This window comes from Cenococcum geophilum, assembly GCF_001692895.1.
Source record: "Cenococcum geophilum 1.58 unplaced genomic scaffold K441scaffold_41, whole genome shotgun sequence".
NCBI classification, from domain to species: Eukaryota; Fungi; Ascomycota; class Dothideomycetes; order Gloniales; family Gloniaceae; genus Cenococcum; species Cenococcum geophilum.
Genome location: NW_027137599.1, coordinates 836,926 through 980,776, shown reverse-complemented (window position 1 = coordinate 980,776; position 143,851 = coordinate 836,926). Strand labels below are relative to the sequence as shown.

Below are 143,851 nucleotides of genomic sequence, written 5' to 3'. Positions count from 1 at the left end.
TTAATTATCTTATTAACGGGAAGGTATTAGACGTACTTTAAAAACCTATTAATAAATACGAGGACCGAATCGTATATTCGTCCTTAGCCATCTTTAGATAGCAGGAGATCCGTAATAAAGTCTATAGCGTAATGTTACTATAGCTTACTAGTAGGGGGAACTAATTTAAGTAAACCCTATAGCTTATGCCTACGGATCTTATATACTTAACACTTCTTACAATAGTTAATATACTTCTTTGCTTCCTAATTAAGCCTTAACCAATAGTATTTACGTTAAAGTAATTCTACTGTTTTTGCTTAACTATAGTAGCCGCCTAAAGGATCATTGTAATTCTTTATAAGAATCTTCTATTATAGATTTACTTCTTATAGCACTTAAACCTTACTACCTCTACGCAGTAGGCCTATCAGGTCTAGTTCCTAATAATAGCGCCTAGCAGCTTTCTTTCCGTTACGTTTCCGGTCTACTTCTATATTAAGAATAGTATAGAAAGCGTCCCTTTATTACACCTTACGGATAAGATCCGTTAACCCTTTAGATAGTTTCTGGGTAAAAGCTGTTTCGTCCTATACTACTCTAAGTATAAGACTAGATAGTACTATAGATCTTATAACTCTTTAATACACGTATGTTAGAAAGGCCGCTATAAGGTTAAAGTCCTTTAGTTATTGCAGGGCTCCGAGTTCCAATTACTCTATAGCTTTACTATTTATTTAAGGGGATAGCTTAGCAATTAAAGATGGTATATTACTAGGTTCCAAAAATGTATTAGGGACGTCCTATCTAGGTATATTTGGACCCTTATTAGTAACGGACCGGGTACTAGCTAAAACATTAGTGGAAACTAATGGGGCTTATACCGCCTAAGACTTAGTATATAGAGCTATAAGTACTTAAGTATCCTATACCCGGAGCTTATTCTATAATATAGGGAGTAAGATATCTATTATCTGTTTTCCTTCTCCCGTTTTAAAGCCTTTAGTATAGTCTAGCTTTTATAACGGTCTATTAGCAGGGTTATTTTCCCCTAGCTTATATTTAATCTTAAAATTAAATCGCGTAAGCTCCTTTGCCTATCTAGCTTGTTAAAGTATAAGCTCCTTTATAGTTATAAAGTAGCGTAGATTATAGTAATCTAAGAGTACACAAGTGGTATAGCTCGCGTGCTTAAGGTAGTGTCGCCACTATTTAAAGCAGTTAACTATAGCCAGCAGTTCCTTATCGTGGGTATAATACCTAACTTTAAGTCCCTGGAATTTTCTGCTATAAAATGCTACTAGTCTCTAATAAAGCTGGGTAGCGTCTAGATGCCTATTGGGTTATAGTAGGATACCAGTAAAGGCAAAATTCGATATATTAGTAATTATTATCAATGGCTAATCTAGGTCAAAATGCCGTAGTAATAGAGCTTTTATAAACTTTACGCGAAGTTTCTAAAAGGCCTTCTAAACCTTTCTGGGCCATAACCATAGCTTATACTATTTAGTTAGTCCCTTTTTAGTTTTCTTCCTTACCGCCTTTAAGCTTTTTGCTCCTTAGGTTAGGTCTTAAAAAGCTTCCGTAATATAATTAGATAGGTATTAAGCGACATCCAAGTAATTATAGATAAAGCGCCTATAGAAATTGGTAAAGCCTAAAAACACTTAAATATCCTAGTAGCTCTCTAGCTTCGGCCACTCCTAGATTATCTACACCCTTACTAGGTCTATAACTACACCTATAGGCGTTATAATATACCCCAAAAACTCGACCTACTTAGTATTAAAGATATACTTTAACGCCTTAGCGTAGAGGCCCTAATTATCCAAACGTTCTAGCACTTCGCGGATATATTACTTATATTAATCCTTATCTTCTAAGTAAATTAAGATATTATCTAAATAGATAACGTATATACGGTTAACTAGTCCCCCTAAGGCTCTATAAATATACAATTAGAATATTATAGGCGCATTAGCTAGCCTAAAAGGCATTACTAGATACTTAAAGTGGCTGTATTAGGTCTTAAAAGCGGTTTTCTACTTATCCCCTTCTTTAATACAGAGCCTATAATAGGCGTCTTATAGATCTAACTTTATAAAGATCTTCGCCCTAAATAGTTAATCCAGCATTTTACTAACTAGTAGTAGTAGGTAACAGTTCTTAATTATAATCTTATTAAAACCGCAATAGTCTACGCATAGCCTTATAGTTCTATCTAGTTTTAGGACAAAGAGGATTAGCGCGCCTAATGGCAACTTACTAGGCCAGATCCATCCCTTTTCTAATAAGCTATTAAGGTACTCCCGTAGGATCTTAAGCTCTTTACGCGAGAGGTTATAGATAGGAAGGTTCGGCGGTTACTTGCCTTCTTCTAAATTAATTATATAATCGTACTCTAAGTTCTACGGTAGGACTTTAGCTCTCCTACCCAAAAATACCCTTAGTAAATCCCTTAGGCCTACTGGAATATTTAATAAATTAGGGTCGCGTTTGTCCTCTATATTATCATTAGGTAGGTCCCAAAGCTCCCTTAGAATGCTTACGGGCAGCGTCGTGCGCTATAGTAGTTGCTTATATATAGTTGCCACCGTACATTAAACCGTTTTATATAGTAGCTAGTAAAGGGTAAGGAACTCCTTAATATAGCGTTTAAGGTGCCATAGCATACTCTCCGCATATTACTTAAGCTAGAGTAACCCATGGCGGTTAAAGTATCTTATAAGATCCTTAAAATCGCCGCCTCCCTATAATATCTCCGCGACCTATCTAGTAGTTCCCCATAGGGTTTCCGTTATAGAGGGGTTATTACCTATACTAGGCTCTATACCCATCTTACTATTAAATAGGGGTTAAATCCAATACTCCTTTAGGTATAAAGCGTATACTATTTCGCCTAGGGCTATATTCTCTAGAATATCCTTTAGGCTTATTAGTAATATACGCCCTTCTAAATCTTTATTATTCCACTATTTAAAGGCTCTAGTTTTAAAGCGTATCTTAGGATCTACTTCCGCAAGCTAAGGGTATCTAAGGATAAGGTTATAACCTATAAAGTTAGCCGCCTAAAAGGGTTACAGGCCGACTACCTTAGTGCGGTTATATATATCGGCTACTAATACTATAAGCTTATGGGCACTATGTAGCTTAATCCAATACTTATCTAGGAAGCCTATAATAGGTTTTCGCCACCTTTATAATAGGATAAGTTTATGCTCTTTTACCAAATTATATTATATAAGATTAATTTCGGCGCCGCTATTGTATAGTGCTTAGAACTGTCATACCTTACCCATAGGGAGTATTATTTCTAGCTTAACAGTAATACGGAGAGTCTTTTCTTCTGTATTTTACCCTAGTTATAGCTAGAAGAGGTCCGCGACTAGGGCTTTTCTTTTTTTAGATTATTAGTGCGGTTATCGCCCTACTTATTTTTCTAATAAAATCTACCTCTAGAGTTTTCTCTTAACTTCTTAAAGTGTTCCTATAAAGGTGCCAGATAGGTATTGGGTTAACCCTAGAAGTCTTTCCCGTTATTTAAGGTTCCTAACTTTAACCCTTCTAAAGTTCTCTTTAAGAACGGCTTCTTTAAAGGTTGGGTCTGCCCTATATTACTATTAAAGTGCCCGCGCTTTTAGTAACCCCTTAGCTTCCTACTAGAAGAGGTCTGGTTCCTTACTATATCCTTAGCGTTTAGAACCACTCGTTCGAAATCCGTATATACAGTAATCCACAGTAGGGCTCCTACGCGCTTTATTTCGTCACAAATTACTAGCTTAATTCTAGCCCAGATAAATCCAATCTTCTCTTTCTTGTAGATACTACCGTCCTTGTTTTTAAAGGGCTCTAGATCTATTTATTAAGTATAAGTTTCTATAAAGTTTATAAACTGGCGGAAGTCTTAACAGTCCAGCTGCGTACCATTCCAGAATTGTTCTATATTATTGTATTATATAATATACGGATCTTAGGTCCAACCCTTTAGGAAGGTCTATAGCTATAGCCATATTATAATTTACTCTTTATTAAGTTAATTAAGCGCAATCTAGTTTAGTAATTGGTCTTTAATCTTCCTAATAATCTAGCGTATACGCTCTTTGGTATTATCTCGTATTATTAGCATCTTAAAGAAGTTATCTACCTCACGAACCCAATTATCCAGCTATTAGGCGTTGGGTTTATAACGAAGTTCTAAACTACTAAAGGCCTTAGCCAGTTAGTCTATATCCTTTTTCTATTTATTACGTAGGTGCCTCTCTAAGTCTTCTATACCTTCTTAGGTAGGTACTAAGTAGCCCCCAGAAAGCCCTTAGTCTTAACTAGGTTATAAAAGAATTTACCTAGCTTAGATTAAACCCTACCAGATATAGATTTACCCTTAAAGGGTTTTAATATATTTATTAGTGGCTTCCTCCCGTATAGCTTCCAAAAGCCTTACAACAGCTTCCCAATATCCGTCTTAAAGGAGATTGGTATAGGGCTCTTAACCTTCCAAACTTGGGCCTAGAGAAGCTCCTGCTATAGAGGTAGTATTAGCACTAGTAGCTAGTGCGGGTTTCCTAATAAGCCTTAGGTCTTAAGTTAGTATTTAGGTTTAATTTCCTAAAGGGGTAGGCCCGCTTGGCTTATAAGCAGTCTATACACTACTACTATACTAATTATAGGCCAGTAGTCTTCCGGAAGGGTTCTAGTTAGGTCCCTAGTTAAACGCGTTAGTATATTCCTCTAGTATTTCTAGCTTAGGAGAAGATTTTAGGGTTACCTCTAGCGCTTAATCTTCTAATTAGCCTAGGTAGGGCCGAAGGGGTTCTAGTTGCTTTCCGGCAGCGTTACGACCGTCGTAGAGGGTGTCTACATTTTCCTCGGCGGTAACTATAGGTATGCGAGAGTCTTTAAGCTCCTAGAGCATCTAGGTATTAGGGCTTATTCGGCCGTCTTACCTAGATAGTTATATTATCGCAATCTCTCGCTATTGGAGGGACCTTCCTACCTTTACGCAACGGCTTTCCATAAGGTATCCGTAGAGTTTCTATTTAGGTCGTCGCGAGATTTTAAGGGAGGATAGTGGTTATAAATAAAAGATATAAATAAACAATCTGGTCCTTAAAGCCGACTACCCTTCTAAAAAAGAGTAGGAAGGATTTAAATATAAGGGGATCTTGTAGACAGGGGCTATAAGGACACGATTGGAATAGGATAGATTGGTGAGAGAGACGAATCCTTAAGGAGGTAAGGCCTCTGGGATCGTGGAGACTATATACTACGGGTATGTGCCTCTAGTACGTGACTGGCGACCATCTAAGGGGCGTCCGGGGGTTGTCCTAAGGGCAACCCAAGGTGTCCGCAATAATATCCCTTATATAAAAGGCTTCCTAGAATAGATTATATAATTTATTTAAGGGTTTACAGGTTAAAAAGAAATATTATTAGTCTTTAGCGGATACTAAAGCCCCCCTATTGCAGTTGCAACAGGAATACTATAAGAATTACCCCTCTCGCTTATACTCTTCCTTTTCTTTATAAGTAACCTACTTAACTCCTTTAAGGAAGGGGCGACTTAGGGGATAGGCTTTATTAATAATATAAACCTAATTATATATGGGCTAACAGCCGTAGAGAATTGTAGAACACTAGAGAAAGCTTATAATACCTATATAGAATAGGCAAGATAATATAAAGTCTAATTCTCACTAAAGAAATACCAGCTAATCTATTTTATAAGAAAACGTAACTAACCTATAGATATTTAGTATATAATTCGTATCTAAGGCTTTAGGGGTTAACCAGTTTAGGGCCTAAGAGTATTAGGAGTATAGGTAGATAGTAAGCTCTGGTGGAGCGTATATACGGCATAAGCGGCCTATAAGGGCTAAGTATAGTATATTGCATTATCTAGGATCGTTAACTTTATATAGGGTCTATACTTTTAGAGGTCACGCCTACTATATATAGCAGTTATTTAGCCAACTATAACGTATAGGTCTAGTATTTGGGCCATTAGAGAATCTAAGAAAGGCCCCCCTAAATTGCTCCTTAAACCACTTTAAAAGATCTAAACAGCCTGCCTTTAGAGTATAATAGGCGGATATAAGCAAACGGCTATAGCACTGCTTAAGAAGGAAGCTAATATTCCCCCCCTATAACTATATATTAAAGCCGCTATAATATAAAGGGCGTAAAAGGAATATAACTCTAATATTATAAAGTATATTAAGACACGCCTAAATAAACTATAGAGGGACCCTAGGGCGCCTTATAGGAGAATAAACTAATAACCCTAAAGTAGGGAAGATATATTAGAGAAACAGGTAAAGAAAGTAGAAGAAAAATAGTGCTGCTTTAGGGCCTAGGCCCATATAAAGGAGGAAGGGAGACGCGTAAGTGGCCAGTAAAGATAATAGTAAGAAAGAGAAAGAAGCTAAAGTAGAGCATAAAAGAACGCTAGAAAACTATCTACTATAATATAATACTGGCTGGACTAACGCTAGAGAGGTATATAGGAGTTAAAGGTATAGAGGCTAATTAAGGCAAAAGGAACCTAAGCTGTAGTATAGTTAACGCTATAGGGGGTAAATACTCTAGGGCTCTAAGAAGGCCTAATAAAGGCAGAAAATATAATAGCAATACTCTTAAGAATAGGAATAATAGGACTAAAAGACTAGCTCTACTAGGTGGGTATCTTAATAGGTAGCCTAAGATGTAAATATAGCTAGCTAAGACAGATACCAAAACATATAATACTATTATGCCCCTTACGCACTAACTAAAAAGTAATACTTTTAGTAGCTAGCATAGAGAACTATAAGATACTACTCTTAATATAAAAAGGCCTTAAGGCAGTTACTTAGTGGCTTATTAGCTAAAATGTACTAAACCAGTTCTAGGTTATAAAGGAAATAGTAATAGAGGGTAGGGGGGTAAGTAACGGGCGCCCCCTAATAACTCTATAGTAGTAGAGTAAAGTTTATAATACTAGCGCGTCCGTAGGCTTATTACGGCAGCAGTAGTTCCTAAGAAGGTTAAAAAGTAAGGTAGTAGGAGCACCATAGGTGACTCGTAGGCGCCTTATAGGCGAGTCCTAAAAGGCGGGGAGATAGATTACGGGGTTTTCTTAAATAGAGTTTTCTCCCTATATATATATAGGGCACTGCTAGTCTCATACCCCCTAATTACTGCGCGCACACCCCCCAATTACTGCTCGCACACCCCCCCGAAATAGGCTTAGATCCTTCCTCCTCAGGTTAGAATATCACGTGTGTTTGACTTGTTTACACCCGGATCGCGAAAATAACACCACACGCCTATACCTAAATCAACAACACCTCGCATTTGCCTTACCTTCTTATCCAAAAGCCTACAATTGTAGAGCGTTATCGCGGTCGCCCGGCTAACTCTACGAATCGCATTAATAACTCTACTTAGTGGGAGCTCTCAGCATTCAAGCGAGATGCTAGCTGCACTACCCGCGCGCGGGCGCGGGTGCGGGCGTGCCCGTAGAGGTAATCTACAGACGTCAAAATAGAGGCAGCAACACCAAATCTAGTTCTTACAGCGCTTCGCAGAGCACTCCGTAGAGTTATTAGGTATAGACGCGTGGTGTTTTCGAGATTTAGGTGTAAACAAGTCAAACACACGTGATATTTTAACCTGAGGAGGAAGGATCTAAGCCTGTTTCGGGGGGGTGTGCGAGCAGTAATTAGGGGGTATGCGCGCAGTAATTAGGGGGTATGCGACTAGCAGTGCCCTATATATAAGGAGTAGTCTATATAGGCCCAATAGGGATCCAAATCGGATGTCACGGCACTGACCTAACGCATACTGTTTCATACTGTCTCGTACTGTTCCCTACTATTGGCTGGCCCACCACTAGCGACTTGGCGGCCGGCCCTACTATTTGTATACAAATAGTAGGGCCGGCCGCCAAGTCGCTAGTAGTGGGCTAGCTAACAGTAGGGAACAGTACGAGACAGTATGAAACAGTATGCGTTAGGTCAGTGCCGTGACATCGGACGTTAAGCAATAAATTATTATTATTAATACTTTAAGGATATTATAAATAGGGAAATATATTTAAGGTATTTGCCTATCCGCATCTTTATAAGAGCGTAGTACGTTAATTTACTGTATATTAAAGGCTTATTATTAAAGCCTTATAGGCCTTAAAGCTTATTAAGTTTCTTTAAATTTAAGCGTTAAGTTTTCGCGTAGTTTATATTAATAAAGCCTATACTAGTAGCTCCGCTATCTATAAGGATTTATACTTCCTTTTATTTTTTAGGTATTTAAATTTCGCGAGGTATATTAAGAAAGTCGTGTTATATATTAGCGCTAGAAGAGCCTAGATACTTATACTCTTCTACTTTTTATCCTAAGGCGCGACTTAGCCCCAGGATAATTTATTTTTTAAATTAACTAAAAGTAAGATACTTTATAGCAACTAAGTATAATTTATAAAATAAGTATAATTTAAGGACTAAGAGGAACTACGTTAGACCTTTTTAAAAGGGTAAGTTTGGCAATTTCTTTAAATAGATCCCTTTTTACTATATTTAAAGCATTCTCTATTTACGGCTTATATTCTTTATTTATTAGTTCTTAAGGGTATATAAAATTAAGTGGTGTTAAGGTCTATAGGGTTATATATAAGACTTTTTAGTTTTAGAAATAGATTACGCTTTAGGGTATATACTAGGTTTATAGAGTTTTAAATATAAGGTATAGTTAGCTTTAGGGAATAAGTCTATTTATTATATTAAAGGTCCTTATTAATTTATTAATATATTATAGTAAATTTAAATAAGTCCTTTAGTAATTCTTTACCTACTAACTATGCTTTAATTTTATCTAAAATAGCTTAATAGAGAGCAGTAACTTTAGTAGCTTTATTTTAATCTAGTTTACTAATAAGGCCTAAAAATTCTAAAAGAATATTATAGGTTTTTAAGTTTAGTAATAGCTATATATTCGCGGCTAGTATTATTATATATTTATTCTAATAAAGAAATAAAGATTTTAAAATTAATAAAGGTACCGTTATAAAAGAATAGGTCTATAGTTTATATAGTATCTTTACTTAAATAAGACATTCTATAGCTAATCTTACTAGCTTTAATAGGGTATTAGTTATAGTTTATTAAAAGTTTAAGATAGAGCTTAGTTATAAGGTAAGGATATAGATAGGGAGTTTAATAATAGAATAATAGGTATATTATATAGACAGAGACAAATCCTTAAGGGAAAAGGAGGAGTCTATATGCGAGGTAAAAAGGGTTTTCCCTAGGTATATATAGAGCACGTACCTTGTAGGCGAGTTACCCCTAGGTTACTCTAGGGTCGCCCGTACCTTACGGCTATATAATTATCTACTTAGGTTTTACCTAATAATGCCCCCTCCTTTAAAAAGGGTTGTCCCCAATCCTTTATATACTTAAGCCTTAATAAAACCCCATAAAAAACCTTAGTAAGGAAAAAATTTAGAGGGGAAAGAGTGTCTTAATTTTGCGTATAAAGAGACGGGTAGTATATATACGCGGCGCGAAGATATTAAGGAACTTTAACCGGTAGTTAAAGTTATCTAATTAGTTAGATTTGCCTTATTAAAACCCCTCCACATTTAACTAAGCTAATAGCAATTTTATGCACCTAGTATGGAAAATCCTAATTAGTCTATTTAATAGGTAGAGCCAGTAGAGCTTAATACCGTCACCTAAATTTAGTGGACCAGAAATATTCCAAAAGCTTACTTATATAGGTAAGTCGCTAGTACCTCGTGAGTTAGTTATAGGTTATTTATATACAGCCAGATTTATAAACAGTAAGACTATATACCTATTAAATCTACCACTGACCCTACTTTAGCCTTACACTATATTAGTATAGCGCCGTATATACTTTACGAGTAGGTTATAGGTTACTTATATATAGCTAGGTTTAGGACAATAAGGCTATATACCTGTTAAATTAACCACTAACCTATACTTTAGACTTGCGCGTTATCTATATAGCATATATATAAAATAGTATAAGTTATTAGTATAGCATATATATAAAATAGTGTAAGTTATTAGTATAGGTTACTACTAGCGAGTCACTAATAGGTTATAAACCCTAGTTAAATAGACCCCAGTTATAAACGGGCCTATTCTCTAATATATAAACAATCTACTTAGCTAGTATAGAGTAACGGATTAAGTCTAGGAAGGGTGCTTTCTAAATTAAGCTTTATTACTAGTATACGCCGTAGCCTCGCTTATAAGTCAATAGCATTACTAGGTTATATTAAAGTGTGGCTTATATAGGATATTAATAAATTAAAACTTTACCCCGTATATACGCCGCAGTTCTTATAGTAATTATTACTTATTCTTTAATCCCTTAGGACGTCCTCTGCTCCTCTTTAATATAGATTATATTTTAATAGCGGTGCTTACTTTTCGCCTACGCTTTGGCTATAAGGCTAGGGTATTCCGCTTACAGTACTCGTCCAATAGTTATTAACAATTCTTAAGTTTTGTCTCGTATTTCTATTTATTATACTTATTTAGCCATCCTAGCCATTTAATAAGGTACTATAGTTATCTAGTACAATCCTAGTAGGCGATAATTACTTTTACTTCCTAGCTGCCTTCCTTAAGCTCTTTTACTGCTAGGGGTTAAAACCTAGAGCGTAACTTATAAGGCTCTAATAGGGAGATATAGAAGACTAAGTGGAGCTATACTATAGTAGGTAGAAGCTCTAGCTTATATACTTACTACCTTATACGCTTTAGGATCTAAAACGGTCCTATAAACTTATAGTTAAGCTTTTTATAGGGACGTTTTATATAGATGTTCTTAGAGGAGAGCAGGACTCGTTTACCAACAGTAAAGTGCTTGGCTAGGTAGTGACAATTATAATATTTTACCTAAAGCTTTTAGGCGTGTATTATTAACGCCGCCACTACGTTATATATAAGGCGCAGGCATTATAGATACGTCTTTACAAGTTAGACATTTGTTAACTTAGACCCCTCCCTACCTTACTAGGCGTCTTAAACGCTGTCCAGGACTCTATTTAAGACATTTAGTAGCTAGCTATAGGCGAGCTTAATAGGGGAACGCTTTATTATAGTATAGACCTTAGAGTTATAAGTAAAGGTTACTTCTTTAAGTAGGGAGGCCTAATTAAACTGTTCTTAGTTTGTAAATATATATAGGTATACCTTAAGCTCCTAGTTCTAACGCTCTATTTAACTATCTATCTACGGGTAGAATATAGTACTAAGTTTACGTTAAACGCGGAGATAGTAGCATATAGTGCTCTAGTACTCGCTTATAAATATACTACCCCTATTAGAGATAATATTATTTAGAGGCCCTATTTATATAAAGACTCTAAATAAGAGTTCTACAAGTTGCGTAGCATTAATTATCTTACGTACTAGATAGTAGCGTATTAGCTTTATAAAATAGTCTATAAGGATAAGGATAGAGTTATACTCTATACTATTAGGAGTCTTAAACTCTAGGAGATCTATAATAAAGTTAAGTAAATAATGCCGCTAGGCTTAGGTAGGGGCCTAAAGAGGCTATAGCTTACTATAGGGTTTATAGTGGCGCGATTTAGAGCGTTAATAGGCATTATAATTATCTAGGTATTTACGGAGGTTCTAAGTAAGGCCGTTCTAAGTATACTTTTACGTAATTACCTTAAAGGTACGGTTAAAACTATAGTAGCCGCCTATAGGATCGTCATAATTCCGCTTAAGGATCTCCTATTATAGTAGTGTGCAATTTAGCACTTAGACCTTATTATTTTGCCTTAGGAGTCCTTACTTATTAAGGGTATAGTCCTTATTACTAGTAGGAACTTATTTCTAGGTTAACTAATCATATATAGAGCGTATAAAGGCGTCCCTTTTTTATACTCTATAAATAAAATTAACTAGTAACTTAGAGGGGTGTTTTATAAGCGCCGTTTCGGCTAAAGCAGCTACTATTACCTCTTGCCGTAGCATAAGACTCTACGTAAAGTCGGTGCTAGCGAAGTAACGTATAATATATAGGTAACTCACTAGGTTATTATAGGGGACCATAGCCTAGGCTAAGGGGTCTTCCCTAGGGTTAAGCGCCATTAGGTTAGTTAAAGTAGTTTTAAAAAAATAGCAGGACGCTCTAATCCGCCAGCGCTAAGTTTATAAGGGTTACTTATATACTACACGCATGCTACTTACTAGTTTAGTATAATAGTACTAGGGCTACCCACAAGGCCTATAACCCGCAACTTTTACTACAATATAGGCAGTATGGTATTAAGGATTATCCTCTTACTACTATCTTTAAAGCCTTTAGCATAATCTAGGCGCTAAGATAGTATATTAGCGGGATTTATCTTACCTAGCTTATATTTAATCTTAAAATTAAACTTAGCTAGTTCCTTAGTGTACTGGGCCTAGCGAGCAGATAAGCTCTTAATAGTTATAAAGTACCTAAGATTATTATAATCGCAGAGTACGCGCGTTATATGCGCGGCGTATTTAAGGTAATAGCGCCACGTCTTAAAGCATTACACTATAGCGAGTAGTTCTTTATCATGCGTATTATACCGTACTTTTAGGCTAGTAAGCTTTTAACTATAATAGGCGATTAAGTACCAGTAGAGTTAATCTTTTTACCCTAAAGGCTATAGAAGTATACCGCTATAGGTATAATTAAAAGCGTTAGTAATCACCATTAGGGGTAGATTAGGGTCGAAGTGGCAAAGTAAAGGAGCCTGTATAAACGCAGCGCGTAGCTTATAAAACGCCTATTATATATTATTAGGCTAGGACTAAGGTTAATGCCATTTAGTAGGCCCTTTTAACTCACGCTTCTTCTTCTTCTAACGTTGGGTCGCGATATACCTATATAAGATATACATATAGGGGGTATATAGTATCCAAGTAGTTCTAAATAAATCGCTTATAAAAGTTAGCAAAGCTAAGGAAGACCTAGATATCCCTATAGGACTTAGGCTTAGGCCATTCCTTAATAGCTTTTACGCGGTTAGGGTTTATTATAATACCCCTAAGGGTAATAATAAAGCCTAGGAACTTAACGTTCTTAGTATAAAAGATATATTTTAATAGTTTGGCGTATAGGCCCTAAGCGCGGAGCTATCGCAGTACCTACTTAACATGCTCGACGTACTTATCCTTATTATTTAAGTAAATAAGAATATTATCTAGCTAAACTACGTAGATAGTATTTACTAGGGTTTTTAGAGCTTTATAAATATAGCTCTAAAACGTTATAGGGGTGTTAGTAAGACTAAAGGGCATTACTAGGTAATTAAAGTGACTATAATATATCTTAAATGCGGTCTTTTATTCGTCTCCCTTTTTAATATAAATCCTATAGTATGTATTATAAAGATCTAGCTTTATAAATATCTTTACATAGCTAAGCCTATTAAAGAGTTCGCTAACTAGCGATAAGGGGTACCAATTTTTGATTATAATCTTGTTTAGGCGTCTATAGTTAACGTATAGCCGTATTATACCGTCTACTTTTGGTATAAAGAGGATAGGCGTATACTTACTAGCTTATTAGAAAAGATATTAATTTCCTCCTTATATATATTTAGTAGGCTAGGGGCCACGGAGGTTAAAGCAATTATTATATAGTAGTGTGCTTCTAAGAGCCAGTAAAGAGAAGGGTGCGGCCGATATGCGTTTCGTAGGTATACTTACACTAAGAGTGTATACAGCTCTACTATAGTATACTTAATAGTTTTGGGGTTTTGATTACCTCCCCCTTATATATAAGTGATCTGCGCCAGCACCGGAAGGTCTCTATAGGTACTTACTGCCAGTGACGGCAGGTCCTCTACTATATTTATAACTGGTATCTCTATATCTAAAGGGTCTATATAGGTACTTACTGCCAGTAATAATAGGTCCTTTATTATATTCACAACTGGCATAAAAAAGGAGTTTTCTAGCTATAGCGAATAGACTGTTTTACTAGCCTTAATATCTACTAGGAGAGCGTTAAGGGTAACTATTTAGAGGCGTTTAGGGTCTAAAGTACCTTAAATAAACTGTCTAGAATAGAAGCTAATTAATAAATCTGCTTCCGCGAGCTAATCCTATCTAAGAACTATATTATAACCATTAAATAAGCCGCCCTAAAAGGTCTGCGGGCTAATAGTGCGAGAGGTACCCTAGGAGTCGCTAATGGTGACCATTAGATTATAGGCATCCTAGATTATTATCTAGTTACTATTAAAGAAACGTATAATAGGTTTATATAAATATAGCGCGTAGCGTATAGGCAGGTTAAACCTATGGATAACGTCTTAATTAATAAGGTTAATTTAGTACTTATTATTATATAAAGCATATAGGCGGACTTCGCCCTAGGGCGTATCTATTACAACGTATACTATAATACGTTTCTTCTTTCCCTCTATATTAGGCCCTAGTTACAGTTAAAAGAGATACACTATTAGGGCTTTAGGTTTTCTGAAGGCTGAGTTAACTTCTCTCTATTAGCCTGCTTTTAGTATTCCTTATAATAGCCGCCTACAGTCCTTTAACTTGCGTACGTAGTATTAGCATTTAGGGGGTCCCCTAAGCTATCTAGCTTTTAGGTAATCTCCCTAGGAGTTTACTTAAAAAAGCGTCGCCCTTTTTAGGTTCTATTCCCTAAGCCTAAGTCTATAAAGCCTATACTACGACCGCGCTTTATACGCGATAATTTGCCGCTACTACTTACGCGATCTTTTATAAGCTTTATAGTATTAAGCAATTGCTCTATATAGCGGATTTCGTTAAAGAGGTCTTTAGTGGTTCTTACCTATTAGGCAAAGTTCTAGCGGAAGAGCTCTACTTATAGGTAGGCTAGGAGATATAAGAACTAAAAGTCTACCTATTATTTAGGATTAACAAAAGGGGTATAAGAGAAGAGGTCCTTTAAGCTATATATACGGGCTAGAAAGACATTAAACCTCTAGTTCTCCTTTATAATAGCCGTATAGTATATTATAGCGTTATTAAAGCGTCTTACTATAGGGTTCCTAATCTAGTCTTAGACTATAGTCTTAAACTCGTCCTATAGTAAAGGACCCTTATCCTTAATATCTAACCGGCAATAAACTAGTTAGGTAATTATCTTTTCTTTTATAAGACCTTTAATGGCCTAGCGCGTGCGTCGCTTATAGTTATAGTTAGCATTATTAACCTTAAATCAGTTCTTAACTGCGGCAATTTACCGGTTAAAATGCTATTAAGTAGTACCACTAATATTAGGTAGTAACTTCTTAACTAGGGTATTAAGATTTAATTAGCGTATACGTTTACTATATAACTTATACTCTTTACTAAAGAGGCAACAGAAGGGCTTTATTAAATTAATAATACTCTATAAGTTGGCTATTTTCTTAACCAGCTTATCTAGCTCCTTTATATTAGCGGTATTAGGTAGGACACTAGTGACCTTACTAAGCTCCTATTAAGCCTAGGTATATAAGTTAAACTAGTCTTTAGCATTTATAGATATCTAATTATTTTAAGATTTAAAAAATGGCTTAAATACTACTAGTGTGCTTTTAGCGGTTTCGTCTACACTAGATCCTAAGGCGTTCTATAGTATATCGCTAGCGTATTACTATTAGGTATAGGTGTCGGTTTTCTTTTTAAATGTATTATAGAAAAATTAAACCGGCTATCCTCTTAAGGGGATATTATAGGACATCCCCGTAACACCTTGCACACGTCCACCTGTTTTTACCGACTTAGCAATTAGAGACTAACCGCGAAATAGCAATTTAACGGCAATCTGATGGCAATCTAACGGCAATCTACGGCATTCTGCTATATTCTGCCATATTCTACTAAGTTCTACTAAATTCTACTAAGTTCTGCTAGGACCACGACCTAAACCCTATTCTGCCTATATATGTATTAACTAAGCAACTAAGTTAACAATATATGCCCTTTCTTCCTATTTTCCTACCTTCTTTTCTTACGTAACGTCTTAACCTCCTTATACAGTTTATGTATATAGCTTAATAATATCTACCTTGCTATATATTATCGTCGCTTATACTCACTCCATAATACTACATTACGTTAACTACCTACACTACTATTAATATGCAGAACGAACCTAAAGCCCCTATAACGGCCGCCGGTATTATATCCGCACTTTAAGAATAATTAGTAGGGATATAGAAGTCTTTTATAGACGCCCTTAAATAGAACTAAGCTACTTTAAATTAACAATAAGCCGAATAAGAAGCATGATACTAGCAATTAATTAAAGACCTCTAAGAAGAAGTCCGCGCTCTTAAGATGCCCACGCTAGGACCTTAAGACTAAACGCTATCTCTAGAGATAAACACGCGGAATGCAAGCCCTGAACCCGCAGTAGCTACTTACCCTAAGCCGACTACTATACCGAAACGATCTAAACAACTACTAAACCCCCTAGTATTTACTAGTAAACAATAAAAGCTCTAATTATTTTTAAGCTAGCTTAAAAATAAGCTAACTAGTAACACTAACCGTTACCTAACTAAAGCTAACCGACTCTATTATGCCCTAAGTTAACTAGGAGGAGATATAGCTAACCTTATTAAACCGCTTTAGCTAAACTTAGTATAAAGCCTAGTTATACTTCTTAAAGCTATATATAGTAACCTAAACCGCTAAGCTACTACTTAAAGAAAGATAAACCATATAACTTAAGGAATAAAAAGTTTCCTAGTATACTTCTTTAAATTTAACTATTACGCAAAGGAAACAGGCTGGAATAACTCCGCACTAATTAACAGCCTCGTTAAATCCCTAAGCCCTAAACTAAAAACCTCCTTAATAGGCATAGACCTACCAGGAGCCCTTAATGCCTACATAAACGTTATTAATAAATAATATAATAATATACTACGCCTAATACCGAAGCCCGCTCCATAATATAATACAGCAACCCTATAAACGTCTATTAAGTTATTATCTTAGCCTAAGCACCCCAACGCTATGGATATTAACACTAGGACCCTAGGGTACGCCCTACTAGGGTCCTCTAAATAAGAACGACGCATTAAGCTAGGCCTCTGCTTTAAATATAGAAGTAGCTCTTACCTCTCTAACTACTACTCCGCCCCTATACCTAAACACGAATTATAAACGGCTAACACTAGCAGCCGTTTACTACATTGATCTTCTAGTTACTGTCCCTAATCTCTACCTAGTTCTAGCCCTATATCTAATAAGCACTATTTATAAGGACGAAGCTATAGCTGATGTTTTATAAGAACCCTACCCTAATTGCCTCTAAAAGAAAGGTCCTAGAGCTAAGTTGCTCTCCAGGACAGCTCTGCCATAGGATCTCGTTAAACGCATTTAACGTTATAAACTCCGACTCTTAGGACCGTAGTATAACTATTAACTGCTATCTTTAGCAGAATAGTTAATAGGCTAACGCTTAAATCCTAATTAATATAGGAGCTAGCGGCATAGGATTTATTAATAAGATCTTTACATAAGATAATAGTTTTATCTTAACCCCCCTTAACCGGCATATTAACGTATTTAGATTTAATAGTAAACGTACCGTCTTAGGCTATATTACCTATATAGTATTCCTAAGACTCCAATACCTAAACCATAAAGAATTAATTAAACTTTTTATTACCACCCTAGGTTACTTAGTAATCCTTAAACAACCCTAAATAAACTATATAAGGTAACTATTAATTAAAATAACCTTAAGCTTCTATTTACCGCCTCCCGTTATAAGTAGAAGTGCCTTATAATTTACTGCTTAGACCTAAAACTAAAATCTAAAAAATCTACCACGATCTACTAGTCTAAAATTTCTATAACTATCTACCCCGTAACTAAGGAATCTACTAGATTCTATTAACCTAGGAATTCTACTAAATTCCACTAATATAAGAATTCCACTAACATCCACTAAGGATCTGAAAACTCCACTAAATTTTATAAGTTATTACTAAGCACTGCACCGCCCCGAGCTAAGTAAAAGCTTAAGCTCTATACACGAAAATACTAAAAGGACTAGTATTTTACTATAAAAAGGATTCTTAAAGAACCCGAACCTAAATCTAATACTAACTCTATACCTAATACTGAACCTAAACCTAAATAAGAAACTATAGATAATTTAAGCGAGCTCGGCACCCTAAATATCCGCATAATTAGAGCTACCCCACTAGCATAACTTGCTAAGAAACCCGAGTATACGATCTTCGCTGTTACGATGGCCGATATTAAAAAGGCCTTAGTACTAAAGAAGCACACTAACCCTGCTATAAAGGTACCAATAGAGTATTATTATTGCCTAGATGCATTCTTATAAAAGGAAGCTAATAAGCTACTAAAATACCGACTATACGACTATAAGATTATACTTAAAGAAGGAACTTAGCCCGGATTTAGACCCTTATACGGGATGTTCTAAAATAAACTCTAAGTGCTATAAAAGTATTTAGACGAGAACCTAAGTAAAGGATTTATTAGAGTAAGCTTGTCGCCTATAGCCGTACTAGTAATCTTCATTAAGAAACCTAGCGGCGGTTTACGCTTCTATATAGACTACCAAGCTCTTAACGCCGTTACTATTAAGAACCGATATCCGATCCCGTTAATATAAGAGATACTAAACTAACTAAGTAAGGCTCGTTATTACACAAAGCTTAATATTATCTCTGCATTTAACCATCTTCGCATTATAAAAGGGGACAAATAGCTTACTATATTTTGTACCCGATATAGACTATTTAAGTACTTAGTAATACCCTTCGGCCTTATAAACGCTCCGAGCTTGTTTTAATATTATATAAACGACACCCTACGCCCCTACCTGGACATCTTCTATACTGCTTATATTAACGATATCCTAATATATAGTAATAACCTGACCGAATATTAGAAGTACGTTAACTTTATTCTATAAGCCCTATACGGAGCTAGTCTATAATTAGATGTAGATAAATATAAGTTCTATAAAACGGAAGTCCTATACCTTAAACTCCTTATTTCTATAAACGGTATACGAATAGACCTAAAGAAAGTTAAAGTAATTATGAACTGGCAAAAACCTAAGAACGTTAAGGACGTAAGAGCCTTTATAGGATTTGCTAATTTCTACTAATAGTTTATTAATAACTTCTCCGCCCTAGTTTTACCCCTTATAGCTCTAACCTAAAAGGATAAAGTTTTTATCTTTAATAAGGAATATAAGAAGGCCTTTACCTATCTAAAAGTTATATTTACTACTACGCCTATACTCTAATACTTTAACCTAAACTAAATAAGTGTTATAGAAGCCAACTTATCTAACTACGTTACTAGAGGCATCCTGTCTTAATATAACGAGTATAGAGTATTATACCCCGTAGTATACTTTTTAAAATAACTAAGCCTAGCTAAATATAACTACAAGATCTACAATAAGGAATTGTTAGCTATTATTAGATATTTTAAATAATGGCAACCCGAACTAGAAGGTGCTAGATTCCTAATTAAGGTCTTTAGCGACTATAAGAACCTATAGTACTTTACGACCACAAAACAGCTAAGTTATTATTAGGCCCGCTAGTTAGAATATCTGTTTTGTTTTTAATTCTTAATTATATACCGCCTAGGCGTCTAAGGCCAAAAGCCTAATACCTTAACCCGACGCTCGCAAGACGCGCTAGCTCTAGAAGAAGCGCGCTTTTACCAAAATTAGACCCTACTTTGCCCTAAACTATTTAACCCTCCCACTAAAGATCTTATAGTATACGTCCTTAAAATAACTAATCGATTAATTAAACAGATTATAGTTGACGAATACCTAAATAATGAGTTTATTTAAGAGACGCTTAAGCTAATATAAGATAGCATTAGACGCTCTAAAAAGATTTCTCTAAGTAAATGCGAAGCCTGTGGAAACCGCTTATATTACTGGAACCGTCTAGTTATCCCTAATTACGATAAGCTTAAGCTTAAACTCCTTAAACACGTATACGATCTACATATTGCCGGCTACCTAGGCCGAGGAAAGACCCTAGAACTACTCTAACGGGAGTATTATTAGCCGAACATATATAATATAATACGAAGGTACGTCTCTAGCTACTATACCTACCGATAAGCTAAAGCCTCGCATAAGACGTATAACGGTCTTTTAAAGCCGCTGCCTGTTCCGGACCAAAGATAGAAGGATATCTTAATTAACTTTATTGTTAACCTTCCTAAGAGTAGAGGCTGCATAAATATTATAGTAGTTATAGACCGACTATCTAAAATAAGACACTTAATCACCTGCCCTAATATATTAATGCCTACCGTCGCCTAACTATTTCTAGATTATATATAGAAACTCCATAGACTCCCTAAAACAATTATCTCTAATAAAGGCAGCCAGTTTGTCTTGGCATTCTAGAAAGAACTAACTACTTAACTCTATATTAAAGTACTATTATCTACCACGTATTACCTAGAAATGGATAGCTAAACGAAACGCGTAAATGCTATAATAAAACAGTATATTTGGATATACATATCGTATTTATAGGATGACTAGATTAACTGGCTTACATTCGCCGAGTTTATCGTAAATAACTCCGTTTTGGAAACTACGAAAGTCTCCCCGTTCCTAGCTAATTACGGCTAGCACCTATAAATGGGTTTTAAACCCTTTAGTAATGTTCCTTACCCCGCTTATTACGCCTTATAAGTCGTAGAAGTAAATAAATTCGTAGAGAGGATAGAGGAACTATAACAGTTCCTTACTAATAAGATAATATAGGCTTAATCTGTCTATAAAGCCGCAGCGAATAAGAAATAAACCCTAGCACTAGCCTACTAAATTAGTAATTTTGTCTGGCTAGATATAAGAAATTTAAACACAAAACGACCTACTAAGAAACTTAATTAGAAGAACGCTAGCCCTTATAAGGTTAAAAAGGTTATCTCTCCTTATGCCTACCGACTAAAGCTCCCTAATACGGTTAAAATCCACCCCGTATTCTATACGTTAGTCCTCCGCCCTACTGCCCCTATATTAGACGCCCTGCCTAAACAGATATAAGACCCTCCCCTACTAGTTAAAGTAGATGGTGAGAATAAGTACTTTATTAAAAGAATTAATAATATTAAGTATAATAAACGGAAACGCCAATATATATATTTTATGAAATGGAGAGGCTTTACTAAGTCCTTATGGGAACCCGTTAACTCTATAGGACTTACACAAGCCATAAAAGACTTTTATAAACTCTACTTAGAACTACTATAGCCCCATCTCGCAGAAGCTCGAGTTTAGAGGGGGGGTACTATTATGGGACACCCCCGTAATACCTTATACACATCCACCTGTTTCCACTAACTCAGCAATTAGAGACTAACCGCGAAATAGTAATTTAACGGTAATTTAATGGCAATCTAACGGCAATCTACGGCATTCTACCATATTCTGCCATATTCTGCTAAGTTTTACTAAATTCTACCAAGTTCTGCTAGGACTATAACCTAAACCCTATTCTGCCTATATATGTGTTAACTAAGCAACCAAGTCAACAATATATACCCTTTCTTCCCGTTTTCTTACCTTCTTTCCTTACGTAATGTCTTGACCTCCTCATACAGTTTATGTATATAGCTTAATAATATCTACCTTACTATATATTATTGTCGCTTATACTTACTCCGTAACAGGGGATTAGTAAGGATTTAAATATAAGGTAAGGATATAGATAGGGAGTCTAATAATAGAATAATAGGTGTATTATATAGACAGAGACAAATCCTTAAGGGAAAAGGAGGAGTCTGTGTATGAGGTAGGAAGGGTTTTCCCTAAGTATGTGTAGAGCATATACCTTATAGATAAGTCACCCCTAGGTTACTCTAGGGTCGCCTATACCTTGCGGCTATATAACTATCTATTTAGGTTTTACCTAACATTAGTTATAAAGGGACGTAGGTTATTTTAATTTTTATTAAATATTAGAGAGTTAGAAAGCCTTTTAGATTTTATAGTAGGTATTAGGTTTATTATAGGTATAGGTTAAGCTACTATTACTAGTTTAGGGTTTATATTTAATGGATTGGGTTTATATATAGTTATTTTAATTTTGTTTATAGGTATTACTATTAAGGTCTCTAATATAAGTACTTTAAGGTTATAAAGTTCTTCGCGGATTACTCCTATTAATTGCTAGTACTAAGCTTCTAATATTGCTTACTATTAGGCTAAAGTATCTATAAAGGACTGTTGTATTATAGTTAACTATTCCCTAACTAGGGCTATAATACTTATCCCTTGCAACGTCAAAATGGGTTATTATGTTATTGATAAGAACCAACCAATCAGATTAGCCGAATTCGGTGCCCGAGGACATGCCTAGACCTGCGGAGGATAGGCCGGATAGGCCTCTTAGATAATAGACCTATTAGCTGATAGTATCCGGAGACTATCCGGATAGTCTCCGGATAGTCTTGGCAAAATCCCCTTAATATGCTTACACTTATAATGCACCCCCCAATATTATATAAATAATTTTTCTATTTATATAGATTAATCCAGCTTGTAAAGCGCTTTAAAATAGTACCACTTTTATCTAAATATCCTAAGGATAACTAATATTATATAGATATAAAGCTTATAAGAGCTCTGTGGAATAAGGCTTAGGGGGAGCCCCGCACGGAGCTCTACCAAAGCTCAGCAAAAGCTCTGCACGAAGCTCTGCACGAAGCTCTGCGGAGACTCTGTACGAAGCTCTGCGGAGGCTCTGTATGAAGCTCTGCGGAGGCTCTGCGCGAAGCTCTGCGCGAAGCTCTGCACGAAGCTCTGCGCGAAGCTCTGCACGAAGCTCTGCAGAAGCTCTGCGGAGGCCCTGTACGAAGCCCTGCGGAGGCTCTGTATGAAGCTCTGCACGAAGCTCTGCAGAAGCTCTGCGGAGGCCCTGTACGAAGCCCTGCGGAGGCTCTGCACGAAGCTCTGCACGAAGCTCTGCACGAAGCTCTGCACGAAGCTCTGTAAAAGCTCTGCAAAAGCTCTGCAAAAGCTCTGTATAAAGCTCTGCAAAAGCTCTCCATAAAGCTCTACTTAAAGCCCTATTTAGATCTCTAAAGCTCTACTAATACGTAGCACTAATATACTATAACGCTCTATATATATAGCTTTATATAAACCCTCTATAAGTAGAGCCTCTATATATAAAGCCTAGTACTAGCTATATTTATAGCGTTATATATATTTTTAATTAAATATTATTATATTATATAAAAGCTCTGCGTATAAAAGCTTTATATAAGGCTTTATACGAGGATCTGCACAAATCTCTACGTACGGAGGCTCTATACGAAGCTCTGCGTACGGAGGCTCTGCACGAAGCTCTACACAAAGCTCTGCACAAAGCTTTTATATGGAGCCTTTGTAGTAGACCCGTCGTACGTAGAACCGTCGTATGCAGAACCGTTATACGCAGAGCCGTTGTGCAGAGCCTCCGTATACAGAGCTTCGTGTAGAGCTTCCGTATACAGAGCTTCGTGCAGAGCTTCGTGCAGAGCTTCGTGTAGAGCTTCGTGTAGAGCTTCGTGTAGAGCTTCGTGTAGAGCTTTGTGTAGAGCCTCCGCAGGGCTCCGTAAAGAGTCTCCGCGGAGTGAATTTCACTAGTACTAGCCATATTTATAGCGTCGTACGATAGAAATAAAAGATAGTTTGAAATTCTACGGATGCCAAGCCTTATCCAGATATATCCGGATATTATCCGATATCCGGGCTATCCTCGGATAGGATTATTATCCGCCCGACCGGATAGGATAATCTATCCTCCGTAGGTCTGGACATGCCATTAGTGTTCCTGCACGGACTACCCACTCTGAGGACCCTGATGTTGCAAGGGATAGTTAATACGGAGGATTTAAGTTTATTTACTATTTTAATAGTAGTTATTTTAACGCAATATAATATAAGGGCGCGAAAAGACTTTAGGGAAGATTTAAAGGAATAATATAAATTCTATTTAAATCTAAGGGTATATAGCTTTCGCTAAGAATAAAACGTTGCGTAAAGAAGAGAAAGGAATAATAAGAGAATTATATAATTAAATAGTTAGGGGCTTAGTGGTCGATGCGTGCGTATATACGCACGCGGTCTTCGACAAACTTTAATAGAATTTAATTAATCTAGCAGAATTTGATTAAAGCGTTGGAATTTATCTGTTAAGTGTTTCACTAAGACATTCCTACTATAATTAGGCTAGTCCCGTTATATAAAATTGCTAAAAACTAGCCCTAGAGCGACCTTATAGCCCTATACCTCCCAATTATATAAAAATTAAATATCCCTTTATATAACTGCAATAGATAGATACTAGCGTCTATATATTACTTAGCAGTATCTATTTTAGTAACATATAATACTAAAACCTTCTATAATATTCGCGAATATTAAACGTAGTTACTACGTGGCTAATTTGCTTTTCCTACCTACTATCCCTTGCACTTAGTATATATTATATATAGATAGCGCTTTAAGGCAATTCTTTAGCAAGTGCTAAGAACTAGCAAAACCGCTAAAAACCAGCCTTAGTGCGACTACTATAGTTAGATAGTCTTGCAGCTATAGGCTTACGGTTAGGGATATCTAGCCGCTTTAGGGCAAATCCTTAGCAGATTTGAGTACTAGGTACTAGTAAAACTGCTAAGAACTAGCCCTAGAGCGACCTTATAGCCCTACGCCTCCCAATTATACGAAAATTAAATATCCCCTTATGTGACTGCGATAGATAGACTGCTTAGTAATATTATAATGCTATATAATATAATTGGGCATCTAGCAGGATTTTGATGTTCTAAACTGTTATATATGTTATACTTAATTGGGCATGCAGTAAGCCTAATTAGGAAGGCGGTAGGGCCCTACTGTTATAATTATGCCGACCGTCATAACCCTATCACCTATGTTATGGCTTACCTTAGAAGCTTAGACTAAGAAATTGATTGCGGATATAGGAATATCCGCACCCGTCCGCTAAGCTAATTTAGGACGGTAATCGTTTTCTTGGTCTAAGAGACTTTGGCGAGATTTGTATAAAAACCTAAACATGGTTTATATAAGAAGACCTTATTAACTTTAACAAAATTGATCTACCCTCCCATAATACCTGTCGATATAAAAATTACACCAAATTATAGAGAAAAGCCTACTCTATAAGTTATGAGATCTTTAGCTCCTTATATACGCGCGACGTTAAGAGGAATTCGTTACGGTAGAGGCCCTAATTCTACCTCTACACCGCCAAGCCGCGCAGTAAATACTAACGCTGAACGCTTACGCCTATGCTGCCAGCCCTCTTTATAGCTAGCGGATATTTTACCTACTAGTTAGATAAAGACATTAAAGGAAGAGAAGGTTGATATTGTTAAGGACCTTCTACGTTAATAGGGCTGGTCTTTTTATAGGCTGGTCTTTAAGTACCTAAAAAGTAAAAAATGGGTATAAAGGTAATAGGAAGAAGAAGAAAGTAAGGGACCTGCTTATTCCTTTACTAGAGGATAAGGAAATATAAAAAGAACTTATTAAGAGGGCTAATATTTATATAATGCTGGTAACCTATACTATCTGCTATATCTAGAAAGAGCTCCGCCAACTACAATTATAACATGGCCCCTTTAACATATAGACTCTAGATATAGAGTTTTAGGATATTAACCTTAAGAATGCGGCTAAATTTATTTAGTAGTATGGTCCGCTGCTGTTCCAGCTTATTAAGGGAATATCTATACTAAATAGAGAGGAACGCAGTTAAGATCCGCACGGCGGACGTATAGCTATAGTTGCCTCTATATTCCTCCTAGGGTTCGCCTAAAACTCCGCAAATAGTTTCACCCGTCTACTTAGTCTATATCTTTAGGCGCTTAGTATAAAGCGCTATATACTGTCTTTCCTATATAGCCTTAGTCTAATTAATAGTTATATAACTCTTAACGCTAAAAAGCTTGGGTTAGCTAAACGTTTTAAGGAAGGTCCTATTAATTCTACTAGCCCTTCTAGCGCTAATAACCCTTAAGAAACTAATTAAGTCTCTATTTATTTATAATAATATCTATATTATCTATAATAACTTTAACTATTACCAAAAAACTCGATATTAGGTTATCGGCGAGATTAGCGAGTTTAATTCGTATACTATGGGAAAGATTTTACGCAGAGTATGCATGCCTAAAGGGGGCCTTAAGTAGTCAATGTTAAACAACACCTGTTAACTTAAGCTAGATAAGGTTATTAATGTAGCTAGGAATAGGTTTAATAACCTCTAAAAGCGGATATCTATAAGTTTTATTACGGACGCCATCTGATACGCGTATCCTACTACGGTTAATAGTATATTTAACTCTAACGCGGATATTAAATATCCGCGTATACCAGCAGTTAATATTCTCCCTTATAGAAGGATAGAGCATATAACTTTAGGACCTATTTTAGATAGCAAGGCTTCTATTAATAGTAACTATCGTATAATAGAGAATATTTTCCTAGAATAACTATAGTATAATCGCGAAACCACTTTTAATAACTGGCTTTTCCTAGTATATGGAGATTAGAAGACTGTAAAGCTTATTTAATTATATAAAGAGGAGCGGGTTAAGGTAGAAGGTGCGTATAATAGCTATAAGTAGGTATTGCCTATTCTAGGGCTATGGTATATGCGATTAAACTTCCTATATATAGTTATGCATACGTTCTATAGGGGTAAGGAAGCCGCGTAGCAGTTTTTAGCTCTCTACACCTATATAAACTACCTAGGACGGCGTAATATTCCTAGGGAAAAGGCCCTATTTTATTATATAGAAGAGCTAATCCTCTAAAGCTTTAATGCTTATATTATTACGTTATTCCTACTCTATATCCGCAACAAGTATAGCATTAAGGTAGATGGTGAGGCTAAGCAATATATACGAAACCTATCTCTATAGCAATTTCTAGAGCATGTTAAGGATATCCGCACAGTGGCTTTTTTAAAAGATGTATGCCGCGATGTAAATTAGCGCACGTTTAATTATTTAGAGCTACCTACTAACGCATATTAGCTAGCAGCGACGTTATCCTCTGCGGATACATTAAGCTTTGCCGCTAATAACTATAATATAGAGTTTTTTAATTATATCCGGTTCCTATAGGTTATTAATACTTATAAGCTTCTAAAATACGCTATTAAGTATATAGATATCGGACTACTAAAGCGTATAATCTCCTACCTTTGCTTATACTTTGCTAGAAGCTTATTAAATAACTATATATATAATATGCTAATCTTATAGCGACTAGTTAAAATAAGCACTTATAATCTAGTGCTTTAACGGGCTATCCTTATTAATAGTTTAGTTAACCTCTAGGGGTAACTAGATAGCTTCTTTAAGACGGATTACCTTAATAAACTACTAAATCTTCAACTTAAGGAGTTACTCTAGATGTGCGGGAATTTAATATTTAGCATGGACGAGCTGTTTAAGTAGAGTATTCTTATAATAAGTTACACTGGCGCGCTCCGCGACATTTTTAAGTATATATTTGGCGAGCGTATAAACAGCGAATATACGACTAAGTCTCTGGCGCTGGATATCCGCTATCTTATAGATTAGATTAGGAAGGATTTAATTGTATAATATAGGCAGCGCTCGGCGGATTTTAAGGCTCCTTTAATTCTACAGTGTAGATATAAGAAACTCGCGAAGGATGGCGTAAATACATTTAACGCCTTCCTATTAACTGCAGCCGGTTTGCTATTTAATCCCCTTATATATAGCTTTAGTGATATTAACGAGAATATAGAGGTACTAGGAGAAGCTGCTAAATATATTTACATAGTTTGTTATCCTAATGTTATACCTATACCTCTGCTAATATATATAATAGTCGGTATATAACTTACTTAATAAATTCTAAGAGTAACAGTAATTTATTGTTTTAATTGCGGATATACTTCTATTATGCGTTAGCGTATATAGGATATTAGGTTTAAGGCACCTGCTATTCTTTAACTTAGATTAAAGCGGCTCTTACAGGGCGGTATTACTAATTTTAATATACGGATATCTTATATTAGCGGTTTACTATACAACCCTTATAAGGACGGATTTAATAAGGCTATAGATAATATGCCGAAGGACTTTTAAATGCTTGGGCTTATAGTATATTTCTATCTTAATATATTAATCGAGTTCTTTTTATTAATATTAACTCTAGCCAGCGTATAATCTTCTTAGTGCGTAGTATATAACGTAGCAGTAGGCTATTTTATAGTGCAGATATATAAATATCTTTATCTTAGCTTATGCGGATATCGTCATCTTAGCTTATATAGATATCGTTATCTTAGCTTATGCGGATATTATAATATTAATTAAGTATATCTATTAAATATAAGGCAGAGACTTAATTTCTATATATATAGTAGCAAAAAGGTATAAGCTACTATTTTATTATCGTAAACTGGCAATAACGGCTAACCCGTAGTAATAGCTAACTTATATCTACCTATATTTAATATTTAGTAGCCTAGTATTGCGTGTAAGTATAATAACACTACGCCTTAGGAACGTAAGCTTATCCTTTATCTTACTTAGAGAATCTTTAAACTTATTAAACTGGCGATCTATAGCTCGAACATCTTTCGCTATATTAGTTACCCGTTTATAAACTATATTAACGCGCGTAGAAATAGTGATTGCTAAATACACCCTAATAGACCCGATACTAGCAGAAGCGGTAGCAGTAATAGTAGCACCCGGCGTATTAGCAATTGCCAAAAGGGTTAGAGGAGCGGTAGTAGAGTAGGTACCCCTACGGCCGTGCGTACTGCTGTAAGTAGGAGTCTTAATAGGAAGGGAGGTCTTAGTAGGGAGAGGCGTAGTAGTATAGGCGGGGATAGTATAAGAATAAAGCTATGCGGATATTAGCAATATCCGTATTATTAAGATGCGGATAGTATACCTTCTTAGTAGGTGTTTTAGCCAGACTACTAGTAGAAGCTAATTGCGCACGTTTTCTGCCCTAAGGTATAACTGGCTCCGGATTTAGTAAACTTTCTTATACGCGTGTTAGCTGATAGAATAATAGTATACTATTAGTATATACCTTTCCGTATAACCTACTACCTATATAATATCTTAAGCATACGCCCCTAAAATGTAGCCTAGAGTCCTTTTTATAAACGTAATATTTATGGCTATGCTTCTTATATAGAGTATATAGCGGATTACGCAGCTTACTAAAGCTACTCTTAATATTCTAGACGTGTGTTAATATCCGCTAGTGACTTTCCTTTATATTATCCCAAACACTAGCTTTTAGAGTATACCATTTATTCGCCAACGGTGCTTAGATAGGAAGGCGCTTATTTATATTAGGAGTACTATGGAGATTATAAGGGCTGCTAAGATTTTAAGGGCTGTGGAGATTATAAGGGCTGCGGAGATTGCGAGAGTTAGCGTTATTAAGGTCTTTATCTTTATCGCTATCTAAAGATTCGCTATCTAAAGAAACCTTATATATAGTGTTTGGGTTACTATAAGAGGTAAATTAGTAGATAAGATACTAAAATAGTATAACTAACATATACGATTTAATAGCTATCTTAAGCTTTATATTCGTATTAGCAGCCTTTTTAGCCCGCTTTTTAAGAAAAGAAGACAAATAAGCCTTATTAAGCCTCTTTTTAGAAGTATTAGGCGGCGGTAGTAGAGAGGTGGATGGTAAAGTAGTGGATGGTAAAGTAGCCTACGGCAAAGATATAGGCAGTGGAAAAGTAAGCGAGTTTTTAGCGGATTTTGCTCTATCCTTATTGTCGTTATCTACTAAATCCTATAAAGAGCGCCTTAGTATATATTTCTTAAAATCATATTAGCTATAGGTATAATTTAGTATTAGAAAGCTTACTCTTTAGGAATAGAGCCTAAAGGCTTAGTAAGAGTAGCTATAGCGTGCTTAACAGCACCGAACTCCTTATCGTTAACGTCGCGTATATTAAGTTCCTTAACCGCCTAGTTGCTATTATTTGCATCAACATTATTTAGAGGTGTAAATGAAGGCATTGTAGATTATAGTATTCTAAGGGGTAGTATATAAAATAACAATGATAAAGTTTGTGGTGCGGTGCTATAAGGTAAAAGGTTGGTAGAGGAAGAAGAGGTGCGAAGGTTAATTAAGGTAAATATCTACGCTGCCAATTTTATTAAATTAGCTTACTAATAAATAATCGCTGCTATGGTGACTTACCTTAGTAAACATTAATGGTGCGCGGATATAAATATCTTTATCTTAGCTTATGCGGATATCGTTATCTTAGCTTATACGGATATTATAATATTAATTAAGAATATCTATTAAATATAAGGTAGAGACTTAATTCCTATATACGTAGCAGTAGAGAGGTAAGAGTTACTATTTTATTACTCTAAACCTATAATAACAGCTAACCTGTAGTAATAGCTAACCTATATTTACTTAAGTTCTATATCCGGTAACCTAGCGTTATATATAAGTGTAGTAATACCACACCTTATAAACGCAAGCTTATTCTTTATCTTACTTAGAGAATTTTTAAGCTTACTTAACTGGTGGTCTATAGCCCGAACATCTTTTACTACCTTAGCCACCCGTTTATAAACTATATTAATACGCATAGAAATAGCAATTGCTAAATATACCCTAATATTTTCCGTGCTAGTAGGAGTAATAGTACTAGAAGTAGTACTAGGCGTACTAGGAATTAGTAAAAGAGTAGGAGGAGCAGTAATAAAGTAGGTGCTTTTATGGCTATGTATATCGCTATAAGTGGGAGTCTTAGGGGGAGGGGAGGTCTCTAGAGGGGGGATGGTGTGGGTATAAAGCTATACGGATATTAGCAATATCCGTATTATTAAAATGCGGACATTATACCTTCTTAGTAGGCGTTTTAGCTGGACTACTAGCAGAAGCTAATTATGTATATTTTTTGCGCTATATAACCGGCTCCAATATTAGTAAACTATTTTATATACGTGTTAGCTAATAGGATAGTAGTATACTATTAGCACGTACCTTTTCGCATAACCTACTACTTAAGCGATATCTTAAGTATGTACCTCTAAAATAAGGCCTAGAGTTCTGCTTGTAAACGTAATATTTATAGTCTTGCTTAATGCATAGAGCGTATAGCAGATCGTATAGTATACTAGAGTTACCCTCAATATTCTAGACGTAGGTATATATCCGCTAATAAGCTTTTTTTATATTTTCCTAAGCACTAGCTTTTAGGGTATACTATTTATTTACTAACGGCACTTAAATAGGAAGGCGCTTGTTTGTGTTAATATCTAATATTATAGCTTAGGTTATATAGAGCTTATAAGGGCTGCGGAGATTATAAGAGAATAAAGGAGAGCTTTTGGAAGAGTCGGCGTTATTAAGATTACTCCTTTTATTGTTATCTAAAATCTCTAACATTTCTATTAGGTTACTATAAGAGGTAAATTAATAGATAAGATACTAAAATAGTATAGCTAATATATACGATTTAAAGGCTATTTTATACTTAATATTTTACGTAGCAATTCTATTAGCCTGCCTCTTAAGAGAAGTAGAAGTATAACGATAATTAAACTTTTTAGAGGTAGTAGGTAGGGAAATAAGCGGCTTAAAGGTACGCGGTAAAGAGGTAGGCGGTAAAAAGGTAGGTAGTAAAGAGGTAAGCGGATTTCTAGCGGATTTTGTAATAGCATTATTATAGTACTCTGCTATATCTAATAAAGAGTGCTTTAGTATATATTTCCTAAAATTATATTAGCTATAGGCATAATTTAGTATTAGAAAGCTTACCCTTTAGGTAAAGACCCTAAAGGATTAGTAAAAGAAAGAGCGTCCTTAAAAGCGTCCTTAATTATTTTATTATTAACGTTACGCATATTAAGTTCCTTAACTAAATAGCTGTTGGATGTATTTAGAAGTGTAAATAAAGGCACTATAGATAGTGGTATGCTAATAAATAGTAGATAAAATAACAACGGTAAGGTTTATGGTGCGGTGCTGTAAGGTAAAAAGTTAATAGAAGAAGAGGTACGGAGGTTAATTAAAGGTAAATATCCGCGCTGCCGATTTTATTAAATTAGCTCGCTAACGAATAATCGCCGCTATAACTTACCTTAGTAAACATTAACCACCTTATATACGCTTATTTGTAACGCGCAAATCCTTTATAGTTAAGTTACTATTAATTAAACTAAGTGGGCGCTATCTAGTTGACTTACGAAGTAACATTAATATAGAATTACTGCTTAACTAAGGTGCTGGAGAAGGGTTATAAGCGGATATTGGGTTTACTTAGTAAGCGGATTTCTTACTTTTAAAGTGCGTAGATATATTCTTTTGTTTTCTCTTACTGCGAGGTGGACCTAATAGCTGTGTTATATCTAAAACCGAGGGCGGAGATTAAGTACTAGGCTGTAGGTTCTGAGCTGCGCGTAGCTTAGAGAGTGGAGATTAAATATTAGGCTGTAAACTCTAAGCCGTACCTAATTTAGAAGGTAGGGATTAAATATTAGTATACAAATTCTAAACTACGCCTAGTTTAGAGGGCGGAGATTAAGTATTAGCCTATAAATCCTAGGCCTTAGAGTTTCCTAGGAGCGGAGATTTAGTATTATAACTTAAATCCTAAGCCTCGGGATTTCCTAGGAGCGGAGATCTAATACTATGTTACGAATTCTAAATATCCGGATTTCCTACTACCTAGGAACTAGTGCTACGGTACAGATCTTAAACCTTAGGATTTTTTATAATTAAAGATCTAGTGTTATATTATGAATATTAAACCTTAGGCTTATCTAAAAGTTAAGACTTAGTGTTATACTATAAGCTCTAATACTCAGACTGCCCTAAGGATTTAGATTTAATGCTGCGCTATAGGCTTTAATATCCAGATTGCTCTAAGGGCTAAATATATAGCTATTAAGATGACTGTAATAGAGCGGTATATATAGTTTGGGACCAGTTCGCCTATAAGTCTTAGGTTAATATAAGCTAAGATATTTAAGACTTAGTAATATCCGTTTACGAGCTAGATGCTAATAATAGCTATAAGGGCGGTAATACTTCGGTTTATAACGGTTGATTAAGACTAGCACTCTTTATAGTTAATATACTAATAGGTCCCTTTTAACCTACTAACGGCGAAGGCGTCTATAACAAGCTTCTAGATACGGTAATACGTTTACTAGATTGTAACGCAGCCTATAAAATACTAGTACTAAAGTATTACGTTTCTTCCTTATAAATAAAGCGGATAAGTACGTTTACTTTATCTCCTAGAAAGCTGTAATCCCATTTGGGTAATATCCGCTTAAGGCCCTTATAAGTTAGCGGAGGTTAAATATAAAGTATACGGATTTAATTGTCGGATATAATATAACTGGAAATTGGACTCTAAACTGTATCTTAGTATATTATATTAAGCTATCTTTTAATCTACTTCTTAACACTTATAAATAGATCCTTTAAGTACTTACTCTTCGCAATATTCCTAGTATATAGTGCGATAATATTATACTCCTTATAAGCCTATAACGAATTATCGTAATTAGAGTAATAGTGTGGGCCTTTAGATAACGGACTTGTCTCCTTATATAGCTTAAGTAGAATATTACGTAGATATCTAGTAGCTTTATTTATAAGCTTATATAATATATCTGGAAGTACCGCCTATTTCTCTATATTAGTCTTTACCCTCTTTTATTTTTCTATATGCTTAATTAGTAGGGCTAATAATATTATATTCTTATTAAGTATTCAATTCTTCTCCTCCTAAGTAGATACCTGCGAGATAATATTACTATTAATTATAATGAATAAAGCCAGATCGCTAGCGAAATCCGCTGCCCTATCCTCCTATATCGCCATCCTAGTAGTAATAAAGTCACGGCCAAGTCGGGTAGATAGAGGGGCTATAGGTTTTTAAGACTTTTGCTTTAGCGGTATAATATCCGCAAGAGCACCCTTATACCAGTCTTTAATAAGGATAATTATATATTTAGTAACACTGTTGCGTTAGGCGGCCCGTTTAAATCGCTGCAGTATTATATTTAGGCTTTTATTAGGATAATAACCGTATATAATAGAACGGATAATATCTAGAATATCCGCACTATAGGCTAGGGCATTAGGCGTAATAAGAATATAGATAGGTAAGCCTTCTATATAGAAATTTTGATACTTCCTACTTTTATTACATTCGGATAATATCGTATAATAACTCCGCACTGCTATTTTAGCCTACTTTATAGTATAGCCCTTAGTTATAAGCTAGGAATGGATAGTGTTTATATACCTACGGATATAATTTTTAGTATAAAGAAAGATAATTGTCTTAGGAATTAATTCGGGGCTTAGAACCTTTCGTCTCCTTAGCTATATAGTACCTCCTACTAGATTTTAGATCCGCCCGACTAATTAATAAATAGAGATAGCGGATATCCTACTAGGCGCTATGGGCGTTTAGCTAAATAATATAGATATTTTACTAGACCCTGTAAATATCTAGCTAAGGGTTATAGATATATAATCCTCCTCTACTACTACCTCCTTAAATGCCTTTTTAATAACAAAGAATAGTGCCTTATAATTATTCTTATTCCTCCTCTTAATATAGCCCCTAATAATAGATAGGTTAGGCTAATTAATATCTATTTATTTAAGATCTGTTATACTTTAATAAAACCCTATTAGCTTTATTACCTTTATATACGTCTCCTTATTAAGTATTACAGTATATATAAACCACGGCACTATTAGACTAAGCAGTAATCGGATATTAAAGAGCTATACGTAATAGGGCCGGAAGCTCTTACCCTAGTTAGTAACTAGATAATATTTATTAATTATAACTACTAGAATCTTATTGTTGGGGAAGACGTAGCCGGATTTGGAGGTTCCTACCCCCCGTTTTAGGAGGCTGTTTCTCCTTACTTAGACCTAAATCTGTCGCCGCTTTTATAACGTACTAAGCGTGCTAAGGGCGGTAGGGTCTCCCTTACCTACTAAACCTAGAAGCGCGCGTGTAGCCCTATAATATACCTCTTAAAGCTCCCTAGTGGCTATTTAAGAAGCTATGGACGTCCGCTGCCTACCTAATCCAGTTTCTACCTTCGTCCTTATTCTCCGCTAAAAGCACTACTCTTACCTAACAAAACCTCCCTTCTATACTACGCTCCTTTAACCCTTTTCCCACAGTAGCTACGTATGCATTTTCCTCTACTATTATATTGTTTACTTTTAATACTTAATTTCTAGGTTTCTACTTATGGGGTTTTTTAGCCCTGTCCCGCTCTTAAGAACGCCTATCTTCTGTAGATCCTTTTTTAGTATTCCTATTAATAGTAGTTACTTTTAAGCTAGCTTCTACGTATAGGTAACTGGTAGCTGCTAAAGTACTAAGACACTACGTGTTTAACTACTATGCCCTTTTAAAGTAAGAAATGGCAAAATATAGATTTAGCCTTTAGCTTAGATCTTAAACTAGGTAAGCCGTCTTATTTTAAGCTAGCTTTGGACTTAAATTTAAGCTCTAACTCTAGAGCTAGGGAAGACGCCGAGTTTAAGGGGGAATATTTGCGGTAAAGGATTGCGTATTATAAGGGTTAAGGAAGAGTAAAGTTAAAACGGAAGCCCTAGTCTACTTCTCTTATTAAGCATAAGTTTTAGAATTAGGAAAAGTTCGTTTATATTTAGACTAAGATTTACCTTATAATACTAACGATTTATATTTAGGTTCTGCCTAAAAGTTAAGTCTAACCTAACTGAGGCCCTTTGTTAGTATGCGGCCGATACGTTTAAAATATACCTTAAATAGCGCGTAAAGAATTCTTAAATTAAGAAGGAAAGCGCGATCAAGGCGTACTAGAGACAAATTCTGTGCAAATTTATAGATATAGCAGGCCATAGTATAAATAATGGCGCAGAACTTAATATACAAGATATGGGGCGATCTTTGACCTTTAAAAAAAAAACTTAGCTAATTTGTTATAGTGGATTCTAACCTACTTAACGCCAATATACGAGCTAGATACGTCGGAGAAAGAAAAGTATATAATGTATATGCAAGACTTATATATAATTATTAATGCCCATTAGATAATGGACGCGAAGCCTTACTATAGTTGTTTTTAAGTGTAAATAGGAGTAATCCTCCTCCTCTCTGGTGCTATAGTAATAAGACCCTAAGCTCTTATTAAAAGTTTAAGCGCGAGAGGCTCTAATAAAGCGCTTTTATATGAACATATTATAATCCTAAAAGTTCGCGATGCGAAAAACTTTAATTAAACCACAACTGTCGCCCTTATAAGTCTTATACATATTAAGAATTTTAGAGGCATAGGTAGACGGTATATAGCGACGCCGATTAAAGATGGCGCGAATGGCGCTAATAGACCTATAGTAAGAGGTTTATTTTCCGTCTTAAAAGCATCCTAGCTTTTTATATTCTATCCTATCTTATAAGCCTTGCTATTACGGATAATGCATTTTAACGCTATCATACTTCGCTAGAAGAGATTTTTAAACTCGAAATCCTAGCAAATAAAGAGAGTTTTAAAGTGAAGTTTAAGAAGTAGATAAAGGAACGACCTATCTTTTAAGATATTAAGATAATAGCTAGTTATAGGGGAGTATTGGACACTAAAGTATTCCTTTACTAGAAATACTGCGATTACTATATATAGTTAGGCCAAGTGGCCGGGTTTAAATAATTGCTTAAACTTTACTAGCTGTGACGAGCGTCTAGAAGGAAATTAAATAGTAAGTGTCTAATTTAATATAAGTGTATCTATTAACTGACCTTTCTAGCTACCCTTACTCTAGAAGAGCAAAATTAGATAATGGGTTATTATGGCGATACCTACTAACGGTTTTATTTACCTGATTTAATTAAGCGCGATTTCTAGTTAATCTACTTTAGGACTCTATTATAGGACGACCTTATCTAACATGCCGTATAGATAGGGATTTTAAGGGACGAGTGGGCCCCTATAGGTCTAACTAATAAGTAGAAACTTAAATTCTAGTTAGAACTTAATTAACACCCTAATATTTTATAGCTTTATGAGAAACGAGAGTAATATAAGTAAAAGATTAGGAGCCGAGGATATTACCCTATTAACGCCACGAAGGAAATAAAACTATACGACCGTTACGACAAAGCTAGATATAAACTTTATAGTATTATAAACGTCCTACGCAAACGAAAAGAGGACTAGGTTATTCTCGATTTTTATAACGCCATTAACGATTACGATATTAAAAGATAGCTTAGTAGTAGCGTTGGGATGGATATTCCCACCCGTTTAGCTATATAGTATAAATTTCGCAAACGTACTGCTATTGCTAAACTGCTGTCTTAGCCGCTAAACGAGCTTAAAGAAGGGCACGCTATAAAACTCTATATAAAGTTTATCCGCAATCTCGTTAAGTATTGTAATTAATAAGAGAGCTAGTAGAATGGGATCCTAAGTAAGGCTATTAGACTTTAACTTAGGTCTAAAGTAGACTAAAGTGTAGTAGGCGTAAAAAGAGGTGCAAGTAATACTAATACTGGTACCTATTAATAGGTAAAGCGGTAGAAAGAATATATTAGCTTAGACTTGCCTTTCTAAGAAAACCTAAATAAGACGTAGAGCGCGGTCCTAATTAAGGAAGAGGGTATTAAGATAATACAGCTACCGCATCCTATAATGTTTACTAATCTTATTTGCCTTATCTGCATTGGCGATAACTAACTCTTAACGCTAAGGCAGACCCGCCTATTTGTGAAGAAGGATACACTATAGAAGTATCTTAATAATTACGTTATAGAAGGAGTGTTTAGGTAGAGGTTCTGCTGTAAGCATCCTTGTTGTTTAGAGTAGATTAAAGGACTTAAGTATTTCAAAAATTACGTAGCCCTTGTATATAGCGTATGGCATCCGATTAAGAGGCACCGCTAGGTAAGTCGCCTTACTTATATAAGAATCTTATGCTGACCCTTTAGTACTAATAAAAAGGTATATAACTGGTAAATTTAGAACTATGCGCTTAGTATATATGGAACCTTTTCTTAGTTATTACGTGCTTATCTTATTATTCTTTATCGCTTTTTATTTATTTTAGTCTGTTATTATCTAGTCCTATTTTAGTGTTTAATAGAATAGATAGAGATCTTATAAAGCTAGTGTACCTTAACTAGCGGATCGATCTTATCTGAAATTTTATAAAGTTATGCTTATGTTAAGAGGCTTAGCGACGGAATACGCCTCCTAATATATTAAAAGGGATCGCTATAAAGTATACGACGTTTATTACTTGTATAGTTATATTATAGAAGGAATAGAGTGAAGTGGAATAAAATAGATACGATTAATATATTAACATCTGGCTTATACTGCACTATCCTATAAGCTATGTGTTAGTTAGGGATTGGCTAGGGTTATTATAGTGATATAATTCCCTTTTTATTTCATTCCATTTTATTCTATCTTTTCTTATTAGCCTTCTAAATGTAAGCTATACGGCAATCTTATAGCTAAGGTGCGCGCGTAGACAATATGCCTCGTTTTGCTGCTATATATCCTATAGTACCTATCTTGTATACTATACGAATAATATACACCGGCGATCGGTATATAGGTTGTGAGACGCGTCGTAAACAAAATGGTATATGCCCTACAACTTAACTCCCTTCTACTTGTTAATATAAGACGTATATCTAGCTCCTATATATAACTAGGACCGGAACTAGGCCCTGGTATATAGCCCCGTACTTTAAGCCTATTACTTAGCTTAGAGTTAAGAGGATATTAGTATGATTTAGTACTCTAGTACTTGCCAGCTTAGCTATCTAAACGCCTTTATGCCTGTAATAGCCCGCTAATAAATTTTTTTATAGGTAATTAGCGTTCTATTTTTATCTTCTAGGTTGTTTAAAGCCTCCGATTTTAGACCTACGCATACTTTCGCACGAATCTCTTCGCTCTTTAATATTTTTAGTCTTTTAATTTGTCCGTATTAAGGTCGAGGATACAGTATATAGTTAATTGAAGATAGTTGTATGCTTAGCTTTAAGAACACTCCCCTAGCGTTTCTAATATCCTTGAAATTGTGTCCTTAGTAATGTGTTTTATGTATAATATATAGAACGATTGCCAGCCTTTATGTGTAAGTTTTTATAGCTTTATATATTGCAGCTTATTTAGCTTTTAACGCTAAAATAGAGTAAAATCTGTAATAACTGAAAGAGGGAATTCGAGAGATAGCGTAATATTATTTATTCTTATTTTAAAGGCTATAGGTTAATAATAGATAATAAAGAAGATAAGGCTTTTTAAAACCTTATTAATTACTATAATGCTTATAACAATCTAGAGAAAGTTTGATGTTTAAAGGAGATACTGCTTAACCTCTAATAAGAGATATTTACTAAGAAAATATTATAGGAAGGATAGGAGACATTAAGATATAGAATTTAGGTATACTGTAGGCCTTAAGAAGCTCCTAAATATAACTTAGTAATAGTATAGCGGTGCATAATAGATTATCTCCTCTGTTATAGCTGAATGTGCAATATAACTTTTATTTAATTTATTTAAAGGGGCATTATCGCTAGGTATGTCGTGATATTATTACTTTAAATGCTTATTTTCTATAGCCGGAAAACCCTCCTTTAAAGCGACCAAAACCTACCCCTTACTAATTTAGGCATTCTATTTTAGTGGGTGGAACGCCTAGGTACTAAGACTGGCCCCTAACTATTAGTGTTAATAGTAGGCCTAAAAACAGGTCCTATGGGCGCTAGTTTTTTTTTCTAGGTAGTAAGGAATAATGGTGTAGGAGAATCTAACTCTATAAGCCGTAAGGGCTAAATCGCTTAAATATGTGATAGCGAGCTAAGGTAAAACTAGAAAGCTTTAATTAGGGATTGCTCTAAAGCGGACTAATCTAAAGTATAGCGCCCTCTAAACGTGCAGCTAGGATCTTAACGGATTTAGTAGCTGCGGCTTAGGTCCTATAAGCTAGGAGGTTATAGGAGCTGGGGGCTTATAGGAGCTAGGGGATTTTACGAGCTAGGTGACTGTGTAAGTAAAGTAGTCTAGCTTAGCGCCCTTTAATTAATGCCTAGTGTATAAATAGGGTATTAATAGGTTTAATAACTTCGCGGCTTTAATCCTATAAGCTAGGCGATTCTATAAGCTAAATGCTTATAAGAGCTGGCCAATTCTACGAGCTAGGTAATTATACGAGCTAGGTAATCGTATAAGCTGGGTAATTATGCGAGCTAGCTAATTCTATAAGCTAGGTGATTGTATAAGCCTAGTTCTTATAGAAGCTAGGCAATCCTATAAGCGGGGTAATCATATAAGCGGGGTGATCGTGCGAGTAGGGTGATTATGCGAGCTGGGCGATTGTGCGAGCTAGGCGATTGTGCGAGTTGGGCGATCGTGCGAGCTGGGCGATCGTGCGAGCTGGGCGATCGTATAAGTGGAGTGATTGTGTGAGTAGGGTGATCTAATCTAGCGCCCTCTATTAACGCCTAGCTTGTAAATGGGAAGCAAATATTAGGAAAATATTAGAACTATAAAAAAAGGAAATATATAAGTCCTAGATCTAGAAATATTAAAGAAGTTCCTATATAAAGACTTTTATAAACTTTGTAATGACTTAAAGCCCCCTTATATATACTTGGAGAAGTTTACACGTAAATAGCCCTATAAGCGTAGCTATAAGTTTAAGCCCCCTCGCGTAACCTAACTATTTTTCCCCACTACACCGGAATAGATAAATAACTGCTATATACTATAAGCAGAGAAATAATTTAAATAAAAGGAAAATACCGTAAAAGAATGTATTTATATCCTTAAGATATAAATTTATAAATACCGTAGTCTTAAATACGACTAATAGTTGCTAAGGTGGCATGCGTTCTAGGTCTATAAGAAAATTAAAAAATTCTAGGTTATTAGCATAGATTTACCTTTTATTATTACTTTTAAGGTAGTAAATAAATTTATTTAAGTAAAAGCATAGATTATCGCGAATGCTTTATAGCTCGCTATAAGTTAAGTAGGTAGAAACTCTGGTGGGAATAGTAAAATATTGTTTTGTTTTATAATAGGCTAAATAAAGAGAGGCTAAAGTTTTAACCCTTTTACCAGCTTTTATTAGAACTCTTCTTTATATTTTTATCCTTTACTTATAGATTTAAGACTATAAAGTCAAGGCTACCGTATTTAACCGTCGCCTATATAGCCTTGTCGCTTAACACCTCTCTATTACTATCTACCCCTATTTCTTAATCTTTAGTACTAAAACCATTTTCTCTGCTGTATAATGTCTCTGCGTTCTATTCTTAATCCTTACTGCTAAAGTTACTTTCGCAACTAGTCTACGCCTCTGCGTCGCTGTTGTTATCTCTAAAGTCGGGTTCTCTATCTATAAACGCCTACTTAGTAGCTAGCAATTTAGGGATAGTATACTTATAGGTACTTAAGGGTTGCGGGATACTACTTAAGGAGTTATAGTTAATACTGTTAGGATATAGAATATATTTATGGACCTCTAAGTACTAGCTGCTTAGCGCCTTAAGTAAAGGATCTCCCCTAACGCAAGGCAGATTAATAGGAGTTAATTGCCGCCTATATAAGGCGGAGCGCTTATAAAGGGCTTAGTAAGAATACTAATTAAACCACTCCGTAGGCACTAATAGCTCCTTTGCTATAGATGGGGGGTTAATATATAAGATTAACTGGCTAGGATAAGTCTACTGCTTAGGCAGTGTCTTACCCCGGGAAGGATAGGCGTCGGAAGTAGATTATATAATGCTATTCCTGCTAAGAGAGGCGTTATTAGGGGTTATTGTTAACTTCTAATTCTAGTTTATAACTTTATACGAACGCTTTTGAACCCTGCTAAGGTATACGGCGTCCGTTAGGAATTGTTAGCTATTTAAGTTTAGCAACAGCTTAGCCAATAGCTACTCCTAATAATGCCTTACCTATAGATTACTCTAGGCGCCTATAGTCTTGGGCGTAGACGATATATAAGCTAAGAGTAATTATAGCTACTAAGTATTGTACTATAGACACTATATAAAGTGGAAAAGGGCGGCTAGTATACTCCGCCTTTCCCTTCTGCCTTCTATCCTAACTCCGCCCTAGGAGAGAAATGGAATATAAACATTATACTCTTGGTTTTTATATGCCATTAATTTAACTTACCTTTAAATTTAACTTCTTAACTATACATCCCTTACCATCTCTATAAGAATACTAGATATTATATATGTTACCTTAACTAAGCTTAGATATATTGTTAACATAACCTATAGGTCCTTAATCGGTACTTATAAAAACATTACAATATGCTATCGCCCCGAAGATAATATACCTGTTTATTAACTTGCTGGAAACCTTAAATTATCCTAGAATTGTATTAACAATAAAGATATAGCATCTATTAGTAGGGAGAAGAAATAATTGCAGCTTTCCGACCCTATGCAGAAATAGATACCTTATACGCCTGCTCAAACACCTAATAAGGTTAACTCTTATAAAATCGATAATAATATAGAGGGTAATATACAAGAGGATACGGAAATGTATGCCAATTACCTTAAGAGCTTAGAAGGCCGTAGTGAAACTAAGATAGTCTTACCTAAGCTAATAAAGGACTATGGCGAGGCCAAGATAGACTTACCTCAACTAGTGGATATAGTTGCGGTTTCTAAACACGTTTTGCTGATAACTTAAGGTATATTTATAAGACCCCTATATTTATTTAGCAATACTAATAAGTAAGCAGGGAATAGCTTAGCTAATCTTACGACGTTTCTTAGAGTTGCATCTCCCCTATCTAAAGTATTAACGATTTCCGATATTATGATTTTGTATAGATAACTAAAGTATTTTATCTTGTAGTTACCTTCTTGTTTTATAATAAAGGACTTAAGACGTCTTTAAAGCCCTAGTTATAAATTATTCGTATCTACGTTTAGCCCTATTATAGTAATATACTAGTATCCTACCTAGGTTTTAGCCGTGGATATACCACTAAATAGACTTACATTATACTATGCTGAGAATCCCTGTCTTTTTCGCCGTTATACTAAGATATATAAACTACTTAAAGATATTATAATAGAGATAGCTAAGAGGAGCAAACTGTATAAGCAAGGAGATTAACTAGGAAAGGTATTAGAGGATTTATTAGAAGAGATATTAAGGAGAAGGGTATATAAGAGAAATATGGATCCTACCGTAGGTAGAGATCCTAAGAGGTTTAAGATAAGAAATTTCTTATAAGGAAGATTTTTGCAATATTCTTGTCTTTTAGCATTAAGAATTAAGGCGTTAATTAAGATTTCCTTAGCTTGGTGTTTTATTTCTATCTAGTTACTTCTATATCAAGAATATCTCGTTATCGTTTGCGTATATGGACAAGTTTTTATATATTAGATTGAAGTTAAGAGTTCTCTACCTTTGTATGCTTGGCAGCGATAAGTTAGCCATTCTATAACTTGTTTGGTCCTCTATAAAGAAAGGTCGCTACTATTTATATACCCCCCTAAATGATACACGTATACCCTTTAATTAATACACCTCTACTAATCTCTCCACCGGCCACGGTTCTTATCGCCTCTTCTTTACGACCTCTTTTTTACTGTATTCGCCGCCTGCTTAGTCTTATACAACTACACTACTAAGGCCAATTATGGGACAACACTTAGAAGCGTGTTTATATATCACTAGACAAATACTAAGCGCTATAGGATATATTGGAGAAGGATATACGCCTTAGAGCCTAGGTTGTGGACAAGCTTTAATATAATTATAATTTAGTTATGCCCGAGAATTTCCGCTCTTTGGCCTTAGCGTTACGAGAACGTAAGGAGCGGTATTTATACTCCTACTACCCTCTAAGATTTAGTATATTTTATTTATATATCCTTTTATAAAGAAAATGGCTTTAGAGCTCTCCTAAGACACTAATGTTACCAGTATCCTTTAGGAACCCAGTGATTAAAATATAGTGCCGCCCTTATTTAAAGTGGTGAAGTAATATAAACCGCGAGGTAAATGGACATTATATTGGCTTACTTTGTCTACTAGTTTTATATGCCGTTAATATAATAAGTAGAAGACGGCGAAGCTTATAGCTATACGCTATAATTAATAGGACGACCTTTACTGTAATACTTATTACGGTTAGCTTCTCTTAAAGAAGTAATAAGGTCTATAATGCCCTAGAGCTAATAAGATATATTAAAACCTAACCGACTTAGGAGGGAATTGCTATCGATTTAGTCTAATTCTAGGGGGTATATTATAGGGGATTTTTGCATTTAGTGTAAATAAATTAAGATAAACGCTTGTTACCTATATAAAATAGACACTAGCGAAGGTTATATTTTAAAGGGAATGAATAAGGCGTTACTAAGGGGATAGTAATGATAATGCGTTTCCCTTACAATATGTACTAGCAAAGGGGGAGTTTATATATACTAGATCTAGTTCTAAAAACTAAAACCTGCTTTCAGGAAATAGGCCGATTAACCGCTATAAAAAGAGGTTAACTGTATTTATATTTGGCATATTAGATTTAGCTCGTTTTAGGATTAGTAATCGTTTATTAGTATTCTTAGGCGCCCTTTTAGCCTCACTGTATAAGAGCTCCGCTGTATTAGAGCCTTACGCGTCGCGGAATAAACTAAAACCGATAAGTATAACCAATTATAGACTTAAAAACGCTGCCTACCTATTACGGCTTAGTATTTGACTAAGCCCTATAAAGCCTCAGTCTAAGCCACGTTGGGTTAGCTTGACTTTTCCGCGCCTAATCTTTAATCCTGTCATGGGACTGCCCGCGACACACGCTACGTTAGACGCATAGCTTTCCTTTCCTTATTTGATATCGCTCGGCAGATAGTTTATCCGCCCCGATTGCCCCTATATAGATTCAGCCTCAGCCGCATTCCTATTAAGCTCTCTAGCAATCCTCTTAAGTCTCCACAACAGCCATATATAGCTATTAATTCTTCAAATCTGATGCCTGTTTATCTAGCGTTTGCATATAATACATCGTCATTGTGACATTAGGATTGCTCGCCCTGTCCAGCTAGACGTCGACAATAGCGCAAAGCTATCGCGGACTCTCCACGAGAGTCTTTAACGTATCCAGTCCAGATTTTTTTCTTCAGCCTTCTTTCCAGACCAGCCTTCCTTCCAGACCCGCCAGACCCGCCAGACCCTGACCCTGCCGCTGGCACCGTACTGCTCCCCGACTAGGTAGAGCTGCGCTCCCTAGACCTCGACCCTGTCACTAGTACTATACTGCTACCGCACGACCACGACTAGGTAGAGCTGTGCTCCCTAGGCCCTGATCCTGTCGTAGTACCATACTGCCACTGTTAGATACCAGGCGCTAGCACTATACTGCTACCCCAGATTCCAGATACTAGTCCAGATTCTTCTTCTTCTTTCTAGCCAGCTTTCCTCCTGCTTGTGTAGCAGCCAGACCCAGTTCTTCTCCTACTTATATAGCAGCTAGACCCAGTTCTTCTCCTGCTTATATAGCAGCCAGACCCAGTTCTTCTCCTGCTTGTGTAGCAGCCAGTTTAGATACCAATCGCTAGCACCGTACTGCTACCTCTAGACATATCGCTAGCACCATACTACTACCTCTAGACACGTCGCTAGCACCGTACTGCTACACCACACGTCGCTAGCACCGTACTGCTACCTTAGACACGTTCGCTGGCACCGTACTGCTACTGCACGACTTAGTCGCTGGCACCGTACTGCCACCACACGACCCTTCGCTAGCATCGTACTGCTACCTCCCGACCTTCTTGCTAGCACCGTACTGCTACCTCACGACTCCGTCGCTGGCACCGTACTGCTACTGCTCGATCAGTCGCTCGTATTGTACTGCTACCTAGACTAGACTGTCTAGACCAGACCGCCAGACTAGACCCCCTAGACCCAGACACCAGACACTAGATCTAGACACCAGATACTAGACACTAGATATACTACCAGACCAGACACCAGACCTAGACCCAGCGCTTGCATCGTACTGCTACCCTGACGACCTTATAGCACTATGCTGCCACCTAACGACCTTGTCGCTAGTACCGTACTGCCACCTACCAGATTCCGTTCTTTCTCCTTCTCTTTCTCTTCCTTCGTCCTAGCTCTGCCTCACCAGATCTGCGACCCCCTAGAGGGGGGGTACTGTCACGGGACTGCCCGCGACACACGCTACATTAGACGCGTAGCTTTCCTTTCCTTATTTAATATCGCTCGGCAAATAGTTTATCCGCCCCGATTGCCCCTATATAGATTCAGCCTTAGCCGCATTCCTGTTAAGCTCTCTAGCAATCCTCTTAAGTCTCCACGACAGCTGTATGTAGCTATTAATTCTTCAAATCTGATGCCTGTTCATCTAGCGTTCATATATAATACATCGTCATCGTAACAAATCCTCGCGTTTGCTCGCACCTTGCTTTCTTCTTTATACTTTTCTCCCTAGTTATTTCCTTATTATAAGACGCGCCTAACGTGTTCTTAATCTCCCTGTACTTATTATACCGTCCTTATATACTAGCATCTTTAATCTACTTTTTTCGCCTGCCTACCCGCCTGCTATATTGGCCCTCCCGACGTAGCTTTTAGCGCGTTTACTTGCAATGGCAAATCTCTCCTAATTAAAGATAATTAAAACAAAACCTATTAGAGGAGGACTAAATGACTTTCGCGATTTATTTAACTTGGTTTATTAGGATCTAGATATCTCTAGCTCTTTAGACTTATTGCACTAGATAGGTAATGAAGGTAATTGCTAATATACCTATTATAAGTTTCTATCTAACGCTTATAGAACTAAAGGATATTTTGCTTAATCTAATACTAGCTCTACAAAGCCTTCCCACTTCTCGTTTATTACTATCTAATAGCGGCAATAAAAGCCTTCTTATTAATCTATTAAGACTTAATTTAGCGGTTGGTTCCGACGACTTTAATATTAAGCGGTTTCTACCTCTTCTAAACGCGATCCTTCGGATTAAGCCTAACGAGGTTATCTAGGAAAAGGTCTATGCCGTTATAACTAAGTCTATACCTTTTCCCTAATTGCTACCGTTTTATGTTTAAACCCTAAATATATATAATATAAGCAGCTTCGCCAACTTGTCCAAATATAGGAAATATGTAGATAATGTTTTAAAGGAGGAGTTAGGCCCTCTTTATATAGGGATTCCTGGCTTATATAAAGCATTCTTTAGGAGAATAGAAGGTCTTAAAGAGGCAAACGCTGCCGTTTTTAAGAAATGTAAGGAAGGGGATAATCTACTATACGCTAATAAGGGCGGCTAGCGTAACTGGCCTAAAAGCGTAGAGTAAGATAATATCCTAGAGTGGTTTAATAACCTAATTAAATTATTTTTAGGCTTTGTAGAGGAGTACGGGTCCGCCCTAAAGATATAACGAAAGCTTGTTATATATACTAAGCAGCCCTTATAAGGGTCTATAGCGAAGCGAAAGCTAGATATTAGTTTTATAAATAATTTAATAGCCAGCGAAAGCTCTTAATGCTATTAGTTATATATACTTATACTAGGAGAGCTAAAGAGTAATCTAAACACTAATATAGCCTTATAGGTATAGTTTGCTTTAGGGAAATACGTAAGGGAAGTCTTCGCCGCTTAGGACAATCGTCGCTTTGTCCTAGGTTTTACCCTCTATAAATCTATTATATGGCTATAGGAGTATAACCGGGTAGGAGGTATTGTATTATCACTATTCGATATTAATAAAGACGGACTACAATTTACCTTAGTAATATTAGGGTTTCTCTTAATAAATGAAGAGTAGCTCGGGTTTAACCCTACTATTTTAATATTAGACGGCAAACGATATATTAAGGTTGTGCGTAACAATTAGACCGAGCGTCTTATTCTTAACGAACTTATAAAGCGGGCACCTTATATTGCTAGTTAGGCGATAACTTGCTAGAAAGTATACCGTGAGGGTAACACCTCTAAGATACCTCTTGTTATTAAAGACTTATAGCAGTACCTAAAGCGTAAGGAAGAAGGCAAACTGCTATATAAGGTAGCGGAGAAAGGAGTAATTAATGTAGCCAGGTACTATTACCATGGGACTATTTATATAGGTGGATAAGATAATAATATCTTTAATATCTGCAAGGGGCTGGATATTACTAAAGCGATAAACTATAAGCCTAAAAGCCTAATAGTGCCTCTAAGCGTAGCTAGAGTGCAAGGCAGTATAAGAAAAGGCCGAAGCACTAGCAGAAAAAGGTTATCCAGCTATACTAACGCCCCGTTACCGCCTAATAAGCGCCTATATTTGAGCTCTTTAATTAAGCGCCCTATTATATAGAATTGGGTATATTAACGCGTTATTACTTATAACTATAGAAAGGCTCTTTATAAGGCAAGCTTTTTGGCTATAATGCTTACTGCGCTAAAGGGTGGCATTAAAGGATATAAGTCTTTATATATATAGGCTAGCATCCTCTAACGTAACATTTTAATAGGCAACCTCTTAATAAACAAAGAAGACGACAATCTCTCCTAGAAGTTATTCTTAATCGATCTCAATCTCGCGATTAAAGAGAAGTAAGAAGGACCTTTAAGAGCACGGGGTAAGACTAGTACGAGAGCGTTTATAGCTATAGGAGTGCTTCTAGGCAAGAAATACTCCTTTAGGCATAATTTAGAGTCGTTCTTCTAGGTGCTTTTCTAGATATACATTTATTATAAGGGTCTAAATAAGAAGTATAAGCCTATCCTAAGGTTTAAGAAGTGGAATTATATAGATACTAAAGAGCTAGCTAAGTTAAAAAAAGGAGAGGTAGCTTATAAAGGTGATTTCATTAAAATAGCGGAGGAGTACTTTACGCTATACTATTAGTTATTAGTCCCCTAGGTTAATAGGCTCTAGAAAGTAATATTTTTAAATAATAGAAGGTAGGAGAAGGATAATCTAGAGCTATATTCTAGGATAAAGAAGATACTCTAGTAAGTACGGAAGGATCTAAAGGTATTAGCAGAGTAGATAGAATAATATTTTCATTATCTTATACTCTTCCATAGCATAACTAAAGATTTAGGTAGCTAAGGCTAGGTAGCAGCCTTGGTTAAAACGCATATAAAATAGCGTAGGGTAGGCTAAATAAACCCGGAAAAGTAGATAACCCAATCTTCTGCCAGATTATTAGGTCCCTACACCCTACTATCCTATATAGTCTTTATTTTTCTATAAAACACGCAATCTACTCCCTAGCCTATTAGAAGCCGCCTTATACCGCCTAAATAGAGGCTATAGAAGAATTAATCCCTTACTCTAGCTAATCCCCTACTTAAATAAGTCCCCTACTTAAACAAATCCCCTATAGGAGCTAATGCCTATATATTTCGCCGCCCTATAAAAACCAATCCCCTACTCCTAATAATCCCCTATAGGATGCAATCCCCTACTCTAACAAATCCCCTACAAAATCCACTCCCCTATGGGATCTACTCCCCTACGGGATCTACTCCCCTATAGGATCCACTCCCCTATAGCAACAAATCCCCTATAGTAACAAATCCCCTGCGTTAACAAATCCCCTACGCTAACAAATCCCCTACAGGTGCTAATGCCCACGTATTTTACCGCCCTATGGGAACCAATCCCTAGCGGCTTATATTCCTATACGGCTTTAGCTCCTCTACGGGAGCCACTAGCTATATTTTCCTCTCCTGTATAGAAACTAGTGCCCTACGGCTTCTATTCTCCTATTCTTAAATCTACTAGCAATTCGCCCGCGCTGTTTTTAATTTTATCCGTATAGTATAAACAGCTAATAAATATAATAATCTACTATATTTTAATCCTATATTAAAATTTAATTACCTAGATTTTATATCCTATTTCCTATAATATCCTATACGGAATAATTTAATAAAAAAATCTTATAGAAACTGGAATTTGTGTTCTATTTTAAAAATATATTTATAAAAGATAATGTTTTATACGGGATTTCTACTAAAATTCTCTTTTTATATCTAGCTTTTAAATACCTTTTTTAATATCCTCCTATACGAGAAAAGTGGCTATAAAAATAATACTTTTAATATTTTCTATCCCGTACGGAACTTTATTTAAAACCGTTTAAAATTACTAGCTTTTCTTTTCTTAATTTCTACGCCATTCCGTATAGATAGTATATCTAGAAAAATAATAAAGTTCTAGTTTCTCTATCTTATTTTTAATGGAAACCCACTTACATAACCAACTCTGTTTAGTAATATTAGATTTTACGTTTTGGGATTAAGGCTATATATCTATATTACGTTAAAGCTGTATAATGTAAAGTTATTAGGATATATATATATATATATTACTAGCTAATAAACAGTATAGTTAAGTAACGTACTGCCTCTAACTATTAACAAGTATAAATAGGAAAAAAGAAGAAAAGAAAAAGATAGCTAAATCCCAAACGTATATCTGCCTATACGCTAAAAAGGTATGCATTTTATAGACCCCCAATACCCTATTAAATTTAAAAGAGCTAAGTATAGGACTGTATATTATTAAACTTACCTCCTCCTATAAAATTACGCTGAAATTCTACATTCGCACTAATAGCGAATTCTAGATATAATAAGGACACTTACGTCTCTTTATAGCTAGCCAATGCTTAAGCCGTAAAAATAGCATTTTTAATCTAAATCGGAAAATCAATTAGCTTGGCTTTACTATAGACGTAAAGACTCTTACCTTTTAGCCATTAAGATCCTTCCCTACTAAAATATCGAGGACCTTTTCTATAAAATCTGCGGCTCCTTTCGTCGTGCTCGCCTTATTAAGGAAACTCCTCTAAACTACCTTTTAAGCGATCCGATCTAATGGACCGTACCAAAGCGCGAGGTATATTCTGCTTGTAATAGCTTTATTAATTATCTTTACCCGGTTAGTTATAAGAAATAAGATTCCTTTATAATATTTAAGCTTACGCAAGAATATATAAATAAGGGCATTGTGATAAATATTATTGGTAGCACGCTATTCCACAAACACGTCCGCCTTGTTAAGGAGCAGAGTGGCTTTCTAGTAAGTTACCATCTTAAAGATAAGAGAAAGCTTCTCTTTAAGTGTATCCGCGGTTGTGCCTAATTCTCCAGTAAAGATCTACTCGGTTAGAAAGAGCCGCAATTATAAGGGAATGGAGACATATGATGTAAAGTAGTCTCCTAAGGTATTCTAATATCGCCTCTGCTGTTAAGGTCTTACCAACACCAGGCAGCCCACTAATTTACTTATCTTAGTAGATAATAGTATAACTAATTTTATAAGAGAGGGTATAGTAATATACTGTAAAAGGGTAACGAGTTTACGCCCTTTACCTAATATAAAGTTATCTAAGATAGGGTAAGAGTCCTAAGATAAGTAGGTATTACTAAGAGCTTAAATAATTTCCTTCTACTAAATAGGAATCCTAAGGTTATTAAAGGAAGAAGGGTTCTATATAATGTTGCTAATATTAGTAACTACAAACTTAACTATAATGTGTTAGCAAATGCCGCTTATATGTAAGTAAAGATAACGTACGCTAGAGCTTATCACCTAGACTAAAACCTAGTACAGTTAGGCTGCTGACTAGGAAATCTTAATCCTTTATTTTAGTTAGATCTAAATCTATCCTCTTAATTTAGTCTTTCCTTTCTATTAAGCCCCCCGCGAAATCAAAGATAGCTAATAAGTCTAGTATTTCCAGTAACTTGTTAATTTTTAGTCTAGCGTAATTAGGGTTAATTTGCCGGAAATACGCCGTATTAACTATAATTCAGCTCTTAACAAAGACTCTAATCTTATTATCGTCATTATCCTTATAGAAGGCAGTCCCTTAGTACTAGCGGTAGTAAACACCTCTTAAGTTATTAAACGTTTAACTATACCCAATTAGCCATGCTTTGATCTCGCTCGATTTTCGGTAGTACTCCAGAAGAAATGCCTAGAGGAAGTCTATCCGTTTCATTCTATAAAACTTCTTAATAGTAAGCCTAAGGGCGGCTTTCCTAAACACTTTCCCATTAAAATTAAAGTAGCGATAGTCCAGATAGAAGTACTTAGCTCCACTTAGTCTTACTTTCTCCTTACCATAATTAAATATAACGTATCTTGGTTCGCTAGTACTAGGATAAGTAGTATATACCTCTAAGCTTGGCTTAAAGAGAGCCTAGAGTAGATTATATATGATTTTATAATTCTTAAGAAGGGGTTAAAGGCGTTTAGTTATAAATATATAGGTAGTTTTAATAAAGCTAATTAAGAGGTCTAGATGTTTTAAATATACTTTATTCTTAGAGTTAATGTTTATGCTACTTTAATACAATTCTAGTTCCGGGATAAAATTATATAGGATATTCTATTTAACCTATACGCGGTATAAGCCGGTAAGTTTTAATAGCGGAGATTTTTCGCACCAAAGGCTTATCCTCTCTTAGGCAGATCCCACAGACATCTTTAAGGACCTTCCTTAGAACGTCTCGTAACCCCTTAAACTTAATATTAATATAAGACATAAAGTCTTTGGTTTTCTTATCTATAATTTATCTTTAGTAATTAAAGACACTTATAAAGAGTATTATACCCACTAATTTAAATACGATTAACAAACACGTATTGGTCCAGTTTATTAACCTCTCCTATTAGGGCCACTAGCTTAGCAATCTTATACTAATAAGCTTTCTTATCCCAACTGTAAAGAAATAGTGTTAGTAGGACTATATATGCACGACTGTAAAGACATATACTTTGTTTACCGTCTTATACTCCAACCTAGAGGCTCGCGATATTGCTTTAGTTTTAGGGTCTCCCGGGGCTAGTAGCTTAACAGCTAGGCCTCCTAGGGTAGAGGTAGAGGTAAACAACGTATTTATTGCTATAGCTACCTTTAGCAGCTCTAGAAATTGCAGAGTATACTAAATAATAAGGGGCTGCTAAGCTAGTAATAGAGTAGGGCTGCCTAAAGGAGTGTTTAGGGTCTTTAATATAGTCTATATATTGCCTAAAGGGTAGAGCTAATTCGAAGTATAAGATTAGAGAAGTAGCTAGAGGAGGTCAATAGTACTAATCTCTGGAGGAAAATCCACCTAATATTATACCTTTCAATCTATTACTACTATGCCGCAAATATCTACTGCACCCCTCTCTAGCTATATAGCCTTTCCCTTATCTATCCTAGTAGAGGCTAGATACGTAATAGCATTATTTTAATAGTAAAAAGCTCCACTCGGTAAAGCTATAGGGAGGGGCTTACTTATTAAGATATCGTTTAGCGGTTTAGATACGTAATTATAATTATAAGCATTAGAGCGCTAGATTATACTAGTATCCTATTAATATAGAAACTATAAGCTAAGTAATAGGCTTAGGTATAGGACTATATGCTAGGATCTTAGTCCTAGTCTTAGTTAATGCGTAGGAGCCAGCTATATGTCTTAGATTAATAGAGGGTAGTATATAGAAGGACTTTAATAGGTGGCTTACACCATAAATCGCGGCTTAGATTCTATAATGTTATAAAAGAAGGTTAACGCTAAATAAGCTAATTACTCTTTTAACCGAAGTAAATATATGCTAGCGAGTTAGGTAAGGCGTTACGAGTTCTAATTACTAAGGGCATAGTTAAAAATGATGTGATTGTTCTGATTAATACGTAGGAGCTAGGTGGACGGTTTTAGAGGATATAAAGAAGTACTAGAGGTGGAGGAAGAATAGATGCCAATTAGTGCTCGCTTCGCCTTAGCTTATACCATTCCACTATATTCCACTACATTTTATTCTACTTCATTCTAATTTTATATCTTACTCCATTCCATCTCACTCTATTCTATCTCACTCTATAACTATCCTGTTTTCCCTTATATAATATAAAAGAAGGCACGGTCCTTACTGCAGCTCTTAGCACACATTTTACGCGACTCCTCTTCGTAGCCCCCATGCAGCCTTAGCGACTTCCCTATATTAGTTTAAGCTACTATAAAATATTAATGTATAACACGCCTATAAAGTGCGATTATAGGTAAAGTCGGATAAACTAAAAGGAGATTTCTAGCTAACTGGAATTTCCCATTATACATAGGTTCCTATACTTAAACCTTACTACACCTATACTACATCTACGTTGCATTTACATTGCTAGCTTAGAACTATCACTTAGGCAGCAATAAGTTAGGTTAAACACTTTATATAAATAAGGTATATCTAGCACTAACCACAAGGTTCTTATTCCAATAGCAATTTACTAGTTACTATACTAATCTAAAAACTTCAATTACCATCGTCCCGCTAAATATGTTACTACTATAATTAATTATTCTACTATAGTAAATGCGGAGCTAACTTTTATTATATTATGTCCGACCGTAGATAGGATAAGTACGAGAAAGTGAAAAAGAATAGGCATTATTGCTCTAACGCTTCGCCGGCCAAAGGTTTTAATAGTAAAGTATTGGTAATAGGATCATCTAAAAAACCTAGCGACTGCCCTTAATGTCTACCTTAAGAAAACAATATAAGCACTAAGGAGTAAGTCAGTGGTCTTTATTAATGTACATTAAGTAATTTATAACTCTTTACCTAGAGTAGAAGTAAAAATAGAGATAAAGTAGTAAGCATAATAGGAAATAAATGTAAATAGTGCAGTAAAGTCGAGCATAGATTCGAATTTTTAGTAACTAAAAAGTGGTCAGTGCTAGGAGTAAAGTTAAAGAATTAAGCTATACCTTCGGATCTTACGTCTTAAAGGACTTTTTCCGCACTTCTGTAGCTTTATTTCTAATAATTTATAATAACGTCCCTAAATGTAGGTAGAGGCTCTAGATCTGGGAAGCGTCCCTTAATAAATGCTGCATAAATTTGTTTATCTAAGAGCCTATTATATAGTTTAGAACTAGTTATTATCTTATAAATAGTTAAACTAAAAGTAAAGAGCTTAGTTCTCTTTAAAATATCTTAGTTAGGAAGCTTATAACTAGTCTTATAATAAATAAGGGGTGGAAGGTTATTAATAGCTAACCTAGTAAAATCACTAAGCTTTACATTAAGCCCTTTAGTGATTTATTTAGCCTATTAAAGTTTAAGGGAAAGCGGAACTAGTTTCTTCTGCCTTATAAAGTATTGGCGTATAGATCTATAACTCGTAAACTATAGGATTATAGCATTTTCCATGGCCCTATATGGCCTAAAGTATTGAAGGATCCCGTAGTAATTGTAGCTAAGACGTTAGTAAATAAGCTTTTCTCTATCCATCAAGCGCCATTCCAAAGGCTTAGAGAACTTTATAATAGCATTAAGACGTGCAACAAGCGCCATAATGCCTATACTAACTACGTCCCTTCCTCCTAAGCTAGGCGGATACTATATAATATTATCCTTTAGTATATAGGTCTTTGAGATTCCACGGAGATTGTTTTAGACGCTTTATATAAGGAATAGAAACGGTTATTAGCGTTAGGGCCGTTAACACGGAGGTCTAGGGTTAGTGTCTAAAGAGGGCCGGACAGGGTGTTAAGAAGGGAGCCTATAGGAAGTTCTATAGGGAGTTCTAGAGGGAGTTCTTAAGGGCGTTCTAAAGGGAGCGTTTAACGATAACGTCTAGCGGCAGCGATAGCTATATAATGTGAATAGTGCTAGACGTTTAAGCTTTACCCCTAGGCTAGTTAAGGCGGCTTACCTAAAGTTAACAGCGAGTTTGTGCTTAGAGAGGTAGGCTATTTAGTAAGGAACATCTAAATATAATCTTAGCGATAAATGAAATAAAGATAAATATAGAAAAATAATATTTCGGTGTACTTCTCCCTATAGGCTCGTTGGGTAAAATATATACTAAGAGCTATAGTAAGGACCGTACGCTAATAATTTTTAAAGTATAAAAACCAGAAGCCGATTTTGTAAGTAACTGTATATAGGATCTAGGTGGCATATCTTAGATCAGTATAAAGAGAGTATATGTGCATTAGAACCAATAAAGCTTAAAGGTATATTAAAGTCTAAAACTTAGCTAAAACGAGATAAAATGGAGTAAAATGAAATATAGGCTGTAATAAGACAATACGGTCCCTAGACGTTCTACTAGCTAATATATAGCCGTACCCTAATGGTTAATCTTCCTTATATACCTATTAGCTAAACCAATCCCTATATAACACGTTATAATATATAGGCGCTAAAATTGGAACCTAAATCTATATAAAACTACATTTTACCCATACCCGTCTTACTTTATTAAATTTCACTCTATTATATAAAGAGGGTCACTAGCTATAATATCCTAGATCTGTTTCTAACTATAGACTAATATACAACTTCTAAGGCGGGTTAGTTAACCCCACTAAGTTCTAATACGGAAATCAATAAATTCCTTATTAAGATCAATAAGAAAGTTAAGTAATTAAAAACGAATGGTATAATGCGTAGCGATTAAGCACTCTTAAAAAACTCCTATCTTAACTTTATTTAAAGCGAGCCTATTAAGGAGCCTAGTGGCTAAAATGTAACAAAATAGCGGAAGGCCTAAGCCCGTCGCGTATATACGGATATTTAGGATACAAACGATCACGTCTTTCTTACTGTAGTATTAGTTATCCCGCTAACGAAATATGCTAAAATAAGCTTTAATATTGTCGTGGAGTACCTTATACGCCTTAAAAACTATAAACCGTATCGTCTAAACTTAAGGCCTATAGCTAAAAAGTTCCTTAAGTTAACAGCCGCAGAATAGGGCTTTACTAGTAGCTATAGTTACCTTAGTTTTATATAAGCCTTATTTCCTTAAAGTACGAACCCTTTTTTTATATATAATATTATACTGACCGGATTAGTATATATTAAGCTCTAACCTATAAAATGTAAGTAAGATAAAGGTATATAAACCTCTATTCCCTATTTAAGGAGAGAGTATAACTAATTATAGTAGCGTTAGTAAATTAATAAGCTAGACCTAATAGAGAACCTTAGTTGACTAGAGCCTAAGGCCCAGACTTAGGTACGTAATAATTAATTAGTTATATAATCGGTGCTTAGTATTAACTATTACTAGGGTTAGCCTAAGACTCTTAGTTATCGGAGAGGCATTCTAAAGCTTTAATCCCTTAGGACGCTTATCGAACGCTTAGTATACAAGTCTTAAGTGCTTGTTAATTGGTTGCTTATATATTTTAGAGCCAGATTTGTCGTAAAAGGAAAGTACAATCTTATCTAATAATCTTAAAACCAACGGTTAGACACCTTATTCCCTAAATTTAATGTATTAATACTTATCTAAGATAGACGCCTCTCCTAAGAGTCCTTTAAGCGCCATTATACTAGCGTATTATTAAGTTATAGATAAACCATTATCGAAGCGTCCCCGGTTAGAATTATAGTAGACTTTAGGTCTATAAAATAACCTTTAATAAGATATTATATCTGTGGTTAATATTAAATAGGATATTTAGTATTACCAGGGGAGGGCCAGTACTATTCTTTCTTATTTATAAGGCGCTATATAATTAAAAACCTCTCTAAGCCATTTTATACCGGGATAAAGACGAGCAATTTATAGAGAAAGGAAAAGGAGAGAGGAGGACTAGTGGTTACGAATTGCCTATCTATGTATATACCAGAAAAGGATAATAAGGACGCTCTCTTTGTACTTAGGATTGGCCACTAAAATAGATAGAACATCTTTAATTTATTCGGTTTGGGGGATTTAAATACTTTAAAGTTTTAAAAAAAAATACTGCAGAAGAAGCTAGAGATTAACTTTTATTTATAAATGAATGGTATATATCGCTTCGGATTACTACTTATTACTACCTCTTCTCTAACTTAATCCGTGCCCTTATTATATAACATTTATACCTAGTAAAAACCTCTTTTATTATTTATCTATTTTCTATACCTAATGCTTTAACTAGCTTCCCTTTACCGTCTTTAATATTACATAATCTGCCTTTAAATGTTATAGTTATGTCCTCCATTATCTTAAATATATAACCTCTAATCTCCTCCTATTCCCTACTAAGCGCCTTATCCCTGGCCTTAGTAGACATAATTTATATAGCTAAAAGTGCGACCGCGTAAGTTAGCGGGACTGGTGGCTATAAAGGAGAGGTGTTCTGTAGATATAAAAAATTAAGTAAATACTGTCTTTTTAAAGCGTTCTTAATCACGGATAGTTATCTAAAAAGGAATAGCGGCTAATTTAGGAACTTATTTTAGAATAAAAGGCCGTAAAGCACACGCGTATTAAAGCACAACTATTATAAAAGATATAAGTAATTAGGTATATGCTGTATAGGATAAAATAGCTAAGCTAATATTTACCTTAATGGTAAGAATAGAATTTCTAAATAACTATAAAAGGCAAAACGCAAGAAATATAAAAAGAGGTGGATTGTAGGCTTAAACAGAGAGCGGCTTTGCGGAGCTGCGCTGCGAATAATTAGCGAAGTAGGGTTAAAGGAAATTTATAAGGGAAAATGGAGGTATTACTGCAGCTGATAGGTTTATAGCTGCTTAGAGGTTGGTACCTAACGGAAAGGGTTATATAAAAGAATTGCTAAGCGGCTACCTCTTAGGCTAAGCTACGGCCGGATTTACCTTGCCCTACTATTAAAGCTTTCTAGCGCAGAATATTATATATATAATTAGGCCACTAGCCAAATAGTAAAACGGGTAAGGCGTCCGCTATAATGCGCATTTTAGCTATATATTAGCCGTAGTCTAGGGGATTAGAGTTACTAAATATATATAGCCCCTCCACCGACTAAAATATCTCTAAGGATTGGATTCTTATGGCTCGTTTTTATTTATAAGGCAAATTAACTGCAGCTAGTTTATACACCTTTACGTTATATATATAAGTTAATTAATTATTAACGCCCGACTTTATATTATTTAGACTACCGCTTAGTTTCTACTATATTACGTAATTTTAATTAGCTGGCCAAGTTATAAATATAGTTTTAGCCTTATATTCTCTATTATCTATAGCGTTATAAGTGGTAATAAGTGGCTCTTGCTTACCGCCCTTAAAAAAGTAATACTCTTGCGGACCTTTTTATGCAGCCCTTATATAACAGGAAATACGTTATAAATAGATTAAGCTATAAATGGAATATATGATAAGAAATGTTGACCACTAACCAGTACTAAAAACACTAGTCCTATTGGCAGCGCCAATTAGGATAATTTATAGCCTTAAATTCTGGTTAATAAGAAATAGACCTCTAAGCTAAAAGAAGGGCACTACTATTATTACCGTCTCTTCCGCCTAGTAGGCTGGCCCCTTTTCTTCTGCACAATAGGCTAGGCCTTTAATTTTAAATAATAATGCGCCTATAGTAATCTAAGACTTCTCTTTAGAAAGCGGTCTTTAATCTATTCCTATAAAAAATTCTATTCCTCCTTTAAATTAATAAGCAGTACGTCTTCCTCTTCTATAAATTTTATTCTAGACTTTAGCTTTTAAGGCTTTGGTTCTTAGGGCTTTAGCTTTTAAAATTGCTTAACTAGGTTAACTAGCAAGTAGAGTTATTAAGGAAGTATGTTTAGTGTATATAACCTATCTTCCTAGTGCCTAAAAACTGCTTAGATTAATAATTCTTCTAAATTATTTAAGGTAGCTCCTAGTATTGCTTTATTAGAGTTAGAGCTAAAGGCTAAGTTTAGCAGCGGGTTTTAGGTACGCAGGCGATTATATATAGGGGGTGTAACCTACTTACAATAATTGCTAGTAAGCGCAGTGTTCCGTTTAAACGCGTGCGTAGATAAAACTAAGTGGGAATGCTAAGACTGCTAGAGATAATACTTCGCAGCACACTTTGTCTTTAATTAACTATTAATGGGGGTTAGTAATCCTTATTGCCCCGTATACCCGCGAGCCTCGTTATCCTTATTGCTACTGCTGCTGTTACTGTCCCTAAAGTCGTTATTATCCGTATTATTACTGTTATTACTTCCGTCGCTATAGTTCTTGGCCTTATCTTTGTCCGTAATGTTATTACCATCCTTATTATTACTTTCTTTAGTTAAGCCGTTTATAAGATTATCCAGAATATAATTATAACTGTTATTAGCCCTATATTCTAGTGGTTTAGTATTATAAGGAGATATATAGTGCCGGGGGGAGGGGCTAGTGGGCCGCGTAGTAGAGGCCGCTCGCTCCTTAATACCGTCACCGTTATTAAGGCTAAGGGTAGGAGAGCCAGAAGGCGTGGTCCTCTAGGAAGTAGGTAACCTTCGTTACTTTCTAGGTCGTACGCTCTTGCCGCTCTCGCCGCTCTTACTAACGGAAGTATTAGAGACATAATTAATGCTGTCTGGTTAATTAAGCTAATCGGACCTCCGCTTCTTTGACTTTTTAGCTCCTAAAGACTCTTAACCAGCAGCTACTAATATCCTAAGCTCCTGCCTAAACTGTGGAGCAGTTCCAATGTAACGCCCCTTAGCTAAATTATCCATTTTATTACCGTCTAGCGTTAAGGGTGTAGTACGATTGTACGTAGGTGCGTATACCTCCTCTTATAGCGCTTCTAACGAAGGCAGCTCCTTATCTTTATTATCCTTATTACTGCCATTATTCCCGTTATCTACTAATTGTTAGATAAGGCTATTGTAAGTTAAAGGGAGGCACATACCCAATTTACGGAGCATTAGTCGGTTATTAGCTTTACTAGCTTTGTTAACTTCGCCGGCTTTATCGTTAGCGTTACTAGCTTTATCGCCCTTAGCTTCCGAGTCTAGATCGGCTATATTATCTTTAATAACTATTAGATTTGCTGCTAGTCGTTAAAACTATATATTTGGAACTGCTGGGGAAAGAGGGAGAGTGGTGGGATAATTACCTTAAGTACTTCCCCTAGAGACTTGACTGTCATTTCTATCCCTATAGAAATCTTCCTTATTATCCTCGTTATCCTTGTTATTCTTATAATACTTATTATAAGCTTTCTTATAATTATATATAGGGTCTATAGGCGCTTTATTAGACGGAATCTCTAAATTAAGGCCCTAGGTGGAATAATATGCTATTAAGTGCCTAAGCTTCTAATGCTTCTTAACTTTTTAGGGGGAAAAGAGGTACTCCCCTATTTCTCCTTTTAGGTTTACTACTTACGCTTTTCTTAGGGGCTGTAATTTTATGGTACTAAGATGAAGCTATTAATCTTCTAGGGGGACTAGTGTAGAAATTGTTCTTATTAAGCGAAATTTCGTAAGGGATATGAAATGAAGATTAAGATAGTGCTAATATTGTTGTTATTAGAGTTGCCATTGCTTTATAGCTTTTAAAAGCTTTAAGGGGGGATTAATGGTCTTTTTAAGTGTATGTTAGTTCTCCCTTTGCTACTAGTACTCGTCTATTGCCCCTTACCCCTTATTTAGGTTTCTTATTGAATTAAAGCATTTAATACGTGCGCCTCCGGCATAGACTAGGGTCAATTGCCGTTTATAGGGTAAGGTTTACAAGGGCTTAAATTCCGGCGCCTAATTAACAGCCTTAGTAAATTGCGGTTAAACTATATCCGCCCGTCTAAGCTAGCGTGTTTAGCTCTAATACAGCCGTCGCATCTAGCCCCTTATTAGGAGGTTAATGGCGTAAATTCTTTACCCTAGTTTCTTAGTAAAGGGTAGCGCTAATATATTTATTCACTTCCCGACAATACCGATCTAGTTAATCTTCTACACCGCTTATATTAGTAGGTAAAGCCCTGCTTATACGTGTACGTTATAAGCTATCTATAATAAAAGGAGGTAGTATCCTTATTAGTGGTAAGCGGGGCTCTCTAATGCTAACCACCTAGTGACGGATACGCCTGCCGCTCGCTTAGTAAACGTATATATATCTATAAATATATTAGGTAAAAAACTATATAAGGATGCTCGCCCTCCTAACGTGGCTAGCTGGTGTTAGAGATTCCTTTATAGTTATACCGCTATACCGCTAATCTATTATGCGCCCTAAAGCTATAACCTTTTAATTTTGATCTAGGTGGTTCCTATATAGCCCTATAGCTTAAGAGCCTAGATTATTAATTCTTTACCGCTCTGCCGCTAAGTAGTTAGATAGAGCTAACAGCTCCTTAGCCCTAAACTAGTAGATTAAACGGCGTCTCTAAAATATTTGTGACAACGTAACTATACTGCTAGGTAGGCATACATGGCCACCTAGGCGACGCTCTATATAATGTCCATTTAAATAATGCCTAACACAGCCCCATATAGGGTGGTTACTTAAATTAGTAACGTCCAGCTGCTTTTTTACTAGGTAGCCTAGTAGGGATACTAGTTATAATGTAGGTGGCTTTAGCTATTAGTAAACGCTAAAGCGGGCCGTCTAACCAATAGCATATCCTAGGTGAGAAAACAGCGCGTAGGTTAGCTAAAACGAGTGCGATGTAAGCTCGCTTAAGCCCTTAAGGGAGGTAATATAGCACGCCTGTCCCTTCCTACCTTAGAAGGAGATATGCGGTAGAGTTAAATAAGACAATAGTGCTAACGCGGCTAGTAACTGCGGAATTCCCCTAACCCTCTTCCTATAGGATGGTTGCGGACCAGCGTTATCTAGAAGGCGAAAGGAGAGAGGGTGTATATAAGAAAGAGAATAGAATTATAAGGATATGGACGCGCTTAGCGGATAAAGGCGGCGCTAAAAGAGCTTAATAAAAATTAAAGCCATTAGCTCTAGAGGCGGGAATTAGGAGAGGAGGCTAAGACTATTTATATATTATTGTAGAATAGAGACTCGCTTATTGGAAGGGCCGTAGTTAACTGTATTAATTATTAGTTTAAGATATAGGGAAATAGAGTAATAAGCGGGCTGGACTTGTATACGCATTAGCGCTAAGGGGACGGCAGAAATGCCTTAATGCGACCGTGCTAGGGACTAGCAGTAAGAAGAGGAGGAGGCGTAGTATTGGGAGAAAGGAAAGATGGAGGATAAGAGGAAAAGTAGTAAGAGAAATGGCCTTTTATGGTTAAGGTTGAGGGACAGTCTTGGCTTGGCCGGGGTTAATAAGCGAGGGCGCCTTGCCTGTAAAGGAAGCCTCCATTTCCTAATGTAGTTTCCTATGTAATAAAATAACTAAAGAAACATGTAAGCGAAAAGTGGGCTAAGTAAGGATATAGTGGAACCGTTTACTTAATAGTAACTCTAGTAATACTAGAATATACGTAAACCGACCCGCCTTAATATATTTTAGAATATCCGCATATACTTTTATTACCTCCGTATATATAAATATGGGATTTGCTTCTAGGATGGCCTATATCTTTAATAGCTACTCCTCTCTAATTACGTTTAGAGGTAATATAATAATAGCAACGGAAGCTTAAATTAGTAATAGAATCGCCTATATTATTATACTCTTACCCTATAATATCTTCGCCGCTAGGAATAAGTCCCTCTATCTATATATTACCCGTCTTAATACCTTAATTTAACTAGGTTGTCCGCTATATGGATATAGAAGCTTAATAGCTCTATCTACCGCACTTAACTATTCGTCTTTGCTTACCTCCCGTAAGGCTAAAAGCTTATTTTACGCGTTCTATAACTGCCTCTCTACTAGGGATATAAAATTCTCCCGTATATAATTATCTAGCTCCTATAAGCTCTATAAGACCTACTAACGTTCCTATTTAACTATAGGCTTCTAACCCCTACGTTTAGTGGTTTTCTTTAGAGCTATAGTGGGTTTTTTATGCGGATATAACGCCTAGTAGTAGTAGATGCACTCTAGGCTAAGGGAGGATATTTTTAAGGAAGGACCCAACTATAGCACCTACTAGGTGTTGTAATAGCTTTAAGTAGTAGATATTTATATATCTGTATAGTTTTATTAATATTAGCAGACTATTTAATAAGATATAATACGTGCTTACGCTTTTAATAATGCGTTTTTTAACTTTAATAAAATTAATATTAAGACTAAGTAATAGCCGTATTATAAAATTTATACCATTTAGAAGCCCTAAGTCTTAAAAATAATGTATAAACTTTTGGTAATAATAACGCGTTATATAAATAAATAAATTAAATATCCGTAATATCCGTTTTGCGGATTTTGCTTACGTTTTTAATAAATCTCGCCAAAGCCTCTCAGACGTGATTTTGCAATTCGGAAGACGGCGTAGGTTATTCCGATGCTAGCTAAAAAATCGCGTCTGAGCTCGCTGAGGTAACGTTATGGCTGGTTGAAGAAAAACCACAAATACCTTCTCTTGAAAATTCGAATGACGTCATAAATAATAACCCGCGAAACGCAGTTTAACCATTGCAGATTATATAATTATAAAGAATTGTCCTTACAATTCGCATACTCAAACACCGCCTAACTTCTCGTATATGTGTTAATGCACGGTACACAGTGTGTGCAAATAGCAGACTTTGATTTGTTTTCTTTGCGTACATAAGAAACCGAAGGTTCATTTGGCTCCCTTCGAATTTTATGTCCGTCTCTATGATTATTGAAGATGTTGACTGGGTAATCATACCATCCTTGCTTTGCTAGCGCTGACAGGCTGAGATGATGTGGAATCATCCAGCCCGATTTGGAAGCGCCCTGAAGTCAGACGAGTCTGTGCAGACCCGTGCACGGGAAGATGATATACGTGTGAAGTCGCGGTCTCACGACTCTATTTCTCGCTTTTATTTTTCTTTTCCAAAATTTAGATTCAAATTTCTATTTGATATCTTCCAAACATTAACCTCGAATATTTCGCAAACAACATTGATACAATCGAGCGCTTAGTTACCCACTGAAACATAGATGACTTTAGTCCATCCACCTCCGGCTTTTGAGTCCCTAGAGCACAGCTCACATCTTCAGCGAGACAATCTACCGGAGGACGTTCATACATGTCTTCATGAGACAGCATGTAGTACAGTCTCGTCCGTCAAAGCCAAGATTGCATCCGCCGCATCACGAAACTTCGAACTTCTGGTAACACTCGAATCCACAAGCGAAGCACCAGCTGCTTTGGGACACATCAGCACTCACATCACCATCCTCCAAAATGAAGTTTCAAAGCAGGACCAGGCCCTGCAAGAAATTATGGAGAGAGTGGCCTTGAAGTTCAAGCAACACAAGAAATACAGGGACTCGGTTACAAAGCGGTTTACTTATCGTTTGACCAACATGAAGGCAAAGTTTGACGCCAAAGCCATGAAGGAAGAGCGGGAATATAACGGGGCACTTGAAGCGCAGCACAAGGCTGAAGAGCGGAAAAATCTCTTACAGGATAAAGTCCACGAAGCGGTCAAAGAACGAAGCAGGCTCGAAGCAGCCGCAAAGACGCACGATGAGACCCACAAACAAATCGACGCTCTCTACGAGTCTATTTTCGCCGGACCTACGCCGGGTTTTCAGACTGAGGATGATCGGGAGCAGAACTACTACAATGCCCTGCGAGAACACGAAGTGGTCAAAACAGCAGTCGCTTCAAAGAAGCGTGCAGTACAGCATCTGAATCGAGCCTCGTCCGCGCTGAAGCAGGCCCAAAGTCGGAACCGGAGAGCCCAGGAAGAGGCCAAGCATGGATTAGTCCTGGCTCTCAGCGGCGCATTCTCGTTTCTCAAGGAAGCAGACCACTATGCAACTCTCACATTAGTCCATGCGGACCAAGCAATGGAGGGTCTGCAGCCTCTTGACTTCAATTCTGTTGAAGCGAAAACCCTCCTACAGAGCCGAATCAAAGCCGCCTCGATAGAGCGTGGGTTGGTTTCCTCCAAACAGGCCATGCTAGAGCGCAGTGCGGAAGCTGAGCAGAAGCTTTCTGAAGCGGAGGAGGCGTTGGATACGTTGGTCAACGCAGCAAAGCAGAAGGAGAGAGCCGCACGGGAAGAGGTAAGAGGTACGGCAAGAACGCTTGAGGATGCGAGACAAGCGTTGCAGCAGATCAGACAAGCAGCTTTCGAGCAGGTGGTTGGATTTGGTGCAGCTCCGCCGGCTTATCACGAGTGCTGCGATCGAGCAAAGGCATTCGAGGAGGTGTCTGATGAGGAGATAGTTGACAATGAGGATGGCGATATGCAAGCAAACGTTGAAGGCGAACAGGACGACGAAGTTCATCAGGATCGGAGTGTCAGGAACGATCTAGACTTGTCACAATCACCAACTTAAACCAAACCTGGGCAAGTGTCAACCTATAAAATATGTCCTATTTGGCTTCGCCAGAAGGACCCGGTCTTTTTGAGCCAATTGGGCGTTCAACAGCAAGAGCAAGCAATATAAAGAAGGCATCCAGCTTTCACGACTGCAGTGGACCTTGCATATATATCCTGTCTTCGCAAATCCTCCCCAACGACGTAAATATTGAAAGAGCGGAATCCTTAATATAGTGAATACAATTGGCCAAAACTCTCAGCCCAAACCGTTGCGGTGGAGTAACAATTGAAACGAGGACGGAAAGAGCAATGCAGAGAAGCGAGGTTGAAGGGTAAACTCCTGGGTCCAGATAGCACTGCATTTTCATCGAGCTTCTACTAGGTGAAGTCCGATCTGACGGTCGTAGACTGGTTGCAGTGGTTTTAATGGGTGGGGAGATCGTCGGCTTCTGAATGCCGAGTCGAACCAATTTTCAGATGCGGGAATACATAGCCTGACACCTTCTTGAAAGTCGCCATGGCTGATTCTAGTGTATCTAATTTTCAACTATGTGCGCCTTGATCCATTCATATCTAGGGAGTTGAAATCATCTCTTCTCTTATTTTCCCTAGTAAGTAGGTCTAGCTAAAATATTTTAGGAAACGCAAATATCATTATCGTAGAGTATAGAACCTTTGCTCTAAATCTGCCTCACGAACATAATCCAAAGCCCATGAAATGGTATCGGATGGTCATCGCTTTACTTGTCCTTCCCTGGTGACCTGGAGCTAAGAAATGGGGGTCTCGGCATCTGGGCGGCGAAACTCTCTCTCATTTTCCAGTCTTTCGTCACTCACACATGACCCTTCACATTTCCTGATTTTCAAGAACGAAGAGCCCACCTTCCGACCTTCCAATGACCCTCAAATGACCTTCAAATGACCTTCAAATGACCTTCAAATGACCTTTCAATGGCCTTCCAATGGCCTTCCAATGACCTTCCAATAACCCTCCAATGGCCTTTTCAATGAACCGTCCTCTCGCTGAGGGATCCTCTACTTCGGTTCCGTTTCTTCAATCTCCGATATCTGCCATCAGAGGTCTGCTATACGAACTACAAGATACCGGAGCTCCAAGTAAGACTGCGTATACCCTCGGCTGGGGTGCCGCCTCCAAGTTCTAGATTCTAGTTACCATGAGCTAGCTTTCGACTGTTATGCTTCTCGAGAATCACCACCTCCGATCGATTCTCTGAATCACCGTCTCGGATACTCAGGAGTTATCTATTTCCACACTTCAAGATCTAGCTCAAATCAGCTATAAAGTTCACGTATCAGTTTTACTAAATCTACTTCTTGTTTCGGGACAACGCACGAACACAAGTACGCCTTTTTTTTATATTTCAGCAAAATACTTTCAGTCTTTACGGCCTTATAAGCTCATGTTCTTTCAATATCAAAAGCGGCTAGTATAAAAGAAAAACCTTAGAACTACCGAACGCTAATACGAAATGTCATTCAGGCGCCACTCGGTAGTATTTGGCAGCAGAACAACAGCGGAAGCGGTGATAAACTGCTGCAAAATTCCAAGCACTACGAAGTAACCAAACCCACCCTCCGAACCCAAATCCCACTCAACGCGCCAACCATCCAGTCAACGGAAAACATTCAAATCGTAGCCATGCCGAGAATATGGCCATAAATGCACTTTGGATCAGAACAGTTACCACCCTTCCGGTCCTTAAAGCAACGGCCCTGGCGAGCCAGAGACCACAAGGCGTCAAACTCCGCATCCGTCAGCAGATGGTGAACATGGTTGCGAGCGCAACCCACACACTCTCCACGCAAGAAAAGCCAGTGGCACAAATTGGCCTTTTTCAATCTTTCGACTAGCGCTTTGTCAACAAGCAATGGTCGATCGTAACGCAAGCTAGCGCTGTTCGTCACCACTGGCCCTAGTCTATCCCACTGGACAGCGTTGTTCACATAAAAGCGGGTTGGTGTCGACGGCGATGATGGTGGCGAACTCGAGGTTCCGCTTGGTGGGGAATGCCTCCCCTGGCAAGTGAACACCGTTTGGAACCGTGTGATTCTCTTAAACCCCAGTGCCTTTATCGGGGGTGGGAATGGGCTTCCCTCAAGCAGAGTAATCCTCTCGGAAGCCGAATTATCTGCGACAAACTGCCCTAAGAAAGGAGCGTAACCGGAGTCGTGGCAGCAGCCAAGCACTATGTGCTTGCACTGCGAACTATCAACATAAAACTTCATACACTCTGGAAGGCAGTCAGCTGGCGTGTCACACAAAGCCAACTCAAGAACTCTTACCGCGTATCTTATGATCGGCACGCTCTTTGCCCACTCCAACATCTACAAAGTCGAAAAAGGCCAAGCGACTGCTAAAGCCTGTAACAAAGGCTCTCAACTGGCCCGCGTCTTTCAGTCTGCCATCTCTTACAAGCGCAAGCGCAAGACCCTCCAGGTTAGCGAATGCTTTCACCAGGATATCCAGCTTTTCCGAGTCATTCATGATGCCTCGCAGATACTCCCGTGCTCTGGCCAATAACTCGTCGGCCGCATGCTCCCCGCCTTTCATTGCTTTGGTGATGAATCTATCTTGAAACTTGGCAACTCTAGATGTTAATGGCAACCCCTCACATGTATGCGGCGGTTACTTACGATATAACCATCTGCGTCTGCATCGATTAACACCACCGCAAATGGTCGTCGTCCCTACTACTGGTTAGCGGAATCTTTACAAACTTAGTGAAGTTTATTATCACCGATGTACTCTCCCTCTCCTTCATTTCAAACACATCCTGCTGGAGTCGTCTTCTCGCGTCTCGTTCATTCTGCAGATCCAACTCTGTTTGCTGTAACTTAGCTTCAGCCTTTTCCAATCGATGCAGAAGCTCCTGCCAAAGCCGACGTTTAGTGTATCGCGTATTTACGGACAGAGATAGTAGAAACCCTTTACTCACCTCCATCAAATCCGTTCTCTTTGTTTCAATGGCCCGGAGGTCAATAAGACGAGTCCGGAACATCTCTGCGTTTGCTTCCATCGCAAGCCATCTGCAACAGTGCAGAAGCCTCTTCTCAACAGAGTGTCACTTATAGCCTAAAACTTCACTTTGTCGATGCAGCAGCAAATTTGTTCTCCAAGAAAAGCAAATGATCATAGAAGGTGGTGTTTCTCGAAAACTGAACTTGAGCCAGATCCGCAGAACTGTGTGCTGATGTGGCAGACCTTGCTGCAAGTCTGTGCCACATGCATGATTACAGAATTTTACGTTTTTTCACTGGATGCTCCGAATTCGTCGAGCTGCCCGCTTACATGATAACGCATGAGATGAATGGCAGTAATACTCAACAGTTCTACTTCCAAAAAAAATTCTGAGATTTTTTTTTTGGGAGAAAGTTATAGTTAAAAGCTCATGGTGCGGGGAGTTTCTTATAATATAAGTGTTTCAAAATCACTATTATGTGCAGCTTGAACGTAAGAGAAATGCTTGTGTGCGCTCCTAATGCCGCTTTCGGTAAGCCCGAATTTGGAATCCCTTTGCCTCAAGTACTTAGATAATTTCATCTTCAGGCCTGCCATAATCCTCACATGTTTCCTGTAACATATTTCTAAGCTTTAAAAATCATTAATCTATTCGAGATCGACGCGAGTTTCGATATGCACCCTCCAGCAAACAGCGTTTCTCCACGTATGCAAGCTGCATAACCAATCGTGGGCTGTGACGTTTTCTACGCTACTGTCCTCACAGCTCATAGCTCGAATCAATAGCCACGTTACCTTATAAAACATACATGATCAAATCCATGGCTTTATGCACCAGCTACTTTCTTTGTATTGATAGAGAAAGCGTTTCAATTCAATGGCATGCAAACGCTAGTAAAGAAATCTAGCCTTGGCATTTGGGGTTAAGGATCAGGATTTGAAAAGTAGATTGGAGAAAATTCGGAAATTTGACTTATCAAATCAAGCTTGGCATCAGTCGAGAAGATTGGTCTCGCAAGATCGTAGTACATCTGCACACGCAGGCCGATCAGAAATTTCCATTCTTATTATTTAAATCCCGCTACTTAATGCTAGCGGTAGCTTGACTACCTCCTTATCTATTTGATCTTAAGCACTCACAATTATCAAATGTGAAAGCGGACTAAATGATCCCTGGAACTCGGTACATGGAGAATAAAACATTATACAAAGGTTAAAACGAAAAAAAAAGGTAGAAACAAAGCAAATTTTAGAAGCTGTGATGTACAGGCATGAAATTGGTCATTTCCAATAACTCTCGTGGGAAACTCCCCTTTCTACCGTCCAGCCTTCTCATACCATTCTATTCCTGACCAAATCAGACGCCGCATCGATTATCAGTCACTGAAAGCCTCTTTCGTGTCTTGAACACCCTCACCATTGGTTCGTCAAGGGTGTAACCCCGCCTACAGAGGCATCGTCTAGTGCTTTCTGGAGTTTCTTGAAAGCTAACCGTGATTTTAGGCTGTTTAGCATCGACCCTCGGGCTTGTGATTGCGAAATTGACACGAAAACAAATGTAGATAGCCAAAATATAACCCTTTCAAGAATGACGAAAGGCATCGGGAAGATCTTCAGTATTAGAAGCAGACTGCAAGCTTTCCTGGTTGGAGTACAACCCCCTGCACGGTGAATGGAGCTTGTCAATAAGAACGTCTTTCTCCTAGGCAGTTGATCTATTCAAATCCTCAGGTAACGGCAAAAATCTACATTTTTGGAGCGTGGCCTGATCCCACATGGGTAGGCCCCACTCAATGAAGTGCGACCACCCATGCGGCAGAAATGGACGCATCACGTTTCCAATGCAGCAATGAGCATTGTTGCAAAATAGCGACGAGCCCAACGGGCAGTTTTCCGACTGGAAATAATCCTTCCCAGGTGTCAAGGCTTCCACGTGGTTATGAAACGCAGATGAGAAGGCCCTACGGTCAGGATTGCTAGTCATGGTTATCTTGCTTAGAATTGACCACGCGCTATTGAGTTCCTCAATCTCCCAAGAGCAAAGGCGGGAAAAGAAAGCACGTGTGACGCTGGATGATTCGTAAGACGCATTATCTGGAAACTCTCGCTTCATGGTGAAGAAAAGCAGGCTGAAGAGTTTCAAGCGAAGAAATGCTCGGTAGATGCGATGACATTCCGTATCAGACAGTTGAGAGGCTATCATGGAAACATGGAAACTCTGGCCTTCGACCCCACAGATTAGTCCGAGACTACGGCTAATAAGCTCCCGCGAGCGCCGCCCAGTTTCACGGACGAGCCGTAAAAGAAGCTGAAGTGTATATAGAGGGCAGGTGATGTCGACGACGATTCGCGCAGTGGTCTCGGCATCAACATAGCGTTCATAAATCTCCGAGAGACTCGAGGTTGGATCAGCCTGCTTTTGGATAATAGATAAATTCGCCTGGATGAGCTGGCTCAGCTGACGTGGCCATTGTCGGAGAAGCCCTTTGAGGATCACGTTAGGGTTACGGATGTAAACAGCTTTGGCCTGAGTAGAAGCTTGGAGGAAGGTATTTAAGGAGTATATATCCAGGAAAGCAATAACACATAATTGTATATCCAACGGTAGGTCGAAGAAGTTGAATATTGCTTTGGTGTACTCTGGTAGGGATGGGACTCCCTGAAACCACCAAGTGTCCATCGTTGGGTTTGAGGGCTTGAGTGGAGTAGAAGTAGAAAACAGAGAGGGAAGGGGGACTGAAAAATATGAATAGACTTAAAAAGTTCCCGATTTAGCGTAAACTTTAGTGGCGAAAGTTACCTAGAGCTAGAGGGAACAGAGCGCAAAACACTAATATCTAGCACAATAACGTTAGCGTCGATTGCCCCTCTATCATGTTACATATCGTCTCTATTTCCATAGACAAATCACTTTTAGCTCAAACTTCCATCTCTACCATTTCCGAAACTATGCCGGTCCCAAAATCCATATCCCTAAAGCTCCTCCAAGCACAACCGAAGCCACCCATCCGCCTGTACTCAAACCATAACCTCTGGCGTCAGTTTGGTACCACGCCCTTGCTCTTCCCCGTCGGGATCTGGAAACAGACCACGGGCTCCCCACGCTCGAATGGCTTGTCAACCCTGAAGTATCCCTTGCGATCAAATTGAATGATATCATCCTCTTTCAGCTCCGCTACATTACAATCCGCGAGCGCGTGAGTGCGGAACTCAGTCTGTGGGGTTAGGAAATCCTCCAGCTTATCATCGCCCTCGAGCTTATCCTTAGTAATCAGGAAATCAAAGTCGACCAAATCAACCGGGGTCAGGTTCTGATCGGTTGAGAGCCATGTGACTTTCTTCGAAGTCTTTTTAACGTCACCTTGAAGGTGTAGCTCAAGTTCGACGCCTGTGACGGTTTTAAGGCCGGCAGGAGAGGACAGAGGATTAATGGAGTTAGAGACGCTACGCACGATGGCATTGCCCCAGTTCATGAGAGTAATCTCCTCGTCTTGGGCAAAAGAGGCGGCGTCGCCTTGCTCGAGGAGGATCGAAGAGCTGTATACCACCTTCTTGGTCCCAAGTGTCTTATTTTTCGCGTGTTTATCCTTCTCTTCAGTGTAAGGTGCTGCCCTAGCTCCGGTAACAGTGACCGGCACCTTAGCGTCGGAAGCGATGGCGGTGAATCGAGCCGCGATAGGGTCAATATGTTTCTTGTTAGTTGCCCAGAAGGTTGTCCAGTCCAGGTTCACAATATTCTTTGAGGGCCCCTGCTTGAGAATAAACTCTTGCAGTGCTGGAATGGTCATGCCTCGTCTCCGAATACCACGCACGGTGGGCATTCGAGGATCGTCCCAGCCCCAGACGACGCCCGTGTCGACGATACGAGTAAGCTTCCGCTTAGAAAGCAGGGTCCTGACAAAGTTCATGCGCGCAAAGTCCCAGTTGTGAACATGACGTAGGCGCAGGGCTTTCAACATCCACTGGTACTGTGCATCGCGGTCCTTGTACTCAGTAGTGCGAAGGGCGTGTGTGACACCTTCGAGGGAGTCAATGATAGGACAGCAGAAATCGTACGTTGGATAGATCTTCCATGTTGAGCCGGTACGGTGGTGTTCCTCTGGACTGTAACGGTAGATGACAGGATCGCGCATTGCCTTGTTGGGGTTGTCTACCGAAATCTTCGCACGAATGCACCAGCGGATCCCCTCATTGGTGCCCTTCTTCATCTCCTCGAAGCGGGCAAGATTTTCTTCGACACTAGAATCACGTCGCTCGCTCGCTATGCCGTTCATTCGCTCATCTCGCATTTTCTCTTGCAGTGTATCATCGGCGTATGCGGTGCCCTCTTTCAGCATCTGTACACAGTACTCATATAGCTCCTGGAAATAATCACTAGTGTGTGATACTTTGTCCGCCTTAATTCCCATAAGTGCAAGATCCTCAACTATGGAATCCTGGAACTCTTGCTTCTCCTTGAGAGGATTTGTATCATCGAAACGGAGGAGTAGTGTGCCTTTGTATTTTTTGTGCGCGAAGTAGTCATTTAGAAGGGCGGCCTTGGCATGGCCAATATGTAGGTAGCCTCTGTAATATAGTTAGTATCTAAGGTGCACTGTAATAAGGCAGGAGTAGGGAAAATCTCACGATGGCTCTGGTGGGAATCGTGTGACAACGCCACCTTGGACGTCCTGGAGTCCAATATCGTAGTTTGCCCCATCTCCCATCTCCTCCTTCTCTCCTCCAGCTTTTGCAACCTTTGCTGGTCGTGTAGGAAGCACAGCTGATGCCGGATACGCTTCCTCGATGTATTTGAACCATCTTGACAAGTTGGCCATGAGGCCCTGCTTGATGTAGGCATGCGCTACCCGATTCTCTCGTAAAGTCCGCCATACTGTCGTGTCAGCATCGGTCAAGCTGTACCCCACAATGTGTGATCGGAGGGTAAGGTGCGCGTCAAGCTCGGCGAGGGGGCCCTCAATGGCTTTCAGATTGAGAGCTGTCATGGAGGATACACGGTCCTGCCACTCTTTGATATGGGCGTCCATGATGAAGGATATCCGAAGCGTTTAGGATAGGGGGCAGGACTATTGTGTGTATTTATGTGTGATATGTGAGGAAAACTCTCACTTTTAGCTAGGTTACGACTGGATAGATGGTGGGGGGATGGCGGGGTGCTTGAGATAGATCATGCCGAAAAAATTAGATGAGTCAGCATTTGTTACTCAGGCATCTTTTCTTGAGTCAGGAGTCGGGAAGCCGGGGACTTCTGGAATTGCTTAATATGTGGCCTTTACTACCTCAATACAATTCAAAGATGCTACAAACATACATATAAAAGAAAGAAAATTCCCAAAAGTTTCCTTCAAAATCCGTACACCAAAAGCCATCCCACAGACGTAACCACACCCTTGTCCTGATATTCCCATTTGAACTCCTCGCTGAAAAAGTATAAGCCGTCAAATGGCTACAAAGTAGGAAGAACTGGTGCTGCTTAGTTAGACAGCAACCTACCAGCTCACCTGGAACTCCTTCATCTCCTCCTAGATACAAAATTATAAAACACAATTGAAACTCATAAGAGCCTGGGCTCCCTATTCCTATGTAACCATACTTTGAAAAAAAAAACTCTTAACTTGTATGGGCTTCTACAAATAAGCCATCCAAAGCGGATCTGTTTGGCAAAGCTTCACCGGATTAACAGCGATAGCCACCAGATCCACAACCGTTTGATTTGCGGGAAGGTTGTGAACAGACGGCAAGCTCCCTAAGCTTGTCGCACGCTTCACTACAGCGTCTGAGTTCTGTTGCACTGCCTCACGTAGCGCTATCGCCCCTTCCGAAACAGGCCTATGCTGCTGTGTAAACCAGTGCGTCATCTCGTCGCGCATGAAGATGGAGAGCTGCATTTCGAGTTCGCCTTCGGGCTCGGTGAGGCAGCGGGCGATGGCCATGACGGCTGATGCAAAGATGCCTTCAGTAGCTAAGGGACCCATAAGCGTTTGGAGGTTCGGTGTTAGCCGGAAGGGTACTGGTTCAGGGTTGTGCAGAATTGGCTTGCCAACTGCCATTGCGGGGATAAGCTCAGAACCCCAAACCCGACCGGTTGCACGCGAGATGGATATTTTGTGGGGATAGCGCGTGTTCATGTGCAAAATATACGTCATGAAAGTGAGGGCGGCTAGCTGATACGAGAAAGTGCGTCGGAAGGTCCAGAAATCGGAAAAGGAAGGATAGGTAGCGCGGAAGTAATCGAGGACGACCGATGGCGGGACATATTTTTCTTGAATAGCGGCGAATGTTTCGAGGCGAATACTGTTGGCATGCTCAATATTTTTCTGGATTGGGGTCAGCAACACGTGGTAGAAATGGGGGAGTGAGAACATCTTGTACTGGTGCAAGAGCCCGTAGTTTTTCAATGCTAAACAACACTGGTTCATCCTTGTTCACGCCATTTCGCCTGCAATAGTCTTCGAAAATGCCTTGCATATTGATGTAGGATGAGTCATCCTGAACCATGCGAACACTAGGAGTGATTGGAACTATTAAGGGGAGGTGGAACTGCAGATTCCGTCGTCGGCTTTCTTTTCGTTTAGACAAGATGCCGTTGAAAATTCTGAAAAGCTGTAAGATTCTTTCTTCACGTCTCGAGTTCCTAGCAGCGGGATATTGGATCGCAAATGAATGCACGCTGCCATCATGACCTCTGATCTTGAGCCGGCGATGACAGATGCCGATGCCGCGTACGAGGTCAACGTCAGGCAAGAAGCGCTCGATTCTAGTGAAGTCTTGATTCTTGTCCCGGTGCTGAAGATATTGCCCGGGAATTTCTACCTCATCAAATTTGAGGAATCTAAATTCACTTAGCTGGTGGGTAAACGACTCAAGTGTTGCACGTTGATTTCTCGATTCCAATCGTTCTTCAAAGCGATTTCTCCAAATGCGCAGTTTTTGGATATATTCAAACATAGTAGGTTTTTTATTGACGACTACTAAATATTAGCGGTGAAGAAAAATGAGGAGATCCCGTCTACCTACAGTCCATTTCGAAGGCTTTTCTAATATGAGGCGGTAGAACAGACTCGGCAAAACGTGTGATATTCGCTTCAGTTGAGGGAGGTAACCTAACTTCTTGTGCGTAGTATCCCGGTTGGCGGCCAACGTAGGACAGGCCATCATTTAGTAGAGCAACGATAAGACGGTAAGCATCCTCATCTGGCGGACACTTGAAGTTCTTCTGGATCTGGTCAAGCATTGTTTCCATAGACAAAGCAAGTAGAGGAAATGCAGTTTTGAGAATAGCAGAAATTTCCTCGACATGATCCCAAGGTCTCTTTGGAGCAGCTGGGGGAGCAGCAGCCGTGCCGTTGGGAGTGGTTTGTTCCGTCGCTTCGACTTTAGGTGTACCGTTTGGCACATTCGTCGCGCCATTTGCAGCTGCGGGCTTGGAATCGCCATTTGCAGTTCCTGGCCTCGTGCCACTAGACGCCGACCCAAGTCTAGCATCTGGAGAGCCTTGCTTCACTTGAGGTGACCCTTGACCTTGCTTGGCGCGAGCAAGTTTCTCCTTAGCTTCCTTGGCTTCGGTCTGCTTCTTGATCTGAACCATATCCTCACGTGTAGTCCTTAGATGACAGTAGAGTGCCTGTGGATATGTCTTGGCCAGCTTTCCAAGGATCTGTCGAGCAATTGGAGCTTCTGGTCTTGATAAGCTACTCAACAACTGCGGTATATAAGTAATCCAGTACCATGCGGGTGTATCTGCCTTGAACTGTTCAAAAGTCTTCGCCAAGATATGTTCTGAATTGTCGAGGCTAAGAAGCCAAAGGATGCGACCGAGCAGTTTCCTTGACTTTGCATTCTTGAATTGACTAGCCGCTTCCAGATAGCAACTGATGGCAGCTGCGGCTTTCTCAAGATTAGTAGGATCTTCTTTAAAGAGCATATCGTTGTAGCGACCCCACTCCGCCCATGCCTTAGGTAGCTTAATGTCGAAGTACAACGCGCTTCCAAAGGCGTCATTTGCGTCGTTCTTCTGTCCCAACTTGGCGAGGAACATTCCTTTGAGAGTATAAAACTCGGCCTTCTGTTGCGCACCAAAGTAATTGAGGTTGGTGTTGTTAATGACATCAAGACCGCTGTTTAGTTCGGTACGATTCTGGTAGTGGCACTTGGCTTGTTCTCGTAACTTTAGGAACGCTTCTTGGATCTCGATATTCGGGAGAGTGTATATACGACTGAGCTGAGCGATGCAGACATCTGGAAGGTTGTGCTTGCGAGCGACGTGTGCGAAGCGGTTAATAATCCAGGCTGTCTCGTGATAACCTCTATATGCGAAGGAATTCCCACTCGCGTTGCCCTGCTGCGGTGGCAGAAGATGGAGATATACGCCATTAATGAGTTGGAAGATGTGTTGTCGCCAGGTGACAAGATCTTGCCATGATTTAGGCTATTGCGGTTAGGGAAGATGTGTTGTCGCCAGGTGACAAGATCTTGCCATGCGTTGATGTCGTCCCAGAAGTTTGGCAGACGATCGCGCCAAGTGCTCAATAACAATTTCAGTTCTTGTGATTTCACGTCCAGGTTGGCCTGTGTAGTCTGTGCAAGACTGCCGCAGATGACACTCGCGTCATGCAATTCTACCAGCTGTTGAAAGTTCTGCAGAATGGGAATGTGAGCATTAGTAATACGTTTCGGTAGCTGGTGCCATTTTCGGATGGACAATTGGATGGCTTCGTCGCAAATGCGACTGAAATCTTGAGGCGATTCGGTCTTTCCATGGAGTTTGAGTAAAGACATGAAAGCCTGAAAAAATGCACGTCGTGGAGTTGGAGCATCACTGACTGCTCTGATAATCGAATCCAACTGCTCGCGTGTGTCGTTGTTGTTCCACGCCTCAAAATTCCTCCATGTTGCTTCGAGATAGAGGTCATTAAAATTTTCATGCTTTGCGAAATCGCTCAGAACCTCCCACTGCTGCAACTTCTGTGCGCAGAATACCCAATGATCTTCCCAGAGCATGTATTCCCCTTGTGAGAATGGCAGAGCCCCAGTCCGGGCCTTAATCTGTGCACCCTCGTACATTTGTTGAGCTTTGTCCCAGATGCCACTTTGTTCGTAGGATAGTGCCGCATTAGTCTCAACATACTGACATCGTCTTCGCCAAGTGCCGTAGAAAAGATCATCTTCTTGCAAGCCAGCATAGATCTCAATGAGCGCATCAAGATTACTCTCTCTAACAGTCGCAGTATCAATAATCGGTTTGATTGCAATCTCCTCCATGTAGCACGCCGCAGTGTACCAAGCGTTGTAGGTTCTAGCCAGATACTTCATGATATGCGGAGGGAACTTGACTCGAGGCCTTGCTCGTACGATAGCCTCTAGCATCGTTGCAACGCAGTTGGGCCGCTTATCGATTTGGCGAGTATGGAAATCTTTTGTGAGAAGAGATACCATGCCTCGTTCAAGATCATTCTGGTCATCTTTGTTGAGCGCAGACCAACATAATGGGAAGAAGGCGACCCAAATGTCATGAGCAAGGTTACTGTCTGTATGTTGAAGGTGACCAAGCGGCTCGAAGATATCCCGAATCTTGACATCGCCCAACTGGTTGCAGAATCGCTTGTGGTTGTTGATGAATGAGTCAAGCTCATCGTCAACCATTACATCAGAAATCCGTGAGTCCTTGGCGTAGGTGCCGAATATGACCGATGCTTGCATAACCTTGAAATCTTCCGGATGTAATTGAGCGGGAGCATTCATCTCGATAGAGCCGAAAAGAAGATGAATGACTTGGCTTAACCAGTAGCTGTCGGATAGTGTATCCCAGTTCTGCGACGCAAGGACGTAGCTAAGACGGCTGCTGGCAGTTCTACTAAGGCTTTTATCGAAAATGGTCATGAATCGATTGCGCATCTCCACGTCCTGTGCCCTTGTCCCAATCAGAAACGCGTGTTCCATACGCACTGTTAGCTCCGATCGAGTAATCTTCGGGTCCTCGTAGATCCGGATGACCAAGTCAAGGAACCGAGTTAGAAGTGACGTATCCGGCCGATTCTCAAATAGAAGCATTTTCGTGAGAACTGCAGTCTTTTCCTTCAAGGTAGGTACTGGCTCAGTAGAATGCAAGATCCAATCCTCGACCAGATCAAGAACTTTCATACATACTGCATTGCTCTGTGATCTTTCTACCAGAGAGGCTAAGACACTGAGATACGGCCGACGATTATCTCCAAGTTCGTTCATCCGCGCCGCTAGTATATCGATGACTTTAAGAATCAGTCCAGTTTGGATTTCAACTTCATGTGCATCAGGTGGACTGTTAGGTACATCGGGGCGCATCCCAGGAATCATTCCCGGTTGTCCAGGCATGCCGCTATAAGCTGCGAGGTGATCCTTCGCCATCTTGGTCTGGAAAGCCTTCATAATCTGTGGTATATGTTGATCTATTTCATCAGGACGTTGGCAAAGGGTCCACAGGATGTTGATAGCAGAGATATAGGAGCCATTCGAAAGCGCTTCCGTAGCTGCAGCTCCTAAGAAATTGACAAACTCTGAGGAAGGAGTGTCTTCGGTTGATCCCTCCTCATCGGTAACTGGCTCAGGCATGACATCCAAGATCCTCTTGAGTAACGGTTGTAAATTTGGCGAGCCATCTTCGTTCTCATCAGAAGCGTGTAGACAGCTCTGGACTTCCGCATTCTCAAAACGGATTAGTTTCTCTAGAATTTTCTGGAGTTGAGACATGCGCTCTAAAATCCATTCGTCTGGTCTGACGTTGACGATGACTTTGACAATTTGTAAAGTATTGATCATCCTGGTATTGGACGCCTCTGGCTTTTCTTCCGGCTTGATTTCGGCCAGGAGAATTTCTTCAATTTTCTTGAATAGCACGCTATCCAAATCCAAATCACTCCAAAGACGCGGCGAAAGAAGATCATGGAGTAACTGTACAGCTTTCTTGCAGATTTCTGTAGATTGAGCTGGCGATGGATTCGTTGTCAGGTTATTATCCTTTACCTTTGCCGTTGCTACTGGATAGCGCTCTGGTAAATATGCAATGAATTGGATAAGGTATTTGATTAGCACCATCCGAATTGCGGGGTTCGCAACAAACCCTTTTGGTAACTGACCAGGTGGAACTATCGTCCCATCTGCTCTCCGCTTGGCGACCTGTGGCGATTGCGACATTCTTTCAGGAGAAGCAGATGTTTCTTTAGCCGTCCGCTCTTCCCACTGTCGTAGGAGGCTGATTAAATTCAAAGCCATCTTTTTCGACTCGTTCGACGGGTTTGGAGGCTGAGCAATCTTTGAAAGAGAGGTAATGATAATTGAAGAGAGTGGTTCCCTTGCCTCATAGAAAAGATCGGGGTGGCGGACAAGGAAGTTAAAGATACTCATCAACTGTTGCAGATTGGAGCTCTCTTCCGAAAGAATCTTCCGAGGAATACGCGCCCACGGCGGCATCTTAGCCTCCGCTCCACCCATACGCTTTTTGAGGACTGGTGCTAAAAGCTCAAGGGCTTGCATAACCAAAGAACGGCCTTCATTCTGGTGAGCTTTAAGTAACGCCGAGTACACTTGAGTTGCAATCTTCGAAGGAGTATCGTAAACTGCAATGAAAAACGCGATGAGTACGTAAGCCGCGTATTTATTAATGATGTCTTCGAGCTTGATGTAATTCCAGGCAAACTTGATTACATCCTTTCGTGCTTCTTGGATGAGGTTGTGATGATACTTGATGAGGAGGGTGGTCAACTGCAAGAGTTCCATCCGCGAGTGATCAACACCTAGCTGAGCTGTTTCTTCAGAGGTATCACTCAGGGCTTGGGGCCTCCATAGACGGTTGTGGATGGCCTCAGTCATGCTCTTGTCCATGAGCTTGGTGCCTCGTGCTAGGCCGAACAAGCGATCCCAGTTACGCATCACGTCCATTGCGAAGATTGGATTAACGATATATCGAAAGATGAAGGTCTTTGTCTTTTGCGAGGTGTTACGCGCGGTGTAAAGGTCAATGCACCGTGTGACGAGCGATTTCCAGTAATCGGTCGATTGGCTTGATATCATTTCCTGGTAAATGTAGTTAAAAAGTTGAGGTGATGCCTTCAGCTCTTCTGCAGTAACAGCATCGATGACATCGAAGAAGAAATCTAGGTTATTAGGCTCATGTGTAAGATAGATTGTGAAGACGTCCATAATTTGTTCGCTGGCTTGTTCGACGGCAAGACGAAGGTCTGACTCAATAACATTCTGTCTGAGTTTTGTTTCCAGAGACTTTGCAGCCTCGAACAGAGCCTTCCGCAAATATTCGTGTGAGACTAGCCACTTACCCGTTGCTGGATACTGGCACATGGTGGAGGCAATATGGATAGCGTTGATTTGTGCCTGGCAACGCTCTTTATCACTGGCATCCATCATGAAGGAGTTCAGAAAACTGGGAACGTCATTCATGACAGTTTCTCGGAGAGGCCCACTGGATGGATGACCGAGTAATTGAGCAAAGAAGCGGCCTTGTGCATGATCTTTGATGGTGGGGGCAAAGAACTCCCAAGCTTCCTTGGGATAATGGTTGAGATACCGAATAAGAGGCTCTCTGAATGGACTGTAGTGGGTTCTTCGAAGTGTTGTTTCTAGTTCTATGACTTTTTGAACCAAAGGTTTCAGAAAAGTAATGGCTGCCGGTGGTAAGAGATGAAAGATATTGAAGATGGCTGTTACCACCTTCATTTTCGGATTTTGCTCTACAAGTGTGAAAGAGATTTTCTGTAGGCTAAGGGGATCTGCAATTGTTTTCAGATGGTCAAGTAATCGAGTACCAATTTCCACCTTGAAATAATTTGTGAGAAGCTTCAAAAGTCGAGCGAGGCCGTCAAGTCCTTCAACAGAAAGCTTTCGTGGATCTTGCAGGTTTACCAGGATTGGACGGAGACCACTTTGGAGAACATCTTTCGGTAGCTTGTTAGTCGTTGTAAGAACTCCTTGAAGACCAGCATTAGCAGCCTCAACTACCTCGGGTGATTTCGAGTAGAGGGCTTTGAAAAACACAGCAATGATCCGAAGGAAGCTCTGGTTTGGCGGCGAGGTGCAAAACTCTGGGAACGTTTGTGCAGTTGATAGAAGGCGAATACAAGCAACCCGTAAATTCACAATATGTTCCGCATTTCGCTGTTCTTGGGGCTTGGAGGCGAGCCCTTCATCTTCTGCGTCGGCGAGCGCCAAAGATTCCATAAGCAATCTAGTGAGTTGCTCATTGAACTCCAAGATGCTGTGTTTTAGCTTCAAGCAGAACGTAATTGCATCAATGTAAGCGATCTGGATGCTGAACGGCAATGCTCGGAGAGGCTTCGTCCATATAGGCATAACTAGTCTGTCTTTGACAGGCATGATGAGCTCATGGATTCCAAGGCCGACAACCTCAGCTAAGACACTGAAAGCCTTCTGTGTTGCTTGTCGCACGCTCTTGCTCATGTGAGATATATCGACAACTAACTGGCCACATAGCTTGAAAAGAGCACTTTGAGGGTTTTTCATGTCTTCTTTAGAGACGGATCCGTTACACCTGCGAATCAAATTCTCCAAAAGATCTTGAGCCTGCACTCTAGTCCTTGCGGTAAGGTCCGACGGCATATCCTTCATGACGAATGTCAAGGCTCGTACAAAATCCAGCTGTCGGTCAATCATCCAGCTATTTCCAAGATCGAGCTTCTTCGTCAGGATCTCGATTCCTAGAGTGCCCCCGGATTTGACGAACCAGTCGTCGGCGTGGCAATTATGGCAGAAGGTTTTTGCTAGATGCGTGAAAAGCGCAAATTTATCGATCTTCTCTTGCGAGCCGAAAATGGCCTTCGCTGAGTGGCGAATCGTTATGACTGCCTCTTCAGCAGCTTCACGAACAGCAACGATGTCAGACGCTAAAGAGTCGCCAATTGCGTCGGCAATTATCTGGCTATCCAAGTGGACCGATCCCTCTCCAGAATTGACATCGAATGGCTTTTTCAAATGTTTTAGCTGGGCAAGGGCCCTTCCGACCTCTAGAAGAGTGAAATGCTTGCAGATGTTGGCCACAAGCACCTCTGCCTCTGCCTTCAACTCCGCTATGGATACAGCAAAGATGCATGCTTTTAGCAGCTTCTTGAGAGTCTCCTGCTCAACAGACTTCTTGACCATAGACTTCTCGCGTTCGGAAATGTTCATTAAATCTGCGCCAACGTCGTGTTTGGCAGAGTATAAGTCGTTCGCTTGAAGTCGCACTAGTTGCGCAAAGTCATCTGGGAGATTATCAAAGCCAATCATCAGCTTAGTATGAGCTGTAATTAACCTAAACGCTTGCTGTTTGTGAAAAGGATCAGACTTCTTAGCCGCGGGCAGTTTGGGTGCTTCCATGAGCTTTGCGATAGCAAGTTCGATGCCTGTAGCGGCGGGGAATGCACGGTCTTTGGTAGATCCAATCAGACGTATGTCGATGCTGGCTTCATCGTCTGAGTACGGTTTAAAGTCTAGTTCAGGAGGACCAGTCAAGAATTTCCGGTTCCGTCCACCAAGCTTCCCGAGGATTCGCATCGTGGTGTGGGCATGGAAGTGGCTGTAAGGATTAGGCCTGAGATGCTCCCATAACGCAGCCATGAGTTCATCAATAACTGGTGCCATGATTGGATCTAGGTAATCCGCAGTTAGGTTGTCGACGCAAAGCTCTAGTGTCCGAAGACCTTGCCCAACAAGATCCGAGCCGGCACGAAGAGCGACCACAAGTGGCCTCATTAGGTAGCTAAGATGGGGAAGAAGGTTGCTCAGGCGGGCAGGGACCGTTAACGAAAGCTCCACAAACAAGTCTCGTTCCATGGGTTTCCGTGCTGCCACGAGGAGATTGTTCAATACATCTAGAAGCATCTCCAGCAGTGGTAAGATCTCTTTGTACAAGTGTTCGAATCGGCCACCGCCAATGCTCCTGAATAGCGATCTTAACAGTAAGAAATAATTCATAGGCTCCTCGGCCGTTGTAGATAGCTGGATGGATTTCGTGATGATCTTACTGACGTGCGGTAAGAGGACCTGCTCGTTCTGAGCGGAGAAGAGGGTGACGGCCATGAAGGAGAGCTTGAAGAGTCGGAGTAATATCGAAGACTTTTTTACGTCGGCTATGCCTACCTCTTCAATCCGATCCATGAGAAACTGCAGAAGCATGCCGGCAAAACTAGGTGATGTTGCCTCGCTGGCGAGAAGAAACTGCGGTACATGTAGCAGCGCCGGATGTTCGAACATCATGTCATAGAGGTGTGGTATCTCAGACTGGAAGACTTCGTGGAAGGTTGCAGGGTCAATGTGGTGAAACACTGTGGCAAATGTTTCCAACAACTCCTTCTCTTCTTTCCCGCTGGACATCATGTGCTGATTTGCAAGGAGATCTCCCGGTGATAGCTGCTGAGTTTCTGAGGATGGCTTCTCCGGGTCATAATAGCGAAATACTTGGGCACCCTCCCGAAAGAGCTTGATGAGCACCTCTACTTCCTCCGCGTTGTAACCAAAGGATACCTCATGCCAATTCGCAGGAGCGTTTGCTACGTCAATCTCTTCCTTGATATCAGATGGATTGCAAACCCTGAGCTGGTAAAACAAGTTCTTTAGTCCATGAAGCAGGTTCTTGAATAGAAACTTGTTGTCAGCAATAGGATCCGAATTCCGATCACGAGGATTTGACGTTTTAATGGGAGTAGCATTGAAGATGTCAATTTCATCCCAATCAGGTCTCTGGTCTTTGTCTGCCATGTGGTCCTCCGGAACAGCGTCAATGGATGGCTGGGAATACTGGCGTGACAGCTTCCTAGCGTTTTCGTACTGGCGATTCATCGCGGCAAATTTGTCACCAATGGCGTTTAGGATCATGATGAGGAAGTACCGGGCATCTTGCTTAGGCTCAAGCTTCGCTATACATTCCGCCATATTGAGTAGTAGCTTAGCGCTCATCGTCTGGAAGCTTGTACCAGGAAATGTATCGTGCAGATTTTTTGTATAGACTTCTACAGTCCGTCGGATCTGTTCTCTAGATAGCGAGTCGCGAAGATGGTGAATCAAATCCGCAAGCATGCTGTAAGCCAGTGGTCTCATCGTCTCGTATACTGTCAGTCCATCGCCGATGAGTGTCCTCTCATCCAGAAGCTCATCAATCTTCTTCAAAAAGATCTTACGGAAGTTGAAGTTAATGATGTGCCGAATAGCCACTAGAAGTTCCTTTCGAGCACCGGATTTTTCTCTGGGACAATCCTTCAATAACCGCACCACAATATCCGGAAGAGTTGGTAAGAAGTCCGTTAGTTGCTGCGCGTACACTCGGAGAAGGTATGCAAGAAAACTCATCGTCTTAACCTGTGCTGTGATGAAATCCCCAAAAGCGGCTCGATTCCGGATTTCCTTGCTTACTCCTGTGAAGATCTTTCCTTGCGCTTTTGCGTCGGCATGGGCCCTTTCCTGTGGCTTGGCTTGGAGTAGGAGAACGTTTTTGATTAGAGGGACAAACAGCTTAACGTTCCTGTGGACGCAATTCCTATAGGCTTGGAACAGTGACACTACTATGATAGGGCACTCGGCAAGAACCTTGAAAGACTGCATTCCTTTCAGAAGATGCCGAGTCTGCTGCTGCTCTGAACCAATGTCTCCCGTAGGCCCCGTAGTTAATGCTGTCGCTGGAGAGCCTGGTCGCGGCGACTGCGAATACTGATTATTTGGCGTGGAAGGAATTCCATGTGCTGGCGCCGGCGCCGGGTTATCGAAGGTGTCCTGAACTGCTTGCTCCATGGTCTCAAACATTTCTTGGATAAGATCCAAGAAAGGCTGTACCCGATCCGCAAGCGCTTTGGTCTGGTGTCGCTGGAAATCCATGATCGTTTTCATGCAGAGTACCGCATTATCCTCATTTTCGATTTTCACCAGCCCCATCAACTTATCTACGATTTTCGCTGCATGGGCCTCGGGCCCTTCCGTAGGGGCCATCGGTAGTCGGTGTAGAATCTCTAACACGCAATTCCGTAATCGCTAATGAAGATCGTCAGTCAAGGCTCTACAGCCTGGTGGGGAAGGGGATGGTCTTACTTGTTCTGGAGAGTTGCTTAAGAAGACCGGGGCGCCATCTAATATCTTGAGGAATATGGGGACAAAGCTTGTAAGGAAAGCGCTGTATTGCGGGCCCTGGCAATAACTCTCGATATTATCCCGTATGTCCACGGCGATGTTGCCTTTCTGTTTAACATCTAGTAAAGAATATTAGCTAGTGCAGATAGTGGAGATGATAGACCAGAAAGGAACTCGTTAATGTCACAAAGCATCTAAAGAATCGCCATACCTAAGCTTGGGTCCTCCAGCTTCGTCGCAAGGACATCGAAATTCCGGTCGTTAGCCATGTTTGGGAGTCAAGCAGCTCAGAGTTGCCTGGAAAGGTGGCTAATAACGCGCCCTCCCAGTCGCGCTTATTGCAAGAGTACGATATAGTATTCTGTATGGTTGTGAGGTTTGGATAATGGAGCATTGGCTTCGAAGCTTGCGGGTCGATAGACCAGACTGGAATGGAATAGGTGAAATGAATATTTCCAGAAGGAAAGAGAAGGTTTCCTAGACCTTATATGATTAAAAACATTAGTAAGGGAAGTAGATTCATTCGATGCGAGGAGTCTTGTCCACTCCAGAAGGATGGGTGTGGAGGGTGATGGTGTCGTCGCTATGCGCGACTCTCGCAAAGCATCGCGAACTTTTGAGCTCGGGGAGAGCGTTTGACCTTGAATGCTGTAATTTTTGAAAAGAATTTATTAATCGTGCGGCTATGTGTTTTCATTGGCGAATATTTGTACTAGTGCAAGGTCTCGGGTTAGCGCATGGTGCTCATGGCTCGTGCACTGTTCTAGAAGGGCTAAGTTCGACTTCATTGCCTGGACTTGCAAGGGGCGTATTCGGCCGTCACCTTGGCAAGTTTGTTACAGACTAGCAAACAAATCCCAATCCAGACATCAAGATGTGGTTCTTTTCACGTGATTTCCCAATTATGTATGGTGTATCCTTGGCATAACAAACTTTTATAGCAGCCAAGCCCCTAGATAAGTACCACAACGACACCGCAACTGGTCCTGCGGCTAATTAGGATGCGCATAAACGTATCTAGCTGCGCTAGAAAGGAACCCCGAGTATGTTTTCAAAATGCTCAAAACAACTACAAGTGTCACAGCTGAAGCGACTGAGAGACCGAGATCGTAGGGCAGATGACAATTATTCGATTAGTGCCTTGCAATCACTAATGCCACAAAAGAAGGCCGTTCAGCGTCACATATTCGTATGTTAATTCCTAATTATTAGAGCCTTAGGGTTTTACCTGACACTTAGGCTTCTGTAACATAAGCTAGTGGCTAAATTTTGGGATATGGCCGGCTTGTGCACCTCGCCAAGGGGTAAGAGCAGAAAAGAAGTATTCAACAATCCCGAGAATCCAATTAGTCATCCAATATTCTTATACATCTGCAACATCTAGAAGTCAAATGCCATCTAAATCCCGGTGCCTGAACGCCATCTCCCTTCTCATCTTGTCGCGCACCTAACCAACCCATCTCCTTGCACTCTTAAACATCCTGACCCACGGCCCAAACTCACCCCACTCTACCATTTTCTCGCGAGGAACCCAGCTCGCGACCTCCCTCAAGATAGTGCGTTCCGGATGTGGCATGAGCGCTAAACACCTCCCATCTGGCGTCCTGACGCCTGTGATACCCTGTGGACTACCATTCGGATTGAATGGATATTTCTCTGTTGGTGTGAGATAATTATCCACGTATCGAAGAGAAACGAGGCCTTGGCCACAAAGCGCCTCGGGGGTGGACGCAGAAATAGTCGAAGGAGGAAACGTCGCGCGGCCTTCTCCATGCGCGGTGACGATGGGAAGGGTGGAGCCGTGCATGCCATGTAAGAATACCGAAGGCGTGCGGCCAGGCGGATCTATGACCTCTACCATGCAAACACGAGCTTCATACTGCTCGCTTACGTTGCGTTCAAAGGTTGGCCAGAAGCCCGCCCCTGGTATAAGTCCTTTTAGCTTCGAGAGAAACTGGCATCCGTTACAGACACCCAAGCTGAACGTATCCTTCCGCTCAAAGAAGTCTTTGAACTCCTTACGAGCTTCAGGGTGCAGCAGAACGCACTTGGCCCAGCCTTGACCAGCACCAAGAACGTCGCCGTAGGAGAAGCCGCCGCAAGCAGCGAGACCAACGAAGGAGGCAAGGGAGACTCTCCCCGAGAGGATATCAGTCATATGAACGTCAACGGCAGAAAATCCGGCCACGGTAAAGGCAAAAGCCATTTCGGCTTGGCCGTTAACACCTTCTTCTCGAAGGATAGCGACGCGAGGTTTCGATGTAAATGCCGAGGATATAGTTGCTGTGAGGGGGAGGATGTTCTCCTTAGGATTGTATGTCAACTTGTAACGGAGACCGGGGTCGGAATTATCTTTGATATTGTTGAACTCCGTATCTGCGCAGGCTGGATTATCCCGAAGTCGCTGCATTTGATGGGAGGTTTCTGCCCATCGTTGCTGAAGAACGTCTCGAGAACTACGGTATGCAACCTCAAGGCCATAGCGGAATGAAATCTCCTGTTTCGACGATGCTGGTACCCTTCCAATTTTCTTAATCATGCCAGGAGGAGGCCCACAAGTAGCAAAACATCTGTGAAACTCTATTTCATCTTTCTTCCGAACTTGGAATACTGCCCCTAGTTCTTCGTTGAAAAGAGTTTCAATGATGTCTCTGGTCTCACTAGAACGGCAAATACCATCCAGCATAATTTCCAGGCCGCAACGTCCGGCAAACATCATTTCCACCAAAGTCGTAAACAAGCCGCCATCGGAGCGATCATGATATGCTAACACAATGCCTGATTCATGGAGCTGTTCGACAGCATCATAATAATCTTTGATAATATCGGGATCGCGAACGTCAGGAGCTTCGTCTCCAATTTGTTTGAACACTTGCGCCAACGCGGAACCGCCCATGGCTTTCTTTGCTTCTGCCAGATCTACGAAAAGCAGAATTGTCTCGCCGGCATCTTCGAGTCTTTCTAAGGCGGGGGTCCACGTTCGATCAATCCTTTCTACAGGGGCAAAGGCTGATATGACAAGCGATAGTGGAGCTGTCACTTCACGAGCTAATTTCGATTTGTCATCTGTCCATTTCATCTTCATGGACATGGAGTCTTTCCCAACAGGAATGCTAATACCGAGTCTAGGGCAAAGATCCATCCCAATAGCCTCCACCGCCTCATATAGGGCTGCGCCTTCTCCGGGATGACTGCTAGCTGCCATCCAATTTGCTGAGAGCCGCACCCGATTAAGCCGATTAAGAATGCTTGCAGCAGCGATGTTCATTAACGACTCTGCCACAGCCATACGCGCTGATGCTGTAGGCGAAATAAGAGCAAGCGTAGGCTTTTCACCCACGGCCATAACCTCTCCGGTCTTAATACCTGGAAGCAAGGAGGTCGCAGTGACAGACGCATCAGCGACTGGAACTTGCCATGGTCCCACCATCTGATCCCGAACTGTAAGCCCACCAACTGTCCTATCGCCAATTGTGATGAGGAATGACTTTGAGCCTACGGAAGGAAGAGTAAGTACTCTGTCCACAGCTTCTTTAAGAAGATCACTGTTAGAAGCTTTTGGTAAGTAGTTCGAAAGACTACTATCAAAAACTGGCAACCTTAACTGCCTAGAGTCGATAATCCTTGTCATCTTGGGCGGTTTTCCGAAGAGGATAGACATAGGTAGGTCAATTGGTTTAGGAAAGTCTCGTGAATCTCTGTCCATGAGGACGAGGTGTTGTTCCTGTTCAGTGGAACCTCCTGTTGCTGTTCCCACTACAGAGTATCCGCAGCGCTCCCTCCTGCAGATGCGCTTGAACAGATCGAGTGCCTCCGGTGCTACTGCTAAGACGTACCGTTCTTGCGCTTCACAGCACCAGATTTGCAGTGGACTCATACTCTTATCTGCATTGTCGACTTCTCGAAGTTCGAACTTGGCACCAAGACCAGCGTCGTGAACAAGCTCTGGGAGAGCGTTCGATAATCCTCCAGCGCCAACGTCATGGATTAATAGGATTGGATTCTGACTGCCCATAGAAGTGCAAGTATTGATGACTTCTTGTGCTCTTCTCTGAACTTCTGCATTTCCTCTCTGTACACTGGCAAAGTCAAGGTCGACGGATCCCTCTCCTGGCTGAATACTTGAGGCAGCACCGCCACCCAGACCAATCAACATGGCGGGGCCACCGATGACAATAAGATATGCTCCGGGGTGGACGAGACCCTTCTCTTTGAGCGCATGCTGAGGTCGGGTCTAAGGAATTAGCAGATACCTCTACAACGGAAAAGAGGGAAAACCTACCGTCCCGACACCTCCAACCAGAATTATTGGTTTGCAGTACCCTCTAATTTCAACCTCTTTCTCGGAGGTGGAGACCTTCGTAAGGAGGGTTCTGAAATAACCTGTGGTGCAAGGACGTCCAAACTCATTGTTGAACGCAGCACCTCCAATAGGGGCCTCGATCATAATATCTAGACTGCTTGCAATATGTGCTGGTTTGCCTACGTCCTTCATTTCCCATGGCTGTTCGCATCCTGGAATAAGGAGGTCAGAGACACTGAAACCGGCCAACCCAGCTTTTGGTTTTGAACCTCGCCCGACTGCTCCCTCGTCCCTTATTTCACCGCCTTGACCCGTTGCCGCTCCTGGGTACGGAGACACGGCAGTTGGATGGTTATGAGTCTCCACCTTCGCTAGAATATGCACAGTTTCCTTTGTCTGGTTCCACTCTCCCGAAATGTGATTTGGAGCCCAGAAACTAGCTTCTTCTCCTTCAAGCACGGCCGCGTTGTCACTGTACGCACTAACCACATACTTTGGATGCTTATGATATGTGTTCCGAATCATTTCGAATAACGTTCGGGACTTTCGCATGCCATCAATTGTCCAATCCGCGTTAAACTGCTTGTGCCTGCAATGTTCAGAATTCACCTGTGCGAACATGAACAGCTCCACGTCTACTGGTCCCCTCTTCAACTGCTGAGTGTATGCATCCACCAAATATTCGATTTCCGACGCATCTAATGCTAGACCTAAAGTTCTGTTGGCCTTTTGTAAAGCGGCTTGCGGTGTACTGTCGGCTGATTCAAGTGATACGCTGGTCGCTGGTGCGGGGTCGTGTTCGGCAAATATCAAGTTCAGATTTGGAGGGAATCGATTGATTGTCTGCGTCATACGGTCGTGAAGGGAGTCTGGTCTTGGGATAAAATCGGTATCCAGAGGCCTTTCAAAAGTTGCGGCAATAGCCATTCCTCGCTCAATGCGCTTGACGCAACCTCGTAAGGTGCATACATGTGCTATGCTTGTCGCCTGAGAGCTCCACGGCGATGTTGTACCTGGTCTTGGGCATACGTAGAATATTGCTGTATTCGGATCCCTTGGGTTGCCACTGCGAACCACGGCGTCGAGTAAGGTCTGGTATACTCTATCATCACTGCTGGGCGCATCACCATACTGCAGAAGCTGTCCAAGGATCCGGAACTCGTCATCTTCAAGTGCTTTGTGTGGATTGATGAAGTGTAGCCATATTGCCCTCACTTTGATTGCTCCGATACTTTGAGCTAGTCTAGCTAGTCGAAAGTCGGAGAAGGCAGAGGAGCCAGGGATAACGAGATAGGGATCCCGACTTGCCGCCATAGCTTCGAATAGCGCTTCTTCGGATTTCAGGTTTCGGGTTGCGGATGCGTCTGGTGTAATATAGCAAGCCTGGAAAACGGAAAGAATGTGTTTGTGTGAGCTAGCGTAGCCGACAGAAGTTAATTGTTGGGCATCAGAAACTCTGCACGGAGAGCGAGGGCGTATACGAGTTGGGGCGAGTGCAGCCGCATGGAGTAGGCTCATAGAAATGGTGGGGTTTTGAGATTTTCTTTGTCGAACGAGGGGCGCCGAATGGTGGCGCACATCCGCGCCACACCTTTCAGCCCCCGCCACACCAGCCTATTGGCCCGTTTACTAAAAGTAAGTTGTTCATCTTCGGTATATTCTCTCTGGACATATATCTAAGTACTCTCACTCATTCCAATCCACTCAACTAACATCCATTGCATCGCCCCCTCCTTCTAATGCCTGCTGGGCGTCACTGTTCATGATATTCTCGGTTGGGCTTTCGGGGCCATCATCTGCAGAGCCCTCGCCCTCCATACCGCCACCATCTCCTTCGATACCCTGACCTTCGTCATCATCGTCATCAAAGAATCCATCTTCTTCAGACCAATCCAGGTCGTTTTCGAGCTCTTCGGAGAGATCAGTGTCCCCCACAGCCATCAACTCGGCAGCCTCTTCTTTTGACACTCTTGTCCCGTATCTGCGCTTGCCTGTAGCTACTCTGTTTGCCATATGGGCTGGTTGTCTGGCCAAGTCACGAACTTGAGCCATGATTCTATACTCCTTTGGTGTGATGTCCAGGTCGCGCCTGAGTTGCACTTCCCTGGTCTCCCATATGTTATCATCGTTGATTATCTCCGGCCATTTGAGGATCCTTTGATAGATGCTATTATCAGGCGTGCCTCCTTCTAAGATGGTGGTGATTTTGTCTCTCATAATCACTCTGGCCTTTGCCCAAGTTCCCGCATGATGCCAACCATGAGCTCTAGCCTGTAACAGGCTTAAGAAGGAATTCAGAACCTTAGAGATTGGACAAAACACTTACATCGCATGTAGTCCTGATATCACTAATATCAAGGACCTGGCGGATCACAGGATCAGTGATATCGCAAGCTTGCCACACCTTTCCGTCTCGTGAGACCGTTTGTCCGTCGAATATGTGTCCTCGTCCACCTGCTGTTCTGCTTCCCGCACCGTTCCCGGTTGTATTCTCATTCTGTGTTCCATATGCATTTGTTTCATTCTTTTCTCTCCGGAATGTTTGGAACATCATCGATTGATAGTGGCGGTACTTGGGATCCGAACGCGGATCTACGCCGAATTTGATGAAGCAATCTCTCCACGGCCCAGAATTGAATCCATATGCAACATAACCATAGGCCACCCTAATTTTTTCAAATCTGTCTCGACCGAGAATGTTTAGAAGGACACGCCTTGTCATTATGGGACGTTTCTCGAATTCGGCCCGAACATCACGGATGGCCGCTTGAATATCCGGCCTTAAGCTCTCTTCGGATGGCAGGGGAAGCGTAAGTGACGCCGGCACAGATTCAATGTCGAATTCCACAAAATGGCCATTGGGAGTCTTTGGCATCATATTCGCAATTTGTAACTGGCCTGAGGCATCCGTGGTAAACTGAACACCCGGATTCTGACGGTAACTATTTTTCTAGGATTAGTCGACGGATTCGAATAATCTTGGCTAACCCACGCATAATTGAGAGACATAGCCGACTGGCTAAATACTGCTGCTGGTCCTATGTCGGGGTACAAATGAATTCCCGAGGTTGTATTCAGCTTGAATGCTTTCAGCTTCTCGTCTGGGTATTTTGTTAGAGCTAGTACATGCCTAAGACACTGATCAAAAGTCTTACATTCAAGCGGCATTATGCATTCTCTAATACTGTCCATAAGAGGGTTGCGGGTCGTAGCGTATTGAAAGTCGGGCAAGCCTAAAATGTCAGGCTGCATTCATAATACAACGACAAGGTTTACAATTCTTACCGCGGAATCGATGAGTTTCCTGAACGACACCAGAAGGCTCAACACCGTATTCGGTAGCATTGTCTCGCAAGCAACGAAGCACGGTTTTGGCCTCAACGAATGGCATGTTCGGGTTCAATGGAACTCGTTCGACAGAAGCTCCATTTTGCTGAACTTCAGATCCAGAGAGAAACGGCCCATTTGAGCCCCGTTTACGCTTGCGGCCTGTTCTTTTGGGCACTGTGACTTTGAGTAACAAATTGCTTGTTTTGACCGTACTGGACATGACTGGTTTGGCCAAGGCATCGTCAGGCCGCAGAGAAACTCCGATGGTTTTGGTGAAGTCCTTCAGTCCCAAAAACTATGGGACCCGTTAGCATTAGATCATGAATGTTTTTATGCAATGAACTCACTTTGCTGAGTTTGACTTCTCCACCCAAAGATTTAATACCCTTATCGACATTTTTCACGATGCACGGATGCTCCACGATTGTGATGAGTTGAGACGGTACATGGAGCCATGGTGAAGTTTCCGCCCCATTGGGTGCTGCTGCAGACTGATTTCTCTGCTCGTGCGTGAGGGCTGTAGGCTGCGGCGAGGCCATAAAGGCGATGCAATTATTATAGCACGTGAATGCAAGTGATGCGGTGGCCGAACGTAGGGATTTATCAGGAGATTTGGGAGCTTTTGGAACTTTATCTGGCTAGCGAGAGTGTGTAGATATCGTTGGTCACTAACAACTATGTATAGCACTTATTTTTAAAAAGCGATACAGTATAACCCTGTCGCCATGCTGTAATTCCCGCAGGCTTCTAGTCTCTTGTATCGGGGGTTACTGGGCTGTCTGAAAGAGGAGAGGGCTCCTGCCAATCCCAAACTTCACCCACCGCTGCCCCTAAGCGTTCTGGCTGGCACCAGAGCACCACCACCAACACCTTCTCCAACCCCGCGACCGTGCGCTCTCTCGCTAAGGGAAATGGTTGCTCAACCTCCTCAGAAGCCGTCACTCGCATCCCTCTAGATTGTCTCGTACTGCACACCAGCATTACTCTGTTGCCAGACCTCTTTCGCACCTCCATGCTGAGCTAGATCCGTTCATCATTGTCTCTTTTCTTTCGCCATCCACGTGCGCCGAGCTCTGTCTTCCCAGCCTACCGTATCACAGCAACCGTTGCTCTTAGCCTTAAACAACCATAACTCCTCCCCGAGCCCCGGCCTTTTCGATGTCTGCCTGAGTCGGCCTCACTCCCTACACCCTACGATACACTTTGTGAAGGCGATAGCTCCTTCTAGGATTGTCTCTCTTAGGCAGCCCGGCTTCGCTGCGGAGTCCCTTTGAGGGGGAAGCCCTTCTCGAACCGTGTCACTGGAGACATTCGCACCATATAAGGTGCATTCGCGCAGGTCGTAGTTATGAAAGGTTTCAGGCAGAGAGTTGTAAGCGTTCTTGAACACCTCCCGACCCGTCGACCCCTCTATTGGCGCTGTCCATTCGGCTACAGCTTTGGCTGAGCGGAAGCTAACATACTCAGCACGAGCAGCTCTCGCGGGCTAAAGACAACAAATCATCGAAAAAGAAAGATTCGACTTCTGGGACATCTTCGCCCTCCCATGGTGGCTCGTCCACTCATTCTCCATCAGGCTCGGCCCATGCTACTCCAACGTCATCTACAACACAGCTGATAGATTCACGCAATAAACCGCTTCCGGCTGGAGACAATGGTGCAGGCGTCACACCTAACTCGGTGCAGGCTGCGCAACCGGGCCTACCCAATGCATTGGCTGCTGGACCACAGTTCTTAGCTGGACAGCAAGGCATGATGAGTCTTGGTGGTGCGGGAAGTCCCAGTGGAGCAGGCCCAGGCACACCCCATCGAGCAAACCAGCCTCTTGCGCCCAGTGTTGTTATAAGTCCGAGCGCACCGGTGAGTAGAATTTCATCTGTTTCAGGGCAAAAGAAAGCTCGCATTTCTTTGCGCCGTGTCTTGGTGTGTGAAATATGCAGGGTTTGTACCAGGACAATAGATCATATTCGCTAATTATAGGCGGCTCAAACAGCATGTTCCTCCACCAGGAGCCGCGGAAACAATGCCAGGCGACCTTCTACCTCCTAAGGCCGGGCAAAAGTCTTTGCTATTCGACCGTCTCCAGACCACACCCAAGGATGTCGCGGAAGGCATCAGAACACCCAAAAGACAACACTCTTCCAGATTTGATATCTCAGACCAGAGACAGCGAGAGCTGGAGAAGCTCCCTGGTTTTCATGAAGTTCCTCCAAACAAGCGCGAAGAGCTGTTCATGCAGAAAATTGATCAATGTAATATCATATTCGATTTTAACGATGCTAGCGGCGATATGAAGTCCAAAGAGATCAAGCGGTTAGCCTTGCATGAGCTGCTGGACTATGTTGCGAATAATCGACAGGTCATCACCGACCGGATGTACCCGCGTGTGGTCGAGATGTTCAGCAAGAATCTGTTTCGACCAATTCCTCCACCTATGAATCCGCAAGGGGAAGCCTTTGATCCTGAAGAAGATGAACCGGTCCTTGAAGTTGCTTGGCCACATATCCAAGTTGTGTATGAATTCTTCCTTCGCTTTATCGAGAGCCAAGACTTCAACACAAATATTGCAAAGCAATACATCGATCACAGCTTTGTGCTCCAAGTAAGTGTGCAAAATTAATGACGCCAAAATTTATTGCTAAACGTATTATAGCTCCTGGAATTGTTCGATTCGGAAGACCCTCGCGAACGGGATTTTCTCAAGACAACGCTTCACCGAATATACGGCAAGTTCCTCAATCTCAGGTCGTTCATTCGGCGTTCGATGAACAACGTCTTCTTCCAGTTTATCTATGAAACCGAGCGCTTTAATGGAATCGCGGAGCTTCTAGAAATTCTTGGATCAATCATCAACGGATTTGCTCTTCCACTAAAAGAGGAGCATAAGCTCTTCCTAACGCGCGTTCTTATCCCACTTCATAAGGTGAAGAGTCTCAGCATGTACCACCCTCAATTGGCGTATTGTATAGTACAATTTTTGGAAAAAGATGCGGCGTTGACTGAAGAGGTTTAACCCCCTTATCCTTACACTTAGAACATTGCTGACTCTCGAAAGGTTGTCTTGGGTCTTCTACGATATTGGCCGAAGGTCAATAGCACAAAAGAAGTCATGTTCTTGAATGAGGTAGAGGATATTTTCGAGGTTATGGACCCTGCGGAGTTTGCAAAAGTCCAAGAGCCGTTGTTTAATCAGCTTGCGAAATCCGTTGCTAGCCCACATTTTCAGGTATGCAAGCAGCCATGATTCTAGAATTTCGCTCAAACTAACATTTGATTTAGGTCGCTGAGCGAGCACTATATTTCTGGAATAACGAATATTTCTGTAACCTGGTTAGCGACAACGTTGAAGTGATTTTGCCCATTATGTTCGCTCCTTTGTATGAAAACTCCAAGGGCCACTGGAACCGGTAAGTCATAGTAGACTACACTTACTTGCACCAGCTAATCTGCTATAGAACTATTCATGGTATGGTGTACAACGCAATGAAGCTTTTCATGGAAGTCAACCCACAACTATTTGATGACTGTTCGCATGACTACGCCGAGTCTCAGAACAATGCCGATCAGAGACAGCAATCACGACAGCTGAGATGGGACAAGTTGTCGGAGCTAGCAAAAGCTAGACAAAATGGAAGAGTAGAGGCGAAACCACCAGCAGCTGCCGGACAGGGCTCCAAGGTCAGCTCACCAATGCGATTAGATGATGCGGATCCGTTGAGTCAAGATAGTCAAAGACGGCTGGAGGCCCTCAGACTTCAGGATGATGCTCTGTCAGCGCGTGAGAGAAGACCCAAGGACTACGACAGGCAGAGCCAGAATTCGGTAAGTTGATTTACGAGTCTTCAGCATTCCATTTTGGGGAAACCCTTTTCATGACCGAATCAGTGTACTCTTAGTCGTATCCCTAGGTCTCTAAAATTCCTTCTATTCTTGAGATCAGTTTGCTTTGGGTATGATGATCTGACTTGGTTTTTGTGCTTTTTCCTTTCAGCGCCGGCACCATTCATCACAGGAAGAATCGAGAACACAACGATCCGGGGGCCGGCCACGGAGTAACAGCCGTCCTGGATCGGCTGGTGGTGTTGTTTCTCCATCAATTTCACGTAGCAATTCCAGCGGGGCTCCTCCACAAGGACCTACCCGTTCCAACTCTGGCGGAGCTGTGACAAGGATTGGATAACAGGGGCAGTTCATGATGTCTCTATACACGCCATGCACGACCTTGTTCTTCCTAGGTTTACTTTCACCCTAGTTGTGGCTACGATATACAGAGTTGTTGTTTGCGGATGGTCGACGCAGGGATAAGCTCCTAATACTAGCTACGGATTAGTTGATTTCGGACCCTTTATATTATTCTCTGTTCTTAGTGATGGGTTTTTGTTGCGGGAGATGAGGTTGCAGAATGCGTGGGTTTTTGGCCAAAAACGAGATTGGAGCGTTATTTCTTCTCGTCTCATAGGATTTGAGTGGGATTAGGGATTTGGCGGCGTCTGCAGAATTGAGTGGGCTTGATGGGGGAGTCTGTCGCTATCTGTCATGAGTTTGATAGACCTGTCACGCTCCGACAGCTGACATAACATTCCTGCACTGTACTATGAATTGGCCGGGGCAAGCTAAGTGAGGTGAAAGTTTTGCGAAAGTGGTGTAAAAGTGGTGTGAAAAGTGTTGCTGGGTGCCAATCTTTCACCCTCTTGACATTCTTTTATCCCATAATAGGCAAAAACTCGCAAGATATGCCCGAAGAGGCAATGCGAAATCAGCTCGCGATTAAAAGCCAATATTAATGTTCAGCCACTTTTATGCCTTTTCAGTGGGGGAGTCGCCCCGATTCCCCCATTTGAGGCTGAAAAACCGTTGAGCGTCCGTCATTTTCTGTTTGGTGACGGGAGGCGCGGACATCATTTCATTTCCGGGCCCCTTTCCCTCCGCACCTGCATCCCCGTCGTTGCGCACACCCCCCGAAGCCCCAAAATAGCCTCGCGCCCCTCGACCGCCCATCTGCCCATCTGCCTATCTGCCCATCTGAGATCTGTCCCCAGGGTTCAAAATCTTTCCCTCAATTCCTGTCACTCCTTAAGCATTGGTGCTGACCTATTCTTGTCCACCTTGTCCTCTAGAAATATCCTTTGGTCGCCGCCTTTAGTGATCTACGCGACTCGTCCCGCAACTTCCGCGCCTGGAATTTTTAATCCTCTTCACCTTTTCAACATGTCGAAGCCGGAGTGGATTCAGTATGGCGCCCCATCCCTTGAAAGACCATTCGGCCTTGCATTATGGCCTATATTCGAGAAGGGCTTCGAGTCCGTGAAAGGATACAAACCACAAGACTTTCGATTTGTGCCTGGCGAGACCCCAATATCAACCCTGAAGGCTACCGCTGCCATCCTTGTGTCCTACTACTTTATAATCTTCGGAGGAAGGGAGTTGATGCGAAACCGACCGGCATATCTGCTCAACTTTCTGTTTAAGGTGCACAACTTCTACCTCACGGTAATTAGCTTTTGCTTGCTGGTGCTGTTCGCCGAGCAGCTTATTCCCATTGTTATGAGGCACGGGGTTTTCTTTGCTATCTGCGACCACCAGGGAGGCTGGACAGATAAACTGGTTATCCTTTATTACGTAGGTCATCAATACATGTTCTCGTATCGATTATGCTGATCCGACCGACAGCTCAACTATCTGACTAAATTCTTGGAATTGTTAGACACCTGCTTTCTCTTCCTGAAGAAGAAGCCCTTGAGTAAGCCCTTCCTCACATCTCCAGAGGCTATCGATACTAACAGTGCTCCTAGCCTTCCTCCACACCTACCACCATGGCGCGACGGCACTGCTTTGCTACACCCAGCTCATCGGGAGCACGTCTGTCTCATGGGTTCCTATTACTCTAAACCTCATGGTTCACGTCGTAATGTACTGGTACTACTTCCAAAGTGCGCGCGGGATTCGCATCTGGTGGAAGAAATACATCACCATTATGCAAATTATCCAATTCGTTCTTGACCTTGGTAAGCCTAGAGAATACCGTGGCGTCTGTTGGCCTTCTAACAAAACGTTTCTTAGGCTTCGTGTACTTTGCATCCTGGACCTACTTCACCTCTACCTACTGGCCATGGCTCCCGAATGGAGGTAAATGCGCAGGCGAGGAATTCGCCGCCATCGCAGGCATTTGCATCCTAAGTTCGTATCTCCTCCTCTTCATTTCCTTCTACTTCGCCACATACTCGAAGCCTGTACCAAAGGGCAGAGGCCGTGCGAAGAGTGCTCTCGTTGAGATGGCAGATGAGAAGGTACCGACTGTTGGGGAGGCGAGGAGGCGTCTCAGTCAAGGCGCGGCATCGTTGGCTAATGGGCATGCGAACTCTACGGGTTCTTCGACACCGAATGGACGAGTTACACGGTCGCGCAAGGCATAAAAGGCTCTCCCCGGACTAGGCCTACGATGGATTGAGAGGATTCTGACTACCTTCTCTTCCTGCACGAGCAATGTTGTAAGGCACCTAGATGCCCGCTTTCGATTCACGTGTCCCTACAAAAGATTTTTGAAGAGCATTTAGTCTCTAGTCACTCAGATCTTGGCTGTCTTCCAGAAAAAGCCCTCGCGGTATGGACTCATCGTTTCTTTCGTCATCCTAGAGACGAGGATGTACGCTTGTTATTTTTTTTTAGGTGTAACTATTATGCTTTTTGGGTCATGACGGCATTACCGTAAATGTAAGATTACCGCACGGCACGGCACGTATGTAGAAGTAATGCATAATTTGTTTGATACAAGGGAGACTGCGGTTTGTGTCTTCTATATGCATTTGATACGCATATTTACGGTGTTGATCACAGCTAGTCTCAATATCACGTGATAGTAGTCTCCTAACCAGAATTCTGGGATCATGCCACAACGATTGCAGCCGAAAGCAAAGTACCTCACTTTACCATCAATCACTGCTTTTCTCATCCCTCACTACCACCACTCCTCCGGACTCCTGCTCCCTCTCCCTCCCCGCTCCGCTATGCCCTTCGTTCGCGCCGCGTCTCGCGCCCGGCCGTTGTGCTTGCTCAGGGCTCCCGCGCGCCGGGTGACGCCGGTGCTGAGCTCCAGGCCAGCTTTCAGTACGACTGCAAGACGGTGCTCGGATGACCCGCACGCTGAGGAGACCTTTGAGGAGTTTAGTGCGAGGTAGGATGGTTCTCTTGAGGGACGATTGGGAAGGCAATGGCCCCGTTTTGCACCTCGAGGCCATTCGTCATTGGGGCCTAGGGATCGCCAATTGGCATGCTTTTAATCGAGATTGTGTCTGCCATTGAGCTTTTTACTAACAGACACCGGCTTTCAATAGGTACGAGAAGGAATTCGACAACGTCAACGATGTCTTCGAGCTTCAGGTACGTTGCCGTTGCTGCTTCCGTGCTCGGACTTCCCACCCATTACTCAGAGGGACGGATAAGAAAAGCGGTAGAGCTAACGATGTGGTGGGATAACAGCGCAACCTTAACAACGCCTTCGCCTACGATCTCGTGCCAGCACCATCCGTTATCGTCGCTGCCTTGAAGGCTGCTCGGAGAGTTAATGACTATCCGTCTGCTGTGAGGGTTTTCGAGGGTGCGTATATCTTACGGGCGTGGTTCTCTTTCTCTGGACGTACTATGACCCCTTCTCATCCTCTCATTGAAACTTCGAAAATTTTAGCGATCAAGAGATTCCGAAATGATAGAATCTCGGAGACTACAAGAAACTTGCTAACAAGATCCTCTCCCAGGCATCAAAGCCAAAGTCGAAAACAAAGGCCAATACGACGAATACCTACAAGAACTAGAGCCGCTGCGGGAGGAGCTCGGCATCGTTCTCAAGGAAACTATGTATCCGGACGCCTAAATACTCCCTCTAACCAGATCGTGTTGATTTTGGGCCTGTAGATGGATCGGGGTTGGGAAGGCGGGACTACTAGAGCTGGGATGACGAGTCTGCCGTTGTCTTGTATCATCATGAATTTCTTTGTTTCTGAGATGGACGCCTTGGAGCAAAAGTATGGAATGGAGAGGGGAATGAGGAGCGGTATGCCGCTTGTAGTGTGCTCGGTGATGAAGCAATTGTACAGGTTTTTTCATCTTGTGACTGCATGACTTTACACTTCTGCTAACTCTAGTGCTTTGCTCCCTACGCAATTTGTTGTGTCCAATCGCTACTTAAAACTTCACACCAATCTTTCAAGGGTTCTCACCCCGATGAATGGAAAGATAACCATTTTGACGCTCGAACGTAGCCAGTTGTATTCCACTAACATCCACTATTTACAATCAGGCTCAAATTGCCTAGAGTCAAAAATTTCCTCATGCCGCCACCAATTCCAGCTGTACGCGGGGTGTACTGTCTGCCTCCAGACGTCAACGCCTTTACGCCAGCCCGTCTATGTTACAAAAATATAAAGCATTATCGCTTCACAAAACCGTAATCCAGTTGGACACATGGCCATCTCCTATAGCTTTTAGTCCTTGCTGGCGTACTTGAACCATAGTGGTCTGCAGTCCTCCTGGTTTAACCAAGCTTCACCGTCCGTGAATCGGCCCGTCACGCAGCCGCTACATTTAGGGTTATTAGGGCAGTTGAAAAAAGGAATGTGCTGGTAGCCAATGTCGCGGAACCTGTACGACGAAATCGGTTAGCATTGACATGAAATTGAGGGGGGTGAGAATCTTACCAATGAATTTTGCTTTTATCCGCGAACAGCCCGAGAGCGATAGAATGTACCGGTGCGTCTCCCCATCTCTCGTAGAAAAACCCGCCTGCGCGATCCAAGTGGTCGAAATACTCCTGATACGCTCTGCTCCGCCAAAATTCCATGTCTCCAATTTCGAAGTTGGACCAGAAGTGACATGTCGAGTAGCCGTTTGCCTTCGCGTTGTGTCCCGGCCTCTGCTCCTTGTCCTGCAGCCACTCGATCGCGTTGTTCGGGCTGAGATAATGCGCATGGTCCGCGATAAACTTCCTCGTTTCCGGCCACAGTGTTGTTACTGATTGGGGGGAATCGTAGATGTTGATGTTGAAGCCGTAAGTTTTGTTGTGGTCTTGCATCCAGCGGAAGACATCGTAATCGACGTCACAGAAGAAATGGACTTTGGGCTCTACACGCCAGTAGTAGCGCGTGTTGGCGAGTGCCGGGTGTTTAAAGAAGAGCCCGCTGTTCCAGCGGCACATTTGGTGATAGGAAATCTTCGACATATATTGCACGTCTTGCTCGGTGAGTACTGCAACGGATTCCTGGAAGAGGTCCATGTTTATCCAGCTGGGGATTTCCCAGTGTTCTTTGGGTACGATCTCTGTGCATTATAGGTTAGATGCTGGTTTGGTGGGAGGCCGACAGGGAGGTTCTACCGTATCGAATTTCTGCTTTCGTGACTGCTCGTGTGCGCTTCTTGAATTCTTCTGTGAATTCTTTATCATTAAAAAACGTCCACGGGTAGTTAAATTTATGGTTCCATGTTCTCTCCAGGTCCCGCATCGATTGTAGCATGTCTTCCAACTCCTCATTTCGCACCAGTGCAAGTAGAGTCGCATTGATTCTCGCAGAATTTGGGTTATTTGGTTCATAGTTGTCACCTTCAACTCGTCGTAGGGGTTCCGGTGGTTCGCCAGAAGCTGAAAAGATTAGAATACGTAAATATTAAACGGAAGCCTCTCACGTACGATCTAATTGGGGGTCTCTCGTCCATTCTTTAATCTTTCCCGATGATGGTCGCTCTATTGCCGCGGGAGCTTTATAAATTTGGAGGACCATATAGAAAAATATACATAACGTCACGGCCGCCAGCAGGCGCATACTTTTCGGTAAGGCCATGTTGGGAGAGGGCTGAAAGACGGTAGGGAGACTTGCATTTGCAGCTCTCAAAATCCTTGAGTACGCAATCAGGGCGACGGAGCTGGGATGCCGTTTTTCCGACGCGGGAGTGAAGCCAAATACGGCAGTTAGCGTGCCGTCAAACCACTAAGCATGTAAAAGTTCAAACACTACAATGGCTCAATCTGCCAAAATTAGCGCTCTCACAGATGAGCTCATCGTGTCTCTGACGATCTTTTCTCCAGCCACAAATGCTCAAGCCTTCAAGCACGCGAAGGACTCAGCTACCAAAGGCCTAAAAGCACATCATTACGCTCGGACGAATCAATTTGACATTCAGGCCAAACTGGACGGTCTTGACGAGAAGTTTCGTGTGCTCAATCGAGATGATTTAGCGGATGCGCTATTGGTCCGGTTGAAAGAGCTCTATAGATTCCAAAGCAAATGGACTCCAGAATCTCTTTCCCTCCTGCTGCGGCTTTCGAATCGGCCTGTAGAAAAGTCAAACGTAGAGGACTTAGACCTTCTTAAGCCACCTAACCCACCCCCACCCTTGACTTGGGCGGAGATCATTGCAGAGGACCTACTTGATAAAGACGGAATTTGGGAAAATATCGACTATGCCGCAGAGTCTTCCGAAGATGAGAAAAGCTATAAAAGCCAGGATCGGCAAGCATCTTCAGAAATCACACAGACATCCGGTATCGATGAGGACGACATCCCTGTTAATGCGGCGTCCTTCGTAAAATCGGTAGATGCAAGTGGTCTTTCCGGAATTGAAGCAGCACAATTCTGGCGCCCACGCTCAGAAACGGCAAAATTAGACTCTCGGTCAGTTGATACAAATACGCCCAGTGAAACTGATGGAACATCTGAGATCACCGAGTTACAGGCAATCCGTGAGATTCTCTTTATGCTGGCTGGCCTACCTACGTCGCTATTCGTCATTGACAAGCATAAGAAGGAGGTCACCGGCAAAAAGACGTTCATCCTCAGTCATACCATCCCCCAAACAATGAACAGCCTTCTGTCCGACTTTGGAAATATCGGATACAATTTGATCTGTTTACGCGAATTGGCTAGTAACCTACCCCCAGTAGCGCTATTTCAAACGCTTGAAGCTACAGTAATGAAGCGGCTATCAGATTTCAACCAGCATCTAGCGAAACTGCAAGCACGGTACTTCGCCCCTAATACTGCTATATCCGTGAGCCTTCTGGAAGTTTATCACGAAGTTCACAAGGCCGCTAAACCACTCCTCCATGCAGCGAAATTGGTCTCAGAAGTTGTTCCCTATCTTGAAGTCAATCCTTTCTTTCATCTTGAGACGTTTTTCGATCAGATTATTCTGGCTCAGATGACTGGTGAAATGGATGTCTTCGAGTTTCTCGCCCAGATCTTCTTCGACTGCCTCCAAACATACTTAAAACCTATCACGAGGTGGATGGAATTTGGCGAGCTAGGTGTAGATGACGAAACCTTCTTTATTGGTATGAAAGACAAGAGTAGTGAGGCCGCCTCACTCTGGCATGATCAATTTACCCTTCGGCGTGACGCATCTAGTGCACTCCATGCTCCAAAATTTCTGCGCCCTGCTGCCTTGAAGATCTTTAATACTGGAAAAAGCATAATCTTTTTGAGTAAACTTGGAATTCACCAAGCCAACTACTCTCCGACAAAAAAGACTCCTCGCTTGGACTATGAGGCCGTGTGCGGAACTACTAGTCCTTTTAACCTTGCCCCTTTTTCTGAGCTTTTTGATTCCGCATTCGAATCGTGGATAACGGGGAGTTACAACTTAGCCTCTACGGTTTTACGGGAACAACTTTATTCAGAGTGTGGCCTGTGTAGGATATTGGAAACTTTCAAACATATCTATCTCGCTGCAGATGGATCCTTATTCCAGGATTTTGCAGATAGCGTATTCGAAAGAATAGACAGGCGAGGGGTTGGTTGGAATGACCGTTTCCTACTAACAGAGCTTGCACAGGGAATATTCAGTGCTGTTCTCGACTCAGACGGCGCACAAAAGCTCGTCGTTCGGACAAGTACACCGAAGCACAATGGTCGTACGGTAAAGAACTTGACCGCACTATCAATCGACTACGTTGTTCGTATGAGTTTTCTCCTTAGTGGCCCGTGCTAATCTTACCAGATTCCCTGGTCTATAACGAACGTCATTCAGAGGCCTTCTCTCCAAACGTACCAACGGGTTTTTAGTTTCCTACTTCAAGTCTACCGCGCTAAATACCTTCTGAAAAATATTGATTGGAATACCACGAAGGCCTCAAGTGACCATAGTCTTACACAGCTCAGCTTCAAGCTTCGGTACCGTCTTATATGGTTCACTGATACGCTTCGGTCTTACTTGACAGAGACGGCCATTGCACCCTCTACAGCCGAAATGACTACCAAGCTCGAGAGTGCCGAAGACATCGATGCAATGGCTGAAATTCATACTAAGTACATCTCCCGGCTGCAGGCGCAATGCTTGTTAAGTAAAAATCTATCGCCCATCAACCAAGCCATAATCTCCCTGCTTGATCTAGGAGTCTTGTTCACGGACGTCCTTTCGCAAAATTGTCCAAAGAATACAGATAGTTTTACAGCCCAACCAAACCTATCACGGGAAAAACGGGAAACACGAAGAAAGCCAACCCAGAATCGTCGCCGAAGTGTGATGCCCGCTCCTGAAAGCTCTTCTGACGGTAGCGAGGAAGATGACTATGATGCTGATGCTGAGAGCACGACTTCTCATGAGGCCACTTTCGCTGAAAGCTTGGCCAAGATCCAGGAGCAGTTCGACCGTCTTGTTCCGTTCGTTACAGCTGGTTTGAGGAGTGTCAGTAGAGTAGGAGGGGAGGTATGCTGGGAAATGCTGGCGGAAAGATTGGAATGGCAAACAAGCCGCAGCCGTTCTTGAGATACCCGATGGTTTATAGAAAGTCGATTCCGTCGAGCGAAAGGGACAAAAATAGCTCAAATTGCCCTCTTAATGAACCTCAAAACTGCATTTCTCGCTTTCATGGAATAGCCACCGTGCCATTACACACACTGTAGGGCCTACTTAGTATAGTGTAATACATTGGTGGTATTGAGGTGGCCCGACGAGACTACTGAATTTCCATTTTCGATTAGTGTTGATGTAATTATGCCAAGCCGGCGCTAGCCAGGGAATCTTCCACGTCGGCACCATTTTCTATCATTCCTATTATTCTCACAATTCCAAGCAGTTACTTGTCTCCATTGAATTGTGAGGGAGTACAGCTAGAAAGGGAGGGCAGCTGTGTCCTACAAGTATAGACAAGTATAGCTCGGTTTGGTTTACTCTCTCATATTCTTTGGGATACATCATGTCGATCGTAAGTCCGTGCGTCGATGGTAAGAAAAGAAGAACTCGTGTATTGATTGATCTATGAAGAAAAGAGACTATATATACATAAGGAAGGTGTCGGAAATTAAGGGGAAAACAAGGGTAGGTACGTAATAGGCTAATAGGGTAATAGGCTAAATCCAACCTAAATCGACACACCCCCCCAGCTTTAAGCTCTCTAAGATTAAAGCTGTATTACCAGTCTTAGTGCGGTGTCGTAATCTAAAAGCTTTCCGGCAACTGTGTGTCTCTTACACCAGCCTCTCTTTGCAATCAATTAATAATTCCTTAAAGCCTTTTATTTAATTAAAGCATCTCATTAATTTCCTTTTTAATCTTAGGATCGCATACCCAACCTTTGCCCCGTTTTGCAGGCATAAGGTAGCCATACTCCCTAAAGTGGTAAAAGCCGCCGTAGAGATACTTACAAATCCCCTTTCCTCTAAAGGTTGTTCCGAAGGCTCCTTAGTTTAATCGCGATTACTTACTTTAGTGTTATCTAAATCGCCTTATAATCTTATATAAGGTACTTCGATTCTCGTCGTTATCGGTATCCTTATTATCATTAATAAGTCTATTTTACCAATAGTTTGTAAATCCTGGCTTAACTATATTTACTGCTAATAAGAAGTTATAAACTGCTTAGTCTCCTTCCGTGTCGGGTATATAGAGCTTCCTATATCTATCGTACGTTCTTTAGGGGTCGCGAAGCCACTCCTCTAAGTTCTAGTCCCTTGGTGGAGCTTTAACCCTTTAGTAGAGGCGTATAAGTTCTCGCTCGCGTGCTTGATCCGTTGGACTTAATTATTGCTTTAAGTTGATAAGCATGTGGTGCACTATATTGCAATTAAAGGTGTAGGCAAGTTCGTACGTAAGATCGTCTCTTGGATTTGTACTTGTGGAGCTCCAAGAGCCTTCCATCGTTGGTCATATTACTTAAGCTTCCGTTTCTATGTCCCTCGCAGCTCTCCAAGTTCTTCCTTTTCGTCTTTATTTAGGGCTAAGATAGTCTTTTTCTTTGGATTAACATCTATAGGCATTAGAGTTTTGGGCTCCTCAAGAGGTGGAGGATTGGGTGTATTTGGGTTAATATACGCCCAGATATCTTCGGACATTGCAACCGTTTTAATTACCTTAATCCATTCGTCCCAGTCGTTCTGGCTTATAGGAATTACGGCTGTCTTTTAGGCCATTATTTTATGTGGTAGAATAACGAGTATATCGTGTATGCCCGGACGCGAGCTGTATAGAGGTTCGTTGCGGAGGTAGGAACAATAGATGGGGTGAATATAAGGATTAGATACAGTACGGCGTGCAAACCGGGCTTATAACTGTCGATCGTAAGTCCATGCGTTAATGGTAAGAAAAGAAGAACTCGTGTATTGATTGATCTATGAAGAAAAGAGATTATATATACATGAGGAAGGTGTCGGAAATTAAGGGGAAAAAAAGGGTAGGTACGTAATAGGCTAGTAGGGTAATAGGCTAAATCCAACCTGAATTGGCACATTATCATGCGGTATCCTGCTGCTCCAACTGTATCAACTGTCCTTGCCACTATTTTATTAATCGTTATTATTTATGTTGCTCTTTTCTATCCCAAAAAGCATCACGAAGGCAGTGATGGTAATAACTATATAACCATAATCAGCCCCATGATTCCGATTATTATATAATCAAAGAAAGTAATTCTGATTTGGTTATATAGTTATATTGATTACGTCTTTTAGGCACGGGCCTCCCCCTAAAGCTCTACCTCTCCCTTTTTTTATTTCCGCTATTTCCGCAGTTGGTTATATAGTTATATCTACGTAACATAATCAGCAGGTGCGATTACGATTAGGTTGGTTATGTTCCTTGAGCCAATACCCGAACCCAGATCATCTCTGCCCTCGGGCAGAGTCACTTACCGGATGCCAAGTGAACAGGTCCTAAAAGATTGGGGTGACCCTCTTTTGAAATTGAGGTTTCGTCTTGCTATATCTCGTGCGAGATTACCATGATTCAGCCTGCAAAGCGTTACGGGAGCAGAGAACCTGTTTGTTTGGCTGTGCTGCAATTCACGTTCCACCCGGCCCTCAGCCGTAGGTTTAAGAATGCACGATTATCTTGCAGCTTCAAGCCCGCTAGATCTTCAAGGGGTGGAAAGGAGGATGTTCCAGTCGTTGCATTCCACGCTCCTCGAACAGCGTACGGCGGTTATAGCAAAGTTGAGTCGCACTGGACATACGGAATTTCCGCACTGTTACAAGCTCCCGGGGGTTATTTTTCCATCACGCCCACCGCAGAAAAATCCCGCGACCGCATAGTGGACTGTTATATGCGCATTGAAGGATCTGCACGCGGGACTCCAAAATCGAAGTGTATCTGGACCATGGCCGAAAATGAGGACAGCAAAGCTGGCCTACCATTAGACTTTCAGGTCGCCATTATTCTACATACCTCCAAGCCGTTCGAACTTAAGGTAGACATTGAATCCGAGATTGCGAAATGGTGGAAGTCGAAAGCTGTAGAAAGCACTGCTGGAGACCCGAGAGTCATCGATCCAACAGTACCAAGAGGAAAGCAGTATAGTGTCGGAGAAAATCTGGAGGATTTGAAATTGGCATCCTAGTTCTCTGGCGCTGTGGACAAGCTGCAACCGAACACGCCCTTAACCGAACAGACACCTCCAGATCAGATTGAGGCTCCAGATCAACTCGGTTCTAAAGCCTCCAGATTTAATCTAGAGCTGCAACCGAACGCGCCCTAGGTCTAGTTAAGAACAGTAGAACTAGATGCCTTGGGAAGACAAAGAGATAGTCGTTCGAAACGGACTTAAGAACTGTGCGGTGTGTCCCTCTCAATTCGATTCGTGAGCTTAAGACTAAGCATGGAAGAGTGATCTTCCTGCTAAGAAAAGTGTACCACTGCTACATAGTCCTCACTTATCTCAGTAAGCGACTCAGACGGCAAACGAGACAGTAAATCTCACTAGTACTTAATTAGTGTGGCTTTATATAAAACCCCTACTAGCTTTATTAAGCCCCTGCTAGCGTTATATAACCCCTATAATTATAAGCGCTGTCTTATTTGCTATCTAAGGGCCTTTAGTACGAAAATGTATAAAGGTCTACTTATTGATTAAACGCGATACTGTTAAAGAGCGATATATCTCCACCAGTTAACCAGTTAACCACTTTAAAAGGTAATCAATTATATTTTAAGGGTCACTTTATTTATCTATGTACTTATTTATGCATTTTGGCTAATATAAAGTTCTAAAATTATAGGTCGAAAATTTTTTATAAGTCTTATTAGGTCTACTTATAAATCCTCTCTAGATGCCTTAAAGTAAGCGATATTACTAACGGCAATATAGCGACTTGTGCTATTTAACTCCTCTAGCCTCTTTAACTCCTCCTAAGGCCTAGTTATATACTACCTAAATAAAATATATATTAACCTTAACTATCCTATAGCTCTAGAGGCTTATATTAAATGGTTCCAAACCATAAAATATAAAGCATTAGATAGAAATGCTTACCTATACTATATACCGACTCCTAAGGGGAAAGAATCCCTATACTTAATAGGTTAGGGCGCTTCGCTAACTAGTTTATAGAATAGGGGATACCATACTTATTATAAAAACTAGCTTTAGTAAAAGTATTATATTTTATACTTTCTTAGTCTTAACTAGCTAGATTATAATACAGCTTATTTTATTAAGTAAGCTAGGGGGGAAATAGGTTAAGTTAATTTGTTAATACCCTAGTATAAACCTATATTTAATATTAGCGGATATAAAATTCTATAACCCTTAACTACTTAAAGATATTAAGAATGGTATATATACCTATATATTACTTAGGCTAGAGTAAGCTATATCTCCTAAATTTTAGAAGATTTTATAGGATTTATCCTTCTAGTACTAAGTTAGACTAGTGGCTATTAATAAGTATTATATACTTTACTAGTAAAAGGAGTTTTAGAGCAACTTAATTTTAATCCATAAGCTACACCGGTCTCTTTTATTAAGTATTGTTTTCTTTAGCTGCTCTATAACTATAGATATTAAGATAAAATAAGTAGTAAAAAAAAGTAGTAGGTTTTAACCGGAGGGAACTAAACTAGGTATATTAGAGATTATTTATACGTCTATTAACCGACTAGATATCTTAATTTATATATTTCCGATACTAAAAAGAAAGATAAATTACTATAAGCAGTTATACTTTTTACTTAACTAAGCAGTTAAGTCTTTAGGCGGTAGCTTAACTCCTTAGAAAATACTAAAAATAATTATATCTCTTAATGGTAGAAGACGCGTCATGGTAGTCTCTTAGTACTTTAAGAAGTCTCTTATCTAAAAGGGCTATTTAGCGCATTTTATAAACTAGATAGTTGGGATATATATATCTTATATAGCGAAGTATAAATAGGATAGGATATATAATATTTTCCGTAGTAAGTAGTTAGATATTCGGATTATAGTAGCCATAACTACTCTTAGAATGGGCATAGATATCCTAGATATTTATATAATTGTCTAATAGAATCTCCTAATTATAGATAATATTAGAGATTTATAGCAAAGGTTTAGTTATATAGTAAGGGGTCGTAATAAAACCGAAGTAGCGATATTCTTTATACCATATTAGGCGTTTAATTAGTTAGGATATTAGAAGGAGTTAATATAAAAAGAAATTGCTAGTTAAATAATGTCTAAGCTAAAATATAGACATAATATACTTTTATATAATCGCCAGGCAAGTTAATTATAGTAATTATTTTCTTAGGGGAGCAGTTATTAGTCCGATTTAGGTTATAATAGCAACTTATTAAAATAGTACCCTTATTTAAACTAGGAATTTAATAGTATAATTACTAACTAGTTAACTAATAAGAATAAAGTTCGTCCCTAGATAAAGTAGGAGATTAAAAGTAGGGACTCTATAAGCAACTATTAGAGGGCTATACTAAATAGTAACTGCTACTATAAATACCCACTTTAGTTTCTTTAGAAGAATAAATGTAATTCTAAGACGTAAACTCTAAAGGCACTATAGGAGAGTTATTATAACGGTATAGGTTATAACTCTAATTTTCTTATTATAACTACTGCGCTAACTACTCCTATCTCCCTTTAAAAACTAACCTTAGGCTTAAAGTAAGGTACTACTCTCTAATAGCTAGTTAAGTGGTATTAAGTATAAGTGGATAAGTTAGTCCTAATAGAAGAGAGATTTACTTTAATACCTTCTTTATATTTCTTACCTAATTACTATTAGTAGGTAATTGCACGCGCCTTAATAAGGTTATCTTAGCTACTAAGTATAACAAAGCCTTATAGTAGGAACTACGGTAGACTTATTAATAGGCTAGGTATATAGGTAAATAAGAAGTTAATAACGTAATAATAACTAGTAGAGTAGTTGCCTAATAAATTAACTCTAATTATATTCTGAGATTTACTACAAAGAAGAGAACTATCTAGGTAGGGACTGTAGTCCTTTAAATATGCAATACTGCGCCTAAAAAATACTAAGTATATAAGGTATATAAGATATATAAGGTATATAAGTAGATTTTATAAATCTAATAGATTAATAGATCTCCTTTTATAAATCTAATAGATTAATAGATTTCCTCTTATAACTTATTATATAACTTAACTACCTTTTATTCTATAATTTAACTAGTTCTAGTACCTCCCGTACTTCTACTACTAGTCCGTTTATATCTCTCTTTAGTAGTTTAACTACTGCTAATATAAGGTCTGTAACACCATCCTCCTTCTCTTTATCTTCGCCCTTAAAGATATATCGTATCTCTAAGTTATCTATTAGAGGTATAGCATTCCCATTTTTAATTTAATGATCTTTATTATTCCTAATTATACTTAAGGCAACTTTATCCTTATTTACTAATCGTTATAATCGCGTAGTGCTTAAGATCCTCTCTCTTAGTAAAGTTATACCGTCTTATTCTTATTATATGGAGAAGAAGTTAGTATATATTACAATTACGGCTCTATTTAGTCGCTAACCTTCTTTATAGACTAAGTGTACAAAATTAAATATAAGATTATCTTATAATGTTTAATCCGTCGCTAATACTAAGTATACGCGTCTTATTAATCTTTAAAGTCTTTAACTTTTTTTATCTAATCTACTATAGGGTCCGGTATTTAATTTAAGGTTAAAAAGCTTAAGGCCTTTTTTATTACGGCTTATAATAAACTTTATTATTCCTTTAAAGAATCCACTCGTCTCCTTAAAGCCTAGCGTTACGTATTTAAGCTTTATTAAACTACGTTTACTTAGTTAATCCGCCTTAAGAAGGGTTATAAAAAGGTACGCTTTAAAAAGTACCGCCTTATAGAGTAAGGTCTTTATAAGCTTAAGGCTAAGGAGGTTAAAAAGGATTCTAATTAAGATAAGGTAGAAATAACTAATACGCTAATGGTAGATTCCTTAGGTAATCTAGCTCGTCTATTACCCTTAACTAATCCCTTTATTTTTAGCTCCTTTTTAATATTACCTAACCCTTTTTCTTCTAATACTCCTATACCTTTCCTATGGCGTTTTTTAGGTTCTATAGTAGCTCCTAGGTAGTCTAATTATAGCTTATTTACTTAACTATAATAAAGCCTTATAGCAGGAACTACGGTAGACTTATTAATAGGCTGGGTATATAGGTAAATAAGAAGTTAATAATATAATACTAATTAGTGGAGTAGTTGCCTAATAGATTAACTCTAATTATATTCTAAGATTTACTATAAAGAAGAGAACTATCTAGGTAGGGACTATAGTCCTTTAAATATATAATACTGCGCCTAAGAAATACTAAGTATATAAGGTATATAAGGTACGTAAAGTATATAGGCAGATCCTATAAATCCCATAGATTAATAGATCTCCTTCTATAACTTATTATATAACTTAGCTATCCCTTATTCTATAATTTAACTAGTTTTAGTACCTCCCGTGCTTCTACTACTAGTCCGTTTATATCTCTTCTTAGTAGTGCTACTGCTACTAATATAAGGTCTATAATACTATCCCTCTCCTCTTTATCTTCGTCCTTAAAGATATCTTATATCTCTAAGTCGTCTATTAGAGGTATGGCATTCCCGTCTTTAATTTAATAACCTTTATTATTATTTATTATACCTAAGGCAACTTCTTCCTTATCTACTAATTATTGTAATTACGTGGTGCTTAAGATCCTTTCTTTTAGTAAAGTTATACCGTCTTATTCCTATTATATAGAGAAGAAGTTAGTATATATTATAATCGCGGCTCCATCTAATTGCTAACCTTCTTTCTATACTAAGTGTACGAAATTAAATATAAGGTTGTCTTATAATGTTTAATCCGTTTCTAACGCTAAGTATACGCGTTTTATTAGTCTTTAAAGTCTCTAACTTCCTTATTTAATCTGCTATAGGGTTCCGTGTTTAATCTAAGGCTAAGAAGCTTAAGGCTTCTCTTATTACGGCTTATAATAAACTCCATCGTTTCTTTAAAAAGTCTACTCGTCTCTTAGAAGCCTAGTGTCGCGTATTTAAGCTTTATTAGACTACTTTTGCTTAGTTAATCCGTCTTAAAAAGGGTTATAAAAAGGTGCGCTTTAAAGAGTACCGCCTAGTAAAGTATGGTCTTCGTAAGCTTAAGGCTAAGGAGGCTAAAAAGGATTCTAATTAAGATAAGGCGGAAACAACTAATATACTAGTGGTGGATCCCTTAAATAATCCGGCTCGTCTATTACCCTTAACTAATCCCTTTATTTTTAGCTCCTTCTTAATATTACCTAACCCGGTTTCTTCTAATACTCCTATACCTTTTCTATAGCGTTTTTTAAGTTCTATAGTAGCTCCTAGGTAGTCTTATTATAGCCTATCTACTTAAACTTATACTATATTTTATTATTAACATCCTTATAACTAATAATCTTTAAAACTTACTATTTGTTTTCTTCTTACCCTCTATACGTATCTACTTCGTAAATTAATGGCTTAATATTCCTATATATTGGCTTTAGCATTATAATATATTATATAGGGTGGATCTTTATTTTAGCTATAGGTTTAACTTAAATATAACTAGTAAAATCCTTTATATAATTTTAAAAGGTCCTAGTTTAACGTAGTTTAACTTCTTACTTAGTTATTAACTTTTAAAATTTTTATATAGTAGCTATACTTTATCCCCCTCCTTAAGATCTAGTCCCTTAGATCTTTTAGCGTTATAGTACCTTTTTATCTTTTCTTATACTATTTTTGCTAATTCTATAAGGTCTATATAAAGATTTATTAGTGTCTTTATTCTTTCTTTAGCTATACTACTTATTTTCTTCGCTTATTATAGTAACAATAATATTTTTAGCTTATATCTATAATTTGCCTTAAATAGTAATATGCCTATTCCTTCCTATAGTATTATATTATATATAAACTATATAACTAGTAATAATAATACCTAATTATTCTATACGTAATTAATATAATATCTTAGATACTATTCTAGCGTTTAATTTAATCTTTTTTATTTAACCGTCTATCTATAGGTAATATACTATTAATATTATTATACAAACCCCTTATTCCGCTAAAAATACCTTTTAGAATACTGCTATAAATCTTAAATCCCTATCCGATATACTTTTACTTAGTGCTCTATATCTTATAAATACTTCCTTAATATAGATTCTAGCGACGTCTTTTACTAAGATTTCTTCTATATATGCTATAAAGTAGCCCTATTTAGTTAACTTATCTATTATTATAAGGATTATATTATGCTCTTATCTGGTAATAAGATCTTATAACTTTAGTAACTTAATAATAAAGTCCTATAATATAACCTCCTATAGTCTCTCTAGTATTTTAATAGGTTATAGCTCTTTATATAGCTTATACCTTATTAGTTTATTTCTTTAGCAATCTAGATACTCCTTTATTGCTTTTCTAATAATGCCTTAAATTCCGTTAATAATATATTCTTCTTAAAGTCTTAATACTAAGCCTATTACTCCATTGTGTCTTTAGGTTAGTCCCTTATAAAAATCTTCTATAAAATGTTCTGCAATACTTCTTAGTTTTTATATATATCTATCTATAGATCTTCTAGCTATATTTTTAAAATCTTTTAAACCTAAAAGCTTTTTAGTATCTTATAGACTCTTCTTAGTTTATTATCCTCTTAAGTTGCTACTAGCTTAGGGTAATTATATCTAATTAATCTATCCTTATATTTGCGTAGCATTACTCCTAATAGTTAAGCTCTTTTATTAGTAAGAACCCTATTAAGTTCTTATAATCCGTCTTAACTATAAATAGTTTCTCTACGCCTTATAAGAATGCTCTCTATTTCTTTAGTACTGTAACTATACCTAATAACCCCTTATTATAGATGTTATAGTTTAGTTCCAGTAGTGTTATTTTTCAACTATAGTATACTACTAGGTGCTATATATTTTTATACCTCTATAATAAATACGCTTTTAATATAAAGTTTAATATATTTATTTTTATAACTATATCTAGTCCTAGTTAATAAATCTTAAGGATTAGCTCCTAGGTATATAACTCCTTAAGTCTCTTAAACAACTTCTTTTACTTATCTCCCTATGCCTATAGTTCCTTTTTCTTTATAAGCTTAATAAACGGTTTAATATTTTTAAACTATTATATTATAAACCTCCTATAGTAGTTATAAAACCCTAAAAATAACCTTAACTACATTACGTTTTCTAGTTTTTGCCAACTTACTATAGCTTTAATCTTCTTTAGGTCTATACTAATATAACCTAGTTTAATAATAAATTTAATAAAATTGGTTTTCCTAGTAAAGAACTCGTATTTCTTAATTGCTACTAGCATTTATTCTTCTTATAGTCTCTTTAAAACCTATTTAACGTATTCCCTATATTCTTCCTTAGTTATTAAGTAGATAATAATAATTGTCTGTATGAGTAGAGGTTATAAATATTGTTATTAGATAAATGGCGTAGAGTGTATGCGGTAGGGGCTGTATACGTAGCGCAGGTCACCTAACTGCCTACGGCCCGATAGATAGCCCGACCTTTACTACCCCTTTCTTTCTCTTTTAGTAGACGACGACAGATACGAATAAACCAAGAACCAGAACCACACGTATTGCAATTGCAGTATCCCGGGTAATACCGACAATAATATTAAGGTATACTATAATAAACTTATTAAGGTATTCTCCTAACACACTATTAATTCTCTTTTAGAATATCGCTAGTATATTTATTAACCTAAATTGTATAACTAATAGCTTATATAGTCCTTCCTTTAACCTAAAGGCTGCCTTCCTTAATTCTAATCTAATAGTACGCCTATCTTAGATCTATCTTTATAAAGATTTATATATTACCTATCCTATCTTAAATTTCGCTAATTAAGGGTAAAGGATACCTATCCTTTTAAGTAATACTATTTAACTATCTATAGTTAATATATAGCCTAAGCTTTCCGTTTTTCTTTAGTATAAATAATACTGGAGATCCTATTAATAACTATAATGGTTTAATATATCCCTTTTATAAGTTCTCCTAGACAAACTCTTTAAGTACTTTTAACTCCTCTTAAGTAAGCTTATAAGTTAAAAAGAACCTTAAACTTATTTCTAGTTCTAACTCTATTTTATAGTTCTATACTATATAATCTACCAGCTTTTTACTTTTTAAGCTTTATAGTTTCTTACTATACTTATAGTATCTCTTTAATATATAACTTAAGCCTCGCTTAGTCTCTTTATATATTACTCTAACTTAGTACTATATTATCTTAGTTTATTATTATATTTTGCGGTATTAAGTATCTTTAATATTAACCTAACCTATAACCTAATTAATCTTTAAATTATACTCCTATAATTAAGGTATACCTAATACTGCCTTATTTTATCTTAATAGTAGGATAGTAAAAAACATCTTAATTTATCTTTCTTTAATAGTTATCTAAATAGGTCCTGTTTTAAGATTAATAATCCCTCCTCTATAGGTTATTAGATCTCCTAAAATTATAACTGATAGGTAAAGTTGCTCCTTTTATCTATAAGGTAATCCTATTTTCTTAACTACTCTTAGTAAGATATAGTTTCTTATTACTTTACCGTCTATTAGCGCTTTAAACTATTAATTTTACTAATTAACTTATAAATTTAGGTATTGTCCTTAAATTCCTTTAAGGGTCTAAGGTTTTACTACTAGCTCCCTCTAATTCTATAAGCCTCTACTTTTTTTAATTATTAGCTACTTAATCCTATTATACTTAGCTTGCTCTTTAGCTAATACCTAGTTTACTTTTTATCTTTAATATACTATAGATATATATTCTCTAGGTATTCCTACTACTATTATTCATTAAGGTATTCTTCTATAAGAAATCTTTCTAGTTAAAGTATTAAGTCTCCTAACTCCTAAACTTCTATTAAATACTATCCGTATATACCTAGTATTTTTATACTATTACTTATTTAGCGCCTAATATATCCTTATAGGGTACTTCTAACTCTTTTTTTAGATTCTTATATATCTTATATATATTATCTATAATAGCGTATAATACGCTAGGTGCTTTAGGTTAACTCTTAACTTATCTTTATCCTTAAGTTTAAACCTTTATTATATTAATCTAAACGTTATAACTTTATTTATAAGTACTAAAATTCGCCTTTTACTTTTCTAGTCCTCTAATTATTCCTCTAGATCCCTAGATATTATAATTAAGGCTCCCTTAATATAATTTATAGCTTTTTCCATAATAGGGTAGTCTTAAATAACTCGCTTATTTAACCATATATATAAATTTTCCTACTTATTATTATATCGCTATTTATACTACTTTTAGTATAGCTATTAGAGTATATATAGCTTATCCGTAAGGAAGTATCTTCTTATTACTATATTATAATAGCCTTTTATATATTGCTTTTTAAACCTAATTAGGATTTTTAAATCCTCTTCTTATTCTAGTTTAGTAAGCTATTTTACTCTTAGCGTGCCTATCTTAGGCCTATTAGTTATTCTTTATATAGGTACTCTATCCCTTATATAACCTAGTATACTAAATCTCTAGTCTAGTTTCTATTCTTACTATATAAGGATTTTCTATCTAAATTCCTTTATAGTTTCTTTTATTTTTTACCTTATAAGTAAATCCTTAAAGTCCTCTTACTTTTTAATCTTAGTATTAATTTTCTTAATAGTCCTTATTTATATATTAAATTTTTAGTTTTATAAAACTCTTAATCCTAAGCTTATTTCTTTCTTAAGCTTAGCTCTAGCCTTAATCTAACTAAGCTTTTATAGTATTCTTATCTTGTCTTAAGAATCTTATACCTTTAGAAAACTTCGTCCTAAGCTTATTTATATACTACTAAACTAAGCTATTACTCTACTCTATTAGTTTTGTTTATTATAGGTCCTTAAATATATCTTATCGCTTTTTAAGAATCTTAAGCCTATAGATTTTTGCCTTTATTAAGTAGTAAATTAGCACTAGTAGTTATCTATTTACTTAATCCTTTTTTTAAAACATTTTTTCTTCTATTTTATAAAGTAATAGCTGCTGTATCTAATAGTGTTATAATTTCTATTACTAACCCTTATTCTATAGTGGTTTTAGTCTTTACTTTTATTATAACTTCTTTAAGGTTTATATGCTCCTAGTAAGCTATCTTTATTACCCTATTATTATTAAATACTTTACCTATATTAAATTTATCGTCCTTAATATCTAATCTATAAGATAGTTTATTAGTTCCTTTAAACTTTAGTATTTTTAGCTTCTATAGCTAATAACTTACACTATACTTAGCGTCCTTATAAATTTAGTATATGTTATTATAATAAAACGCAAAACTCTTAATTAAATATTCTTTTATTCCTTATAGTATATTATTATCCCTTTATATATATATATTGCCCGCTAGTCTTATTCCTTTTACTATATAATAACTCTAACTACTTTTATAGTCTTTAATAAAATAACTTTATTTTTTGTAATTTATATAAGCTCCTTTTTTAAACCATTTTTCTTACTATAGAGTCCGCCTAAACGTCTTCTACTACTAAGATCCCTAGTTTAGCCTCTATTCTTTAGTCCTATAATTACTTAATCCTTAACCTTTAGGTTTCTATAGCTTCTTATTTTACTTTCTAAATTCTTTAGTACTGCTTAGATCTATTAGGTCTATACTATACTATAGTTTCTAACTTTAACTTTATTATTACGTACTTTACGCCTTATATAACTATAAAACTCTATTTTAACCCTTCTTAGTTTATTCCCTCTAGTAGATCCTATTATTAATCTTAATAGCTTAGTTAATTAGTTTTTTTAGGGTATCTATATCTTTTATTAAGATAATTACGTCCTAGACTTTCGCTTTAAGTCCCTATTTATATTATACTATAAGCGCTTTATTATTCCATTTAACCTATATTACTAATATTTAAAACTATATTATATACTTAATTACTAAGGTTTGTTATACTAGGTTTTAAAGCTTTCTTTTTACTATAGTAGTTGCCTTTAAGTCTCTAAATATTTACATTAAATGCTCTATAAACCTATTCTAACTAGCAAACATATATTATACTTTTTAGTTAGTAGTTACTATACTATTTTCCTATATCTCCGTAAAATAAGGCTTAAACTACTTAAGTGCCCTTCCCGTTAGGAATAGTTCTACATAGGATATTTAGTCTATAGCTGTTACTAGCTTTACTCCCTCTTATATAACCTTAAAGTATGTTTATATAAGGAATCCTTTAAGTTTTAACTTCTCCCCTAAAAATCGCTTAATGGATAATAGCTTAATCTTTACTACTCCTATCCCGTTAATTCGTTCTTTAAGTATCCTATTATTATCTATTAATTAACTATTACTTATAAGTGCCTAACCGTAACTAGTTATAAGTTAGTATCTGCTATACTAGTGTTATTACTTAACCCTAAGGTAGTTGCTACTATAGACGCCGTTATAACTACTACTTTTAATAGCATATTATTTAACTTTATTAATACTATAACCCTAGTAGTAAATATATAATAAAGCCTTATAGTAAAAACTACGGTAAACTTATTAATAGGCTGGGGATATAGGTAAATAAAAAGTTAATAACGTAATAATAACTAGTAGAGTAGTTGCCTAATAGATTAACTCTAATTATATTCTAAGATTTACTATAAAGAAGAGAACTATCTAGGTAAGGACTGTAGTCCTTTAAATATATAATACTGCGCCTAAGAAATACTAAGTATATAAAGTATATAAGGTACGTAAGGTATATAAGCAGATCTTATAGATCTAATAGATTAACAGATCTTCTCTCGTAACTTATTATATAACTTAGCTACCCCTTATCCTATAGTTTAACTACTTTTAGCACCTCCTATACTTCTACCACTAGTCTGTTTATATCTCTCCTTAGTAGTTTAACTACTGTTAATATAAGGTCCGTAATACTAAGTTTCTAATATAAACTATAGAAGATCTCCGTAAGCATTTCCTATTAGATAAATAAAAGTATACTATAGCTTAAGGGGAGCAGCTAGTTTAGTTTCTTTGCTAGAATGTAGATAGTATACTAGCTAAGTAGTTAAAGTTTAAGAAACCTAAGAAACTAGTATCTAGCACTAGTAACTTATTACCTATAGCTAGTAGCGCTAGTAATAGTAAGCTTATAGCTAATAAATAAAGGGTATAGGTTGTAGAAAAATAAACCAAAATTAATAATAAGACTGCTTTACTAGTTGTATTATAGTAGAAGAAGCTTATAGAGAACTATATACACTTATTTAGCTTAGTATTAAAATCCCCTTTCTTAATAGCGGTGCTATCTTTAGCTAGAGGAGTTACTCTATCTCCTCTTAACTAGTATAGTATACTACCCCCCCCCCACTATAGTATAACCAGTTACTAGGATAAGGTTATAGTAGTTTATACTAGTTATAGTAGTAAGAAATTAAATACAAGTAGTTATAGAAACTAAAATTATAGAGTAGTAAGAGCGTAGTGCTAGAGACTAAACTACTAATATTAAAGACTTAACTAATAGTGCCGGAGACTTAACCAGTGGACTTATAGACTGCCTCGCTAACTAATAGTATAGAGCCTAGCTTAGAACTACCTATAATTCCTAGTAGTAAAACTTATAGAGGTAGGAAAAGAAGGGTAAAAACTGTAGATTTTACTACTAATAAGATATAACTGGGTTTAAAGGGTATAGCTTCTATCTCGTATAGGCGGTTAAGGTTAGCACTTATTAGTAAAAATATTAGCGGCCTAGTATTAAAAAACTATAGTAAAGAGATAAGAAATAATAGGCAGGATGGGCGTAAGCGGTTATTAATATTAAAAGCTATATATTTAGGAATATGGGAGGTATAAATAAGAAGGGCTTAGTATTTCTAAATAGTTTACCTTTATTACGTACTAGTAGGGTATAAGTAGTTAATCTCTAAGTAAACTTTTATATTAAATTAAACTAGAAAGCAGTTAAGAAATTAATTAGCCTATTTATTTAACTATTCTAAAGGCTATATGTTACTGCTTATTTATTCTAAAAAGAAAACTATAGACCTATCTACTAAACTATCTATTAAACTATAATCTGCTAGTTATATGCACAATTCCTAGGCAGCTTATAAAATATACTTCTTATTATTATATATGTCTATAAATATAGGCCTAGGCTAATAGGTTAATTAGGGAGGAGCCTAAGTAGTTAATAATAGAGGATTTTAAGTAGCCTAATTATAAGGAGTAAACTACTAGGAAAAAGGCCGGTAAGTTATAACGGAAGGAGTTTAAGGGGTTAAAGCTAAAGGAGTAGAGTATTAGGAGGGAGTTTAAGGATTTAAGCGAGGATTTATAGATATACGCGAGAGTGGCTAAATTAAGAAGTTAGGAGAAGCTAGTTAATCTATTAGCGGAGGTATATTATTATACTGCTTTATCTAATCTAAAAACTAAGCTACCTATTTTTTAGAGTTGCTAATAAACCGGCTAACCAGTTAACTAAGACTTAAGATATTATTAAAGGAAATTATTAACGTGCGCATTATATTACCGTATAGTAGTAACTTATTAGAGAATAGATTAAGTGGTTATACTTAACAGTTAATTATAAGTATTAAGACTCGCCACTACTATATATTAAGGTAGAAGGAACGCTAAAGTAGTTAACCCGCGTATAATACTAATTATAATAGTACCTTAATAACTTACTATATTAAGAAGATTGGTCTAACGTTCCTCTATTAAATAGACTAGTAGTAGTTAAGTAGACGTACTTAAGGCTGCGCTATAAGACGCTAAAGCACTATAACCACAACTAGTTAATATTAGAGTACTTTTACTAGTTAATGTTTGACCTACAGAGAAAGTATATAGCTATTATTACCTCTCCCTAAAAGGCGTAAGCTCCTCGTTATCTAATAGCTTAATAGGGTTAGACTATTATAACTCCTATAAGGCATATAGACGTTATTATCTCTCCCTAAAAAGTAGGGACTGCTTATTATTTAACTGCTATAACTACCGCAACTACTAAGACTACTAAGACTACTCCTAGCCGGTATTACCCTTATTCTTATTACTGCTAATTATAATTAATTTACTAGCATCCTTACTACTCTTATTACTGCTAATTTAAGTTAGCCTACTTAAGAAGCCGGAGTAGATAGTATATAATTAGAGAGGCTAATAGCGGTTAACTAGGTTATGGTTTATATCCTAGGTTAACTACTAGCCTACTTAACCCATATAAGCGATTACTGCCTACCTATTTATAGTAATAGTATTAAAGGTGCCTATTAACTAGCCCTTAATATTATTTAGAGTCACTATATCTACGCCCTTAGGTGGAGTCTAGTCACGAAGCCTATTAGGGTAGAGGTAAAGTAATAGCTGTTAAATCTGTAACTTTAAGAACTTAGTAGTATATGTCTTAAATAGGTTAAGATAGAGGATATTAAAAAAGTTAATATTAGGAAGAAAGGAGTTAGGATAGCTAGCGAAGCTATTAGGATTATAAATACTAACTATAATAAGTAATCTACTATAAGCAGTTAGTAAGACGGTTTTTTTTAAGATAATAATATAAGAGATATTAGGTACGAACCATGTAGTAACTTAAAGGGGTAAACTATAAGAAGTAAGGAGTTAGTAAGTAGTTATTAACTATAATAAATAAGGTAAAGAGAGTAAAAATAAGGGCAGTCTTTAACTAGTAGTTATAAAAGAAGTAGTTAATAATAAGCTAAATAAGTAGTTAGGGGAGTAGTAAACGATAAGCTAAATAGGTAGTTAAGGGGTCGAGGGGGTAAAGTATAGCAGTTAAGTTAAGTGAAGTTAAAGTAAAGTAGTTAATAACCTTTATTTTTAGTATAAAATATATTATTAATTGCCTTTATATAATCTCTAAGTGCTAATAACTTAGTAGCAGTAGTAGATTACTCCTTATCTTTAGATGAAATAGAAATAATCTTATTAGGTATAGTAATATTTTAAAGATTATATAAGTAAATCTTTCTTTAAAAAGCTCTATACTATTAGTAAAAATATTAGTAGACTTAAATTAACCGTTATAATTACTATTAACTGCTTAGATATATATATAACCCTTAGCCTAGAGATAGTATATAAGACTAAATATATTAGTAAGTGCTAACTTTTTACTATATTTAGAATTGGCTCTTTAACTAAATAAAGTCTCTAGTATAGTATGTAGTTAAGAAATATATAAACTAGCAAGCGTAACCCATTTAAATGTCTTTTTAATATTATAAGTAGAGTTCTTATATAGTTTTATGTTAATAGTATAGTAGTAGTTAATATACTTTAGGGCAAGATTAATTACTTTAAAGGTATTTGGTTAACCTGCTAGATTTACTAAACTTAATATAAAAATTAATTATTAAAGCTTAGTAGTCGCGATCTAATCTATAAGAAGCTATTAAAAATAAAGCATCTTATACCTGTACCGTAACTACTTAACCCTATAGAACTAGATAGAGAGTAAATTAATAAGTCGGCGGATTAAACTAATATTGCTATAATAGATAGCATATTGTAGAACTATAAAAGCTTTAACCTATTAGAGATACTAATACATACTAAAAAACTCCTTATTATTCTACCCTTAACTAGTCTAAGCAGAGTAGGTAAATGCTTATTATTATATACGCTTAATTAACTTAAGAAATTAAAATAAAGTTAGCTGTATAATAGTATTATTATAGGACTCTTTCCTATTATTTTCCTTACTATTAACCCCTTAGAACTACCCCTTAGTGCTATATATATTATACTAGAGTGCGACTACTTAAGCTATTTAGCCTTATATAATTAATGGCTTAATAAAATAGAATTTAGTATTCTTTTATAAGATTTTATACCGGTTTTAATAGCCAATATTATAAAGGAGTATAGCCTTTAAGTAAGTGCTAGAAGGAATTTCCTAGCAAGTGTAAACTATAAGGTAGAGGAAACTTTAAAGGATATGAAAGAACGTAGGTAGCCTAAGTAACTAGTCTTAATAGTTAAAAGCTTAACTAGTAAGAGACTACTTAGTTTTAACGCTTCTAATATATTAAACGGTCTTTTAATTGCCCTAGGCGAGCTAAAGGCGCTAGGTAAAATGGCCAAACTTATTATCCTTTTTAAGGCTAAGTTTATAGATCTAGATATTCTAATAGACACTATATATACCTTTAATTATACCCTTATTATAAAAGATCGCACCTAGCTACTATAAAGCAGTCTTTTAAGAAGATAGTAGGTTAAGCTTTAGTACTATAGGAAAAAGACCTAGCTTACTGCTAAAAATATATTTAACTACTTATAAATAAAGCTTGCGGATAATAGTTATAATAAAGTATATTAATAACTACTATAAGATATAGTCCTATTAAAGACCTAAAGATAAGATAATATTATTAAAAAGAAGCGGTTATAACGGGTTAAATATTAACTACTTAAGGTTAGTAGTTAGAATCTTAGGATAAAGGATAAGAAGTATAGTAGTTATATTATATATTTTTATTCTAAAAGACCTAAGCACTTAATATCTAACGTTGTTTTTAAAATTAAAGTTATTATAGACTAGTAGCGCTTAAGGATTAACTATAAGGCTTAGTAGCTTATTTTTTTTATTAGTTAGCTATATAAAATATAGGCTAAGGGGTTAAATTTCCTTTTATATTATTAGCAATATCTATAAGGTATTAATTAATATATTTATAACTATTATAGAGACCTAGCCTAGCTAATATCTTAATAACTTAACGCTTAATACTACTTCTAAATAGGTAGATTCCTAATATTTTTATAAAGAAATTAGCAGTATACTATATACGACTCCTATGAAAAATAGAAGTAATTAAATATAACTACTATTAGACTATCTTAGAATTGCCTAACCCTTTATAACTGCTCTAGCCCTAGTATTAATTACTTATAAGCTTTTTAAGCAGAGCAGTCTATATAGGAGTAGTTAATTAAATTTTTTCTAATACTTAAAAGAAGTTAACCTTCTCTATAAAGGTAAAGTGGTTAAACTTATTAAAATATAGCTGCCTAAGTAGTGCATTAAGTTCTTAGATAAGTTCTATTAAGGAAATATTCCCTACTAATATATAACTAGTTAATTAAAGGGCTATATAAACCTTTGCTTATTCTAAAGTAGAATATAGTAATAAGATTTACTAACTAATATAGAGGCTACCTAATCTACTATTAACATCCTCTATAACCTATACCTTAAGGAATTTCCTAATATTAGAGTTATTTCGCTGCTATAGTATTTATATTACCTATAGCTTTTAGCGTAAAAAAAAGGGCTCCGCTGTTATCTAATTCGCCTTTAATAACTAGTAGGGGGTATCCCATGCGCGGTCAAGGTGCTCCTTTAATTATGGCCCGTGCGCGAACACTAAAACATTAACACGAAGTATCTATATGGCTTCCTATCGTGATTAAACCTTGCGCGTATAGGCCTTACTAACAGGAACACCTAGATCGAATTAAGCCACGATAGAGTTGAATTATATATTAAATCTAAGCTTTATTACTATAATATTGGGTTATAATTAATTGATTAAATCCACAGCTTTATTTGCTAAGAGTTGATTAAATCTAGAGCCTCTAGTTGGCTCGGTAAAAGGAGCACCTTTTATAACCGCGCATAGGATAGTTACTTACCTTTAAGACGACTAAGATATAGAGGACGGTATTAAGGGGAAAAGGGAGTTAATATCGGAGAGTGGGGAGAATAAGGACGCCTTAGTGTTTACCTAAATACTAGAAGCGCGTAACTTATAAGGAAGTAGTATTCCTATTATAAAAAAGTAATTAATTATAGATAAGTATTACGGACGCTTTAAGTACGATATTATAACTACTTAGAGAAGAGACGGAAGAAGCTAGTTAGTTAATATAAGCACGGTCTAGGATAGAGCCGATAGAGCTATATAATAAGGAATGGTAACTAAGGTTACGTAATATAATCTATATAATCTATATAATCTGTATAATCCGTAATAGAGTAGATAGAGCATACATATATTACGTACGAGAAGGATTTTATAGGAGTACGGTTGTGTATTTAAGGACCCTTAATCCCTACTTAGATAGTTCCTTCCTTATAGTAATTCTTAGAATATAATTAGAGTTAATCTATTAGGCAACCACTCTATCAGTTATTATTATATTGTTAACTACTATACTTACATTTCCTATATACCTAGCCTAATAATGAGCCTATTGTAGTTCCTGCTATAAGGTTCCGTTATATAATTACTACCTAGTTACGGTATTAAATATAGAAAGTCGAATAATATGCCACTAAAAGCAGCCACTATAACGCTATTGACGGCGGCAACTACTTTGAGGTTAGGAGGTGACACTAGTATGGCAGATACTAACTTATAGTAACCTATAACGGTCGGATAGTTATAAGAGATAGTTAACTAGTTAACAGAAAATAATATAATGTTAGAAAATAGGATTAACAGGATAGGCGTAGTAAAGGTTAAGTTATTATTAATTAAAAGATACTTAGGAGAGAGATTAAAGCTTAAAGGATTCCTTACGTAAATGCACTTTAAGGTTACGCAGGAAGAAGCTAAGCTGGCAATACCTATGGATTAAATAGCGTACGTAGGATTGTTCCTAATAGGAAGAGCACTTAAATAGTTTAAGCCTTACTTTATAGAAATCTAGGTAAACAGAATAACGACTATAAACTAAGAGGTATAGTTTATGTTCTTAAGCTAGAATGGATTTATAAAACGACTTATATAAATATTTAGAGACCTAGAGGTAGTAACTACGGCGAAAAGAAAACTCTAAGATATTACGTAACGGACCTTAGCAATTAAGTATATAACGTAGTTCCAGATATTAGCAATATAAGTTAAGTAGAATAATAGGGCGCTTATAGCATAGTATAAATAGGGACTTAAGGCTAAAGTCTAGGACGTAATTATTCTAATAGAAGATGCGGATGCCCTAAGAGATTTAATAGATTAAGTAATTAAGATTAATAATTAGATCTACTAAAGGGAATAGGCTAAGAGAGGTTAGGATANAGTTCTATAGTTATATAAGGCGTAGAGTACATAACAACTAAAGCTAAGTTAGAAACTATGGTATAGCGTAGAGCTAATAGACCTAAGTAGTACTAAAGAGGCCTATAAGAGATAGAGTAAGAAATTATAAAAACTTAGAGGTTAAGGATCTAGTGATTATAGGACTAAGGAGTAGAGGCTAAACTAGGGATCTTAGTAGTAGAAGATATTTAGGCGGACTCTATAATAAAGTTAATAGTTTAGAGAAGGAGCTTATATAAATTGCGGAAAATAGGGTTACTTCGCGAGGGATTATAAAGATAGTTAGAGTTACTATATAATAAAGGGAACTAGACTAATAGTAGAAGATATATACTTATAGAGGGACGATAGTATACTGCGAGGAATAAAAGAGTGTTTAATTAGAAGTTTTGTGTTTTGTTATAATAATATATGCCGAATTTATAAGGACGCTAAGTATAGCGTAAGCTATTAGCTATAAGAGCTATATTTAGCGGAATATAAAGGAACTAATAAACTAGTTCGTAGATTGGATATTAAGGATAATAAATTTAATAAAGGCGAAACATTTTATAATGATAAGGCGATAAGGGCCGCTTATTAGGAGTGAGTAGACCTTAAAGATATTATATAAGAGGTAGAGGATAATTCTACTATAGAACAGGGAATATTAGTAGGGATTAAAACCCTACTAGATACGATGTCTATTGCTTTATAAGACGTAAGAGAAGTAGGATAGTAAACCACTTTAGCACTTAATAAAGGTAAAAGGCTAAAGGACTAAGATTCTTAAGACGAGATAAGGTAAGCTTAGGGACCTATAATGGACGATAACCAGTAGAGTAGAGTAGTAGCTTAGTTTAAAGATATACAAATAAGCTTAGGATAGAAGTTCCTATAGGTATAAGACTCTTAAGATAAGATAAGTAAGATTTAAGACTCTTAAGATGAGATAAGAATACTAAGTAAGCCTAGTTAGACTAAGGCTGGAGTAAAGCTTAAGCAAGAAGTAAGCTTAGGATTAAGAATCCTATAGAACTAAGAATTTAAAATATAAATAAGGACCATTAATAAGATTAGAGAATCTGCGGTATAAATAGCAACTAGACTAGAAGATAGATATATAGACCTAGAGGACTTACTAAGGGAATATAGTATTTAGCCTAAAGATTAAAAAGTTAATACCAAGATTAAGAAGTAAGTAGACTTTAAGGATCTACTTGCAAGATATAAAAAGAAAGAAACTATAGAGGAGTTTAGAGCGAGAATTACCTTATAGCAAGAACAGAAACTAGATAAAAGATCTAGTATATTAGGACGTATAAGGGACAGAGCACTAGTATAAAGAATTACTAATAGGCTTAGGGCAGGTATACTAAGAGCTAAGTAGCTTACTAAACTAGAATAAGAAGAGGATCTAGAGATTCCTACTAGGTTTAAGGAACGATATATAAAGGGCTGTTATAACGTAGTAATAAGAAGATACTTCCTTACGGACAAGCCGTATATACTTTAGTAGCTATACTAAAAGTAGTATAGATAAAGGCACAACAATAAGTGGGAAGATTTCTATATATAGTTAGATGAAAAAGTTATCTAAGACTACCCGATTACGGAAAAGGCTATAAATTATATTAAAGGAGCCTTAATTATAATATTAAAAGATCTAAAGGAGCGTTTAGAGGACTAGAGAAGTAAAAGACGTATCTTAGTACCTATAAATAAAGTTACAACGTTTAGATCAATATAAGAAAGGTTTAAACTTAAGCACGAAGATAAGTTAAGAGTTGACTTAAAATACTAAGCATACTATACGCTATCGTAGATCGTATATATAGATGATATGTGCAATATATATAAAGCACCTAAGGATAAGTACTAAAAGTACCCTATAAGAATATATTGGTTAGCGGAAGAATAAAGGTATAGAAACGCTAAGTATATATATAGTTAGTATCTAGTAGAAGTTTAGGAGTTAGGAGACTTAATACTTTAGCTAGGAAGATTCCTTATAGAAAAATGCCTAGATAGATAATAGTAGTGGGAATGCCTAGAGAATACGTGTCTATAGTATATTAAAGATAAAAAGTAAACTAAGTATTGGCCTAAGTTGGACTAAGTATAAATAGGATTAAGTAGCTAATAGTTAGGAAAAGTAGAGGCCTATAGGACTAGAGGGAGCTAGTAGTAGAGCCTTAGACCCTTAAAGGAATTTAAGGATAGCACCTAAATTTATAAGTTAAATAGTAAGATTAACAGTTTAAGGCATTAATAGATAGTAGAGTAATAAGGAACTATATCTTACTAGCAGTAGTTAAAAGAATAGGATTACTATATAGACAAAAGGAGTAACTTTACCTATTAGTAACGATTTTAGGAGATCCGATAGCCTATAGAGGAGGTATTATTAACCTTAAAATAGGACCTATTTAGTTAACCATTAAAGGGAGATAAATTAAGATGTCTTTTAATATATTACTATTAAGGAATAATAAGGCAGTATTAGGAATGCCTTAGTTATAGGAATACAATCTAAAGATTAATTGGGTTACAGGTTAGGTTAATATTAAAGATACTTAATACTATAAGATGCGATAATAAGCTAAAATAGTATAGTACTAAGTCGGAGCAATATATAAAGAGACTAAGTAAGGCTTAAGTTATATACTAAGGAGATACTATAAGTACGGCAAGAAACTATAGTTACTAAAAAGTAAAAAGCTGTTAAAGTATATAGTATAGGATTATAAGATAGAATTAGAACTATGAATAAGTCTAAGGTTTTTTCCAATCTATAAGCTTACTAAAGAAGAAGGTAGAGTATTAAAAGAGTTTGTCTAGGAAAATCTATAAAAGGGATATATTAGACTATTATAGTTATTAGCGGGTTATCCAATACTGTTTATACTAAAGAAGTATAGTAAACTAAGGCTGTATATTAACTATAGATAGTTAAATAGTATTACTAGGAAGGATAAGTATCCTTTACCCTTAATTAGCGAAATCTAAGATAAAATAGGTAATACGTAAATCTTTATAAAGATCTAAGATAGGCGTACTATTAGATTAGGATTAAGGAAGGCGATAAATAAAAGGCAGCCTTTAGGTTAAAGGAAGGACTATATAAACTATTAGTTATGCAATTCGGGCTTATAAACGCACTAGCGACATTTTAGAAGCGTATTAATAATATATTAGGGGAACACTTAGATAAATTTGTTATAGTATACCTTAATAATATTATTATCTACTTAATAACTAAGGAAGAATATAGGGAATATATTAAATAGGTTTTAAAAAGACTATAGGAAGAATAAATGCTAGTAGTAATTAAGAAATACGAGTTCTTTACTAGGAAGACCGATTTCGTTAAATTTATTATTAAACTAGGCTAACTTAGTATAGATCTAAAGAAGATTAAGGCTATAGTGAATTGGTAAGAACTAGAGAACGTTATATAGTTAAGATTGTTTTTAGGGGTTTGCAATTACTGTAGAAGGTTTATAGCGCAGTAGTTAAAGGATATTAAGCTACTTACGTAATTAACGAAGAAAGAAGAACTATAGGTATAGGGAGAGGGATAGTAAGAACTCTTTAAGAAAATTAAGGAGTTATTTACCTAGGAGCCAGTTCTTAAAATATATTAACTAGGACTAGAAACGGTTATAGAAATAGATATATTAGACTATATACTAGGGGCGTGCTTTATATAGAAATATTAGAATAGATGGCACTTAGTAGCATATAATAGTCGGAAAATAATACCACTAGAGTTAAACTATAACATCTATAATAAGGAGTTATTAGGTATAGTTATAGCACTAAAGAAATAGAGAGCATTCTTATAAAGTATAAAGAAACTATTTATAGTTAAAACGGATTATAAGAACCTAATAGGATTCCTAATAATAAAGGAACTTAACTAAAGATAGGTTAGATAGGTAGGCTTATAGAATACTATTTTAAGATTTAGTATACTAAGGGTATAGATAATATATAGGTAGATGCTCTAAGCCGTAAAGCTAAACTATAAAATAAAGAGAAGCTATTAGGGGCTTTACTATAAAAGGATATAGACGGATTGATTAGGTATAATTATCTAAAGATTATAGTAACTTAGGAAGAACTAGAAAGAGTTTATAAGTTACTAAAGAGCTTTTAGGAGTAAAGAATTCTAAAAGTATAGCTAGAAGATCTATAGATAGAAATATACGAAAATCGAGAAGTAAAGTATATCCTAAGAAGTATAGCAGAATAATTTATAGAAGATTTTTATAAGGGAATAACTTAAGGACATAATAGGGCTATAGGCTTAGTGTTAAGACTTTAGGAGAAGTATATTATTAATGGAATTTAGGGCTTAGCGCGAAAAGTTATAAAGGAATATCTAGATTGCTAAAGAAATAAACTAATAAGGTATAAGCTATATAGAGGGCTATAACCTATTAAAATACTAGAGAGACTATAGGAGGTTATATTATAGGACTTTATTATTAAGTTATTAAAGTTAAAAGACCCTATTACCGGACAAGATTATAACGTAATCTTAGTAATAGTAGATAAGCTTATAAAGTAGAGATACTTTATAGCATATATAGAAGAGATATTAGTAGAAGATATCGCTAGAATCTATATTAAAGAAGTGTTTATAAGGTATAGAGCACTAAGTAAGATTATATTAGATAGAGATTTAAGATTCGTAATAGTATTTTAGGAGGTATTCTTAGCGGAATAAGGAGTTTGAGTAGTAACTTCTACCGTATATTATCCGTAGATAGACGGTTAAATAAAAAGATTAAACTAGACACTAGAGCAGTATCTAAGGCATTATATTAATTACGTATAGAATAATTAGGTATCGCTATTACTAGTTATATAGTTTATATATAATATAACACCTTAAGAAGGAATAGGTATATTACTATTTAAGGCGAATTACGGATATAAGCTAAGAATATTGTTATTATTATAGCAAGCGAAGAAAATAAGTAGTATAGTAAAAGAAAGAATAAAGACATTAATAAATTTTTATATAGACCTTACGGAATTAGTAAAGAAAGTATAAAAGAGAATAAAAAGTACTATAATGCTAAGAGATTTAAGGGACTAGATCTTAAGGAGGGAGATAAAGTATAGCTACTATATAAAAATTTCAAGAGTTAACAACTAAGTAAGAAGTTAGACTATATTAGACTAGGACCTTTTAAAATTAAGTAAAGGATTTCACTAGTTACGTCTAAGTTAAACCTACTAGCTAAAATAAAGATTTACCCTATATAGTATATCGCGATACTAGAGCTAGTATATAGGAATATTAAGCCACTAGTTTATAAAGCAGACATGTATAAAGGATAAGAAGAAGATAAATAGCAAATTTTAAAGATTATTAATTATAAGGACATTAACAATAAAATATAGTATAAGGTTAAGTAGATAGGCTATATTAAGACTACCTAGAAACTACTAGAGAATTTAAAAAATGCTATAGGAAAGGTATAGGAGTATTAGAAGAAATTAGGTTAGGTAGTATTAATAAAGAAGGATCGCTAAAGAATAAGTTACCTAAGGGGGACCTAAGAAGAGCAGTTACCAAACTATTTAGATCTGTTTCCTTCTCTATTAAAAGAGAATCTGTTTTTTTATTATTAAGTTCCTATAGACCCTATTCTATAAGTTTTTACTCTTTAAAACAGACCTTCTTATATACTTTCTTAAGACGGATTAACTAAGTAGACGCTGTAAGATAAGACTTAAGGGCCTGTTACTAAGTATTAGCAGCCTCCTATTTAGCGTCCTAAGAACGGCGTAATTTAGTAAAAGTAATAGATTGTTTATTATCTAGCCGCGTAGTAGTAGATTAAATATAAGACCCTAAAATAAATTAATTAGGGAACTAGATAACTATTAAGAGTAATAGGTTATATATATTTAGCATTAGAGACGGAGCGAATATTATAGGATAAATAAATATTTGCTTTAGTGTACTTTAAGTAAGAGGATAGTTATTATAAAGATGGGTTCGCCAACGTAATATAGACTAACCCCTCTTTTAAACAGCGAGAATATAGAGACGGTATAATCTTACTAAGAGATAATATCGTAGTAATAGTGTAAGTACGACAAGTAGTTAAGGAAGAAGAAATTGCTTTAGGTATAATAAGTAATAATATTAACTAAATTAATTAAATGGATATTATACCTCTAGTAAATAACTTAGAGATATTTAGAATCTTTAAGGACAAAGATAAAGAGGAGGGAGATAGTGTTACGGACGCTTTAAGTACAATATTATAACTACTTGGAGAAGAGATAGAAGAAGCTAGTTAGTTAATATAAGTATAGTCTAGAATAGAGCTAATAGAGCTATATAACGAGGAATAGTAACTANAGTTACGTAACGTAATCTATATAATCTATATAATCTATATAATCCGTAATAGAGTAGATAGAGTATATATATATTACATATAAGAAGGATTTTATAGGAGTATAGTTGTGTATTTAAGGACCCTTAATCCCTACCTAGATAGTTCCTTTCTTATAGTAATTCTTAGAATATAATTAGAGTTAATCTATTAGGCAACTACTCCACCAGTTATTATTATATTGTTAACTACTATACTTGCATTTCCTATATACCTAGCCTAATAACGAGCCTATTGTAGTTCCTGCTATAAGGTTCCGTTACAATAAGACTAGTTTAACTCAACTTATTAGCTTATTAAGTTAAATAGGTATTATTAGGGAGTTAAATATATAGGTAAAAGTGTTTCTAATAAAATTGCGAAAATTAAAGTTAAGCGCTATAGAGTTCCGCACTAAAGGCCCTTAAACGGCAGGGTAGACTTAAGGTTAGTAAATAGCTAATTAGTTAAAAAAAAGTGGCGTTTTCTTAGGCGGAGACTAGTGACATTTTAGTATTAGTAAGTGCGCCTTAAGTTCTACCCTTGCCGTTTAAGTCACTTACTAATGTGTTTTATTAGTTATCTAGTAATATTAGTTATCTAATAACCTTAAAAACTACCAAAAATTAGAAAAACTGCACTTTAATATCTTAATAATAGCTTAATAATAAATTCTAAATTTTTATAATTAGCCTTTTATACCTATATTAAGACTTTTAATAAAATTTTAGTATAATAAGCCTAGCCGTTATTAAGATATTAGGTTTTAGCCCCTAATTTTAAGCTAAATTATAATATCTCTAGAGCTATTTAATAGATTACTTTTTAAATCTAATAGAAGGTTTAAAATAGGTATAAAAGGCTAATTATAAAATTTTAGAATTTATTATTAAGTCATTATTAAGATATTAAGGTGCAGTTTTTCTAATTTTTGGTGGTTTTTGGGGTTACTAGATGACTAATATTACCGAATAACTGATAAAATACGTTAACGTGTTCCACCACTTAGTGAGCTATACTAGTTAGTAAGCCACCTTAAAAACTACAAAAAATTAGGAAATCTATGCCTTAATATCTTAATAATGGCTTAATAATAAATTCCGAAATTTTATAATTAGCCTTTTATACCTATTTTAAACCTCTTATTAAATTTAAAAAGTAATCTATTAAGTAGCTCTAGAGATATTATAATTTAGCTAAAAATTAAGAGCTAAAACTATAAGAGGCTAGCCTAACTAGAACGTATAATTATCTAATTAATAGTGTTACTGGTAAGTAGAAGGTAGAATAAGTTTTTATATATTAAAGGATAAATGCTTTTAACTACTTCTATTTAGAGACTAATTGCTAGTTCTTCTTTAGAGGAGAACTAGCTCCTTATATAATCCTTTTAAGACGCTAGTAAAACCCTTTACCCCTTATCTATTTAACTATGTCTTTTAGGACGTAGATAGAATATAAATAAGACCTCCTTTTGTCTTATCTAATATATACCTTTTAGGGAATTCCGTTATAATTGCCTCCCCTTTTAAGGTTTTAGTCCTTTAAGACTTCGCCTTTACTAAGCTTTTATAGAGTTCTAGCTAAAACTACTAAGGAAATTCTTAGTGGAAAGGTACTTTATAATGCAGCTTATAGCTAGTTCTTTACTAGTATAAAACCTTATTTTATCCTTAGTTCCTCTACTCTTCTCCTACTATAGTTCCTTATAATACCTTTATAATGGAACTGAAATAATAATAATAAAAATTAGATAGGATTTACCTTTCTTATTATAAGAGTTTGTTATAAGTTAATCTAGAGGTTATCCTATATAACGCGTTTACGAGCTACTATCCCTATTTACCTAAAATGGGTTCTAATAATAACGTCTTTATTTTAATTTTCTTCTAATTTATAAGCTGTCGCCTCTTATACGTCTTTTTATTAACAACACTATTTATCTTATCTCTTAGTAGACTGTTTCCTCTATATCTTTGCTTTTAGCTTCTATATCTCTAGCTGTTTTTTTTATAGCTGCTTTATTCTCTTTTTATAACACGTCTATAAGTAATAGGATCCCTACCTTATCTCTTATAACGATGCTAACTTCTTAAAGTATTCTCTTATTATAGCTTATGGTTCTTCTACGCGTCCCTAAACTAGTAGCAGTGTTATTCCTCTCTTAGTGACGCCCTAAATAGCGTTTATTACTCTTACAGTAGTTTCCCTAAAATGCTATTATCGCTATGTTTATGCTCTTATATAGGATCCTTTCTACATCTATAAGATGCCTTACTCCAGCGAAAATAAATCTAAGTGCTTTTATTACCGCAGTAGGAGAAAGACCTGCGTCCTAGTATTTCCTATCCCGTCTTATTTTAGATTTCGCTAATTATACTAGATTCCCGCTGTTTATGCGTATAAGACTTATAGGCTCTAACGCGCTATCTAAGATTTTTGCTAATACCCTAATAGTAATAGGTGGGGATAAAAGGTATCTTCCCTCGCTTATAGACTCTTTAATTTAATAAGGGTTTCTACTGCTATAAAGACGTAACGTTTTTAGATATATAGTGTCTAGGAGCGTATATGCGAATAGCTCGTCTTTATTAATAATAATATTTGTACTTTTATATAGGCTACTTTAGCTAGGTAAGTTTCTCTAGTAACTTGCTTAGAAACTATACTAACTCCTTTAGCTAACGTCTCTCTAATCCCTGTTTAGACGCCGATTTAGAACCTAGGGATACTAAGAATAGTAATAAAGGTTAAGATAAACGTTCTCCTCACTAGTCTCCTGCCTATACTAGTCCTTCTAGTACCCGTCGTTCTAAGAAGAATATTAGTAGAAGTACTAATAATTCTAGGGATAGAGGAGCTAATAATACCGTTAATAATGACGTTAAGATAGAAGAGGAGGCTCCTATTGCTGCTGCTAGTATTTAAGTTATTACCTAACTCTTTCCTTCTTCTTATAGAATAGCTTTATATAGTGCTTCTTAGGTGCCTCTAGGATGCCCTATTATTAGGAATTAACTTTATACTTTAGGGATGCCTTTATTCTAAGCTTTAGTAATAATTCTTATAAAGGTAGTGCACTACTATAATCCCCATATATAATAAACGGGTAGTGTTTTTATAGGTGCTTTACAATTTTTTAAAATTTTCGATTCTTTATAGGCTGTCCTTTTGCTCCTCTTTGTATTATTAACTTTACTGCGTATTTTTAGTGCTAGATTAAATACTCTTCTTTTATCCCTAGGGGGTCCTTCTAAATCCCTAAGGCCTCTTCTTATATTGCTACTGCTTATTCTTAAACAGCGTCTTCTTTAGACAGTATCCCTAGTAGTTCTCCTGTAGGTTTTATAGGCTTCCCTTTATAGGGTTCTAGGATCCCTATTATAATAGTGAAACGTTTTTGTTCTTAATGCCTATGCTTAACCTTATAGTTTTAATTTGTGGGGTCTTCCCTATTATCTCGTCTATGGTATATCCGGAACTATTACTAAATCTTTACCTTTAGTTCTTAGGAAGGTTTTAATTACGATATTATATTCTAGCTAAAGGTACTCCTTAGGTTCCTAACTGTTATACGCCTAAAAGTATCCTTTTTAATAGACTAAAAATTCGCGCTTTTTCTGGCGCTATCTTTAGTCTAAAATATCTTTTATATTCTATTCTAGTTCCCTATTAATTTTACTAGGTAGGGGTAGTTCTACACTATCTCTTCTCTAGTATCTTTAGCAAGGAAATATAAAATATAGGATATATTAGATAAGATTTTGGTAATTCTAATTTATAGGCTTAGTTTCCTTTAGTTTTCCTAACTATCTTAAAGGGTCTAAGCCACCGGTGATCTAGCTTCTTCTTAATGCGTTTTATTTAGATATTTTTTATAAATAGTAAGACTTCGTCTCCTATCTCGAATTCTTTCAGCATATATTTTTTATTATAGTACCTTTTTTATACGGCCTAGGCGTTTAGTAAGTGCTTTTTAAGTTCCTCTCTGCGAATTCTTATTTGCTTAATTCTTTTGGACGCTACTAGTGCCTCCCTTTTGGGAACGATATCCTTAATATTTTAAGGGTTATTTACTTTTACCCTAAACAATGCTTTATAAGGGGTCATTTTTATACTACTATAGATGCTTATATTATATACGTGCTACGCTAGAGCTAACCATAATATTTAATTATCCTATTAATAATTAATATAGCAGCGGAGGTAGTATTCTAATAACGTATTTAGACGCTTTATTAGCCCGTCTATTTACGGGTAAAAGGTAATGCTTATTCTTTACCGTATTTTTAATAAGAGATAGAATAAAGACTAAAATGTATTATTAAATACGGTACCTCTGTTAGATATAATTCCTCTTAGCGTACTAAATAAGAGCCACCGTTTTAAAAATAGGTCTGCTAATTCTGCTGCCGTGATTGTTATTATAATAGTAAAGTATCCTACAAACTTTATATACCTGTTAACGATTACTAGGATAGCGTTAGCAACCTCTCTAGTTCTTATTTTAGTAGGGGGTAAGCCTATAATAAAATCTATTATTAATTTTAATATAGGTCCCTATAGAATAGGAAGTACTAATAACTCACTGTATAGGCGATGCCTAGATATCTATATCCTTTAGCACGTATTATACCTTAATATATAGTCCTTAACCTCTTTAGACATTCTGTCCTAAAAGTATTTCCTTTAAACAGCCTTAAGGGTTTTATTAGCACCGTAGTAACCCTTAAGAGGGTCGTTATAGAAGACCTTTAGAATTTTATCTTAAATTGCTTGGTCCTTTAGGATATATATAGCACCCTTAAAGCGCAATAAACCCTTTTAGTCTTGCTACTATAGCTTTTTAATAACTCTGGCTAAGTTGGTCTTTACTATATCTTTTTACCTCTCCCTAGAGGCAAAGGCGTCCCTTTATTAAGCTTAAAGAAGAAGATTTAGAAAGGTTTTATATAGATTACTTACTTTTATTTCGCCTGCCGCTATTATAGACTTAAGGCGTAGCATAAGACGTTTTAAACTATTAGTGCTAGTAGATTCTCCTACCGTTATATAGTGTACTACGCTGCGGATAGGTATCTTACCTATCCCCCTTAGATCCAAAAACTCGTAGCTAATACGCCGTTAAGTTAAAGGTGCCGTAACACCTCTAGCACATTTCGTAGAATTCTCGCTAATTTTAGGGTACGCTAACTTTATAATATCTACTTAGTCTATAACCTAGTCTATAACTATATTCTACGGCTCTACAATTATATTGCTTTATAGCTACATTACTAGGACCTCTACCCTATTACGAAATTCTATAGTTCTAGAAAAAGAGTCTTTTTTCTTTTTAAGCAAATTTTGCAATATAGGGATTATTTCCCTTATACTATCCTAGATTCTCCCTATCTTATAATCCGGACGTCTTAATAACCTATTAGCAGGATTTGTCTTTTCTAGGTAGTACGTAATTTTAAAGTTATACTATAATAGTGCCTCTACCTATCTTGCTTATTAACCGCTTAATACCTTTATAGTTATAAAGTATTTTAGGTTGTTATAGTCTATAAGGACTTTAATAGGATAATTGCTTCCCATATAATAATATCGCTAGTGCTTTATTACTGTAATTATTACGAGTAGCTTTTAGTTATATATTATATAACACTACTCTATAAGGGTTATTTTTCTTAACTAAAACGCCATAGGATGCCATTCTCTATCTTTTAATTAAGATATAATTGCCCCTAGGGTAAAGCCGGATATATCCGTTTTAAGGTATATATATAGCTCCTAGTAGAAGTATATTAGGATAGGCGCCGATATAAATAAATCCTTTAACCAATCTATTACCTATTTAATAGCTTCCCTAAATATAAAGGGTCCTAACTTCTTGCTATTCTTAAATCCTTTTAATAGATTAGTAATTAGGAGTATTACTTATAAATAGTAAATAATAAACCTTTGGTAGAAGTTTGCCGTGCCTAAAAAAACCTATACTTCTCTAAACGTTATAGGGTATGGCCATTCCCTAATAGCATCTACCCGGCTTTTCTCTATTAATACTTCGTCGACGCTAATAATAAAGCCTAGAAAATTAATGCTAGTAATATAGAAAGGGCATTTTTTTAGGTTTATATAGAGCTTGTATTCCCGTAGTCTTTCTAGTACTATTTATATATAGTGCGTATATGCTTTATAGTTATTAGAGTAAACTATAATGTTATTAAGGTAGACTATATATATCGTATCTAATAGGCTTAATAATACCTTATTAATATAGGCCTAAAATGTCGCCAGTGCGTTAGTGAGCCTAAATAGCATTATTAGGTACTTAAAGTGGCCGTACTATATTCAGAACGCCGTTTTCTACTTATTGCCGGCTTTAATCCGGATTCAATAGTATATATCTTTTAGATTTAGTTTCGTGAATATTTTTACGCCTAATAGCCTATTAATAAGCTCCCCTATTAAGGGTAGCGGGTAGCAATTCTTTATAGTAATCTTGTTAAGCGCCTAATAGTCAATATAGAGGTAAAGGGTCCCGTCCTTCTTTAGTATAAATATAATTGGTACCCCTACTAGGCTTATAGAGGGCCGAATCTATCCTTTCTAAAGATTATCTACTATATACTAATATAATATAGCCAGCTTATTTTCTAATAAGTTATATAGTGGTCTAAAAGGAGGTTGCTTATCCCCTATATTTATCTTATACTTAACTAATATAGGGTTAGGTAAGGTTTATATAGCCTCTTTATTAGAAACCTCTTATAGGTTTATATATTCCTGCGGAATCTCTAGTTCCTTAACTACGTATAGCCGGATATCCAAAAATAAATACCCTATGTCTTTGTTTTTGGGGTTAAGAGTGGCATATATAGTATATACCTACCCTTCTTCTTATATATAGCTTAGGAAAGTCTCTTAATCCTTAACTATAATGCGTAATTAAAACTTCTGGTATTAATATAAGACTAAAGGCCAATTAATATCTGAATTAACTTGGCGAAGCTATAGGTATCTTAGAATAAGGTTATACTCCTTAATTTCTGCGGCGTAGAAGCGTATTTTCTATATATCCTATAGACCGTCGCGGTCTTAGCTAGCAATAGGAAATGTCTATTCCCTATAGCACGGAATCTAGTGGCTTTTAATACTTTAAACAGTACGCACCTATAAGCCGCTAAGGTCTAAATCTAATTCTTTTACTAGTAATTAAGAAATGAACCCTATACTCGCGCCGCTGTTTATAAGGTAGTCTTATGTTACTTATTTATTATTAACTTAAATAGAGACAGGAATAACCATACGGTAGTTTACTCCCTCCTTCTCTTACTAGCCTAGTGTAAGGGAGTAAAGATTTACTAGGCTATCTCTTTTTCTAATTAGGCTGACTTTTGCTTCTTTTACTAGTAGAAGCAGCTTATATAGCCCTTTTTGCCGCAGTTATAACAGGTATATATCTCCTAGTTCCTCTCCTACGGATTAGGTCTCTACCTATTATTATTTTAGGGTTAACTAGCATTGCTCTAGGGCTGCGAGGCCTGCTCGCGTTATCCTTCCGTAGAGCGGTTAGGTTAGAATCTGCCCCTATTATTAAAGCTAGGTCTAGTCCTATGCTCTTTATTATTAGCGTCTCGTTCCTTTTACTTACCTAAATAGTCTCTTTTAGCATTCTTAATCTAAGTAGCTTTAGAGATAAGCTTTTCTTAAAAGGTAGGAATTTCGCCCTTTTCTTATATGGCCTATTAAATCTTAGGTTATAGCTTAGCGAGTAGCTAGTAAAGTCATATAGCGTTATCCTATAGATTTAAGTAGGGTATATTATCTTTTAGTTCTTCTAAGTAGTTTATAAACTAGACTACAGTCTAACCATCCTATTATTTGGTATTATGGTATCGCTAGTTATAGTCTATCCCTTAATTAGTAGGGTCTTAGACCTAATTAACTAACTAGGTCCTAAGTTTACTAAATTTAAGGGGTATAGTAAGTTTTTTCTTATAGCGTGTCTATAAACTCTTAACGGTGCTATATAGGAAGGTAGAAGTAATTAATATCTAATTATACTCATTGGGGTAACGTTTTAGATCTAGCCGAAACTTAGTTTTATATTAATAGATAAAATAATTATAGTTCTGGAGACTATTACTATAGTACTTATTAGGTTCCTTTACGTAAAATTTAGGTTTTTCTAACGTTATAGTGTAGTGTGGCGTTACCCCTTTAAGTCCGCTTCATGTCTAGGGTGTCTATACTTCCCCTAATTGTCCTTATAATTGTTCTTAGTAGTTTTAATATGCTTATCTTAATTGTATTTCTAACTCCTTTATTTTTTATAGGGTCTCGTATAGTAACCTCTTTAATAATTCCCTAGTGGTAATTGTTTCTAAGGGTCTTACAAAGTTAGACGGACTAGCCGTGGCTTCTTTATAGGAAGAGGGAATGCGCTCCTTTAGGGAGACTCTTTAAGCCTCTTGTAATAAGGGCGTTACTTTATAGGGTATAGGAGTATAGTCCGTTATTGTTAATTAATAGCCGTACGTTCCTAACGGATTATAAGTAATTAGAATTGTAAGAGGCTAGCCTAATTAGAACGTATAATTATCTAATTAATAGTGTTACTGGTAAGTAGAAGGTAAGTTAAAGGTACATTAAAGGTAAGTAGAAGGTAGAATGAGTTTTTATATATTAAAGGACAAATACTTCTAACCACTTCTATTTAGAGACTAATTGCTAGTTCTTCTCTAGAG

The 143,851-nt window shown here is 38.0% G+C and overlaps 15 protein-coding genes across 15 annotated transcripts; 8 read left to right on the top strand and 7 right to left on the bottom strand.

Moving 5' to 3' along the window:
* Positions 1-50,912: 50,912 nt before the first annotated feature.
* K441DRAFT_576215 (uncharacterized protein) lies at positions 50,913-51,086 on the bottom strand (the record flags this gene model as incomplete). Its single annotated transcript, XM_067644193.1, has 1 exon — positions 50,913-51,086. A coding segment is annotated over one exon (174 nt), but the record flags the coding sequence as incomplete, so codon positions are not given.
* Positions 51,087-56,631: 5,545 nt separating this feature from the next.
* K441DRAFT_576222 (uncharacterized protein) lies at positions 56,632-56,808 on the top strand (the record flags this gene model as incomplete). Its single annotated transcript, XM_067644194.1, has 1 exon — positions 56,632-56,808. A coding segment is annotated over one exon (177 nt), but the record flags the coding sequence as incomplete, so codon positions are not given.
* Positions 56,809-64,966: 8,158 nt separating this feature from the next.
* On the top strand, positions 64,967-66,076 carry K441DRAFT_526424 (uncharacterized protein; the record flags this gene model as incomplete). The annotated part of the gene is made up of 1 exon (XM_067642162.1): positions 64,967-66,076. A coding segment is annotated over one exon (1,110 nt), but the record flags the coding sequence as incomplete, so codon positions are not given.
* Positions 66,077-68,367: 2,291 nt separating this feature from the next.
* Positions 68,368-69,215, bottom strand: K441DRAFT_517771 (uncharacterized protein; the record flags this gene model as incomplete). Its single annotated transcript, XM_067642124.1, has 5 exons — positions 68,368-68,429; positions 68,482-68,776; positions 68,833-68,886; positions 68,937-69,068; positions 69,135-69,215. Coding segments are annotated over 5 exons (624 nt in total), but the record flags the coding sequence as incomplete, so codon positions are not given.
* A 2,656-nt stretch (positions 69,216-71,871) lies between these two features.
* Positions 71,872-74,225, bottom strand: K441DRAFT_698651 (glutamyl-tRNA synthetase). The gene is made up of 2 exons (XM_067653087.1): positions 73,784-74,225; positions 71,872-73,723 (listed from the first exon to the last, which is right to left on the bottom strand). The coding sequence occupies exons 1-2, from the start codon at positions 74,182-74,184 to the stop codon at positions 72,196-72,198; spliced, it is 1,929 nt and encodes a 642-aa protein (XP_067500616.1). The 5' UTR covers positions 74,185-74,225; the 3' UTR covers positions 71,872-72,195.
* A 559-nt stretch (positions 74,226-74,784) lies between these two features.
* Positions 74,785-86,526, bottom strand: K441DRAFT_576423 (uncharacterized protein; the record flags this gene model as incomplete). Its single annotated transcript, XM_067644200.1, has 6 exons — positions 74,785-75,474; positions 75,530-76,125; positions 76,175-77,585; positions 77,624-86,161; positions 86,219-86,376; positions 86,469-86,526. The coding sequence occupies 6 exons, from the start codon at positions 86,524-86,526 to the stop codon at positions 74,785-74,787; spliced, it is 11,451 nt and encodes a 3,816-aa protein (XP_067500615.1).
* Positions 86,527-87,494: 968 nt separating this feature from the next.
* K441DRAFT_642014 (phosphoribosylformylglycinamidine synthase) lies at positions 87,495-92,061 on the bottom strand. Its single transcript, XM_067646675.1, has 2 exons — positions 90,540-92,061; positions 87,495-90,491 (listed from the first exon to the last, which is right to left on the bottom strand). Exons 1-2 carry the CDS (start codon positions 91,872-91,874, stop codon positions 87,705-87,707), a joined length of 4,122 nt encoding a protein of 1,373 aa, XP_067500614.1. The 5' UTR covers positions 91,875-92,061; the 3' UTR covers positions 87,495-87,704.
* Positions 92,062-92,202: 141 nt separating this feature from the next.
* K441DRAFT_642010 (uncharacterized protein) lies at positions 92,203-94,500 on the bottom strand. The gene is made up of 6 exons (XM_067646674.1): positions 94,238-94,500; positions 93,846-94,185; positions 93,716-93,793; positions 93,553-93,661; positions 92,887-93,502; positions 92,203-92,831 (listed from the first exon to the last, which is right to left on the bottom strand). The coding sequence occupies exons 1-6, from the start codon at positions 94,427-94,429 to the stop codon at positions 92,265-92,267; spliced, it is 1,902 nt and encodes a 633-aa protein (XP_067500613.1). The 5' UTR covers positions 94,430-94,500; the 3' UTR covers positions 92,203-92,264.
* A 738-nt stretch (positions 94,501-95,238) lies between these two features.
* Positions 95,239-98,070, top strand: K441DRAFT_689059 (protein phosphatase 2A regulatory B subunit; the record flags this gene model as incomplete). The annotated part of the gene is made up of 8 exons (XM_067652259.1): positions 95,239-95,262; positions 95,367-95,750; positions 95,884-96,492; positions 96,544-96,897; positions 96,946-97,116; positions 97,170-97,297; positions 97,346-97,712; positions 97,903-98,070. 8 exons carry the CDS (start codon positions 95,239-95,241, stop codon positions 98,068-98,070), a joined length of 2,205 nt encoding a protein of 734 aa, XP_067500612.1.
* Positions 98,071-98,735: 665 nt separating this feature from the next.
* On the top strand, positions 98,736-100,645 carry K441DRAFT_616667 (elongation of fatty acids protein 3). Its single transcript, XM_067645753.1, has 4 exons — positions 98,736-99,509; positions 99,561-99,630; positions 99,683-99,895; positions 99,951-100,645. The coding sequence occupies exons 1-4, from the start codon at positions 99,099-99,101 to the stop codon at positions 100,301-100,303; spliced, it is 1,047 nt and encodes a 348-aa protein (XP_067500611.1). The 5' UTR covers positions 98,736-99,098; the 3' UTR covers positions 100,304-100,645.
* A 171-nt stretch (positions 100,646-100,816) lies between these two features.
* Positions 100,817-102,085, top strand: K441DRAFT_642006 (cytochrome c oxidase subunit VI). The gene is made up of 4 exons (XM_067646673.1): positions 100,817-101,061; positions 101,222-101,267; positions 101,367-101,484; positions 101,642-102,085. The coding sequence occupies exons 1-4, from the start codon at positions 100,895-100,897 to the stop codon at positions 101,755-101,757; spliced, it is 447 nt and encodes a 148-aa protein (XP_067500610.1). The 5' UTR covers positions 100,817-100,894; the 3' UTR covers positions 101,758-102,085.
* Positions 102,086-102,130: 45 nt separating this feature from the next.
* Positions 102,131-103,761, bottom strand: K441DRAFT_616661 (glycosyltransferase family 15 protein). Its single transcript, XM_067645752.1, has 4 exons — positions 103,567-103,761; positions 103,255-103,518; positions 102,581-103,199; positions 102,131-102,524 (listed from the first exon to the last, which is right to left on the bottom strand). Exons 1-4 carry the CDS (start codon positions 103,715-103,717, stop codon positions 102,368-102,370), a joined length of 1,191 nt encoding a protein of 396 aa, XP_067500609.1. The 5' UTR covers positions 103,718-103,761; the 3' UTR covers positions 102,131-102,367.
* Positions 103,762-103,892: 131 nt separating this feature from the next.
* Positions 103,893-106,640, top strand: K441DRAFT_576211 (uncharacterized protein; the record flags this gene model as incomplete). Its single annotated transcript, XM_067644192.1, has 2 exons — positions 103,893-105,827; positions 105,873-106,640. 2 exons carry the CDS (start codon positions 103,893-103,895, stop codon positions 106,638-106,640), a joined length of 2,703 nt encoding a protein of 900 aa, XP_067500608.1.
* Positions 106,641-108,593: 1,953 nt separating this feature from the next.
* On the top strand, positions 108,594-108,818 carry K441DRAFT_665119 (uncharacterized protein). The gene has a single exon (XM_067649448.1). The coding sequence runs from the start codon at positions 108,605-108,607 to the stop codon at positions 108,764-108,766; it is 162 nt and encodes a 53-aa protein (XP_067500607.1). The 5' UTR covers positions 108,594-108,604; the 3' UTR covers positions 108,767-108,818.
* A 271-nt stretch (positions 108,819-109,089) lies between these two features.
* Positions 109,090-109,704, top strand: K441DRAFT_698645 (uncharacterized protein; the record flags this gene model as incomplete). Its single annotated transcript, XM_067653086.1, has 1 exon — positions 109,090-109,704. The coding sequence occupies one exon, from the start codon at positions 109,090-109,092 to the stop codon at positions 109,702-109,704; it is 615 nt and encodes a 204-aa protein (XP_067500606.1).
* Between the last annotated feature and the right edge of the window lie 34,147 nt (positions 109,705-143,851).

Coding starts and splice junctions, on each gene's coding strand:
- K441DRAFT_665119 (XM_067649448.1), top strand. CDS start 108,605: ATGCGGTATCCTGCTGCTCCAACTGTATCAACTGTCCTTGCCACTATT.
- K441DRAFT_616667 (XM_067645753.1), top strand. CDS start 99,099: ATGTCGAAGCCGGAGTGGATTCAGTATGGCGCCCCATCCCTTGAAAGA. Junction 99,510..99,560: donor AACTGGTTATCCTTTATTAC/GTAGGTCATCAA, acceptor TCCGACCGACAG/CTCAACTATCTGACTAAATT. Junction 99,896..99,950: donor CCAATTCGTTCTTGACCTTG/GTAAGCCTAGAG, acceptor AACGTTTCTTAG/GCTTCGTGTACTTTGCATCC.
- K441DRAFT_616661 (XM_067645752.1), bottom strand. CDS start 103,717: ATGGCCTTACCGAAAAGTATGCGCCTGCTGGCGGCCGTGACGTTATGT. Junction 103,519..103,566: donor GAGAGACCCCCAATTAGATC/GTACGTGAGAGG, acceptor TAATCTTTTCAG/CTTCTGGCGAACCACCGGAA. Junction 103,200..103,254: donor GAAAGCAGAAATTCGATACG/GTAGAACCTCCC, acceptor TATAATGCACAG/AGATCGTACCCAAAGAACAC.
- K441DRAFT_642006 (XM_067646673.1), top strand. CDS start 100,895: ATGCCCTTCGTTCGCGCCGCGTCTCGCGCCCGGCCGTTGTGCTTGCTC. Junction 101,268..101,366: donor ACGATGTCTTCGAGCTTCAG/GTACGTTGCCGT, acceptor GTGGGATAACAG/CGCAACCTTAACAACGCCTT. Junction 101,485..101,641: donor TGCTGTGAGGGTTTTCGAGG/GTGCGTATATCT, acceptor ATCCTCTCCCAG/GCATCAAAGCCAAAGTCGAA.
- K441DRAFT_698651 (XM_067653087.1), bottom strand. CDS start 74,184: ATGGACGCCCATATCAAAGAGTGGCAGGACCGTGTATCCTCCATGACA. Junction 73,724..73,783: donor CGATTCCCACCAGAGCCATC/GTGAGATTTTCC, acceptor ACTATATTACAG/AGGCTACCTACATATTGGCC.
- K441DRAFT_642014 (XM_067646675.1), bottom strand. CDS start 91,874: ATGGCGGCAAGTCGGGATCCCTATCTCGTTATCCCTGGCTCCTCTGCC. Junction 90,492..90,539: donor TGGTTGGAGGTGTCGGGACG/GTAGGTTTTCCC, acceptor CTAATTCCTTAG/ACCCGACCTCAGCATGCGCT.
- K441DRAFT_642010 (XM_067646674.1), bottom strand. CDS start 94,429: ATGGCCTCGCCGCAGCCTACAGCCCTCACGCACGAGCAGAGAAATCAG. Junction 94,186..94,237: donor GAGAAGTCAAACTCAGCAAA/GTGAGTTCATTG, acceptor CGGGTCCCATAG/TTTTTGGGACTGAAGGACTT. Junction 93,662..93,715: donor ATGCATAATGCCGCTTGAAT/GTAAGACTTTTG, acceptor CAAAATACCCAG/ACGAGAAGCTGAAAGCATTC.